Source organism: the organism of the source record quoted next, unplaced genomic scaffold, assembly GCF_019419815.1.
Source record: "Pyrus x bretschneideri cultivar Hongxiangsu unplaced genomic scaffold, Pyrus_bretschneideri_v1 Contig24, whole genome shotgun sequence".
NCBI lineage: Eukaryota > Viridiplantae > Streptophyta > Magnoliopsida > Rosales > Rosaceae > Pyrus > Pyrus x bretschneideri.
The window spans coordinates 5,212,430-5,354,865 of record NW_025999546.1 but is presented as its reverse complement, the minus strand read 5'-3'; the positions used below and the strand labels follow the sequence as shown (position 1 = coordinate 5,354,865).

The 142,436-nt window shown below is 36.6% G+C and overlaps 12 protein-coding genes, 3 long non-coding RNA genes and 1 pseudogene across 51 annotated transcripts in view; 9 read left to right on the top strand and 7 right to left on the bottom strand.

Annotated features, from left to right (window-relative positions):
* Nucleotides 1-3,945, top strand: part of LOC103945908 (peptidyl-prolyl cis-trans isomerase FKBP42) — a 16,582-nt gene extending 12,637 nt beyond the window's left edge. Inside the window, 5 exon segments of the mRNA XM_048586198.1 lie at nt 551-741; nt 1,303-1,394; nt 1,540-1,652; nt 2,941-3,022; nt 3,387-3,945. The gene's annotated coding sequence lies outside the window, so the exon portion shown is untranslated.
* Nucleotides 1-15,747, top strand: part of LOC103945916 (disease resistance protein RGA2-like) — a 25,371-nt gene extending 9,624 nt beyond the window's left edge. The window contains exons 2-5 of one of the 4 annotated variants that reach the window (XM_048586169.1): nt 4,828-5,132; nt 5,428-6,910; nt 14,338-15,366; nt 15,471-15,747. In XM_048586169.1, coding sequence (XP_048442126.1) covers nt 4,830-5,132; nt 5,428-6,910; nt 14,338-15,365 — 2,814 coding nt within the window. In that variant the 5' untranslated portion in view covers nt 4,828-4,829 and the 3' untranslated portion in view covers nt 15,366; nt 15,471-15,747. Of the gene's footprint in view, nt 1-4,827; nt 5,133-5,427; nt 6,911-12,019; nt 12,446-12,746; nt 15,367-15,470 lie in introns of those variants that run through there. The other 3 variants (XM_048586168.1, XM_048586167.1, XM_048586166.1) reach the window with 3 other exon arrangements.
* LOC125478233 (putative disease resistance protein RGA4) lies at nt 6,917-8,738 on the top strand. Of its 2 annotated transcripts, XM_048586173.1 has the most exons (3): nt 6,917-8,227; nt 8,416-8,444; nt 8,529-8,738. In XM_048586173.1, the coding sequence occupies exons 1-3, from the start codon at nt 6,931-6,933 to the stop codon at nt 8,529-8,531; spliced, it is 1,329 nt and encodes a 442-aa protein (XP_048442130.1). In that variant the 5' UTR covers nt 6,917-6,930; the 3' UTR covers nt 8,532-8,738. The 2 variants fall into 2 exon arrangements, with proteins under 2 accessions (XP_048442130.1, XP_048442129.1); XM_048586172.1 differs by having other exon boundaries at nt 8,416-8,738.
* On the bottom strand, nt 8,551-20,444 carry LOC108867147 (protein HIGH CHLOROPHYLL FLUORESCENCE PHENOTYPE 173, chloroplastic-like). Of its 6 annotated transcripts, XR_007259039.1 has the most exons (7): nt 20,040-20,434; nt 19,829-19,906; nt 19,063-19,401; nt 17,901-18,405; nt 16,871-17,075; nt 16,724-16,784; nt 8,551-9,330 (listed from the first exon to the last, which is right to left on the bottom strand). XR_007259039.1 is itself a non-coding variant. In XM_048586196.1 (3 exons), exons 2-3 carry the CDS (start codon nt 18,027-18,029, stop codon nt 16,842-16,844), a joined length of 363 nt encoding a protein of 120 aa, XP_048442153.1. In that variant the 5' UTR covers nt 18,030-18,405; nt 19,359-19,381; the 3' UTR covers nt 16,638-16,841. The 6 variants fall into 6 exon arrangements, 1 of the variants encoding a protein (XP_048442153.1); XR_007259037.1 differs by having other exon boundaries at nt 16,724-17,075; XR_007259036.1 differs by lacking the exon at nt 8,551-9,330 and adding an exon at nt 18,654-18,779 and having other exon boundaries at nt 16,638-17,075; nt 20,040-20,444.
* Nucleotides 20,445-23,937: 3,493 nt separating this feature from the next.
* Nucleotides 23,938-25,753, bottom strand: LOC103945938 (short-chain dehydrogenase/reductase 2b-like; the record flags this gene model as incomplete). The annotated part of the gene is made up of 4 exons (XM_048586197.1): nt 23,938-24,445; nt 24,557-24,733; nt 25,118-25,195; nt 25,508-25,753. Coding segments are annotated over 4 exons (879 nt in total), but the record flags the coding sequence as incomplete, so codon positions are not given.
* A 22,939-nt stretch (nt 25,754-48,692) lies between these two features.
* On the top strand, nt 48,693-50,821 carry LOC108867144. Its single transcript, XR_007259040.1, has 4 exons — nt 48,693-48,835; nt 49,130-49,310; nt 49,944-50,368; nt 50,489-50,821. It is a non-coding gene; the product is annotated as an uncharacterized LOC108867144 (long non-coding RNA).
* Nucleotides 50,822-52,610: 1,789 nt separating this feature from the next.
* Nucleotides 52,611-60,442, bottom strand: LOC103940193. 5 transcript variants are annotated; one of them, XM_048586179.1, is made up of 5 exons: nt 59,569-60,442; nt 55,902-56,050; nt 55,714-55,760; nt 54,710-54,794; nt 52,611-53,065 (listed from the first exon to the last, which is right to left on the bottom strand). In XM_048586179.1, the coding sequence occupies exons 1-2, from the start codon at nt 60,440-60,442 to the stop codon at nt 55,992-55,994; spliced, it is 933 nt and encodes a 310-aa protein (XP_048442136.1). In that variant the 3' UTR covers nt 52,611-53,065; nt 54,710-54,794; nt 55,714-55,760; nt 55,902-55,991. The 5 variants fall into 5 exon arrangements, with proteins under 5 accessions (XP_048442136.1, XP_048442133.1, XP_048442134.1 ...); XM_048586176.1 differs by lacking the exon at nt 59,569-60,442 and adding an exon at nt 56,236-59,410; XM_048586177.1 differs by having other exon boundaries at nt 55,902-60,442.
* Nucleotides 60,443-76,764: 16,322 nt separating this feature from the next.
* On the top strand, nt 76,765-96,825 carry LOC125478232 (disease resistance protein RGA2-like). 2 transcript variants are annotated; one of them, XM_048586164.1, is made up of 4 exons: nt 76,765-76,890; nt 92,951-93,282; nt 93,565-96,385; nt 96,516-96,825. In XM_048586164.1, the coding sequence occupies exons 2-3, from the start codon at nt 92,977-92,979 to the stop codon at nt 96,376-96,378; spliced, it is 3,120 nt and encodes a 1,039-aa protein (XP_048442121.1). In that variant the 5' UTR covers nt 76,765-76,890; nt 92,951-92,976; the 3' UTR covers nt 96,379-96,385; nt 96,516-96,825. The 2 variants fall into 2 exon arrangements, with proteins under 2 accessions (XP_048442121.1, XP_048442122.1); XM_048586165.1 differs by having other exon boundaries at nt 76,788-76,857; nt 92,918-93,282.
* On the top strand, nt 76,880-80,430 carry LOC125468221 (disease resistance protein RGA2-like). Of its 2 annotated transcripts, none has more exons than XM_048586170.1 (3): nt 76,880-77,222; nt 77,523-80,070; nt 80,234-80,430. In XM_048586170.1, exons 1-2 carry the CDS (start codon nt 76,917-76,919, stop codon nt 80,067-80,069), a joined length of 2,853 nt encoding a protein of 950 aa, XP_048442127.1. In that variant the 5' UTR covers nt 76,880-76,916; the 3' UTR covers nt 80,070; nt 80,234-80,430. The 2 variants fall into 2 exon arrangements, with proteins under 2 accessions (XP_048442127.1, XP_048442128.1); XM_048586171.1 differs by having other exon boundaries at nt 80,222-80,430.
* Nucleotides 96,573-98,183, bottom strand: LOC125478237. The gene is made up of 2 exons (XR_007259042.1): nt 97,538-98,183; nt 96,573-97,041 (listed from the first exon to the last, which is right to left on the bottom strand). It is a non-coding gene; the product is annotated as an uncharacterized LOC125478237 (long non-coding RNA).
* A 6,550-nt stretch (nt 98,184-104,733) lies between these two features.
* Nucleotides 104,734-133,060, bottom strand: LOC103945918 (short-chain dehydrogenase/reductase 2b-like). Of its 15 annotated transcripts, XM_048586185.1 has the most exons (9): nt 111,825-112,087; nt 111,620-111,727; nt 111,173-111,254; nt 110,711-110,859; nt 110,028-110,116; nt 106,380-106,626; nt 105,990-106,067; nt 105,420-105,596; nt 104,734-105,308 (listed from the first exon to the last, which is right to left on the bottom strand). In XM_048586185.1, the coding sequence occupies exons 4-9, from the start codon at nt 110,792-110,794 to the stop codon at nt 104,931-104,933; spliced, it is 1,053 nt and encodes a 350-aa protein (XP_048442142.1). In that variant the 5' UTR covers nt 110,795-110,859; nt 111,173-111,254; nt 111,620-111,727; nt 111,825-112,087; the 3' UTR covers nt 104,734-104,930. The 15 variants fall into 15 exon arrangements, with proteins under 15 accessions (XP_048442142.1, XP_048442140.1, XP_048442137.1 ...); XM_048586183.1 differs by lacking the exons at nt 111,173-111,254; nt 111,620-111,727; nt 111,825-112,087 and adding exons at nt 132,567-132,674; nt 132,772-133,060; XM_048586180.1 differs by having other exon boundaries at nt 111,173-111,727.
* Nucleotides 112,366-113,075, top strand: LOC125478236. Its single transcript, XR_007259041.1, has 3 exons — nt 112,366-112,467; nt 112,597-112,821; nt 112,917-113,075. It is a non-coding gene; the product is annotated as an uncharacterized LOC125478236 (long non-coding RNA).
* LOC125478234 lies at nt 116,840-119,589 on the top strand (annotated as a pseudogene).
* Nucleotides 125,238-129,368, top strand: LOC108867148 (putative disease resistance protein RGA4). 8 transcript variants are annotated; one of them, XR_007259034.1, is made up of 4 exons: nt 125,238-125,638; nt 125,944-128,926; nt 129,037-129,085; nt 129,172-129,368. XR_007259034.1 is itself a non-coding variant. In XM_048586162.1 (4 exons), exons 1-4 carry the CDS (start codon nt 125,336-125,338, stop codon nt 129,172-129,174), a joined length of 3,273 nt encoding a protein of 1,090 aa, XP_048442119.1. In that variant the 5' UTR covers nt 125,238-125,335; the 3' UTR covers nt 129,175-129,368. The 8 variants fall into 8 exon arrangements, 7 of the variants coding, with proteins under 7 accessions (XP_048442119.1, XP_048442114.1, XP_048442118.1 ...); XM_048586162.1 differs by having other exon boundaries at nt 125,944-128,869; nt 129,057-129,085; nt 129,160-129,368; XM_048586163.1 differs by having other exon boundaries at nt 125,239-125,638; nt 125,944-128,869; nt 129,057-129,085.
* LOC125478235 lies at nt 130,328-132,433 on the bottom strand. Its single transcript, XM_048586195.1, has 4 exons — nt 132,089-132,433; nt 131,736-131,877; nt 131,027-131,136; nt 130,328-130,876 (listed from the first exon to the last, which is right to left on the bottom strand). Exons 1-4 carry the CDS (start codon nt 132,196-132,198, stop codon nt 130,810-130,812), a joined length of 429 nt encoding a protein of 142 aa, XP_048442152.1. The 5' UTR covers nt 132,199-132,433; the 3' UTR covers nt 130,328-130,809.
* Nucleotides 133,061-133,728: 668 nt separating the features above from the next.
* Nucleotides 133,729-138,640, bottom strand: LOC103945921 (protein OBERON 4-like). The gene is made up of 2 exons (XM_048585961.1): nt 135,190-138,640; nt 133,729-134,509 (listed from the first exon to the last, which is right to left on the bottom strand). The coding sequence occupies exons 1-2, from the start codon at nt 138,365-138,367 to the stop codon at nt 133,950-133,952; spliced, it is 3,738 nt and encodes a 1,245-aa protein (XP_048441918.1). The 5' UTR covers nt 138,368-138,640; the 3' UTR covers nt 133,729-133,949.
* Nucleotides 138,641-142,436: the final 3,796 nt, after the last annotated feature.

Below are 142,436 nucleotides of genomic sequence, written 5' to 3'. Positions count from 1 at the left end.
TTTAGTTTCTAATGAATGAAGAGAATCATTCTCAATGACTACTAGAATGGCATCCTGTATAGCTGCTATTGCATTGTCATGCAAAACTTCACGCTTATTGGTGGTTAATTGTAGGTATATGTGACCATTGTCTTTTCAAGTGGTAAAAAATCTTCTCTAACTTCTGAAAATTCATGGTCAGCATTGAAAAGAAGTGTGATTTGTTCTTGGCCATCATATTTCAAATCAAAATTGGTTATGTCATGAATAATTTAAATGATCAGTTCTTTTATTTCAGAGCAAGATTTTTTCTTTATCGGTTTATGTAGATCGCGTAACGTTCGATAGTTGATGGATTGATGCCTAGAATCCTACTACTAATTTTGGGCTACAGGCTTCACCATTATTTACAGCAGAGATGTTGTTTTGAGATTAAGAGAATTTCACTTCTGCATGAACTTTGTGCACTTTGAAATCTTTATTTTGGGCTCATTCTTATAACATCTTTGGAAATATTTCAAAACTTGACTCCCTTTTTCTTAGTCATGATTGCTATTATCTTTTTAACCAGGTCATGAGAAAAGTTAGGGTAAGCATGTACGAGTATCAGCTGGAAAGCATGTTTGTTCACCACATGAGGCGGATAATTGTTCAGATGTATATGGATTTGCTTTTGTTGGACTGTGCTGCTTTAAAGTTCTGGATTGGTGCTATCAGTGAAGATGCCCCCCCTGTGCTGCGTTGGGGACTTTCTTGATTCAAGTATTATTCACTTGGTTTTCTTATTTTCTTACAAGTTTTCATTTGAAAAAAAAAATTGCTTCATTCATATGCATTCTATGTTGCTACTGAGGTTTACAATTTTTTTACTTTTTGCTTTTTATTTTTCCTCCTCAGGTAATATTTTCCTTTTACTGCATATTGTATCTTCTGTTTGGGAGTGCCTCTGTTTTTTTAACTTGCTGAGAATGCCTCTGTCAAAATTTTAAGGGCCTTTCTTTGTTTCATCCAATCATTTTCTTCATTTTCTATGTCCAACTATGAAGCATTTTTTTTTATTGATATAAAGACCTTTTCTTTCTCCAATTATGCCTCTGTCAACTCTTTTTGATTTAAATGCACTCATTTAGCACTCACATTTTTCTGATAGAGTAGATGAAAAAGAGGGAAACATAGCACTCACATTTATCTGATAGAGTAGATGAAAAAGAGGGAAACATGGATTATATATGCGCCTTCACTTTGTTTTCTTATACGTCCTACTGTTATGAGATTAAATTTAACAGACATCCATACTAACAGCTTCGGTTTTCAAATTTGTAGAAACCAGCTGTGATCTGTTGCAAGAAAGACTCAGAAAAGAAAATACCTCTACATACCGAAGATTATGTCCAACTTTAGCATGCTTGAAACCGGTATGCTATGCCATCAGCTGCTTCTAATTTTGTAAACAGTTAATACTATCTTAAAATTGAAATGCCAATGATTCGAAGCTCATGACTGAATTATTATAGTTCTGTAAGATTTATTGAATACTTTTTTTCAAACTGTCTCTCCCAGCGGAATCACCGCCACCAACAGCTATGGCTGCGCAGTTCGTCGTCGTCCAGTATTCCTCCGAAATTCAACTCTCTCTTTACTCTCTCCGATTCAGTGCGTCTCTATTCTTCCAGGTACACCCATATCTATATCCCAAACGACTCTTTATATGTATCTATTTGTTAGAGAAGGCTTTTGCCCTTTGGGTTCAATTTTATCTGCTGTCTGCGTTGGATTTGATGTCTTCTCAGTCCTTATTTTTTTATCCAGCAATGGAGCTTGCATTATCACTTGAGAAATTGGCAAATGAAAGCTGCTTCACTTGCAGAGTGTAAAACATTCATTGTTATTGTATGATGTCTTCTTAATATAAGATGATTAGGTGTAGGTGATTATATTTTGTACCAGTAACATGGGTTGGTTGGTGTTATGAATTAACAATTATGTGATCGTGAGACAATTGTGCAAAGATAAAGTATTGGATTGGTGTTTGGTGTGGGTGCAAGTTGTGCCGGATTAGTGCTTTGGAGCATCATTTTTGAAATATCATATGGTCAAGTCAGAGAAAAATGTTAGTTGCTTGCTTATATACTGTAAGGATGCTTGGGCTGGTATATGTATTTCCACATATTGTATTGGCAGCCACAAACATTTGTGTTTTATCCGGCAGTGTGATGCCATTTTTATCCCAACAGGTTCTGGAAGTGATCTCTGTTTCTGTTATCAAATGTGTGTAGTTTCCTATTTTTTTTCTTCTTTTGGCTGGAAAGTAATGGAGAAGATAAAATTTGAAAGACACAGTTGTGGTAATCCTTGAGATAAAAGTAGATGATCCAAGTTTTACTACATATATTTCAAGGAATTAATGTTGGATGCAAAGAACAATGTTACAGTTTCACCATCATACGTCCGAATATTGTAAGTTTGGGACTTAACCTAAGGTGTAGTAGCAAGTACAAGTTATAAATGTTTTTTTTTTTTTTTTTTTTTTGGGGGGGGGAAGCAGTTGAAAAACTTGATATCACCTTTGCATTTGTATGTTATCAATGTAAAGATTATTCTTTTGATCAGTTAGATGTCAGTTTTATAATCAATGCTTTGGTTAACTATAAATCCACACACCGTTTCATAAGATTTGTTTTTCTGCCAACATGTTAATTTTGCTCAATGATAATGCCATAATTGGAATATTTTTTATAGAAATGATGTAATGGGTTAATCTGAAATTTCGAACTGAACTCTTACATGACTGCTATTGCACATGCTCCTCTTTTTTGGTTGTTGGGTTTTATTTTTATTTCATTTTTTGGTAAATGCAATTGTTGGTTTTGCAAAGAACTGACTTCTATCTTATTTTTAGTTCTCTATGCATGTAGTTTCACCTTTTTTGATCTCGAGTATCTGGTTGGCTTTATTTATCAGGCCCAGGGTTGTGATTCTGGATGCTGACATGATTAACCACACTTGGTGCGGAGAAATGCAAGCATGTTGCAGCGTATTATGGGTATATTGCTACTACTTTTTGTTCCCCCTTTCTGTAAATGATACTAGATTTTAACCAAGACCAGATTGTATCAAACAATAGCATTGTTTTCCAACTGGTATAAAACAAGATTCTTTTCCACCAAAAAAAGACTAGGTATCCATATTGTATCGTTATTTTCTTTATAGTATAAACCTGTTGAATCAACCATAGAATTGGTTTTGGAGTTTTCGTTTGATCAGAGAGTGTTTTTTTTGGGTGAAAGTTTTAATCGGTGAGACTCGGATGAAAATGGAAGAATTTCTCTAAGAATCAGACCCTATGCATTCTTACTGTTTAATGCTGAGAGTTTCTATTCTGTTATATTATAATGGAACCAATGCAGGTTTACTTCGACTACATGAGGAGCTTCAGAGTTGAATTTGATGAGTTTTTTGAGGAAGGAATGATATCAGAAATTGAAGTTGGATTAGGTCCGTGTGGAGAGCTATGGTATCCTTCTTATCCTGAACGGCATGGTTGGAAATATCCTGGTATTGGTGAATTCCAGGTACCTTAACAAATGGTGATCCCTCCTTTCATTAGTGGCATGCATAATAGCTAGGGACTGACGGTTATTTATAAATGTTTAAGTTAATAGCCCTTCATTCATCTGTGGTTATGACCTTAAGCCTGTAGCTCATTTGATTTTTTACTTCTATCTTAACTTTGAAGTAGTTCTCTGATTCAACCTGGTTTAGTCGATCCCCTTTTGTCGCGATGCTAATTTACGGTTCTTATCATGTAAATTGGTTGAATGTTGCTTCTGTTTCTTATGAAAACAGAGAATTTTTTGCAACCACGTCTTTTGTAATCAAGAACGTTCAATTTTGTCCTGTTAATTGTACAATGTCTTTTCATATCAGCTATGTTGAATGTATATAAAAACCAAGCTGCTTATCTTACCGACCCGTTTCACTCATCTATTCCTCTGTCCATTCATGGTTATGTTTAATTTATTCAGGTTAAATGTTTCTTATTCATGCAGTTTAGGCTGGTGCATTCAAGTCCCGCAGCAACGCGCGGGCATATTTTCTAGTTCTTATCTAAACTACTAGCTAACAAAATGCTTTTTGTCAACTAAAAGAGTGAAGACAATTGGGGTGAAATCAGACGAAGAGAGTTCAAACTTTTTTATTTTTATTTTAGTTTTGAGGATGAGGTGAATCCAACGAGCTTACCTTATTATTATAGAAATCGGAAACACCAGGGGAATAATCTATAAGGTTTGGTTCTCTAATGTTGATTATGAGTCTGGAACAGTAATGTAATTTCATACAAACTAAGTTTTGATATTTTTTTTCAAACCTCGCCTACATGTCATCAGAGCATTTCTAAATTTATTTATTTATTTTAAAAAAAAAACCCACTTATTCTCTTTTCCATATATTTTTCTTTTTAAAATTTTCATATTTACACGGGCATAATGCATGGGCTCCATTTAATTCTCTAAGAATAAAGCATATCATGTTTTAATAAGCGTATGAAATTGAAGAATCGAAATGATTTTAATTTATATTTTGTATAAATAAGCATGCCATATTATATGAAATCATAAAAATATTGGATTGAGGTTTGAAATTTCCCCATCCAAATGGACCCAAGTTATTCTTTAATTAAAGTGGAATGGGAATGAGTCTGTTAACCACTCAAGTTATTCTTTAATTAAAGTGGAATGGCATGTATAAAGACAAGTTATTCTGTTAACCACTCAAGTTATTCTCGTTTACAAACTTCTACTTTAAGTCACTTCACTTGCCTGTGTTTTTTCTTGTCCTGAATACAAGAAATGGCGGAAGGAGTTCTCTTCAACATTGCCGAAGGGATCATTGGAAGGCTTGGCTCCCTTGCTTTCCAAGAGATTGGACTGATTTGGGGTGTCCAAGATGAGTTCCGCAAGCTCCGGGATACAGTTGCCGGATTCCAAGCTGTTCTTCTTGACGCTGAGCAAAAGCAAGCCAATAATGAAGTCAAACACTGGCTCCAAAGCGTAGAAGACGCAGTTTATGAAGCCGATGACCTGCTGGATGAGTTTAATGCTGAAGCTCAGCGGAGACAAATGGTGCCTGGAAATACTAAGTTGTTAAAGAAGGTACGCCTCTTCTGCTCTAGCTCAAATCAACTTGCTTTTGGGCTAAAGATTGGTCATAAGATAAAAGGTATTAACGGGAAGCTTGGTGAGGTTGCATCTCATAGAAAGTCACATAAGCCTATTGATATCCACCTATTACGAATACACTAGGTCTGTCAATAACTCATAATTAACTGCAATAAGACCTCTATATTATTATTTGAATGTATCATATAACTTACCGTTACAAAACACGATTAACTTAATTAATATAATTCTATCGAAATAATGATTATGTCTACTCAAATTTTTACAGGTGCGTCTTTTCTTTTCTAGCTCTGTTTTTGGGCTAAAGATGGGTCATAAGATAAAAGATATTAACAAGAGGCTGAGTGAGGTTGCAAATCGTAGAACCTTTCACTTAGAAGTAAATCGTGAAGATACACCATTTGTAAAGAGAGAGAGGGTCACTCACTCATTTGTCCGTAAGGAAAATATTATAGGGAGAGATGAAGATAAAATGGCAATTATCGAACTTTTGTTGGATCCCATCTCATCTGAGAATGTGTCAACCATTTCCATAGTTGGACTTGGAGGATTAGGGAAAACTGCACTTGCGCAACTCATATTCAACGAGGAGGTGATTCAAAGTCATTTTGAGTTGAAAATATGGACATGTGTCTCTAATGTATTTGAGTTGGATATAGTTGTTAAGAAAATCCTTCAATCCGAGCATAATGGGATAGAGCAGTTGCAAAATGATCTTAGAAAAAAAGTAGATGGGAAGAAGTACCTACTTGTGTTGGATGACGTTTGGAATGAGGATCGAAAGAAGTGGCTTAGCTTGAAGAACTTGTTAATGGGTGGTGGAGAAGGTAGCAGAATACTAATAACCACTCGTAGTAAAACTGTTGCGACTATATCAGACACAGCTAAACCATACACCTTAAAGGGTTTGAATGAGGAGCAAAGTTGGTCTTTATTTAAGAAAATGGCTTATAAAGATGGAAAGGAGCCAGAGAATTCAACAATTAAGGCAGTTGGGAATGAGGTTACTGGAAAATGTCAAGGAGTTCCACTCGCTATAAGGATGATAGGTGGCATGTTGTTCGCCAAAGATGACGAAACATATTGGTTGAATTTCAAAGAAAAGAAACTTTCAAAAATAAATCAAGAAGAAAATGATATTTTGCCAACACTTAAATTGAGTTATGATGTGCTCCCATCACATTTGAAGCATTGTTTTGCTTATTGTAGCTTGTTCCCACCTGATTATGAGATCTCTGTACAGAGATTGATTATACTTTGGGTGGCCCAAGGGTTCATTAAGTCATCCGATGAAAACGAAGGTTTGGAGGATGTTGCGTATGAATATTATAAGGAGTTGTTGCAGAGATCATTTTTTCAAGAAGAAAAAACAAATGAGTTTGGTATAATAGAAAGTTGTAAAATTCACGATCTCATGAATGAACTTGCAATCTCTGTGTCAGGGGTTAGAAGCGCTGTAGTTGAGCCAAACCAAAAGAATTTTCATGAAAAGCTTTGTCACGTATCTTTCAAGTTTGATATTGATTTGTCGGAATGGGAAGTGCCAACGTCTTTGCTAAAAGCAAACAAGATACGAACTTTTCTTTTTCTTCAGCAACAACAATGGGGTGGTTACCAAAGTTCCTCACGTAATGCATTTGATACTACAATTGTTTCAAATTTTAAGTCATTACGGATGTTGACTCTCAATGAATTAGGAATTACAACATTACCTAATTGTCTTAGAAAAATGAAACATTTGAGATATCTTGATCTTCGTTGTAATCGTTACATGAAGAGACTTCCAGATTGGATAGTTGGACTTTCGAATTTGGAAACACTAGATCTCACTTCTTGTTCGAGTCTTGTGGAATTGCCTAGAGACATTAAAAAAATGATCAACTTAAGGCATCTCATCTTGGAATACTGTGATAGATTGAGTGGAATGCCACGTGGAATTGGTGAATTGAATGGTGTTCGTACATTGAGTAGATTTGTTTTGAGCGAAAGCAATTGTTTGGGGAGGGGAGGAAGTGCTGGTCTTGCTGAGCTGGGGACCCTTAAGGAGTTAAGGGGAGACTTAGTCATTGGCAATTTGAGGCATGTGGTGTCAGAATCAAATGTTGGTACACCTCTCAAGGACAAACAGCATCTTTGTTCGTTGCAATTGTGGTGGATACTTCGAGAAGATATAAGCGCGGTTGATGAGGAGGATATTATAAAGTCAATGGAAGTATTGCAACCCCATTCTAATCTAAAGCAGTTGCAAGTGTGGTATTATGGTGGTGTGAGGTTTGCGAGTTGGTTTTCTTCTCTCATAAATATTGTTAATCTCGAATTGTCGTTTTTTAAGAGATGCCAACGTCTTCCGCCCTTGGATCATTTGCCTTCCCTTAAGTCTCTTACAATGGTTGGGTTGCAAAAGTTGGAGTACATATCAGAGAATGAGAGCAGTAATAGTATGAGTGATGAGATGATGAGGATCTCATTCTTTCCCTCCCTGGAAAAGCTCTCCATACAAGATTGCCCTGTTCTGAAGGGATGGTGGAGGGCCCACACTCATAACAGTGACGATTCTTCTTCATCAACGGAAAATCTGTCGTTACCTTCTTTTCCTCGTCTTTCTACATTGTCTATTGATGAGTGTCCTAATCTAATGTCCATGCCTCTGTATCCAAATGTGGAGAAAATACATCTTGAGAAGAGCAGCTGGAAGGTTGTTGATTCCTTGTTTGTTAGAGGAGCATCTGATATTACACATGAAGTTGGTGTTGATGTTTCTGCCTCTTCTTCTTCCCCTCATCTGTCCAAATTAACACATCTGTCACTCCATGCAATTGAGGATTTGGCATCACTGCCAGAAGAAATAAGCAATCTCACGTCATTGCAACACCTTGAATTTAGTAATTGCTCTAATTTGGCATCACTACCAGAAGAAATAAGCAATCTCACATCACTTCAGGAGCTTGCAATTAGTAATTGCTCTAATTTGTCATCACTGCCAGAAGGGATTCGTGGACTCCCCTGTTTAAATAGATTGAAAATTTGGTGGTGCCCCATGTTAAGCGAAAGATGCAAGAAAGAAACAGGTGAGGACTGGTTTAAGATTGCTCACATCCAATCCATTGAAATTGATGAATCTTAAGTTGCGTTTTCTAACTTGTTTAAATTTACACTTAACCTAATTCAGTATAAGCTAAGAAATATTAAAATGCTGATCTCGTCTCTTATTTTTATTCTTCATTCATCATCACCAGCATTTTATTTTTCTTTCCAGATGGCATACCATGTGGATCAATGATTTTGGTATGCATTCATTACCCACTAAATTCATTTTTTTTTAATTTCTCTTTAATTTCCTTCTTTTCAATTATATAATCTTATATGCAGTGAATGGGGCGTCAACCTTTTGGATTCAATATGTAAGGGCCATGTTGATTGCTTGAAGTGGTTGTATATGATTTTAGTTTTGATCGTCGGGGTTTTAAGTACTATGTCCCCTCGTTGTATGTTTTTTCTTTAAATAATATAATATGGGCGTGAGGGCCTAGCCTCCTAGCTTCGACTGGGTTCCAGCCCTCATTAAATATTTCTTTTTAATATTTGTTGATGTATGGGAAGCAAAATCACCTTTGTCAAGTTATAACGTACAAGTTGCATAATTATACACAAATAATGATAATAAAAAAAAATTATGTCTATTAATTGTCAATGCACTAAAGTAACCAAATATTCTAAGATCGAAGAAAGTCCAAAATCAACTTTGGATATGGCTCGGGACACAAATATCTCAGTAAAGCAAATAAACTAATTATGTTTTGTTTAGTCAAAAGGAAATTCATGACAGCCATTACAAAAACAAAAATATTTGTTGTTTTTTCTATGTCCCGTATCTATAAACAACTCAGACAACTCCCAGTTAGTTTCTTTGTTTTCTTTTCCTCGATTTCCTTAGCAATCAAATGGTCTCCCTAAGTAAAAACAAATTCTTCAAACATACCGAATGTTTTCTAATATTTTTCTTCATTCCTTTTATTCATCTACCCATTATTCACCCACACCAGTTCATACTTATAACATGTGATAGGTTTATTTTTAAAAAGCTGAAGATGCTTGTATTGCCAAGAACCAAAAAGGGAAAAGTACGGACCTTGACATTCACATAGAAATCTTCCATGCGGTTCTTTGGCATCTACAAAAACAAACTTATTAACAGATCAGTCAAAGGAAATTATTACAACCTCTGCAAAAACAAAATATGGCATGGTTGCGCTCATAAAAGCATTTGAATTGATCACAATTCGTGACTAGTTAAACATGATATCTCCTTAGACATTTTGGAAACTTGACAGCTTATATTTTCTATAACACAGATGTGCTCATAAAGGCAAACACACTGCTACAATCTCCGACTTGGTAAGCTCCCATCTGAGATTGAGGGAGAATGATAACTATAATATATACTATGAAAGATAGTTAAGTTAGTTAAGATTCTATGGTGTAAGATTGTGACAAGTGTCAATATTCTAAGAGTCTAATGTTAGCTTAATAACTAAGCAATATAGCTAGATATATACACAATGTAATCAATGTTAGAAGTAATGAGAAAAAGATAGTACATACATTTTTCTTCCTCTCTGTTTACATGGAAACGTCCAGCTGTGGGTGTACAAATGATGCGGGTTACAATAGCGCGTGGGCCCAGGGAGTAGTTGGAGAGAGAACATGCGTTGGAAATCAAATTAAAGACACAACACAGACTTCAGTGGAGCACTAGCTAATACTTTACTAGCTACTAGGGCACAAAAGTAGAGGAAAAGAAAAGGACAGGAGCAAACGGCTATACTTTGTGAAGGACCCAGCTGGCATTAAAAATCAACTTTCAATTATTCAGGGTATCTGTAACATATTGACCATTATTAGGTCTTTGTTTTTAGTTTATACATTGAATGATGTGTGAGTGGCTGGATGAGTGATGGGCATATAAAGACCCGAAGGAGGAGCTATTTTTCACTATGCACTTAAATTACAACCTTCTATTTTAATTCACTTCACTTGGATTTTACTTGTCCTGAACACAAGACATGACAGAAGGAGTCGGAAAATTATATCCAACGCCCAATGAAATTTGGAATAGACTGATGAAAAATTATGAATTTTCTATAGAGCTACTGATATATAATATTTCATCGGTTGCTTTAACGCAGTTATAGGGGTAGGAAAATTTTTCAAAATGATAAATTTACAACCCTATTGGGGTCAAGGGATGCCAATGCCACCGCATTGGCACTGCTAGTGACTGTTAGACAAGAGTTTATCTCATTTTCGCTTTGTTTACTGAGTTTTCGGTTATGAATTTTCCGTCACTACTATAATATGTTAGATGGTGTGTAAAAAGAGTCAATTTGTTTCTTTGAAGTACTTCTTGTGTTTTTGTTTATGTGGATATTTTTCAATAAACGCGTGAAACTCAAGAATCGGAATGGTTCTAATTATTATTTATTATTCCATATAAATAAGCATGTAAAAATTGTATTTATCTACCTATATATATATATATATTATTTTGTTGATAATTTAAGATTAATTGTATTTATCTACCTGTACCATAGGATTTTTTTTTTTTATAATACTCTACCCATATTAGAGATTAATTGCACATGTATCATATGTTTTTTTGTTTGTAAATTAACTACATGCATCACAGATTGATTGCATTGCCTACCTGCATCACATATTAGTTGCATTATCTACCTACACCATAGTTTAATTAGATATTATTTAAATATATCTTCATGACATATTTTGTATTTATGTACCTATATGATAGGTTTTTTCTTTTTGTAATCTACTTTTATCAAGAATGTATATCACAGTAGATTTTGTTGTTGATAAACATGCCATGAATTTTAATTTTAATTTTTTTCCTTGGATATTGAATAGATTAAAGGCTTTAATATTCAAAATTTGGATAAATCAAGAAATTTAAATATATTTTCATTTAGATTATAAAAGGGCAAAATAGACATAAAAAAGATCAGTTGAACCTAAACTGATAAGGCACATGGAATTGGACTCAATTGGAAAGTAGCTCAATTTTTTGGATTCGGATCTAAATGCCCCATAATAATAATGGATTGAGGTTTGAAATTTCCTCATTCCAAATGGACCCCAATTTATGACTTTGTTTAGTCTATTAGCATTATATCATCAACATAAATTGACATTATGATATCTTATCATCCCTTTTACTTTTAGATCTCATTTGACAACTCAGACTGCATTAACTATTTCAATCAGATATGATAATTTGTATATCAAATAATACTGATTAAATTAGTCAAACGTTTAGTGTATAATCAAACTAAAAACCGATTATACAGTAATGTATTTTATTTTATGAAAGATAATGTCAAAAATTGTAAATAAAATGAAAAAAAAGAAAGGAAAAAAAATCGATAGAATAATTAATGTTCTACAAACAATTCATCGTCATTGATATTCTGCGCAGTGCGCACAACCCAAAAAAGTTATGGGTATGGACGTGCTGTGTGTAGACACGTCCAGCTGTGGGTTTATAAATGATAGCGGGTTACAATAGCGCGTGGGCCCAGGGAGTCGTGGGTGAGGGAACATGTGTTGGAAATCCAATTAAAAACACAGCACAAAGCTTTAGTATGACACTGGCTAATGCTTTACTAGCCACTAGGGAACAAAAGTAGAGTAAAACATAAGGAAAGCAACAAACGGCTATAATTTGTGAAGGACCCAGCTGGCATTAAAAATCAACTTTCAATTATTAAGGCCAGCTGTAACATATTGACCATGTTCTCACTACGCATAACCGTATTGACCATTATTAGGTCTTTGTTTTTATTTTATCCATTGAATGATGTGTGAGTGGCTGGATGAGAGATGGGCATATCAAGACTATATTCTTAGTTACAATCTTCTACTTTAATTCACTTCACCTGGGTTTTTGCTTGTCCTGAATACAAGAAATGGCAGAAGGAGTTGTCTTCAATATTGCAGAACGGATCATTGTAAGGCTTGGCAACCGTGCTTTCCAACGGATTGGATCGATTTGGGGTGTCCCAGATGAGCTCAACAAGCTCAGGGAGACAGTTGCCGGATTCCAAGCTGTTCTTCTTGACGCTGAGCAAAAGCAAGCCAACAACAATGAAGTCAAACTGTGGCTCCAAAGCGTAGAAGATGCAGTTTATGAAGCCGATGACGTGCTGGATGAGTTTAATACTGAAGTTCAGCGGAGACAAGTGTTGCGTGGCAATACTAAGCTGTCAAATAAGGTATGCCTCTTTTTCTTTAGATCAAATCAACTTGCTTAGCAAAAGATGAGTCATTAGATCAAAGATATTACCGAGAGGATTCGAGAGGTTCCATCTCGGAGAACATTTTTATAGTCACGTAAGCCCATTGATATTCACCTATTAGGAGTACAATAGGTCTCTCAATAATTCATAATTAGCTGCAATAAATCTTCTCCATTATTGTTTTGAATGTTTCGTATAACTTACCGTTACAAAACTCTATTAACTTATTAATACAGTTCTATCGAAATAATGATTGTGTCTACTCAAACTCTTACAGGTGCATCTTTTCTTTTCTAGCTCAAATCAACTTGTTTTTGGGTTAGAGATGAGTCGTAAGATAAAAGATATTAACAAGAGGCTTAGTGAGGTTGCATCCCGTAGACCCAGTGACTTAAACAATAATCGTGAAGATAAAAGATTTATATTGAGAGAGAGGGCCACTTACTCATTTGTCCGGGAAAATATTATAGGGAGAGATGAAGATAAAATGGCAATTATCCAACTTTTGTTGGATCCCATCCCAACTGAGAATGTGTCAACCATTTCCATAGTTGGATTTGGAGGATTGGGGAAAACTGCACTTGCCCAACTCATATTCAACGATGAGGTGATTCAAAATCATTTTGGGTTGAAAATATGGATATGTGTCTCTAATGTATTTGAGTTGGATATACTGGCTAAGAAAATCCTAAAAGTTGACAAGCTTGGTAAAGAGGAGCGTGATAAGGTGGACCAGCTTAATATGGATCAGCTGCAAAATGATCTCAGGAAAAAAGTAGATGGGAGGAAGTACCTACTTGTGTTGGATGACGTTTGGAATGAGGATCGAAAGAAGTGGCTTAGCTTGAAGAACTTGTTAAGGGGTGGTAAAGAAGGTAGTAGAATATTAATAACCACTCGTACTGAAACCGTTGCGATGGCATCACACACAACTAAACCGTACACCTTAAGGGGTTTGAATGAAGTGCAAAGTTGGTCTTTATTTAAGAAAATGACTTTTAAAGATGGAAAAGAACCAGAGAATTCAACAATTAAGGCAGTTGGGATGGAGGTTGCAAGAAAATGTCAGGGAGTTCCACTCGCTATAAGGACGATAGGTCGGATGTTGCGCACCAAAGATGACGAAACAGATTGGTTGAATTTCAAAGAAAGGAAACTTTCAAAAATAAGTCAAAGAGAAGATGGCATTTTACCAACACTTAAACTAAGTTATGATGTGCTCCCATCACATTTGAAGCGTTGTTTTGCTTATTGTAGCTTGTTCCCACCTGATTATGAGATCTCTGTACCAAGATTGATTAGACTTTGGGTGGCACAAGGGTTCATTGAGTCATTCGACGAAAACGAGTGTTTGGAGGATGTTGCGTTTGAATGTTACAGGGAATTGTTGTGCAGATCGTTTTTGCAAGAAGAAAAAACAGATGAGTTTGGTACAATAAGAAGTTGTAAAATGCACGATCTCATGAATGAACTCGCAATCTTAGTGTCGGGGGTTGGAAGTGCTATAGTTGATTTGAACCGAAATAATTTTCATGAAAAGCTTCGTCATGTATCTTTCAATTTTGATATTGATTTGTCGAAATGGGAAGTGCCAACATCCTTGCTAAAAGCAAGCAAGATACGAACCTTTCTTTTTCTTCGGCAACAAGCTTGGGGTGATCACCAAAGTTCCTCACGTAATGCATTTTATACTACAATTGTTTCAAATTTTAAGTCATTAAGGATGTTGAGTCTCAATAAATTAGACATTACAACATCACCTAATTGTCTTGGAAAAATGAAACATTTGAGATATCTTGATCTTAGTGAGAATTCCATGGAGAGACTTCCAGATTGGATAGTTGGACTTTCGAATTTGGAAACACTAGATCTTAGTGAGAATTCCATGGAGAGACTTCCAGATTGGATAGTTGGACTTTCGAATTTGGAAACACTAGATCTGACAGACTGTCGGAAGCTTGTGGAATTGCCTAGGGACATTAAAAAAATGATCAACTTAAGGCATCTCATCTTGGAAGGGTGTTGGGAATTGAGTGGAATGCCACGTGGAATTGGTGAATTGAATGGTGTTCGTACATTGAATAGATTTGTTTTGAGCGAAAGCAATTGTTTGGGGAGGGGCGGTAGTGCTGGTCTTGCTGAGCTGGGGACCCTTAACGAATTAAGGGGACATTTAGAAATTGATGAGTTGAGGCATGTGGTGTCAGAATCAAATGTTGGTACACCTCTCAAGGACAAACAGCATCTTTGTTCGTTGGATTTAACCTGGAAAGAGGGAGAAGATATAAGCGCGGTTGATGAGGAGGATATTATAAAGTCAATGGAAGTATTGCAACCCCATTCTAATCTAAAGCAGTTGTCGGTGTATGAGTATAGAGGTGTGAGGTTTGCGAGTTGGTTTTCTTCTCTCATAAATATTGTTAATCTCGAATTGCGGTTTTGTAAGAGATGCCAACGTCTTCCGCCCTTGGATCATTTGCCTTCCCTTAAGTCTCTTACAATGGTTGGGTTGCAGAAGTTGGAGTACATATCAGAGAATGAGAGCAGTAGTAGTATGAGTGATGAGATGATGAGGATCTCATTCTTTCCCTCCCTGGAAGAGCTCTCCATATCTAAATGCCCTGTTCTGAAGGGATGGTGGAGGGCGCACACTCATAACAGTGATGATTCTTCTTCATCAACGGAAAATTTGTCGTTGCCTTCTTTTGCCTGTCTTTCTCAATTGTTTATCAGTGATTGTCGTAATCTAACTTCACTGCCAGAAGGGATTTGTGGACTCCCCTGTTTAAATACATTGCACATTTCTAGGTGCCCCTTGTTAAGCGAAAGATGCAAGAAAGAAACAGGTGAGGACTGGCATAAGATTGCTCACATCCCACACATTGACATTGATTAAGGTGCGTTTTCTATTCAATATAAACTATGAAATATTCAAATGCCAATCTCATTTCTTAATTTTATTCTTCATTTATCATCAGCAGCATTTTATTTTTCTTTCCAGATGGCATACCATGTGGATCAATAATTTCGGTATGAATTCTTTTCAATTATATAATCTTATATGGAGTGAATGGGGCGTCAACCTTTTGGATTCAATACGTGAGGACCATGTTGATTGCTTGAAATGGTTGTATGTGATTTTGCTTTTGATCGTCGGGGTTTAAGTACTATGTCCCTCCGTTGTATGTTTTTTCTTTAAATAATATAATATGGGCGTGAGGGCCTAGCCCCCCAGCTTTGACTGGGTTCCAGCCCTCTTTAAATATTTCTTTTTAATATTTGTTGATGTATTGGAAGAGAAATCACATTTGTCACGTTATAACTTATAAGTCACATAATTATACACAAACAATGATAAAAAAAAAAAAAAAAAAATACGTCCATTAATTGTCAATGCACTGGAGTAACCAAATATTCTAAGATCGAATAAACTCCAAAATCACCTCTGGAAGACACAAATATCTGCTCCAAAACCCGAAACTAATCACAAAAAAGGCTACATTCTCGGTAAAGCAAATAAACTGATTATGTTTTGTTTGCTCAAAAAGAAATTCCTGACAACCATTACAAAAACAAAAATATTTGTTGTTTTTTCTATGTCCTGTCTCTATAAACAACTCAGACAACTCCTGGTTAGTTTCTTTGTTTTCTTTTCAATCAAATGGTCTCCCTAAGTAAAAACAAATTCTTCAAACAAAATATGGCATGGTTGCGCTCATACAAGCATTTGGATTGATCACTATTCGTGACTCGTTAAACATGATATCTCCTTAGACATTTTGGGAACTTGACAGCTTAAATTTTCTTTAGTCACAGATGTGCTCATAAAGGCAAATTACAGCAACCTAATGTCTACTAAAAACTTGGAGAAGGGACTCAATTACTCAACAAACAAGTGCCTCACACGTTCATGTTAAAGACCAAAGAGAGAACACCAAGTCGAACTCTTCGAAATTCGTTGGCACACGTGTCATTGGCTCAATTGAATGTACAGTGCATATTTAGATGATTAGAACAATTGTTATAGATTGACATAAGCCTCCAAACTTGAAAAAAAAATTGAAACCTTAAGAAAGCAGAACCTGTTTTCATTCATATTTGTGCTGTTTCGATTAGCTTATCTCGCTGACTTGATTCATTAGTTCTAAAGGAAGTTCTAATCACTACGAAAACAGCTTAATAACAGTTGATTATCTCTAAAACAAAGAGGGAAAACATAGAAATACTATCTGTAATTAATAATAAGAAAAATACCATGAATTTGTTTTTGGGAAGCTGCTTTTAGGTTAGTACCCTCGTCTGGCGAAAACTTATCCTACAATGCAGCAAGAAATAGAGTAAAAGGAATAATAGTTGGTTTCCATTTAGAACCTCAAAACCCCACTTTAGTCTTTCTCTTACCGGAGAAAACAGCATCTCCGGTGAAAGTGAATTCGAACTTGGCATCCATTCCTCCATCATACTTAGAAGCAACCACATCCTGAAAGTAAGTCCCCTGACGAACTTCCCATCCATCCACTGACTCCGGAGTCTTGTACTTTACAATTGTAAGTTTGCTCTTGCTACTCTTCCCTGCTCGTAATTGAGCCATTTTCTTCTTATAGTCCTACAATGCAAACAGTCAAAAGCTTCACATAAGCAATAAAATTCAAATCCAACATTGAACCAACCCATGAACTTAAAAGACATCAAAACCGAAACAGATTACTACACGTCAAAAAGGAGTATTTCAAGTATATGGCAATAAGGATCACACCTTAAATGCTTTGGTAAGATTTTAGACCCCTCTTTAATCAACCCTGTACAGGTCTCCGCTAATAGTAGAGTGCAGTAGCACAAAAGATAATCTTGTTACAGCCCTGTACTGCGGCGGACAGGGTAGTAGGATCACCCACATCTCCAGTCAATGGCAAGACAGATATGAAAAAAGAGAGGAAATGATAACACCCACCATTTAAAGGAGTAAAAGCACAAAAAATATCTTGCAAACCCTTGATTTATCGGTAAAGCACATCATAACCAAACAATCAAGAAAATAATTTAAAACCAATTCTATATTTCTAATCAGAAGATGTGCAATTTTTTTTTTTATTCGTCTTCAATTTGTAGCACTTCATTCTCAATAATGAACAATTCACAAAATTCCAGATTTGCTACATTCGTTATCCAAATTGAAACAACAATCCCACTAAAATTGACTACTCATAAGAATCTCATTCCACAAAGCTTCTTCAGTCCAGGCCTAAACAACTGCAAGCAAAAAAAATCCCCAAGATACATACTTTCATCCAAATCATCCACCGCCATTAACAAAACCACAACCTATATCTTCCTTCTGCTAAGATTAAAGCAAAAATTTGAAACCCTAATCACTCCCAAACATGCTTTTGGAATATCAATAGAAAGGAAACTTGAAATTAGAGGATCATACAGAATTGGGATGGGGATTGGACTCGTGCTCGGAATCGACCTCTTCCTCTTGCTTTTCAGATTGATCACCAAATAGGTTCTGCATCACCCGGTGCCACTTCTCTGGATTCTCTGGCAGTCCACCGACCATCTTCTGCTGAATCCACCATATCGGTCGGTGTCACAGCGATGCTTTTACTTTATTCTTAAAATTCTGACTCATACTCATATGCACCGTATCCAGCTTAACCACTTCATTATCCTCCTCATCCTCTGTTACTAAATAAGTAGGGGCAGCTGCCTTTGTTTATGCCTCTGTTACTAAATAAGTAGGGGCAGCTGCCTTTGTTACTAAATAAGTAGGGGCAGCTTAACCACTTCATTATCCTCCTCATCCTCGCAAAGCCACACTTGAAATGTCTGAAGTTGAGGCTTGAGCTTAAGTTGTTCCGTGAGTGCATTAGCTTCTTTCCACTCATCTCAGCTTTCAATGTGGCACCTTCAACAGCGCAGATAGCATCATCCACCTACAAATATTGCAAAAGAAAAATGTTTTAGCTCCTAAATCCAAACTGCAAAAGAAAAAACACAGAAAATTAAGTAAACAGAATGCAACTGAACTTGCACAGCTTGCTTCTCAAATTCATGAAATGTTGCTAGAATGTCGTAGCTGCATGGCAAATTCATTTTGTGTTCAAATTCCAAGTAATTAATAATACGAAGGATACCATGAATTTTATTACCCAAATCTTGTAATTAATAATAAGAAAAATACCATGAATTTCATTTTGGAAAGCTGCTTTTAGCTTAGTAGCTCCATTTGAGAATGCAAATATGGCATACCGGTCAAGGGTTCGACCCAAAGGAAGTGAAAGCTTTTTTGACAGTTCAACACCCTCCTCTGGTGAAAACATATTCCCAGTCAATGGCAAGACAGATATGAAAAAGAGAGAAAATGAGAACAACCACCGTTTAAAGGAGTAAAAGCAGAGTTAAAACAGAGAAAACAACAAAAAATATAGGTAAAGCACATCAGAATCAAACAGTCAAGAAAATAACCAATTCTATATTTCCAATCAGAGTTCTTCCAACTACAGAGTTTGCCTATAAAAACGATGTGAATCGGCCTATGTTAAGTAAGGGGGAAGTAACCATTCGAAGTGGTCCATGGTAAGAGGACTAACAATAAGGGGGGAGCGCAGCGATCAAAGCTTAGGTTTAGGGCCCACTAGGTTTAAACGAAAGAAGAGATCTTTCTAGCGATTCAGTTCCTAGAGGGTTCCAAACCTAGCCTTCTCGAGATCGGCTTTATTATTCGGTTAGGAGTTCGGTAGCTCGTCGGAGGAATGCCACTACGAAGCTTCTTCTCCCTCTTCTTGCAGTCGAATGGGCAAACTTCGTAGCCGTAACCGGAATACTACCTCCCGGGCAAGTGGATCAAAAGAGAAAAGAGGAATACGACTTGCTGGAATGCACCCACCAGTTTTCCAATGGTGGAAAGTTCTCTCGCTGCTCCCGCAGGCCTGGCACATCAGAACCAAACAGTCAAGAAAATAACCAATTCTATATTTCTAATCAGAAGATGTGCAATTTTTTTTATTCGCCTTCAATTTGTGGCACTTCATTCTTAATAAAGAACAGTTCACAAAATTCCAAATCTGCTACAACATCAAAGGACGGACCGAATAGGAAACGACATCATTCATTATCCAGATTGAAACAACAATCCCACTAAAATTGACTACTCATAAGTATCTCACAAGGCCTAAACAACTGCAAGCAAAAAACTCCCAAGATACATACTTTCATCCAAATCATCCACCGCAATGACAATACCACAACCTATATGTTGCTTTGGCTAAGATTAAAGCAAAAATTGAAACCCTAATCATTCACAAACATGCTTTTGGAATCAGAATAGAAAGGAAACTTGAAATTAGAGGATCATACAGAATTGGGCTGTGGATTGGGCTCGTGCTCGGAATTGCCCTCTTCCTCTTCCTCTTCAGATTGATCACCGAATAGGTTCTGCATCAAAACCCACTATCAAAAATCATACAAAAATCAATGCATTCACCGAAAAATCTCTAGAACCCACAAACCCCACCCCCCCCCCCCCCCCCCAAAAAAAAAAAAAAAAAAAATCATACAAAAAACTCACCGTGATCAGATATAATAATTAAGATTAAGGGGTTTATATGAGCAAGAACACAAACAAACTTGGAGATGTCATACAATCCAAACCCACTTCCAATATTAGCCATAACGAAATGAGGCCGTATCAGCCCAGCCAGAACCTTCTCGATAACCTCCTTCACTGCAACGTATCAATTCCAACACAAAAATTGAGAAAATGTGCGAGTAAATTTGAGCTTGTGATTTTCTCCGAAACCAAACAGGGGCCTAGACAGATGCTGCGCGGGAAGACTTTCTAAAGGCGATCAAATTTGCACCTCAAGACAGTGCTATTGCAAGAGAGTTACGTCTTAAGGCTTTTTTTTTTTTTTTTTGGTCGAAACATCTTAAGCTCTTGAATTTTACGATAAATGAGGAAATTTATGTTTTGAACTTGCTAACAAACAACACTATGAATGTTCTTCAAAAAAAAAAAAAAAAAAAAAACACAAGACAATGAATTGTGAGCTTAATGCTATCTCCAATTAAAAAGGTTACGTATAGTTCCGTCTAGAATTATAAAGAAATTATTTTTTTAATGATCAGAATTATATCATATTCATATATCATCTTCAATTGAAATGATTAAATATAGCTCATTACTAATTTATTGGTTTTAATTTTACTCCTTAAATTTATTTACTATGTGAAAATAAAGTTATCAAGACATAATTTTTTAGATGGATAGAATGTGAGAAATTGAATTGAAATGAGTCAAGATAGTAAAAATTAATGTTTTTAAAAATGGGTCCTGATTTACAATCTGCAAACATAATGTATTTCTAAGGGTTCCGAATCTTTTTCAATTAAAATACCCACAATATGCATGTTTTCCAAATCATGTATTCAGATTAAGTAAAATATGGCCAAATCAGGCCATGTTTTTGTCTAAACAGAAAAGCATGATTTTCCTCGTGGGTTTTTGAGGTGCATGCGTCCACTTAGCTGTCAAGAAACCCAGAGAGGCGTTGATGCTGGGTTCCAAAATTGGGCTGCTCGACAGGCCCAACATACCTAGCCCGATAGTCTTTTGGCTATCATTAGGTTTGGTGGGTCCCATTTTTTTTGGCCCAACTCTCCATTGGAGTTGAGTTTTGTGGCATTTCAGGCTAAAACCTTGACCTCTAACCTTATAACAATTTCCATTAGAGATGGCCTAAAGGTTCACTCATTTAAGTCTCGAGAGTGATGTGAGACTATGATTTTTTTGGTCTATGACACGTGGGAAGGATAATCGGAATGTCCATAGTCCATGGAGCGTAGGCCGGTAGGATAGGCTTAGGCCTAACAAAGATATTACTTGTCTCCAAAAAGGAAATCCTAGTTAAGGTCAAATTAGGATATCTAAAGGATTAGGGCATCATGTGCCCTTGGAAATGATTGTGTTTAATTCCTCTGGGAGTAGAAGAAACATATTTGCCCCAAGATGTGTTTGACAAAATGCAGCAGAGAGAAATTGGCCAGAAATATAGGCCTAACCATTTACTTGATCCGCACCATTGAATGGAGATTCCTAAATCGGTTCCTGACTTTCTGCTTGTTGAAAATTGAGGAATGTTGCACCAGGGATGTGTTTACTTACGCATTCGAGTTTGTTTGTATTGTGGACAAGAAGGTTTACTCTGCCTTATATCACTTCATTTTCCTGATTGGGGGTTCCTCAATAATTCTTTCCTGACTCAAAATGTTCAGACCTTCTTGTTGACTGGCACTTTTGGATGAGCAAGTTTGTGTTATGTGGATACTTTTGTAAAGATGATTGATAAAGCACCGAAGTGGGAAATCACTCAAGTGGCACCTGGAATACTTCCAGCAGTTGGATTGGCTACAATTGCATTTTTCTTTGGGTAATACTTTTGTTGTTCAGCAGGTTTTGAGCTCAAAACAGATATTTCTTGCAACAGTGGAGCCAATGGAGCTTGCTCACCATGAACAACAAAATGGACTTTTACTTTCTTCCAAGGATTTACAGGACAGTGGCATCCGTAAGTCTTTCGGATTCATTCAGTCCACCAATACCCAACTGATTCTAGCAGTTTTTAGTGCTCCGCAATTTTTTGGATATGTACAACACACAACAATTTCTGTTCATATATCGCTTTTTGACATACTGCATGGGGAAATCTGTTAGCACATGAGATTTTGAACGCGTTAGGTTTAAGTTGGACAATAAGGATTGGGTGTAGGAGTTTTGAGACCCTATTGTCCCACATTGGAAAACAATATTTTTTTTCACTAGCCTTTATATAGGCTTATTCCTTCTCCTTAGTAATTAGAACTTGGACCATTTGGAAATGAATTGAAGGCATGAACCTTATGGTTGTGTGAATTAGGCTTGAATATAATATAGCCTAAATACAATTAATATTAATTAATCAAGACAAGGGCCTTGGACCTTGGGGCCTTGGAATTTAAAATTAATCAGATTCATTAATTTTAATCTTCGGATTAAGTTTTTAATTAATTTATTAATTAAAAACGTTTTAATTAGTTTTTAATTAATTTAGGGTTTCCAAGGATTAATTGATACTATGACATTTAATTAAAAACGTTTTACTTTATCTAGACATATAATTTAGGGTTTCCAATGATATTATAAAGTCAATGGAAGTATAGCAACCCTATTCAAATCTAAAGCAGTTGACAGTGTGTTTCTATAGTGGTGTGAGATTTGTGAGTTGGTTTTCTTCTCTCATAAATATTGTTAATCTCACAATGTGGGATTGTAAGAGATGCCAACATCTTCCACCCTTGGATCATTTGCCTTCCCTTAAGTCTCTTAAGCTTTGGAAATTGGAGAAGTTGGAGTACATATCAGAGAATGAGAGCAGTAATAGTATGAGTGATGAGATGATGAGGATCTCATTCTTCCCCTCCCTGGAGGACCTCTATGTAGCAGATTGCCCTGTTCTGAAGGGATGGTGGAGGGCGCACACTCATACCACTGCTTCTTCTTCTTCTTCTTCTTCTTCGACAACGGAAAATATGCCGTTGCCTTCTTTTCCCCGTCTTTCTATCTTGACTATCCTAGAGTGTCCTAGTCTAACTTCACTGCCAGAAGGGACTCGTGGACTCCCCTGTTTAAATAGATTGGAAATATATAGGTTCCCCATGTTAAGCGAAAGGTGCAAGAAAGAAACAGCTGAGGATTGGCCTAAGATTGCTCACATCCCATACATTGCCAACAAAAGGAACAAGAAAAATAATATTTCTTCTTAGTTCAAATTGAAATTTTATAACCGAAAATCACGCCTAAAGTTAATTTTTTCTTTATTCATTATATTTCGTTCGGAAGATCTAGATAGAAAGGAGAGAGAGATGATGATGATGATAAACCTATCTTTTGGTGTGTGAGTTTAATTTTAAGGATTTTCTGATTTAGACTCACTCAAACTCACAACAAAGAACTAGAAATATGATGATACATTTAACAAAGGTAGATAGTGTTTCTACAGAACAGATGTTGCTTCTGTGGATGAAAATTCTTATTTATGACCAATGAAGCTTTCATCGATAATAAAAAATAATAATAAAGATGGATAGTGAACTTATAATACACATGTATTCTCATATAATTTGATGTCCAAATATATTTGAGCGACATTGTAATTTAATATAAATAACAAAGAAGAGAATTCGAACTAACTTGTAGAGAGGGACCTATTCTAGCCAACTTGGCTCGCTAAAGTCTAACTTGATGTGCCAATATAAAATTTAAACATTACCAAAACTAGTCTTTTTATTTTGGATTTAGGTATGAAGCAATGACAGAATAAAGGCTTGCCATCATTGAGTGAAGCATAACAGAGACAAGGAGAGGTATTCACTTGCATACAGAAAAAAGCTTGCACACCTCGTTTTGCAAGGTGTGGCTGATCACCAGGTTCCAGCAACAAGAACATAGTAATTTTTTAAGGATACATTGTTCGTCTACAAAAATTCAAAGATTATTACTCATCATTGCATACAGAAAAAAGGATATTTATTCCATGAAATTGAAAGATTCTGTTATCCTCAAAAGGGTGAGACTTCTTGTTCATAGAAGTAATGGCCAGAAGGGCTGCCATTTGTTACCATTGCTAGCCTCACAACACTTTCAGCACCTTCATCTATTGTTAATATTCCGGTATTGAAGTTCAAATCTGTTTTGACAAATCCAGGGCTTACAGAGTTGATGCAGATATTCGGGTACTGCTTGGCCATGATCCGCGTGAAAGCGTTTATGGCTGCTTTTGAGAGTATATAGGCAGAGAGGGAAGCAGGCCATCCTCTGGTTTCTAGCATATCTTCTTTGAAGTCTTTTAGAAACTCGCTCAAAACCTCATCGATTCTGTCTTCTGTGAGTTTTTCGGCATCACTTAACAACCCTTTAGCCCATCCATTTGGGATATGCTGAAACAAAACATGTATGCCAACAGAATTTCAGTTTTCCCAATTATGGAAGACATTTGATCTTGAAACAGAAATACGATGAGATGCCAAAAGTATGAAAAATCTTCGCACCTTTAACAATCCCATGCCAGAAGAAAGACTGACAACTGTCGGTGAATCAGATAGCTGGAGGAGGGGAAGCAGTGCTTTGGTCATTTTCTTGGAACCATAGTAGTTTGTTCTCACGCATACTTCAGCTAACTCATACGTTTGAGTCATTATTTCACTCCAATTGACTCCTACACCATCCTGCATCAAGGAAAAGAAAGATTTCATTTTGCCATTGTGCATTTTTGAATGAAAGATTTATGGCACTTAGCCATACCTATAAGGAAAGTTCTCTTCACGCACCCATTTTTAACTCTCACACACCCTTGTTAATTTTTGGTCATTGATCTTTTTCAGTTCATTCGATCCAACGACAAAATTGAAAGGAGTGTGTGAGAAGTAAAAATGGGTGTGTGGATAGCACTACTCAACCTACAAATTTGACAATGTAAGGACCCATCTTTTAACCATTTCAGTTTTCAGTTTTCAGAAAATAAAAATGTAAAACCAAAAACTGAAAACTGAAAGCCAAATTTTGAAAACTCAAGATAAGTTGGATTTTAAATAGTGAATAAAGAGACTTACCCTACCAACACCAGAAGCTACAGCAGCTCTGAAAGCTTCAGGGTCTACAATGGTTCCTCTAACCCCTGCATTGTTTACCTGTGGAAGTTCCGAAACATTTCATCTTTGTTCAATCCCAACAAAATATTAAGACCCTTCATCGTACTTACGGATTTTCTGTCTTATTTTAAGCTGAATTACGAAGCGACTCAGTTAAAATTTACAACACAGTGGATAAGTGAAAATTTTCAATAGGGTACACATAATATGCTTGAAATATTAGTATCATATAGAGTTGGCGAATAAGGTCCGTTCATTAAAAATTTTAAAATTCACAACGAAAAAGTGGCAAAAAAGAAAGTATTCATTCAGAACAGGAAGTTTGATTATAAAAATGGTTTCGAATCATACCAAGATATCTAGTTTCCCGAATTGGGTTTTAACAAAATCAGCTAGGGAAGCAACACTAGCAAGATCCGTTACATCAAGCTGATGGAAAACCACAAGGTCAGAGAGGCCACGCTCTTTCAAAATTTCAATAGCTTCAAGACCCATTTTCTCATCTAAAGCAGTTAACACCACCATGATCCCATTTGCTGCCAACTTCTTAACTGTTCCGAATCCAATCCCCTGATTCGAGCCTGTGACAACTGCATACCTGACAAAATCAAAGACTCATTTCACTAAAAATCAATTAAGATACATGTGTCACAGTATCCAACAAGCATCCATCAATTATTGAATAAGTTTGGCTTAAGTGAATGCAAATCTGTCTGTACTCCTCTTGTTGCTACTGACAAATTGAGCAAAGAAGATGGAAGCGGCCCAGCAAGTGAAGAGCAATATAGGAAGATTGTGGGCAGTCTGTTATATCTTAATGCTACTAGGCCATATGTGATGTATGCAGCTAGCTTACTTGCTAGATATATGCATTGCCCTACAAATTAGTACTATGGGACTGCCAAGAGAGTGCTTAGGTATGTCAAAGGAACACTAGATTATGGACTGAATTATGAAAAGGGGAAGAATGCAATACTGATTAGATATTGTGGCAGTGATTGGAGAGGTTCAATTGATGATAGCAAAAGTACATCAGGCTATGCATTTCCCTTTGGGAGTGGAGTCTTCTCATGGGCATTTGTTAAGCAAAATTGTGTTGCACTTTCAACTGCAGAGGTAGAGTACATCAGTGCATCAGAAGCCACAACTCAGGCTATATGGCTTAGGTTTGTTCTGGAGGATTTTGGAGAGTTGCAAACTGAAGCAACTCCTTTTCAGCGTGACAATACAACTGCAATCTCTATAACCAAGAATCCAGTATTTCATCAAAAGACAAAGCATATTGATAGAAGGTATCACTTCATCAAGGATGCTTTGCGGCAAGGAATTGTTGATTTGGTCTACTGTCCGACCAAAGAACAAGTGGTACAGATTTTTACTAAAGCTCTGCCAAAGGAGAGGTTCAACTATCTCAAAGATAAGCTTGCAGTCATATCAGCTCAAAGCTTCAAGGGGAATGTTAGTGTATAAGCCATGAGCTGATTTTAAGTTAGAAGAAATGAGCCTTGCATTTAGTTGTGTATTCACTATGGTTAAAATTACCAAGTGTAGGGCTCATATTGTAATTTTGTCTAAGTGACATGTGGATGAATCACCTTGAATCCAGCTAGATGTGCGGCTGAGATATTTTGATGTAATGGTGAGATTCCATTAGCATAACTAACATTTATGCAGTGCACGATTGTGTGTGCTAGTGTGAGAATAAAAGAAAACATTCCTCTGTGATTTTGCAGAGAGAAAGAGACGCATCCATCACTATCTCCATTTCTGTGATTTTTCTTTCTTCCTTCTTCGATTCATACACTCTCAATATTTGAATATTGGAGAAATTCTCATAAATAAACCGTTGTGTACAACATTTCACAAACGTGAGAGTAGGGTTGTATACAACACTTACGGACAAGAAATTGAATTACTGTTGGTGTGGCCAAATGGTCTGATGTGTGAAGCTTCAAAAACATGAGGGAAGTAGTAGGTACTTACCTCTTTGCCGCTTCTGCCATGGGTGATGAGCTTTCAGATTTGCTTTCTGACTTCTATGTAACATGGCCTTTGTTTTTAAAGTCATTCTGTCCTTGTAACTTCTGTTAATATATTCAACTTTTGATCTTCATTCTTTGGTGTTTGTCTTCTTTTGATGGTAGAATATTTTTTAGCCCTCTTGTCTTTGATTAAGCAAATCAAGGTCGCCTCTTACACATGTAATGCCAAGGGGTGCTCCGGAGTACTCGGCGCTCCAGATATTTTAATCCTTAAATTTTGATTTTTGTATCAAATTTATAGTATAATGTCAAGTTCATCCTCCCTCCGGGTCCGACCAATATCTTGAGTTTATTGCTAATTACTATATTACTGAAGGATCCTAACTATGGAGAAGCAGCCATATTCAATACACTTCTTCGTCGGAATATGAAAATGCGACAAAACTAGTCGTTGAGAACTTCCATCTGGTACATGCAAAGGTTGCCCTTGAGCAATTGAGAAATTGAAACGTTTGGGTAAGAGGGATATCTAAGTCTCAAGGAATTGAGGTCAAGTTATTAAGAAATAGATTAAAAATTGTTAGATAGAACTAATAGGAGGAATTATAAATGCCCTTCATAATTAACTACGACCTACTTCATCAGAATATTCTTACTGTCTGGTTGGTCTAGGCAATTCAATAAACTGTTTGCCCTGAGTGTTTTTTTACCCTCGGTGCCAATACGAGGCTTGAGAGCAATAATGTGAGCGAGTGTGCCATTGCTGGATGTTGGTAGTAGATAGAAGAAATGATCATTTTCAAAGGAGTCAAAAATTTTGCATCAGCAAAAAAAAAAAAAAAAAAGAAAAAAAAAGAACATTATTATTTTCCAACAAAAATGCCAATTCTTATGTGGCCTGACGTAGATTGTCTCCTCCGTTGTATATTTTTCATTCAAGTAATATAATATGGGCGTGAGGGCCTAGCCCCCCCCCCCCCAGCTTCGACTGGTTCCAGCCCTCTTTGAATATTTCATTTTAATATATGTTGATGCATTGGAAGCAAAACAATCTGTCACGTTATAACATATAAGTTGCATAATTATACACAAACAATGGTAAAAAGAATTACGTCTGTTAATTGTCAATGCATTGGAGTAACAGAATATTCTAACACTGTAGGAACTCCAAAATCTACTCTAGATACGGCTCAGGACACAAATATCTGCTCCAAAACCCAAAATTAATCACAATAAACGCTACATTCTCAGTAAAGCAAATAAACTGATTATGTTTTGTTTAGTCAAAAGGAAATTCATGACAACCATTACATAAACAAAAATATTAGTTGTTTTTTCTAAGTCCTCTCTCTTATAAACAACTCTTAATTAGTTTCTGTGTTTTCTTTTCCTCGATTTCCTTAGCAATCAAATGGTCTCCATAAGTAGAAACAAATTCTTCAAACGTACAGTGTGTTTACAAATATTTTTCTTTTCTTCCCTTTTTTTGTTACCCAATAGAACCGGTCTCTTAAGTTTTCTTAAGCTGCAATCAAAATCTATTGATTTCTCAAGTTTTCTTCAAAAACCTGAAGATGCTTGTATTGCCAAGAACTAAAAAGGGAAAAGTACGGACCTTGATATTCACACAGAGATCTTCCACGTAGGTCTCTGTATCTACAAAAACAAACTTATCAACAGACCAGTCAAAGGAAAATTACTACAACCTCTGCAAAAACAAAAAACGATATGGTTGTCAAGTGGGCCCTTAAGTTAAAGGCCCTAGTGTTAAAGAAAACTGTTAGTATCTATTATTGAAAATACCTGCCAACAAAAGATGAAAATAAAATATTAGGCATATGAGTGTAAGCTTACAGAAATTTAGTTTTTGCACATTTCTTCTCCCTTCAATGACAGTTTGTTTCTTATCCAGAAGAGCAAATTACAGTGACCCAATGTCTATTAAAAACTTGGAGAAGGGACTCAATTAGTCAACGAACAAGTGCCTCACACTTTCATATTAAAGATCAAAATGAGAAAACCAAGCCAAACTCCTCGAAATTCGTTGGCACACATGCGTCATTCGCTCAATTGGATGTATAATGCATACTTAGATACAACGATTCGAACTGTCATAGATTGACATAAGCCTCCAAACTTCAAAAATATCGATACCTTAAGAAAGCAGAACCTGTTTTCCTTCATATTGGTGCTGTTTCGATTAGCTTATCTTGCGATTGCTCTTCATATTTGTGCTGTTTCGATTAGCTTATCTTGCGATTGCTTGATTCATTAGTTCTAAAGGAAGTTCTAATCACTATGAAAACAGCTTAAGAACAGTTGATTATCTCTAAAACAAAGCGGGAAAACATAAAAATACTATCTGTTCTCAAATGAATTCATTTTGTGTTCAAATTCTAAGTAATTAATAACAAGAAGGATACCATGAATATTATTTATGAACTTAGAACAGTCAAAAGCTTCACGTAAGCAACACTGAACCAACCCATGAACTTAGACGACATCAAAACCAAACTAAATGTCAAAAAAGAGTATTTCAAGGATATGGCAATAAGGATCACACCTGAAATGCTTTAGTAAGATTATAGACCCCCTCTTTGATCAACCCTGTAGAGTTCTCCGCTGATAGTAGAGCGTGCAGTAGCACAACAGTCCCGTACTCCAACATACAGGGTAGCAGGATCACCTACATTGATGCGAGAATTACTTGACACTCAAATTAAACCCTCGTTTGACAATTGTAGTAGAATGGATAAGTGAGGGATCGTTCTAGACCGGGGATTAGGAGGGCTTGCTAAAACCTTCTAAATTGACTTAAAAACATAAAAACATAATATAAAACACTATTTAATGCTCGAAGAAAGCAAAACTAAAAATAAGAAAGATTAAGACTAAGACTTCAACGAAATAGGGGGGGATTGGATTTGGACGAATTTAAACTAAAACGTAAAAACAAAATAAAATGTTAAACTAGACTCAAAGAATGTGAAATTAAACGTTAAAACATTAAGACAAACCAAAAGAATCAAAATGCTTTAAAAACACAAACTAAATTGATTTCTAACTATATTGCACATTAAAGCAAAAGGGGGATTGAGGTTTGATGAAAATTGAAATAACGAAACAAGAATGTAATTGATGAAATAAGATGGTTGGTGAATTAGCTAGAGGTTCTTTCTCCACACATGATATTTATGCATATGAATCAATTTCCAGTTATTCCTTCATTGAATTATGAACGACAATACCCCAAATTAACCGTGACATCACTAGTTAACCCTCAGATTTTCCTTATATTATTGGATTGGATGGCATCATTCGACAATCCAAAACATTCTCAAAAGTTCCCTACATGTCATCATAATAGAGATACAATCGAAGATCATTAAGAATAATGAAAACCATAAGCATTGACAAAGCACTTGCAACTATGACATCATGTTACTCATGCTAAGAATTAAACTTAACGCGATCGTGACAAGCGACCTTCACTACTTTCAAGTATAAGTTAGTAACGATTATGTGAAACCTTCTTAAACTTTAGCCACATATTCATGCATGCTAATTAAGTGTCGACCCTCAATCAACAAACACAAATAAGTTAATCATCAAATAGTTAAGCCAATTGCATTCACGAATCAAGAGTTCATAACCGGAATTCATCAATTCATATTACATAAATAATCATGGTATTGAAATCACCCCTAGCTAAAAAGGGTTTAGTTCCTCATAACTTTGAAATCAAAGAAACACCTAAACATTCCAACAACTCAAACGTGAATTGTATGAACGTTTAGGCCCTCTTATCTTCCATTTCTCATATTACAAAACAAAGAGAATTGAATTTAAACCTTGAAATCAAAGAAACGCGTAAACATTCCAACAACTCAAACGTGAATTGTATGAACGTTTAGGCCCTCTTATCTTCCTCTTTATTGTGGCACAAGAACTAAGGGATGTTGTAGGTGTGTTGAATGGATTGGGGGATTATGGAAATGGAAGAAATGGAGGAAAAATGGAAGAAAAACTCACGGCTAGGGAGAAGATGGAAGTGTTTGTGGTGTGTTGTGTATGAAATGAGATGATGAATGAATGAATGAATGCAAGGGTATTTATAGGAGTAGTGGAGGGAACATATAGGGAGAGAATGGATGGGAGAGCATGTGAATGATAGCTAGGAGAATGATTAAAGGGGTGTGAATGGTTGGAAATGCATGTGGGTGAATTGGTGGTGCAATGATGAAAGAATAAGTGCATGTGTGTGTTTTGTGTTGGAATGAATGTGGATGCATGATGAAAAGTTAATAAATAATGCATGTAGGGTTAGGAAATAAAATCATAACTTAAAGGGGGGATGATTAAAGGATGTGGCTAGGTTGGAAAGGTGTGGAAGATGGATGGAATTAGGGGGAATGCATGGCAATGATGGGGAGTTCTTTGGTGATGAATGCAATGATGAAGAGTGAATAAATAATGCATGTAGGGTTAGCTAGGTTGGCTTTGTTTGGGTGCATGTGAGTTAAAGAGGGAGAATGTGGTGAAATGATGAAGTAGGAAGGTGGAAATGCATGTGAATGCATGTGAGTGCATGTGTGTGTGAATGGGTGTTTCTTGATGGTTTTGGGGTTGTGATGCATGTGAATGCATGTGGCTAAGGCTTGTTGATTGGGCTAGAGGTTTTGCATGGCTCAAAGGATTGTTTGATTGGGCTAGGCCCTTTGTTTTATGTCCAAAGTGCATACAAGGCTTTCAAATTCGTCCAACACTTTGGCTCCAAAAATATGCTATCCATTCCAAGCCCAATTTTGCTCCAAAATGCTCCAAAATGCATCTTTTTGCTTCCTTAGCCATATGAACCTAAAAACACACGAAAATGGCTTAAACTACTAAAACAACTATGAATTAACAACATAGATGCACGAAAACAAGCTAAGTAAGTCGCCTAAATATGCTCCTATCAAATTCCCCCACACTTAGTTTTTGCTAGTCCTCGAGCAAAACAAAATAATAACAAACAAACAAAACGACACTAAACAAGTAAAACACAACCTAAACCTTCCAACAACCGTCTTAGGGATTTCCAATGCACATGACATGTTAAAAATCATCATTCCCACAGATTTTAGTCATCTTCACACTTAAGTACATTCTTAATCATAGTCACCACATACTATTTCACAATTAAGCATTTAAAACCATGTTTTGAATGTAGTAACATGCCTTAGAGAATTTGCTCAATTCCTTACAAGATATGCACTCGATTTTCACTCAGATTTTCTAACTACACACCCTAATCTAGTCATATGTGAGAAGATTGATGTAAACATGAAAACGAACACTCACATATATGTATCACAAAGAACGCAATTTCTGGAGTTAATAAGCATGTTTAGATATGATCTCATGAATGGAATGCTACTACTTAGACGCGAGAACCAGTGACACCATATGCTCATACCAAATTCAAACTCCACAATTGAAATGCACAACACTCAAGATAGAAGTTAAGGGTTGTAACGGGGCTTGGGATATTGGCTCACAAGGAAAGGTAGGGATAAACAAAAGTTCTTTAAACAATAGCAAGCAAAGTAATGAAATTAAGGCTTAGAATTCACTTGGCATGCAGAAATCAACTTTTAGACATAAGGGGGAGATTCAACAACTCTTAGGGCCTAATTTATTGTTTTAGGCCCTTACTTCAACCAACAATACTTTTCAACTCTTTTTTTTTTTTTTTTTTTTCTTTTTTTCTTTCTTTCTTTTTGGCCGTGCCTATGGCACATCAACTCACATAAACACTCTTTCCCCCACACTTATTTTCTGCAATACCTTAATCAAAAGGAATTCATTGCTTACTATGCTTCAAGAACAAGGGTAAGGACGGTCATATTCTAGGTTAGGTGAGGATAAAGTGGGTTAACAAAGAACATGGGCTAACATGGCTCAACGGGGGTAAAACTTACAACATATACGAAATATGGGAAGTGAGGCTATTTGGCTATGGTGGCAACTACACAACTTCATCTTGATATATGTTATGCAAATCAATAACATGCTTTGAATGAAATGGGCATGAGTTCTAGCATTTGGAACTATATGATGAAACGCCTTCTAAATAGTAACCAAGCAAAGAATAATGAGATCATGCAACAACTTTGGAAAACAAGAAATCACAGATTATACTCTCCAAAGAACGTTATAGGCTCAAGTCTCTCAGGGTTGTAGCGTTTGTTTGAGTTCCTTCCTTCAAGCATGTTACATAACTAATTTTTTTCTTTTATGATTGCATGTGAAGTCATACATTATAACCATAACCAAGCATATACCAAGAGTAAATCAAACTTTTCTCCATGTTTATAACTCTTTTTAACAGTCATGCAATTAGAAACCAAATCCTTATCATTGTGTTGGAAGGTGACCTACAACACAAAAATGACTCAAAACACTCTTTTTAGGCTTTTCAAAACATGTTTTTCAAATTTTTATTTGATTTTCGAATTTTTAAGTCAAAACACACTAAACACACTTAAAAACAGCAAGAAACAACATTTGAAGTTATGGTGGATAAAACCCTACGAATTTGCATCAAAACACTTTAGAAACTCCCCCACACTTAAATCAAACATTGTCCTCAATGTTAAAAACCACACTAAACACAAGCAAACATATAAACAACAATTAAACATACTAAACATGGCAGAATGTATCTAACAAAGAGAAGAGTTTAGAGATGCAAATCTGGTTATGGAGTGTTCGTTCCATCTTCTCCTTGGTGATTGCAGTGAGGCTTGGATCTTTGTGATTCCATAGGCTTACTCTTGAACTGCGCTGCTCCCATCGTTGATTTTCCTTTGTGCTACTCTTGAACTGGGCAGCAGGCTTCCTTTGGTCTCCCCCGAAGATCTGAGCTTCCTCCTCTTATCTGTTTCTTTGTTCAATCTCTCCAATTCGTATTGAAGAGGGTTAGAGGATAGCTCAGCAAAGCTAGGTAAGCAACCAGGAAATAGAGTCCAGATAGACTCCAAGTGCCGGCTGATTGCTTCTTTCACTTTGCTATGCAAGTAATATCAAGGACAAAGGAAAAGACAGGGAAAGAGCATGATATGAGATACCTTTGCTTTTGCCCTTGATGATATGAGATACCTTTGCTTTTGAAGAAGCGGTGAATGAATCAGCACATGTATTTGTGGTGCTGTTTCCTCCTGGGTCATCTGTACTCCAGGCATCTGGTATCATCTTTGGGGAAGAAGAAAGACTTGAGTATTTCGAAAGGCTTTGCTGGGAGTGCGCCCTCAGAGGTGAGACAGAGTTGGGCATTTTCTTCAATTCTGTCTTGCCAAAAAAAATGAAGGTTGACATTTATAGGGAATTCAATAGCAAGTGGTGATACTGTTCTTTTACCGTTGTCGACAAACATTTTAATCCCGCAAATCCGGCTTTTTGGAATAGTGACGACTCTTCGATCTTTGAAGACGCCTCTTTGATAAAGCTGCACGCGTTTTCTGAAAAGCAGATAAAGCGTCGCCGAACTTTGCGCTTGTCGGCTAAAGACGTGTAGTTGCGATGATGGCCTCCACGTGTTGAACGCGTTTTCTGAAAAGCCGAGGCTTTTTGATCGGTGGACGCGTTGCCTTGGCTTTTTATAGAGCTATCGATCACCGCCAACTTACACACTCTGAAGATTTTCCATTCTTGAAACTCGTCTCCGGCCCTTTGAAAATCTACTCCGTCCACCCCTTCTTTTTTAACTTCGTGAACAATGGTTAGCTCATCCAACCCATCGAACCTTTGCTTAGATTTGAGTCTAAGCAGTGATCCGGTCGCGTCTCGTCAGGGTAAGGTATGGTGCCCGTCTTTCTTATCTTCCCATGACCCTCTTACAGATGAGGACTCTGTGATGACGGATCCCACAACGGCTACGATAGTGGCTCGGAACCTCCTCACTCCCAAAGACAGTCAGTTGCTTTCAGGACGGTCCGATGAGTTGGCCGTTCAAGAATCCCTGGCTCTAAGTGTTCAGTGTGCTGGCTCTGTGTCCAACATGGGCCAACGCCTTCTTGCTCGCTCCCGACAGGTTGAATCCTTGATGGCGGAGGTGGAGAGTCTTAAACAGGAGATCAAACAGCTTAAGTACGAGAACCGAAGTTTGCACGTGCTTGCCAACAATTATTCAACAGGCATGAAGAGGAAGCTTGATGAGCTTGATGACCGTCAACGGTTTGCAGCTTTCTTCCAGAGGCACCTCTTTCCTGGGTCATCCAGCGTTCCACCAAGGTTTGGGGCCTTGAATGATCTATCTTCGGTGCCTCCCGCTCCTATGCCTCCTGCTCCGATGCCTCTTGCTCCGATACCTCCTGCTCCGATGCCTCCTGCTCCGATGCCTCCTGCTCCGAGAGTGTTGCCACGTAGTGGGGCCTCACGTACACAACCTTTGTAAAGGCTCCATCTTTCTGCCATGTTTAGACACAATTGTAATTTATCGAAAAACATCAATGAACAAGCAAAAGTTTTATTTACTGTATTAGGTTGCCTCCCAAGTAGCGCTTGCTTTAACGTCGTACAGCCAGACGAGTACTCTCTTCAATCTTCATTTGAGCTCACGGAATGGAAAGGAATGTCTTCCACCACTTGCCCCACACCATGCTCGTAATATGACTTCAATCGATGCCCATTCACCTTGAATTCTACGCCATTCCTTAAGCTTTTTATGTGGACTGCACCATAAGGTAAAACGTTAGTAACAACAAACGGGCCAATCCATTTAGAACGCAACTTACCAGGAAACAAACGTAGGCGAGAGTTGAAAAGTAACACTTTCTGCCCAACTGTGAAGGTCTTGGTTCGAATCATTTTATCATGGAATGCTTTGGTCTTGGCTTTGTACATCCGGGCATTCTCATAGGCTTCATTCCGAATCTCCTCAAGTTCATTCAATTAGAGCTTCCTATGAACTCCCGCTGCATCTATGTCCATGTTGAAAGTCTTCACGGCCCAATGTGCCTTGTGCTCTAACTCTACGGGCAAATGACATGGCTTACCATAGACGAGCCGAAAAGGTGACATCCCAATGGGTGTTTTGTACGCCGTACGATATGCCCACAGTGCATCATCTAAACGTAAGCTCCAATCCCTCCTTGTTGGTCCAACGGTCTTCTCCAAAATTTGTTTGATTTCTCGGTTAGACACCTCGGCTTGGCCATTTGTTTGAGGATGGTAAGGTGTGGAGACCTTATGGTTGACATGGTACTTTCTTAGCAACGCCTCAATGGTCCGATTGCAAAAGTGAGACCCTCCATCACTTATGATTACTCTCGGCATTCCAAACCTAGCAAAAATGTTAGTTTTCACGAAATATGCAACCACCTTAGAATCGTTAGTACGGGTGGCTTTTGCTTCCACCCATTTAGAAACATAATCAACGGCTAGCAAGATATAAGTGAAACCATAAGATGGAGGGAAAGGGCCCATGAAATCAATGCCCCAAACATCAAAAATTTCAACATTAAAGACAGGGGTTTGTGGCATTTGGTCCTTGGTACCTATGTTACCCATTCGTTGGCAACGATCACAAGACATACAACAGGTTCTAGCATCCCTAAATATAGTCGGCCAATAAAAACCACACTCTAGAACCTTGAGGGCAGTGCGTTGTGTGCCAAAATGACCACCACATGCATATGTGTGACAAAAGCTTAGAATTGAGTGAAATTCAGAATCATGCACACATCTACGTACAATTTGATCTGAGCAATACTTCCACAAATAAAGGTCATCCCAAACATAGAAACGTGCATCATTTTTAAGCTTATCACGTTGGTGCTTGTTTAGTTCATTTGGAAATTGTTTAACCACCAAGTAATTCACTAAATCTGCATACCATGGTTCACTTACCTCAATGGATAGCAGCTGCTCATCGGGAAAAGTTTCAGGGATAGGTACGGCATGTTCATGCTCCTCGTGGATCATTCGGCTTAAATGGTCAGCCACTACATTCTCGCTTCCTTTCTTATCCCAGATTTCAATATCAAATTCTTGAAGAAGAAGAATCCAACGGATAAGCCTTGGCTTTGCTTCATTTTTCGTGAGCAAGTACCTCAAAGCTGCATGATCAGAATAAACGATTACTTTAGTACCAATTAAATATGAACGGAATTTATCTAAAGCAAAAACCATAGCTAGAAGTTCTTTTTCCGTCGTGGAGTAGTTCAATTGGGCATCATCGAGAGTCCGAGAGGCATAGTATATGGCATGCGGCCGCTTGTCTCTTCTTTGTCCTAGAACAGCTCCTAATGCATAGTCGAATGCATCGCACATGAGCTCGAACGGAAGGCTCCAATCTGGAGGTACAATAATGGGGGCCGAGACTAGCTTCTCCTTGAGTTGGTTAAATGCCGAATTACACTCTTCATCAAACTTGAATGACACATCTTTTTGAAGCAATCGGCAAAGAGGGTTGGACATCTTGGAGAAGTCCTTGATAAAACGCCTATAGAACCCTGCATGGCCAAGAAACGAACGTACCTCTCTAACCGAAGTAGGAAAGGGTAAGTGACGTATAAGGTCTATTTTCGATTTATCTACTTCAATTCCTTTTTCTGAAACAATATGTCCTAAAACTATACCTTGTTTCACCATAAAGTGACATTTCTCCCAATTCAAGACAAGGTTAGATTCAACACATCGTTTCAAAATTAAGGTCAGATTATCCAAGCAATTATCAAATGAATTCCCAAACACACTGAAATCATCCATGAAAACCTCAATGATCTTTTCAACAAAATCGGAAAATATACTTACCATACACCTTTGGAAAGTGGCCGGTGCGTTGCATAAGCCAAATGGCATGCGACGATAAGCAAATGTTCCAAAGGGACATGTGAATGTGGTCTTCTCTTGATCATCCGGGGCTATCACAATTTGGTTATATCCAGAGTATCCATCAAGAAAACAGTAAAAAGCATGACCGGCTAACCTTTCGAGCATCTGGTCGATGAATGGCAGAGGAAAGTGATCTTTCCTAGTCATGGCATTTAGCTTCCGGTAATTGATACATACTCGCCATCCAGTCTGAATGCGTGTAGGCACGAGCTCATTCTCATCATTCTTGATAACAGTTACTCCGGACTTCTTGGGAACGACTTGAACTGGAGAGACCCAACGGCTATCGGAGATAGGGTAGATCACTCCGCAATCCAAAAGCTTGATTATTTCCTTCTTCACTACTTCCATCATCGGCGGGTTGAGACGGCGTTGAGCCTCTCGGGATGGCTTAGTCCCCTCCTCAAGAAGTATACGGTGCATACATGTGGTAGGGCTTATTCCTTTAATGTCGGCCAAAGTCCACCCTATGGTCGTTTTTTTCTCGCAGCACCCTCACAAGCTTCTCCTCCTCCATTGCCGTGAGACTTGATGAAATGATGACGGGCAATGTTTTGCCTTCTCCCAAAAACACATATTTCAAATGGTCCGGCAACGGCTTAAGTTCAAGCGATGGTGCCTGAACAACAGAAGGTAGCATCTTAGTGGAAACTGAATTTGAAAGTGAGAGTGGAACCTTACCATATTGTTGTGGCAATGACTCAAGGGCTGCCACAACCTCAATTATTTCTTCACTAGAACCCATGGCAAAGAATTCCTCCTCCTTGCCGTGGCCTTGCATTGGCCCAAATCCGTCATTTTTGCATTCTATGGCCTTAGTGATGGTTGTTTCCAGGGCGTCCTCGTTCAATTCTTCAAGGTATACCTGCGCCAAAGAATCGATAACATCAATGGAAAAACAAGAATGGTCATCAACGGGATATCTCATAGTTTCAGAAATATTAAAATCAATCACTTCCCCATCGAATTCCATTGTCAATGTGCCTTTGTATACATCAATCTTCGTTCGGGCCGTCTTCATGAATGGCCTACCAAGGAGAATCGGCAAAGATGTAGAATGGGCTGAATCCTCCATGTCTAGGACGTAGAAATCAGCCGGAAAAATTAAATGGTTCACCTGCACAAGCACATCTTCCAAAACTCCTTTTGGATACGCGTTAGAACGATCGGCCAGTTGTATAATTACACCATCTTGTTTTAATTCACCCAAATTCATAGATGCATAAATAGAATAAGGCATAACATTTATGGATGCACCTAAATCAAGCATGGCATGTTCAAAACGATTATGTCCAATCACACAAGGAATCGTGAAACTACCGGGGTCTTTGCACTTGGTAGGCAGTTTACGTTGCAAAACAGCGGACACATTCTCGCTTACCTTCACTACCTCTTTGTTTGCCCTTCTTCTCTTTGTATTGCATAGGTCCTTGAGGAATTTAGCATACTTTGGAACCTGTTTGATTGCATCGAGAAGCGGTATGTTCACTTGCACCTTCCGGAACGTTTCAAGAATGTCCTTCTCGCTTTCTTCCTTTTTTTCTTGCATGAACCTGCGAGGAAAAGGTACATTGGGCAGATTAGGACGTGAAGTACATGAATTTGAATTTAAATTACCTGATTTGGCCGAGTTAGGGTGATTGGGGGCCTGCGGCATTGGGTTTTTCACTCTTTCCGTGGGTGAGCTAGACACTTCCTCAGGTTGTGTCATCTCTTCATCTACTTTCTGGGCAGATTTGGGATTGTTTGGCTCGGTCCCAACTTCTTTTCCACTCCTTAGGGTGATGGCCTTGGCGGATTCGAATCCTCCCTTTGGATTGACTGTGGTTGAGCTAGGAAGCTTTCCTTGCTCTCTAATCTGTCCAAGGAACTCAGAAATCTGCCCTATTTGTTTCTTCATATCCATCATCTCCTTCTCGTTATTTTCTATCCGATTGTTTTGATTTTGCAACCCCTGCGAAATAGAGGTTAGTAATTGCATAGCTTGATTACTTTCCAAGGACGTACCTGAATGAGATGATGCCGAAGGTTGTTGGGATTGTTGGGGTGCATACGGCTTGGAATAAAAACCAGAGGGGTTTAGCCTAAATCCTCCTTGTTGGGCAGCTTGTTGTGGTTCCCTCCATTTGAAGTTTGGATGGTCCCTCCATCCGGCATTGTAAGTGTTCGAGTATGGGTTGTTTTGATTTTGTCCTTGGAAACCAATTGCATTGGCAGATTCCCACCCACCATTCTCGATTAGTTGAGGGCACTTGTCGGATGGATGCCCTTGAATTGAGCACACGCCACAAACTTGGTGTTCTTGTGCTTTTGGACCAATCACAACCTGAGAAACAAGAGAAGTAAGATTAGCAAGTTGTGATTGAATTTCAGAAATAGCACTAACCTCATTTACACTTTGTTGCCGTGGGGCTTCCCTTTGGCCCACTCCTTCATATTGTTGAGCGTTGAGCGCTCGGTTGGCTATGAGAACCTTGGCATCCCTTGGTGTTTTGTCCACCAATGCTCCTCCCGCTGATGCATCAAGCATTTGACGTTCGATAGGAAGGAGGCGCTCATAGAAATATTGAAGGAGAAGTTCTTCCTTCATTTGATGTTGAGGACATGAAGCTACAAGGCCCTTGAAGCGCTCATAATAAGCCGGGAATGTCTCACCATGATTCTGTTGAATACCACTAATTTTCTTCCGTAGGAGAATCACTCTCGAAGTAGGGAAGAATTTCTCCAAGAAAGCACGCTTCATACTCTCCCACGAAGTCACAGTTCCCGGGGCTAGTTCGTAGAGCCAATCTTTGGCCTTGTCCATAAGTGAAAATGGAAAGGCCTTCATCATCAATATACTCCCATCCACAGTGACGGGGGTCATGCTCGAACAAACCACCTCGAACTCCTTCAAGTGTTTGTTGGGGTCTTCCATAGACAAGCTATGGAACTTCGGAATATGGTGTAACAAACTGGATTTGAGTTCAAACACCTCAGTCTTCCCCTCTGCAGCCGTGGGGTATTGGATACAAAGAGGCAATGCATTATCCAAACCCGAGGCCGAAAGCTCCTTGATGGTTCTATTATCTGCTGCCATGGCTTGTTCTCCTTCAAAAATCTGATCCGTGGGCTTTTCTTCTCCACCTACTTCGTCTTCTTCAAGCCCAGGTTGTGGTGGAGGTTGTGGTGGCTCTTGTTGACTCCTCGTTCTCCTCAAAGTGCGTTCAAAATCACCGTCAAAGTCGGAGATGTTCTCTATAATAGGCCGAGAGCTACGAGTCATACACAGTACCTGAAAAACAAGAAAACAAACAAACTAAGAATCTGAAATAAGAATGCACGAAAAACAAAAAAAATAAAAATAAAGATAAAGACAAGGGATTAGCAAAGTTGCTAATCCCCGGCAACGGCGCCAAAATTTGATGCGAGAATTACTTGACACTCAAATTAAACCCTCGTTTGACAATTGTAGTAGAATGGATAAGTGAGGGATCGTTCTAGACCGGGGATTAGGAGGGCTTGCTAAAACCTTCTAAATTGACTTAAAAACATAAAAACATAATATAAAACACTATTTAATGCTCGAAGAAAGCAAAACTAAAAATAAGAAAGATTAAGACTAAGACTTCAACGAAATAGGGGGGGATTGGATTTGGACGAATTTAAACTAAAACGTAAAAACAAAATAAAACGTTAAACTAGACTCAAAGAATGTGAAACTAAACGTTAAAACATTAAGACAAACCAAAAGAATCAAAATGCTTTAAAAACACAAACTAAATTGATTTCTAACTATATTGCACATTAAAGCAAAAGGGGGATTGAGGTTTGATGAAAATTGAAATAACGAAACAAGAATGTAATTGATGAAATAAGATGGTTGGTGAATTAGCTAGAGGTTCTTTCTCCGCACATGATATTTATGCATATGAATCAATTTCCAGTTATTCCTTCATTGAATTATGAACGACAATACCCCAAATTAACCGTGACATCACTAGTTAACCCTCAGATTTTCCTTATATTATTGGATTGGATGGCATCATTCGACAACCCAAAACATTCTCAAAAGTTCCCTACATGTCATCATAATAGAGATACAATCGAAGATCATTAAGAATAATGAAAACCATAAGCATTGACAAAGCACTTGCAACTATGACATCATGTTACTCATGCTAAAAATTAAACTTAACGCGATCGTGACAAGCGACCTTCACTACTTTCAAGTATAAGTTAGTAACGATTATGTGAAACCTTCTTAAACTTTAGCCACATATTCATGCATGCTAATTAAGTGTCGACCCTCAATCAACAAACACAAATAAGTTAATCATCAAATAGTTAAGCCAATTGCATTCACGAATCAAGAGTTCATAACCGGAATTCATCAATTCATATTACATAAATAATCATGGTATTGAAATCACCCCTAGCTAAAAAGGGTTTAGTTCCTCATAACTTTGAAATCAAAGAAACACCTAAACATTCCAACAACTCAAACGTGAATTGTATAAACGTTTAGGCCCTCTTATCTTCCATTCCTCATATTACAAAACAAAGAGAATTGAATTTAAACCTTGAAATCAAAGAAACGCGTAAACATTCCAACAACTCAAACGTGAATTGTATGAACGTTTAGGCCCTCTTATCTTCCTCTTTATTGTGGCACAAGAACTAAGGGATGTTGTAGGTGTGTTGAATGGATTAGGGGATTATGGAAATGGAAGAAATGGAGGAAAAATGGAAGAAAAACTCACGGCTAGGGAGAAGATGGAAGTGTTTGTGGTGTGTTGTGTATGAAATGAGATGATGAATGAATGAATGAATGCAAGGGTATTTATAGGAGTAGTGGAGGGAACATATAGGGAGAGAATGGATGGGAGAGCATGTGAATGATAGCTAGGAGAATGATTAAAGGGGTGTGAATGGTTGGAAATGCATGTGGGTGAATTGGTGGTGCAATGATGAAAGAATAAGTGCATGTGTGTGTTTTGTGTTGGAATGAATGTGGATGCATGATGAAAAGTTAATAAATAATGCATGTAGGGTTAGGAAATAAAATCATAACTTAAAGGGGGGATGATTAAAGGATGTGGCTAGGTTGGAAAGATGTAGAAGATGGATGGAATTAGGGGGAATGCATGGCAATGATGGGGAGTTCTTTGGTGATGAATGCAATGATGAAGAGTGAATAAATAATGCATGTAGGGTTAGCTAGGTTGGCTTTGTTTGGGTGCATGTGAGTTAAAGAGGGAGAATGTGGTGAAATGATGAAGTAGGAAGGTGGAAATGCATGTGAATGCATGTGAGTGCATGTGTGTGTGAATGGGTGTTTCTTGATGGTTTTGGGGTTGTGATGCATGTGAATGCATGTGGCTAAGGCTTGTTGATTGGGCTAGAGGTTTTGCATGGCTCAAAGGATTGTTTGATTGGGCTAGGCCCTTTGTTTTATGTCCAAAGTGCATACAAGGCTTTCAAATTCGTCCAACACTTTGGCTCCAAAAATATGTTATCCATTCCAAGCCCAATTTTGCTCCAAAATGCTCCAAAATGCATCTTTTTGCTTCCTTAGCCATATGAACCTAAAAACACACGAAAATGGCTTAAACTACTAAAACAACTATGAATTAACAACATAGATGCACGAAAACAAGCTAAGTAAGTCGCCTAAATATGCTCCTATCATACATCCCTAGTCAAATGGCAAGACAGATATGAAAAAAGAGAGAAAATGATAACACCCCCCGTTTAAAGGAGTAAAAGCAGAGTAACCCAGAGAAAACAACAAAAAATATCTTGTAAACCCTTGACTTATCCGTAAAGCACATCCGAACCAAAGAGTCAAGAAAATAATTTAAAATCAATTCTATATTTCTAATCAGAAGACATGCAATTTTTTTTTATTTGTTTTCAATTTGTGGCACTTCATTCTCAATAAAGAACATTTCACAAAATTCCAGATCTGCTACAACATCAAAGTACAGACCAAATAGGAAAAGGACATCATTCGTTATCCAGATTAAAAGAACAATCCCACTAAAATTGACTACTCATAAGAATCTCATTCCACAAAATTTCTTCAGTCCGGGCCTAAACAACTGCAAGCAAAAAAAATCCCCAAGATACATACTTTCATCAAATCATCCACTGCCATTAACAAAACCACAACCTATATCTTCCTTCAGCTTAAGATTAAAGCAAAAATTGAAATCCTAATCATTTCCAAACATACTTTTGGAATAAGAATAGAAAGGAAACTATAAATTAGAGGATCATACAGAATTGAGCTGGGGATTAGACTCGTGCTCGGAATCAACCTCTTCCTCTTCCTCTTCAGATCACCGAAAAGGTTCTGCATCACTTGGTGCCACTTCCCCTATCCCATCGCTGCTGCTGTGTGTTGCGGTCGGAGCCCTCAAACTATTGAAATTAAATAGTCCATTTGATTAGATAATAGAAAATAACACCATAGCATCCTGCAAATTTCGAGAAGTGTGTTGAAACAAATCTGAAAAGGAATGAAAACCCTGTTAACCAAACCCATCAACAATAACATAAGCCTCACCAATCGCAGCAAACAAAACCAATCCGACATGGCGAAATCCAGTCAACAAAACAAAAAATACACTGAAACCCATCAGCCAATATACAGCAAATAGAAGTAACACAATTTTAAAAAGTTAAAACAAAAACAAAACAAACCCACCCCAAATCCACAATGATCCAAATAGTTAAAATTAGGGTTTGATAATCAATGCACCTATTGCCATTAGACTTTGATCGCCGGGAATTACCGGATACTATTGATGATGCCATTGTCTTCAAGCCAATGGATTTCAACCCTATTCGGCAAAACATCACAAACTCCATCAGAAAAAGATTCTCAAATATAATGGGTGAGGGGATTTTATTTGAATTGCCAGAGGATGCTGTTGAAAAGATCCTGACTGGATTATGGCTAGGCCGGACTGGCTTATAGGAATGGGCGAAAAGGTTCTCACTCCGAGCATACAGCAGCTCAAATACCCAAATAAATAACCAAACAATCAAAACCCACAATAAAAAATCATATAAAAATCAATGCTTTCACAGAAAAATATCTAAAATCCACAAAACCTAAAAAAATAAAAAAATAAAAAAAAAATAAATCATACAAAAATTTCACCGTGCTCAGATATACTAATTAAGATTAAGGGGTTTATATGAGCAAGATCACATACAAACTTGGAAATGCCATACAATCCAAACCCACTTCCAATATCAGCCAAAACGAAATGAGGCCGTATCCGCCCAGCCAGAACCTTCTCCATAACCTCCTTCACCGCAACCTATCAATTCCAACACAAAACTTGAGAAAATGTGCTGAAAATTTGAGCTTGTGATTTTCTCGGAAACCGAACACGGGTCTAGACTCTAAACCAAACCTTAGGCGAGGGGTGCAGAGAGAGAGAGAGCAGAGGCGAGCTTCGGGCTAGCGAGGATTCGGCTGCAGATTTGGTTCCAAGATTTGCTAACGCACGCCGCTGATGCGAAGGATAAGCGGGGTAGGTGCGAGAGAATGTCGTCGAAAAGGTCGTCGTTTAGCAGACGAGACGAGGAGCGAGAGGGGAAGAAGCGGTGAAGAAGCAGAAGGAGTAGTCGAAGCGGAGCATCCAGCGACGCAGAAAAGCACCGCTGGTCAGATATATTCGTTTTTAAAGGAATGGCAAACTTGTAAATAAATTGACACATAAGGTGATGGTAACATCCTGTACATTTCTTTAAAGATGGAACAAGTAGTCTCACAGGGTAGGTTTGATTGCTCTTATATTGTGCAGGTAGGAGATGGTCGTGTTCTTGACGTGATGGCCGTGATGTTAGAAAACATCTCTAACATTACGGTTATGGCTAGAACTTTGATTTCTACTGTTTACCGCACTGGTCAAGTTGTGCTATAGAAAAATCTGAGGATGAGGATGTTTTAAGGTCACCTTCTGCTATAGAAAAATCAAACCCACCCTGGCACAAAAATTGCAGTGGAAAGTTTAAGCATAATAAGCGTTGATCAGCTTTTAGACTCGGTAAGTGAGGCCGCTCACACACTGTTCCTGGTTTGTGGCCTTTGTAGAAACCAGACAGAAAATACGTAAATCAATGGACATTACATCAAGTTGAACATTGTGCTCAGTAAGAGAGCGATTCGTGTGCAGGTTTTGGAGACAACACATCAAGTTGGAAGATTATCAGTCTCAGCTGCTACAAATATGCCTTACATGGAAATGGCTGGCCAGTGTGAGGCCATTCAAATGGGGAAGCAACAGAAGTTGTCGACGTTTATAGTTTCCCGGCAGAGACAAGAAAGTTTGATTAGATTTTCTAATGCTTGCAACCAGGAAAAGGAAACTCTATCTGTTGTTCCGCTGGGCAGTCCTACGGTATTTTCTTTAGCATACACTATATGGGAAAGTTATAAATTCAATCCTTTTATTTTGCAATGCATGCATACTGTATTTTTAGCATATTCTGAGTTTCCGAAAACCATCTGGGACCGCAGAGTGGAAATCCATTCCTTGAATCAAGTGCTATTTCACTCAACCAATCTGTTGGCAATGGCTCTTCGATGATTTGTACAACTGAGTATCAGCCCTATCCACACTTTTAGCTACCGGCATCAAGCCCCTACGATAACTTTTTAAAGGCTGCAGGTTGTTGATCCGTGTAGAGAAAGTTCGATAGCCTTTGTAGCACATAAGAAATTCAGTGTTAACAGCATTGGAGCGAGCGGCAGTTGTATCTGCAACAAGTTTGTTTTGCTCCCGATTCAGCCAGCCTTGTTTTCTCTTCATATCTCTACTGACCGACTGCATTCATTTATTCATCAATGGTTGATAGGGAGGTTCATTTTATGCGTCTTTTGGCCTCTCCCTCGCTTTACATGTTTGATATTGTAAAGTAAGAGTTTTGCTCACCCACACATTTTTTTTCTTCCCAACCGTTCACTAGTGAAAAAGAAAACGTGCGGGAGATAATTTTCATGTAAAGTATAAAGATGTGAAATAGGTAAATTTCATTTTCATACCTTCAATGTGAAGTGAAAGCATGTTAATTTGTGTATAAAAATTACTTAATTTTGTGTAAAAGAGGAAAGAATTTTACTGAGATTCAGTTTTGATGCAAAAGATCAGGCTTTCGCTGTAACTGCAGAGTATACTAAGAATTTGAGTAAGAAGGAATACACAAGCTTTGAGGACAACCATGTTTGAGCCACCTACATGATACCACCAAAACAAAGGGTTTACTCTAATCAGGATCATTACCAAGGATGACTCAAACAAAGATATTTGCTCAAGAAGAGAAGTTAATACAAAGAACCGATTTCCATTCAAGCCCGCCTACTTACATAGAATACACACATATTTATAGGCTTAGAAGGAACCCTCCCGAACCTCACCTAAAACTATTTGGATACAAGAGGCATCATCCTTTTTATCCTTTACATAAGATAAGGATAGATCTTCTATACATCACAATTAACAATACTTGACTTAACACTCAAACTAGTCTAGATAAGATTCCTTACTTTATAACACATCAAATACTATTCTAGTGGGGCAACTTATTGTCTAACAACATAATTTTGGATGATGATCTTAGAACACTAAAATTGTAACTTATTAGCTAATGAAAAATGACATGCTCAAAAGGATGAGGGTAAAAACAGTATAGAATGTGAAAGTGTATTTTGACTAAGACTTTATTTCTGAATATACAGATAATTTAGAGTTTTAGTTGAAGCATTTTTCATGATAAAAAGGGTTGAGTGGGGGTAGCTGCCTTCATTCGTGTCTAAATGTATCAAATAAATAGACTGTCGTCATGAATATCAAATAAAGGAAGATGGATAGGCAAAGGCTATTTGGGCACAACAGATTTTGTTGAATAAATAATATTATTTACACTAAAGGGCACGAGGGTGGGGAAATAAGCTTAGCCTAATAACCTAAGACCTCTCATTTAGAAGTGAAGAGTAATATCAGTAGACTCTAATACTAAATCACTATGCACAGGAGATTTAAACTCGAAAGAATAATTAATTAAAGAAAGTGATATTCACATACATATTTTTACCTCTCACATACTTTTATTAATTTTTGGCTATTGATATTTTGATTCATTTAATCCGATGGTTGAAAACTAAGACGTGTGTGAGAGATAAAAATGGATGTGTGATAGCACTACCTTAATGAATTAATTAATTTGTTTCTCTCTACAATCTTCTTCGGTTGTTGGAAACAAAACACAATATAGATTCTATTGGACTATGATTCTCTCCCTTCCTATTCACATCCCCTCCCATCTCTTTCCCTTACATTCTCTTATTTTATCTTTTTATTGCTATTAAAAATTAAAATAAGATGTTCACATTCTCGTATTTTGTCTTTCTATTACTCTCTTCTCATCTATATCTCATCACACAAGTAAGTCTCGCTTTTTTTCTTGGGGTGTAATATCCATACATATATTTTTAGATCTTACATATATTTTTAATTTTTGATCGTCGGATCCGATGAATTGAAGAAGATCAAATAACATAAATCAACAAGTAGCGTGAGAAGTAAAAAGGGTGCACACCCCTTTCCTTTTCTACTTTCCGTTTTCTGTTTGTTTCCCGAGAAAATTACAAAGAAAACGAAACCCTTCCTAATTTTTGTTTTGGAATTCGAATGCAATTGCATTAAATTTTGCGTCTTTGATTTGGGTATTTGTAGAATTTTGAGAAGACCCATTGGATTATAGAAGCTTGAAGTAATGGAGGATGTTCGGGAGCAGGCTGAGCAGGAAAGTCAACTACTCGGTATGTTTTTTCTTATTTTTGGCTTTAATTTCCGGTTCAAGTATTAAGTCATACTTTTTACGCTCAATCAAATCTTTCAGCTACACTCGGTTTCTGTAAAAGCAAATATATGTCAAATCTTAGACTCGTAGTAGGTTTTCAGCTTCAATTAAATGTCAAATTAACCTGATAAGCGGGGTTTCGAGTGATTTAGTTGGACTAAATGAATACATGGAGATGTTTTCTTCAAGAACAATTCTTCTATCGATCATATATTAATATAGACTACTACTCATCTTTTCATCTTGTTTGTAGGTCAAGATGGTGAAAATGAAACAGTAACTGAAGATGGTACCTTCGTTCGTGGGGAACCTTCACAAGATTAATGGCCCCCCAAAAGTTGATTCTAAGGTGGAAATCCTTCACGAGAAAGTCACAAATCAAATCATTAAGGAAGGTCATGGTCAAATACCATCCAAGTATTCAACATGCTTCTGTAAGTGTCAAGTGGTTTCCTTTTTGGTAGTGCTGTGCTGTGTAGTTTTAGTTGAAAATCTGAGAATTGTTGTGTGTGCATGTGTTTGTTAGTATGGGATGGTAGTAAGACATGAATGAGCTTGTGGCTTGCAAACAGACACACAACATCCACGTTCACAAAGTTGTGTATGTATATAGGAGAATTAAATGTGCATGCATTAAAGTTTATAAAAGGGATGCCTAAGATACATGTAGAAATGTCTTGCAGTGAATTTTTACTCTGGTTTTTTCAATCATTGAGTGATTGGCATATGTGTGATAGTAGCTTACCGGGAATGGACTGAGAGCACGTGACACAAGTTTGAGGACACATAGGAAGAACAACGACCACTTGAAATTATTTTAGGAAAAGGTATTAGCCCTGCCGAGTAGTCTGTTACTTTTTATATATACAAAGTATATGCAAACGAGTCCTGGCATGTTCCTTGTTCAGTCTGCAATTAGTTTGTGATTTCTTTATTGCTTTTGTTCTCTGTAATTTGTAATTACTTGTCATTCCAGATTATTTGGGTCCATAAGCATTTAAGCATTATCTAGGGGTATTCAATGGAATGGACTTCTTCTTAGTAGTGTATTTTTGTTACTGCAACAGAGAACAAAGAAATGACTAGCTTGGCTGTTGGGGTGTCCAGCATGAAATCTGGAGAGCATGCCCTATTACATGTAGGCTGGGAGTTGGGGTATGGGAAAGAAAGGAGCTTTTCTTTTCCGAATGTTCCACCATTGGCAGATATATCATATGAAGTTGAGTTTATTGGATTTGATGAAACCAAAGAAATAAGTTGCTCACTTGCTTTCAAATGTCTTCCCAAGTAGTTACCAATTGAAGTTTCAGAATCTCTTTTCCAGGGATTTGCTTCGGTAATATAGTAACATGCATATTTGTGGGTTTTTCCTTTCATAGGGGAAAGCTCGTAGTGACATGACTGTGGAGGAAAGGATTGGAGCAGCAGATAGAAGAAAGATGGATGGAAATGCTTTATTTAAAGAGGAAAAACTAGAGGAGGCCATGCAATGGTATGAAATGGTTACGCGCTTGTAATGCTTACATAGTTTATTTATGGTTGATGAGCTTTTGAGTTGTCCAGTCTCTTTTTTGTATTTCCTCTCTGACAAGATTCTAGTGGGTTTTCTCAGGCTATAGCGTATATGGGTGACAACTTCATGTTCCAATTGTTTGGGAACTACAGGGACATGGCTTTGGCTGTTAAAAATCCATGCCACCTTAACATGGCAGCGTCTTTTATAAAGCGCAAGCGTTATGAAGAAGCCATTGGACAATGCAGTATTGTAAGTGTAATGCTATCACAAGAAAGTCATCTAATTTTGTGTGTTCAGCGATTGTGCTATTCATCATTAGACACTAGAAAGTTGGGTTTGTTGGTTTATTTGTGAGCATAACTGCATCCCAAAAGTTTCAATATTCATTCACTTTAACCTGCCATTTTGGATTGCCGTAGAAAATGAAAATGTTCTTAGTGTGGACCCATGAAAATTTCTAGGCTCAAGGGCACAATTCTTCAGTTAATAGTCGAATTTTAGGTCTTATGCGACTCTTATGATCTCTTTGGTATGTTACTGTGCATGCTTCATCATGTTGTTCAAACTTAACTTCAAAGCGCTATTTAGACGAGGAAAAGCCAGAGCAGAGCTTGGGCAGACAGATGTTGCGCGGGAAGACTTTCTAGAGGCATGCAAATTTGCACCTCAAGATAAAGCTATTGCAAGAGAGTTACGTCTGCTTGCTGAACACGACAAGGTTGTTTATCAGAAACAAATAGAAATCTACAAGGGAATTTTCGGACCAACCCCAGAACCTAAACCCAAACGGGATAATTGGTTGATCATCCTTTGGCACTGGCTGTTGTCATAAGGATTTGAAATTTTGCTACAATATTGAGTTAATTAAGAAGAACTATTAGACTAGTAGTGAGGTCGTGGAATTGTTCCTATTCTTACCTAAACTACTGGCTAACAAAATGTTCTTTGTCAACCAAAAGACAATTTGGTATTCTACGACAAAATAAAATCTTCAAGTGTTTTGGCTTTTTTTTTTTTTTTGTTGGTTTTTTTTTGGGGGGGGGGGGGTGGGTGAAGAAAAAGGGGGAAGAAAAAGGTGGAGAGGAAGTCGGAAATGCAGACAAACAAGATGAAACTCTTTCCTCTTTCTTTTTTTTTTTTTTTTTTTTTTTTTTTTTTTCAGTTTTGAGGATGAGATGGATCCAATGAGCTTACCATATTATTAGAGAAATCGAAAAGACTAGGAGAATAATCTATAATGTCTGGTTCTCTAATGTTGATTAGGAATCTGAGGCAATAATGTAATTTCAAACCTCGCCTACAAAGTAAGTTTTGATGTTTTTTTTTTTTAAAACCTCGCCTGCATATCATCATAGCATTTCTAATTTAAAAATAAATTTAAAAAAAACCCACTTTTTCTCTTTTCTATACATTTTCCTTTTAAAATTTTTATATTTACACGCGCATAATGCATGGGCTCCATTTAATTCTCTATAAATAAAGCATATCATGTTTTAGTAGGCGCATGAAATTGAAGAATCATAAATAAGGGATCCCCTTCACCAAATCCTACCCATCAACTAATCTGAACCCTTGAAATTTGATTCAACAGCTAAAAACATGAGCCCATTTTAAAAATTATAATAACTTTAGCCGTTAGATCAAATGTTAAGAGTCCAGATCGATTGATGGGAAGGATTTGGTAGAAGAGATCAGGATATGATCCCCTTCCATAAATAAGCATGCCATATTATGTGAAATCATAAAAATATTGGATTGAGGTTTGAAATTTCCTCTTTCAAATGGAGCCCAATTTTCAACTTCCCTAGTCGAACAAAATTTGTTTTTGCCGTAACTTGTGGAAAAGGGATAGAATATGTTAACCATTCAGAACTTGTGGAAAAGGGATATAATGTGTTAACCATTCAAGTTATTCTTTAATTAAAAGTTATTCTTTAATTAAAGTGGAATGGGAATGAGTCTGTTAACCATTCAAGTTATTCTTTCATTAAAGTGGAATGGGAATGAGTGTGTTAATCATTCAAGTTATTCTTTAGTGGAATGGGAATGAGTCTGTTAACCATTCAAGTTATTCTTTCATTAAAGTGGAATGGGAATGAGTGTGTTAATCATTCAAGTTATTCTTTAATTAAAATTCAAGTTATTCTTTAATTAAAGTGGAATGGGAATGAGTGTGTTAATCATTCAAGTTATTCTTTAATTAAAGTGGAATGGCATGTATAAAGACGAGCAGGGACGAGCCATCGTTCACTACGCAAAACCATATTCTCGTTTACAAGTTTCTACTTTAATTCACTTCACTTGCATGTGTTTTGCTTGTCCTGAATACAAGAAATGGCGGAAGGAGTTCTCTTCAACATTGCAGAACGGATCATTGTAAGGCTTGGAAACTGTGCTTTCCAAAAGATTGGATCGATTTGGGGTGTCCAAGATGAGCTCAACAAGCTCAAGGAGACCGTTGCTGGATTCCAAGATGTTCTCCTTGATGCTGAGCAAAAGCAAGCCGACAACAATGAAGTCAAGTTGTGGCTCCAAAGCGTAGAAGATGCAGTTTATGAAGCCGATGACGTGCTGGATGAGTTTAATACTGAAGTTCAGAGGAGACAAGTGATGCGTGACAATAATATGCTGTCAAAGGTATGCCTCTTTTTTTTTTTTTTAGCTCAAATCATCCTGCTTTATGGTGAAAGATGAATCATTAGATAAAAGACTAGCAATAGTGCCCGCGCGTTGCTGCGGGTCTTAAAATTGATGGACATAAAAGAAGAAAACAGTCAATGCAAACTTGTAATGGATAGTTTGTAATTAACAGGTTTTTAGTATGTTCATACTATTTAAACGCAGAAAATATAATAAGAAAAATAAGTAGAGTGTTGGCAGAAAGTGATGTAATTTGCAGCATACCTGTAGTCAAGTCTGTGTAATTGATTTTAGTTGTGAACACCGGTAACATTTACAACTCAGAGAACAAAAAACAGCAGAAATTGAAGAAGAAAATGATGTGCACATAGAACATACTGCAGTAACTATAAATTAAGGTTAGAAGTGTTTTAATAGTGATATAAAATTGTGGTGAAGAATTATGTATAAGAGGATAACTACTTTTATGAGTGTGAGTATATAACACGTCAAAACGATTATTAATAATTAACAAAATATTTGAAGTAAAAAAATATACATTTGATGTTGAAATTCAAGATAATAAATGTAGCTGTAACTTATTAGAAGTGTTTAAATTGGCATTAACCGGTCGATAACAGTTTGTTCAATTATATTGAATATGATTAGACCATGTTACGATACGATGTTATAGGAAAACGAAGAAAAAATTATATAAGCTATTAGAAACAAAATATAATTGTAAATATAAAGTTGTGTCATTTGATTCTAAATAAGCATGTATATACTGACAGCAAAACGAAATCGTTAGGGTTTTATCCAAATTAGGAAAAATCTAAAATAAAAATTGAAAGACAACCTTAGATGAAAAAAAAAGACTAACACTGTGAATTCTTGACCCCCCGACTATCCATTGCATTTGGTAATTTTTTTAATTTATACAAATAAAGAGTAAGTGAAATTGGATGCATATCTGGGATGAGAATTTGAATAACGTTTAAAATATAAGTTTGTTGCAATTTAGTACAACAACAATGAAAATTGATGTCTTATGCAATAAAATATATTTAGTGATAGTGTTATATAAGACTTAGAAAAGTATTGCAAATCATGCTATGATTAAATAGTAGTTTATATTTGGCAATATTATAATTTTTAAAACAAAGTTAAATGTTGGCGATCTAAGACGGATCAGATTTACGTAAATTGGTAAACTTAGGTTTAATTATATGGAGTAAGAATCATCATTTCCGTCTTTTTCCTTCAGAGGAATTAACTATTACCAATTTATATAGATACTTTCTTCTTCTAACTTATTGTGAATACATGGTTAATTATTTGTTTGTCTAGCAAAAGGTTTAAGGCTAACATTTGGAAGTATAAACAGACATCCTTCCATTAAAGATAAATCCTGTCCATATTTTGTAAATCTGTGAAAGAACATATTAGATTAAAATATGTGGACATGGTATGTCTCTAGTGAAAATGTCTACTTTTATACTTTTGGATGTTCAATTTAGCCTTTCAATATGTAAGCAAGTAATTTGTCATGTATTTAGATCATGTGAAAAGAAGATGGTTTATATATATATATTAGTAATAGCTAATTCCTCTGAAGAGAAAGCTTGGTAAAAATTGAAATTAAACATAAAACATTAACAAAACAAAATTAATAAAGTATTAATTAATTTTACATACCTTTGAATGTTTGCCTCTTCATTGTTTGAAAATGTATTTGTCAGCACTGTAAGCTCCTTGCTGAATTAGCAATTTTTTTTCCTTCCTAAAATTGTAAAATAAAGTGTTAAAAATTTTTTTTTATGGCAATTAATTATAATATATAATAATTAGTTGACATGGATGGAAAAATGGTGTCATACGTAGGAAGAAAGTATAAAAACCAAATTTGAATGTAAGAAATAAAAAACAAATTTGTAATTCATTATCATGTATTGTTATCTGTTTTATGGTACACATAAAAGATGAGAGGTTTAAGGAACTTTAGACAATTCTTCTATAACAACATGGAAATGTTCTCATGGAAAAAACATAATTGAACCATGGAACTAATTATCTCACAAATAATGATTGTATAGATACCTAAGACAAAACTGAACCAGATTTAAAGAATTGTACAGAGATTTGTTTCATAGCTTTCATACGATCATCAATTAAGTTTTGCATAATTATGTCCCATAATTTTTAGGAATGAAAGAAACACATATAGCACTCATACTCTGAACTGAAAATATTCTTTAATTTCTTCAGTAATAACGTTGTTAAGGGAGAGAATGAAACTGGAATTTTATATTTTGGAGATTTTAGTGCACACATACATATCACATGTGCACGGAAAGCAGATTGAATTCAAATTGCAATTATATCCTCAATTGGCAATCTAAGATTTTACCATCTAAAAAAATTCACTTTTACAAATTTATGCAGTTTATTGTTTTATGAACTGAAATCCCTGTCAAAAAAATGTAATGACGGATGAGGAATTACAATTTCATACCAACATGAGCCTTGAAATGTTACATCTATAAATTCTGAGTTAAAGGAACCCAAGTTGAATTCGTAGCTTTCAAAGAGATGCAAATTTTTCCTAAACTATTAAAGGCCAGGTTCATGACACATAATCTCTAAGCAGCCAAAGAAGAAAAAAACTAAAAGCCAAGATATTGTATGTACATTTCAACTACCTTAGGTAAAGCAATGACATAGGCCTGATGTTCCAATGATGCAAAACCTGTAAAGTTGGGCAATTAGAAAAATTAATTCTTTTGGTTATAAATATTCAATTAGATACATTTTAAATAAGAACCAGACAAAAAATGCACATAAATGTGAGTTATGAAGATTGAGACAGCATAGAGGAAATGAAATATACCTCATCAAGAGTAATACTACTGTAGTTTGTAGAAGGTGCCCAATCCTTAATGTCTTCAATTAGATTCATTTTAAATAGGATCAGCTGCTGCTATTTTTTCGATGTAGGACCATCGGGTCCTAACGTTTCCCCAATAGAAAACTCTAACTCTAAAATATGATTATATATCAGAATTTATAAACAAAGTCAGAGGAAACATTATGATTATTGAGCTAATATTGAATAATGGGTACAAAACTGAAACTTTTGGATGGTCAACCTTGTTTGTAGATGAAATTAAGCATCCCGAAAAACCAAAACAAATCAATTTAACATAAAAGTTTGTAATACTCACCTCAAATCGGCCGGAGAACTCATAATGGAATTTCTACCTCGCAATTTTTCCGTAACCTTTTCCATCTCAGTATTTCTAAATAGGACTTGGATTCTATAACATTAGTTAAAGAAAAAATTTATCTATACTACACATATGTAGATCAATTCCCAATAAATTAAGATGATATCAAGGTATGGAATATATTAATTTAGGGTTGGAAAATCACCTCGAAATTTCAGTCGACAAAGATTGAGCAAGAAAGCCGAGAGACGAAGACATTGGGAGAGATGGAAGAGAGAGAAGTGATTTGAGAGATGAGAAAGTGAGAGATGCAGAGTCTCTGAACTTGGTTAATTTTCTTGTAAATTTTGTAACACATCTTTAAAAACAATATTCAAAGTACAGTTTTTAACAGTACTCTCTACATTTTCTATTAAAATTTTTAAACCTTCTCTTGATGTCACTCTTGATAATGCTACATATAATTGGCCATGTGTAAAAACAGGTTCTGGAAGATATAAACCAACTTGTTTAAGAGATTGTCCTTGACTTTTATTGATTGTCATTGCATAACATGCTCTAATTGGAAATTGACGTCTTTTGAAGATGAAAGGCCACTTATTTTCTGTAGCTGTAAGAGTGATTCTTGGTATGAAAACTTTATGACCAATATTAGTACCAGTAAGAATTTTAGCTTCAATAATTCTATCAAATAATTGAGTAACAACTAATCTAGTTCCATTACACAAACCTGAAGACTGATTTAAGTTTCGTAGTAGCATAATAGGCATTCCTATTTTTAATACCAAATTATGTGCAGGTAAACCATTGAATTCAAGCTTGTTTAAAAATTCTGTGGGGTACATTATTTCAAGATTTTCAACATTAGCATTTGAAGAACATAAAGAATCATAACTCAAAAATGTTTGTTGTTGTCCAGGTAATAAATTAATTATATAATTATTCACATCTGTAACAGTTGTATTTCGAGGTGTTATAATAGCTCTTTCCCTTAAATAAGCAAAATTGTCAAAAAAAGTTTCAAAACTTGGGTATGTTGCAGAAAAAATTGAATGGATAGCATTTGTAGAACAATCAATTATCAAATCTTGTGGTATTTAAATCAAAGATGAATCCTTATCAATTGAATTATTCACATTGTTTGCATCATTAATTTGTCCATCACCAATTTGTAGAATCCAATTTGCAAAAGAACTAATTTTATTTTTTTCTTCAATACTCAATCCATTTTTTGACAATCTCATATTTTCTTTCAAATGAAAATTTTTAAAATATGGCCATAAATAAGAACTATTCAATGAAGCATTTATTATATCCTCTTTAGTTCCTTCAGGAATAACGGGCAATATTTGTCGAAAATCACCACCCAATAAAAGAGTTTTTCTACCAAATGGAACATTTTTATCGAAAGCTTGTGAATTTGACAAAATATCCAAAAATGATTTATCCAATGCTTCAAAACAATATTTATGATTCATAGGTGCTTCATCCCATATAATTAAATCTGTTTTTTCAATTAATCCTGCAAGATGAGTTTTTTTCTTTATTGAACAAATTGAAGAATCAGTAATAATCAAAGGGATTTTAAATCTAGAATGGGCTGTTCTACCACCTGGTAATAATAATGATGCTATTCCTGATGATGCAACAGCTAGAACAATTTTACCGTCTGATCTAAGCTTACTTGTAATTGTATCCCATAAAAATGTTTTTCCAGTGCCTGCATGACCATAAACAAAGAACAGACCTCCTTTTTTTTGCATTCACAGCATTTAAAACACAATCATAAACATGTTTTTTGACCTTGGTTAAGCTGTGATTTCAAAAGTGCATGTTTCTTATAAAGTTCTTCACAATCATAATTTAATTCTTCTCTCAAAAACCTATTTTGAATTTCTAACATTTTTTCTGCATTAGGCATGGGAAGATGATATTTTTTCAAAGAGGTAGATGCATTATTAAAAAGTAATTCTAATTCAAATAGCACTGAATTTTTTAATTCATGTTCTGGCACAATCATATCTGGAATTGCAAAAGTTTTTCGCAATTTGTATAAAATGTCATCATACATGTTTTGCCAATGACTATCAAAAAGATTTTGAGGATTTGCTACATCACAAAATAAAATTATTGTGACAAACAATTGTCTCAATTGAGCAGACGATGCAATATGTGCAGCACTTGATAAAGCCTCAATCCATTTTTTATCATCACCTAATAGTCCTAATGATTTGCATGCAGAATGGTAGGAAGAATGTACAACACCATTAACTGTTTTTAAATCCTCAAAACTAATGGCGCCTTTTTTAAAATTCAAAAGCATTCTCAAATAATATAATTCGCCAAATGCAGGATGTACATATGCTATTCTGCCAATTGATGCTTTATATTTTCTTGGCTTCCAAGTTTTTTTCTTTACATCATACAAAAATTTTGTGGGAATTTGTGCATAAGTTAGTTCACGCGCGTTAGGAAAATTTTTGTTCAATGCAAACCAACTTGTTAACATTGTGTTTTCAAAAGCTTTTTGATTAATGATTGACTGCAATGATTGATCAGCAGTAAAAACAACATTTTGTTCTAATGGTAAATGAACTGGTAATCGCTCTACAGAAGGCTCTCTATGATGTATGAAATATTGAAATAGTCTCCAAACAGCCTCATAAGGTGATATATGTCTACAATTGAGGTATGCTAAAATCTCATCATTCAAATTTTCTTGAAAAATTAAACGTGCTCTATCTGAACCTTTATTTACATATTTGAATAAATATTTTATAAGCATTGATTGACAACAGGATTCAACATTTATATGTGCATTATATTTTAGTAATAACTCTGCATTGTAAGGAACAACAAATCTATTATCAACTTTTACGCCGTTTTTAATCACAAATTTTTCTTCATCTTCACGACGTTTATAAACAGCAAAACCATTTGTGTCAAAAATTGTTTCGCTTTTATATGGCTTAGGAAAGTTTTTAGAACATATATTTTCTCGCATGCAAGGTGATTTTGGATTAATACAACCACATGGACCATGAATCATAAACTGATTAACAGTTTCATAAAGTTGTGGATGCAAATTTTTATCAGGTAATTCAGCAGAAATAATTGAGTCTATATCTGATGCGCAAAAACATTTCACATTTGGTTTCAGCCATATTAACATATGAGAATGAGGTAAACCTCTTTTTTGAAACTCAACTGTGCAAACATCTGTTCATGAGGAAAAAATGAAAACAAAGAAAAGAATAAAAGTAAATTTTATAATAAATAAGAAAACTAAAAAGCTTGAAATAAGTGCTAGAATGAGTTTTAGTAACTTACGTGCTTGAATTTCTCCAAAAGGCTTCCCGGACTTGATGAAATCAATCATATGATCAAGCTTCATTTTGAAGATTCTAGAAATTATATCAGGTCTATCTTCAAGTTTGAATCCTGGCTTATTCTCAAACTCTCTTGTGATTTCTAGCCATTTAACATTACATGTAAATGTTATAAACAAATCAGGATGTCCGTATTCTCTACAAATAGCCATAGCATCTTGATAATTATTTATCACATATCTAGGACTTCTAGTATATGAAGTAGGTAATACAATTTTTTGTCCCAAATTATTTGCATCAGTATCACCTTTTGAGAATGCATCATATATTCCTTTATAAACTTCACTTCTCAATTTTTTTTGATTTTGTCTAATATAATCTAATCTATCTTCTTCAAGTGTTGCAAAAGAATCGACCAAATATTGTTGAAAAAGTCTTCCTCCTCTTAACAATGTACTTAATGGTGGTTCTCGTTCTTGAATTTGATAAGCAATGAAAGCTCTCATTGGTATTCTTTGTCTTTTAGTTTTTTTACCTTTATAATTTTCATTCCATTTTAAATCTGGTCTATAACCATCTTCACCATATGGAAAAAGAATTGGATATTGCAGAGACATAAATTTAGGATTCAACTTTGTTACACGTTTTAATTCGTGACTATTAGACTCTATAATAATATCTCGATTAGAATCATACAATCCTATATCTCCAACTATCAAACCACCTATTTCATCAGTTGTAGGTTGTTCATATTGTTTGCTATCATTTAATTGCCTGCCTAGCAAAGTCATTTTTAATGAAGAAAGAGCATCGTTTTCAAATTTATCTCTTGCCATTCGAAAAAGTTTAACCAATTCATTTGATGCATCAAACATTTTGATTAACCCTTCTACAATTGTTGGATCTAGGCTTTGATTGTTTCCATTGGAATTAAAAACTTTAAGTCAATTTTCCACCTCATTATATGTATCATAGACATACAATTGAGCAAATTTTGGAGACTCATTATCAACAGGCAAAAGAGATCCCATTAAATGACAAACTTAACCACTGATTTTGAAAATATAAGGGCTTGATCCATTGTTAATTGAGTTATCAACTTTGGCTCCCATTGAAGTGAATGCAAACATTGAGTTATAAGTTCTAATATTTTGTCGAAATGATAAATTTTTTTGCCCTTTAGTTGGATCAAGTAAGTAATCTAAAAATGGTGGTGCTGGTTTTGGATTTGGAAACTTAATTTTTCCTTGTTGGCAACAAAGAGTGAAAATAGGTAGATCGTTTTTACACTTCGGTTTAAGAGACTCTTTTAGCCAAAAATAAGCACCACAATGAACACACTTATAACTTTTATCTCTTAAGTCCGCATATTCTTTAACAACTCCTACAAAAAAAGATACAAAAACAAAACAAAATGAGCGTAATATTATTTAGGCAATTAGAAAATTGAAATTCATGATATATCAAATTAATAGATGCATAAATTAAGAACTAACCTTTTCTATTCTTTTGAAAAAATGCTTGAACCTTGTTCATAAGATTATTATTCTGATCATCAAGGGTTTGTTGAGTATTTTTTGTAGATTGGTCTAATACATTGACAACCTTTTTTCCCTTTTTATCTCTTAAGAGAACATTTTTTTTCAACAACAGTCATGCAATGTGATTCATTGATATTGGAAGAACTTATGTTTTCAACATCTTGTTGAACAGAAGATGTGCTAGTACCATCTTGGTAGTCAATGGCTAAGTTTTCCTGAATAATTGGACCACTCTTAGATAAGAAAACATCGACATAGTTTTGTATACAACTTATTCTACACACTCTTTTAAATTGTCTGTCATAGTCAGATAAAACATAGGATTGATTATTGACAAACTCTTTCTCGTGTTCTGTATCATTAATTGTTAAAGCATTTGCAAGTCTTTTTGACATGATGGAATCAAATTGTAATACAAATTTGAAAACAAATTAGTGCAAAACACGCTGAAAAAAAGACAAAAAAATGAAAAAAAGAAGTACCAACAAACACATAATGTGAAGATTAAACAAATATATACTATAATGATTAAAAAGAATCGATCACCCAAATTTTAAAATGCGACTGGAAAAAAAAAGTTATAAAAAAAAAAAGAAGATTAAAAAAAGTAAAGTTTAAAACTAAATAATTTAAAATTTAAAATTGCTCACCTTTAACAATTGAAATTTTAGAAAATACGATAGCCAATCTGTTCAAAAAGGCAAACAACAAACAATTATTACAATGGACAATAGAATTTAGTTCAGCAACAAATGGCAAGACACAAAATATAAAACAAATAATAAATAGAACTTAAAAAAAATTTAAAAATTAACAAAGTAATAAGATAACTACGTTCTTACTTCTTATAGTTCAGTTGTGAAACTATGCACTAATGCACCATGTAAACACAGAGCAAAATTTATTTTGCAGATAAGTTTTCAACGGGAGTATCACTTCTTACTTGTCTTATCCACGCTGAGTGGAAACTGCAAAGATCAACAGTATTAACAATGTTTATTCTCAATGAAAAACAAATTACAAAAAATAAAAAAAGCCAATTGATTTTTACTAATACATGAATTATATAAATTGATGGCTAGATTATCAAATATATCGTGAGAAAATAGGAGCCCTAAAACTTTTTTAAACAATGGGTGACACAGAATTAACAAATACACCTGTTCAAAGAAATGTATATGTTAACTAAAACAAAAATTGTTATCACAATAGAAAATTGTAATATCACTCCGTGATATTGACAGTTTTTGCAAACATCTAACTTTTTTAATAACACAGTATATGACTATAAAAAAGCATTTTACATATAATTTATCTATGATATTCACAGTTTTACTAAAAACGATAACACAGTTAACTACAAAAATAAAAACTATCTATGGTTCCAAGAATCATGATTAACACAACGTGGAACCGATGGGTTTAAAATGTATAAGCTAAAATTAAAAGTAACTTCTCAGATAAAAAGGTAATATACAGAGTAAAGGAAAAAAAAAAACAAAAAGACTATACTGCATAGATAACATTGATAAAAAAAAACAAAACATTCTATTTTTATGATAATGTACCATCTAGTTATAAAATTATAACATAAAGTAGCTCAACATTATAACTTAAGTAAAGAAATATTTGAAAAGAATGATTTGATATACAATTTAGAGCCACAGTATTAACTACAATCAGACAATTGTCAAACAAAAGGAAGAAATATAATCTTGAACACAATATTAACAAAGTGAAAAGCACTTACAAACACAATCAATTGTCTGTAAACTTGACAGCTGAAAGCTAACTTGGCAGTTAAAATTAGAATAGGAACTGAGATGCAGCAAAGATTTTTTTTTTTTCCAACCAAAATTAATCTGCAGATGATTGCAAACAAAGAAATAATTACTTCTCAAATAAATATAAAACGAATTTAAAATATTTCAAGGCTACTTTTAATAACAGCATAATAAAGATAAAGATTTTATCAACATGACTCTCAATTTTATGCAGGTTGGGATAATCCAATATAAAAGAAAGGGATTTCTTCCCTAATTGTTGTGATAAGAATCACTTAAAGACAATAAGAACCACTCCAATTCATAATAGCAGAGTGTGCTCGTACATAAGAGATGCTTATGCAACCTCTGAACTTCTCAGAAGAAATGATGTTGATGCATTAGAGATTCATACAACTGGAAGGTACAGTTTCTTAATAATTGAAAAGTAAGCATACATGTTAACTACTATTAAGCTGATTGAGGGAAGAACTTTTACCACTTCTATGGATGTTCTATGCACTTTAATCTAATTGAGCTCAAAACTTCAACATTAATTCAAGCATAGGTAGTCACACTTTGCTAAGCCTTAATTTCTTCAAACACCAATATTTCCTGCAAGAAAAAACCGATTCACATTAGACAACGGCATTGAATACAGTAAAAAATCAACGAAACAATCAATGCAATACGAAAAAACTTCAATATTACACCAACCAACCAATCGATCTACAAATTTTCTTCCTAATCAAAGAAAAAAGAAAAAGAATAAAATAGACAAACCACCTAAAACACCGCAATCAGCCAGAAAACCCACCTCTTCAGACGGCAGACGATCAACATGAACAGAGAAGCAAGGAAACACGAAGATCGAACATGGAAAAAAGCAGAGAAACAGAGAGCAGGCGAAAGCCAAAAGCAACGGAAGAAAATGAGAGAGGGTTCGAGCACCTTCTCATATGTAGACTCACTCTACCAAGGGGCAAAATTGCCAATTCATGTAGCATCTTTTAAAGGGCTGAAAACTGTGCGTTAGATCAGGAGCAAAACCGAATTGGCACTGTTAATGAACAGTGCCAATCCGCTGAGCTTTAGTATATACTTGCTCGCCGATTTCAAATCACTCTAATTCTCATGCCATTTAACGGGTTTTGAATTGCTACTAACTTCTACAATTCTCAAATCACAAAATTCCAATAAGGGCATATGCCGAAACACAAAAAAAATCCATACAGTGATCATTTAAAGATTGACATACAAAAAAAATCCATAATTCAAACTTTAAAATGCAGAACAGACAAAGAAAACCCAAAAGTTAATCATGGCCATTTTTCTTCTTTTAAATTCCGGACAAAAATCAAACCACAGATAATTAGAACAACCAAACCCAAAAATTTCCCCAAAAAAAACCTAAACAACAATAAAATTAATTAGTCTAAACCTTAAACCGCAGCCATATCCTTCCTCAACAATTTTTAAATTTTAATTAAAACACAAAAAAAATGAAAAAAAGGTTAAAGATAAATTATATAACCGTAGCCATATCCATTCGTCGGCAATCTTTCAATTTTAGTTAAAACGCAAAAATAATTAAAAAAAAAACATAACAGGCACAGATCACATAATCGAAAAGAAGTTTCGCAACTCATCCACAATAATCAACAGCTAAATTAAACCCAAAAATTAATCATGATCATCCATTTGTATAGCTGGAAATGTTTAGCCCTTAATTAAAACAACAAAATAAAAAATTCCTCACTCACAGTACAAAACCGAAACATACAAAGCAAAACCCAAAAATTAATCATCAGTATTCCTCTTTTTTTTTTTCTTTTTTTTTTTTTTTAAGTTTGAGGGAAAAATCAAAGCACAAACAAAAAAAAAATAACACCAAAGAGATAAATTATATACCTGACCCAGAAAAAGCTAGGAAGAATAAAACCCTAAAACTTGAAGAAAAATGTTTCCTACAACCAAAATGCAAAATCAGAGATAACAACCAGACGTAGAGCACGAAAAAACAAAGAAAACGCTGGGCAAAAAAGCCGAATAGCCCATATTCACAACAATCAATCATAAAATTTTCTTCCTAACCAAACAGAAAATAAACCAACACATGAATCAACATACCTGAACGGGAGCAATTCGTTTGTGCAAAACAGGGGAAAAAACGCCAAACACCTTCGAGAAGATCCGATCGGAACCGAAATCAAAAGACAGACAGGAAAACTAAAGAGAAACGGAACGACTGAGAGAAAAACGAAGAGGAAAAGAAAAAGTAGAAGATGCTTCTGGCGTCTTTCCTATAAAACGCAACGTGGCCAAAGCTCAACCAAAAACACCAAAAAGCACCTTTCAAACGGGAGCAACAGCTGCAAACAAAAATGAAAGAGGGGCAAAATAGACCATTTACTGCACAATCCCACCAAAGTACAAAAACCATGAATAAAATGAGGGTTAAAACCGGGTGGGCACTGTTAATGAACAGTGCTAATCCGCGGGCTTTTAGTATATATAGAATATTAACAAGAGGATTCTAAAGGTTGCACCTCGTAGAACAATTTTAAAGTCACGTAAGCCTATTGATAATCACCTATTAGGAGTACAATAGGTCTCTGAATAACTCATATTTAACTGCAACAAGTCTCCTACATTATTGTTTTGAATGTTTCGTATAACTTACCATTACAAAACTCTATTAACTTATTAATACAGTTCTATCGAAATAATGATTGTTTCTACTCAAACTCTTACAGGTGCGCCTTTTCTTTTCTAGCTCAAATCAACTTGTTTTTGGGTTAGAGATGAGTCATAAGATAAAAGATATTAACAAGAGGCTTGGTGAGGTTGCATCCCGTAGACCCAGTGACTTAAACAATAATCGTGAAGATACAAGATTTATATTGAGAGAGAGGGTCACTCACTCATTTGTCCCTAAGGAAAATATTATAGGGAGAGATGAAGATAAATTGGCAATTATCCAACTTTTGTTGTATCCTATCTCAACCGAGAATGTGTCAACCATTTCCATAGTTGGAATTGGAGGATTGGGGAAAAGTGCCCTTGCCCAAGTCATATTCAATGATGAGGTGATTCAAAAGCATTTTGAGTTGAAAATATGGATAAGTGTCTCTAATATATTTGAGTTGGATATATTGGCCAAGAAAATCCTAAAAGCTGACAAGCTTGATAAGAAGCAGCGTGATAAGGTGGACCAACTTGATATGGATCAGCTGCAAATTGATCTTAGAAAAAAAGTAGATGGAAAGAAATACCTACTTGTGTTGGATGATGTGTGGAATGAGGATCCACATAAGTGGTTTAGCTTGACGGACTTGTTAAAGGGTGGTGGAGAAGGTAGTAAAATATTAATAACCACTCGTACTAAAACCGTTGCGATGACATCACACACAACTAAACAGTACCCCTTCCAATATTAGCCACAACGAAATGAGGCCGTATCGACCCAGCCAGAACCTTCTCGATAACCTCCTTCACCGCAACCTATCAATGCCAACACAAAAATTGAAAAAATGTGCGAGAAAATTTGAGCTTGTGATTTTCTCGGAAACCAAACAGGGGTCTAGACTCTAAACCAAACCTTAGGCGAAGGGTGGAGAGAGACGGCAGAGACGAGCTTCGGGCGAGCAAGGATTCGGCTGCAGATTTGGTTCCAGGACTTGCTAACGCGTGCCGCTGACGCGAAGGATAAGGCGGGTAGGTGCGAGAGGATGTCGTCGAGAAGCTCGTCGTTTAGCAGATGAGGCGAGGAGGGAGAGGGTCGAAGCGGTGAAGAAGCAGAAGGCGTTGCGTAGTCGAAGCGGAGCATCCCACGATGATCGACGCGTGGGCACCAGGCACAAACGCAATTAGAGGGTCATACAGATTTGGGCTGGGGATTGGACTCGTCGTCGGAATTCACCTCTTCCTCTTCCTCTTCACATTGATTACCGAATAGGTTCTGCATCACCTGGTGCCGCTTCTCCTCCCCATCGCTGCTGATGTGTGCTGTGGTCGGAGCCCTCAAAGTACTGAAATTAAATAGTTCATTTGATTAGATCATAGAAAATATCACCATAGTATCCTGCAAATTTCAAGAAGTGTGTGCCGAAACAAATCTGAAAAGGAATGAAAACCCTGTTAACCAAACCCATCAACAATAACATAAGCCTCACCAATCAGAAGCAAGCAAAACCAATCCGACATGGTGAAATCCAGTCAACAAAACAAAAATCCCAAGATACATACTTTCATCCAAATCATCCACCGCAACGACAACACCACAACCTATATGTTCCTTCTGCTAAGGTTAAAGCAAAAATTGAAACCCTAATCATTCACAAACATGCTTTTAGAATCAGAGTAGAAGGGAAACTTGAAATTAGAGGATCATACAGAATTGGGCCGTGGATTGGACTCATGCTCGGAATCGCCCTATTCCTCTTCCTCTTCAGATTGATCACCGAATAGGTTCTGCATCAAAACCCACTATCAAAAATCATACAAAAATCAATGCATTCACCGAAAAATCTCTAAAACCCACAAACCCCAAAAAAAATAAAAATAAATAAATAATCATACAAATAACTCACCGTGCTCAGATATACTAATTAAGATTAAGGGGTTTATATGAGCAAGAACACAAACAAACTTGGAAATGTCATACAATCCAAACCCACTTCCAATATTTAGCTATAACGAAATGAGGCCGTATCAGCCCAGCCAGAACCTTCTCGATAACCTCCTTCACCGCAAACTATCAATGCCAACACAAAAATTGAGAAAATGTGCGAGTAAATTTGAGCTTGTGATTTTCTCCGAAACCGAACAGGGGCCTAGACAGATGCTGCGCGGGAAGACTTTCTAAAGGCGATCAAATTGGCACCTCAAGACAATGCTATTGCAATAGAGTTACGTCTTCAGGCACGAAAGGTGTAAAGCTGAGTGGTCAAAGATCTTAAGGCTTTTTTTTCTTTTCTTTTTTCTTTTTGGTCGAAACATCTTAAGCTCTTGAATTGTACGATAACTGAGGAAATCCGTGTATTGAACTTGATGGCAAACAAGACTCATTTGTGACCTAAGGTATCGTTTGGTATGCAAACGAAACGAGACGGAACAGAATGAGACGGGACGGGACAGGACAGGACAAAACGGAACGGAGCGGGAGCAAAGATGCCCTCGGATGGAAACAAGGAGGAAGAAGAAGGAGACGGAGAGATTATAATTTTGTGTTCCACAGATGTGGAACGAGTTGTTCCAGGGGGTGAGATGGAACAAAAATTCACCCAAAACTCGTCCCGTGGAACAGCTCGTTCCACCCGTTTTAGGCACACCAAACGTGGGACGGAACGCCTTGTCCCACTGTGTTCCGTCCCGTCCCACGTACCAAACGGTACCTTAATGCCATCTCCAGTTAAAAGGAATCCGTATATTTTTTTTCTAGAGTTATAAAAAAAAAATTAATTTTTAATGAACAAAGCTATGTCATATTTATATACCATTTTCAATTGAAATGACTAAATATAATCATTTACTAATTTATTAGTTTTAATTTTACTCTTTAAATTTATTTACTACTTATATCATGTGAAAATAAGGTTATTTAGACATAATTTTTTAGGTGGATAGAATGTGAAAAAATGAGTCAAGATAGTAAAAATTCATGTTTTTTAAAATGGGTCCTGATTTACAATATGTAAACATAATGTATTTCTAAGGGCTCCGCATCTTTTTCAATTAAAACTAGGGTATAAGCACACACTTTGTGTGTGAACAATTTCATTTTCGTTTTTGTTTTTTTATTAAGGAGTGTGATTAGTTTTTAAAATTTTTAAAAAGAGCATGAGACAATGATGATGGGATCTCTTAACAAGGGCATCTTTTTTTTAATATTACATAATTACCATTTTGCCCTCTTTATGTAAATATTATATATCAAAAGTGAGGATAAAATAGGGAAAATAGGGGTATGATTGTCATTTTGTCATAAGATGCAAAATTACTATTTTGCCCTCCTTTTTGTCAAGAGTGCGTCTCAAAAGTGAGGGCAAAATTGAAAACAAAGTGGCAAAAAGTTGACAAGGTGTGTTCTCTTAATATATAGTATAGACACCTACAATATGCGTGTTTTTGCAAATTATGTATTTCTAAGGGCTTCGCAACTTTTTCAATTAAAATACCTACAATATGCATGTTTTTTGCAAATTATGTGTTCTGATTAAGTAAATATGGCCAAATCAGGCCATGTTTTTGTCTATACAGAAAAGCATGATTTTCCTCGTGGGTTTTTGAGATGCATGCGTCCACTCAGCTGTCAAGAAACCAGAAAGGCGTTGGTGCTGGGCTCCACAATTGGGCTGCTCGGCATGCCCAACATACCTAGCTTGATAGTCTTTTGGCTATCATTCGGCTTGGTGGGTCCCAATTTTTTTTGGCCCAACTCTCCATTGGAGTTGGGTTTTGTGGTATTATGGGGCTAAAACTTGACCTATGGTCTAATAGAAGAGGAAAGAACTTCATTCAATCCACTAATCCTTAACTGATTCTAGCAGTTTTTAGTGCTCCGTAATTTTTTGGATAAATACAACGCACAACAATTTCTATTCCTATATCGCTCTTTGACATACGGCTTGGGAAAATCTGTCAACACATGAAAATTTTGAACGCGTTAGGTTTTAATTTGGACATTAAGGACTGGGGAATCCATTTTGATAATTTTGATACAATTTACAAGCTGCAACAAACTGTAGTACAGACTTCTAGATTTACTGATAGAGGTTCCATAATTTGTTCTACAATTTGGAACAATATTCTAACTCTAATGGCCAATGGTATTTTCTTCACTTTCATGAGTGGCTTAACTAAAGCAAATTCCACTTTTACTTTATCTACACATATGATTGATACTATGACATTAGTTTGTCTAGTTGTGTACGATTGCTACAATTGTGCTATAAAGTTTATACTTGGCAATACAATTATTGTATCTCCTACAATACATTTTCTGGAGTACCTGTTTACAAACACAATTGGCAATCAAACGCTTCATGGACGAAAGTGCAGCACGCTCCTCCGTGGTCTGATGGCTTTCTTGTTATTATATGGGAGCTCTTCTTGATAGCTGTGTGCTGGGTTTTCGCAATGGCAGATGAAGACATGATGACCGAGTTCAAGTCTAGTTGTTTGTTGTCATCTTCAATCGATCAAGATTTCAGTTAGAACATCTTTGAAGGGAAATTCCTATCTAGTTGAGATTGCCCAAGCTGGTGCTAAAGGGGGAGTTATCTTTGAAACTATCCTGGCAGAAGAAGATGCAGCTATCCCAATTGCTGCAATAGGACGACAGTTTTTTGGTGCCTTGACAATTGATCTACATGTTGATTTCTCACTGTTGTTCACTAGTAACCTTGACCTTGGCCTGTATGGGATCTGAGCGATGCTTTAACTACAGCTATAAAGTCAACGCTCAGTTTTAAGTTCCAAGAGAACCATTTCAAGGTGCACCGTCAATTCTTGGTTCTGCAGCTACACCAACATAAACCCTGCATTACATCCTACTTGTTTACCACCACAGCTGCTGGCCACAGGAGTAGGAATTCTTCACCCTAAATCCAAGCTTCACCCTTATCAGGTGCTCTCTGTCAAAAGGATTGAGGTTGATATATGCAATATCCTTGCTGCCTTAGCTTTTCTCCTCTGGTTCAAAAATGAAGAAGTTGGAGCATGAGGAAATTGGGTATTTTTGTTGTTGGGAGAACATGGGTTCACACCCCACTCTCAAATGTCCCTTGTTGAGTTCTCAGATGGTGCTCAGGCTAGTGTTGGCTTGAACCTAGAGAAACTAAAGGGTTTACCCTAATTAGGATCGTTACAAATTAAGGATGACTCAAACAAGGATATTTACTCAATAAGAGAAGTTTATACAAATAACTTATTTCCATTCAAGTATGCGTTCTACATAGAATACACACATACTTATAGGCCTAGGAGGAAATTTCCCGAACCCCCCCTAAAACTATTTGGAGATAAGACATCGTTCTCTTTTGTCCCTTATATAAGAGAATGAGGAATTTTCTCTACATCACAATTAACAATACTTTATGTCACACACAAACTACTTTAGATAAGATTTCTTACCTTATAACACATCGAATATTATTCTAGTGGGGACAACTTATTGTCAAACAACATGATGTTGGATAACTGGTGTTGGAATAGTAAAATTGTAAATTATTAGCTAATGAAAAAATTACATGATCAGAAGGGTGACAGGGTAAGAAAAGTATGGAACGCAGGAGAGTATTTTGAGTTGAGTGTTTTTACCGAGACTTTATTTCTGAGTATACATATTAGTTAGAGCATTGTTCATGACAAAAAGAGTTGAGTGGGGACAGTTGCCCCCATTGGGCATATGATGCCTCCATTTATGTCGAAATGTGTCAAATGAATAAGCAGTCATCATAAATATATTCCTTAATACTCACAACATTTATTTATTTCATCTATTTAGATGCATAAACAATTTACGATTTGAAATAGCTTCTTAAAAAAATTATCTTTTAATAAAATAAAAAAAAAATTATACTATTTTAATTATAAAAATATACAATTATACATTAAGTGATTTTAGGATAATGAATAGGCCCGGTTCGAAACAGCCAATCTTTTATGTTTAGTAAAAGATAGATGTCAGAAGCACAGTGTAGGAAGAGCACGCGCGAAGGCGTTTTGGGCACAACAGATAATTAATTAATTAAGTTGATGTCTCTCCCTGTTTGTATCTCATCATACAAGTAAGTCCCGCTTTTTCTTTTTTCTATTTTCCATGTTCTGTTTGTTTCCTGAGAAAATTCCAAGGAAAACGGAACCCTTCCTAATTTTTGGTTTGGAATTCGAATGCATTTGCATTAAATTTTGCGTCTTTCATTGGGGTATTTGCAGAATTTTGAGAAGGCTCATTGGATTATACAAGTTAGAAGTAATGGAGGATGGTTCTGGGATCTGGAGCAGGCTGAGCAGTAAAGGCCACCACTTGGTTTCAGTAAAAGCAAATATATATCAAATCTTCGACTTTTAGTAGCTTGTTAGCTTCAAATAACTCATAAGTGTGTTTTCAAGTGATCGAGTTGGACTGAATGAACACATGAACATGTTTTCTTACCCCATTCTACTTGGTTTCTTCAAGAACAATTCATCATTAGGTCATTATCAAGCCGGAAACTTATTGTTTTTACTTACGAATTGATAAGATTTTGGAAATAATATGTGTATCGAGACGGAATGCAATAGTTGGATACTATGACTACTGCTTCCAGTACACCGATTCATCATTCCTCCATGCTTTTTTATGTTGAGTAACTCAGAAATCCTGTGTTCCAAAACTCATGTAGTATTAGTGGGGATGGCAGCTATGTAGTCCCTGTATAATGTGCAAGGGAACAAAAGTAGAGTAAAACATAAGAGCAACTCCAGCGTTGAAGCCCTCCCCCCAGGCAATGCACTATACAATCCACCTAATGAACAGTAATAGCCCTGACAATAGCATTTGCATCTCCACCGTTACACTTCAATAGCCCTAGCAATAGGCAATAAAATATTAGTATTTTTTTTATTTATAAAATAATACAAAATAATTTTAATTGTAATATCGGATAAGATTTTTAATCGTTCTTGTTGCGCCACGTGTCATTATCCGAAGTATTATTAAATAATTTTAATTGTAACATCCGATAAATTTTTTAATCGTGCTCGTTATGCCACGTGTCATTATCCGAAAATACAATTACTGATGATGGATTTCTGATAAGATTATTAACCAATTACGTCGCGCCACGTGTCATAATTTGTTCACAATCCTTAAGGATAGATTTCCATTAGATTTTTAACGAATGACAGCATGCCACATATCATAATCTGTTCACAATCTTTGAGGATAGATTTCCATCAGATTTTTAACGAATGACAGCATGGCACGTGGCCTTATGTACAACCTAATCCTTTCTGAATCTTCTATATAATCCACCATCCATCCTCACAAATCTCACACCAATTTTCTCAAGATCTCTATCATTATTCATAGTTTCTGCTTCATTCTTTACAAAAATCTGTATCATTATTCATAGTTTCTACTTCTTTCTTACAATGTCTTCTTCTTCCTCAAGGATGATTTGGGAACTCGATCAGGAAGAGGAAGAATTGTTTAACCAATCAGAAGCAATGTTCAATCACCAGGGGGCAAACAATGAGAGGGAAGAGGATGAGGAGCGTAGAAGGAGAGATGACGAAGTAAGAATGGGCAGAACCTCACATTCCCGTCGAGTCATCCAAGCTACGGCTCAGATCTGCAGGCCCAGCCGTTCCGGAAACCTTGATAGAAGCAGGCAACGACGAGGTATGGAACTTTTGGATGATTATTTTGTTCCTAATAATGCATTCTCTGATACGTACTTTAGACGTCGTTTTAGAATGGAACAACATTTGTTCAACAAAATCATGATTGCTGTTTGCAACCATGATTCTTACTTTGTGCAAAAGAAAGATGCTTTTGGTGTTATGGGTCTACTACCAGAGCAAAATATTACTGCTGCCTTGCGGATGCTTGCATATGGAGCATCTGCAGACCAAGTCGATGAGATAACGAGGATAGGGAAATCAACCATTCTTGAGTCCCTGATGAGGTTTTGCGGAGCCATCGAATTTATCTACACCGCTGAGTACCTCCGCAAACCTACACACATGGACTTGGAACGACTGTTGAAGAAGGCGGAGATGCGTGGCTTTCCTGGGATGATTGGAAGCATTGATTGTATGCACTGGACGTGGAAAAACTGTCCAAGTGCATGGCAAGGCTCTTACGGGGACAAAAAAGGAGCAAAAAGTATCATTCTGGAGGCGGTGACATCTTTTGATACATGGATTTGGCACGCCTTTTTCAGGATCCCGGGAGCTCAAAATGACATCAACGCCCTTGCCCAATCCCCAGTGTTCAACGATGTCCTGCAAGGAAAGGCACCAATACGTATGAGGTCAACAAACGTATGTACGACGGGCCATATTACCTAGCTGACGGCATTTACCCGTAATGGTCAACATTTGTCAAAACAGTGCCACGTCCGCGGAGTGCAAAGGAAAAACACTTTGCAAGCTGTCAAGAGGGGTGCAGGAAGGATGTGGAGCGTTGTTTCGGTATCCTCCAAGCTCGCTGGGCGATCGTCAGGGGTGCTGCCAGATTGTTTGATGTAGAATCGCTTCGATCCATCATGATGACGTGCATCATTCTTCACAACATGATTGTGGAAGATGAGTACAATTATGAAGCCGTTGATGAATATAAGCCAGACACGATGAACAATTCAAGAACACGTATATATTGTGCTCATGACGCCACCGATGAGCCCGTGCAACATGAGCCATTACAAAGGGATGGACGTTACAATGAAAGGCTCATTCAACGATATACTGCATTTCAAATGCCAGACATGCACAATACCTGACAAATTGATTTGATAAAGCACTAGTGGACATTGAAACAAGCTGAAGATAATTAAGTTCATTTAATGTGTTTTATTATTTGGTATGTTTATGCAATTTTTTTAGTGAGTTTTTAATTATTCCGTATGCTTATGTAATTTTATTTGGTGTGTTTTTGTCATTTCAATAAATATTCTCTTAGTATAAATAACTTACCAAATTAATTTGAATAAATATTCAATAAATTGGAAACAACATAAATAATACAAACAATAAATAATAAATTACAACCCAAAGTGATTGGAAAATTATAGGCTCCGATTACAAAAAGTACTCTATTCATCATCACTTAACCAATTTGTGGTGCTAGGATGATCTTCTCTTGTGGTGCTAGAACCACCTTGGCTTGCTATCACTTCTCTTGCATGCCTCCTTCGCACCACGTCCGCTTTCTCTGACTTCCAAAAAAATTTAGAATTTGGAGACTTCCCTTCTAAAGGCGTGTTCATAATCTCACGATCTTGTTGAGCCCGTCTTTCTTCTCTAACATGTTCCCTTTCTTGCCTAAGTAGCTCTCGTTCTCTCTCATTAGCATGAAATTCTCTCTCAACAGCTGCTGCTTTTGCGTCCTCTCTAGCCTTATCAGCCTCATATTTCGCCAGTTCCCTCGCCAAAGTCATTTCACCTTGGCGAGTAAGTTCTTCCATGAACTTTGCATAATCATTCTTGGAAGCACTCCCTTTTCTCTTTGAAGCCTTCTTACCTTGAGGCCTAATTGGATAATGGATCGAACCCGACGCTTGTTCAAGGAGGGGCGTTTCGGGCACTTCTTCTGCATCATCTTCATGAACATGATTGGGTGCAGAGTGTAGAGGGGTGATGTTCATGTGCACTTATGGACCGACTGGCACAACTCTAAATTTAGGACAATCTTTGACAATATTCTAACATTCCCACCGGTTGAATAATTTATTTTTTGCTTTTGGTTTTGGCAGCGTACCAAGCTTGTGCTTGAAGTTCCTACGCAATGAAAATAAGTAACAAATAAAGAATTATAATGAAAATAAGTAACAAATAAATAATACAAACAACATAATTATAATGTAAGTAGGTAACAAATAAATAATACAAACAATAAATAATAAATTATGTAGGTAACAAATAAATAATACAAAAAAATAATTATAATGTAAATTTGGGTATCAAATAAATAATATATTGTTACCTGATCCGAGTAATTTTCCCCACTTCGAATATTACTACTAGCTTGTGTCAAGGCGTCTCTCCACGTACTAAACGATTGGTTAAGTAATTTTCAACGACTGGACATTGATTCTTTGGTTCTTTGCCCACCAATTTTGTCAAGGTAATTGGTATGAATAAGACTCCACATTTCTCGCAACTGCATCTCATTACCCGTAAGCGAACTATGAGTAACTTCAACCCAGCTAGTACACAACGCAACATCTTCAATAAGCGACCAATTCGTACCTGCACCAATGGTCATTTTGTTGAAAAAAAATGGATTCAAACTTTGAGACAAAGAAAGGAATGTGATTGAAAGTAGTTGAGAAAATATGAAATTGTTGTGTAAGGTAGATGATAATGAGAAGGTATTTATAGAAAAGTAAAACAATTTTTTTTACAATTTTTTTCAGAGTTTTCAAATTTTTTTTTGAATTTTTTTGAATTTTTTACAATTTCTTTTAAATTTTTATTCAATTAATTAATCTCTGCCGTTGGATATAAAAAAATTTGAATTCCAACACTCCAGATTGTGCCACGTGTCCCAACGGTAACTTTTCTTAATTTTAAAACTATTTTTTCTTTTATTTTTTTATTTATAAAGAATATTAATATCCACCGTTGATCTCAGATCGAACGGTGGATATTAAATAATGCTTTTTTATTTTTTTTGACCGTTGAGATCGAACGGTCCAAATTAAGTAACCGTTGAGATCTAACGGACCGTGGGAAGTCACGTGACTTCCTAACGGTAACTGACAAAGTTTTTTTCTTCTTCTGATTTTGTGTCGGTGACGCGCCCCCACGCGCGAGTGGGGTGCACGCGCTTGACACAAAAAATTTAAATATTGCGCTGACGCCAGGCTGACGTCATATGGCCTCAGGCTCTCGGGCTGGCAATTCCCCACGGGCCCAGAGCTCGGGCCTCCACCTTCCCTCGGGCTAGCCCATGCTGTAGCTGATCCACCAGGCCTCGGGCCCTTGTTCTGTCCCTGTCCCCCGAGCTATAGCCCACGCTGGGCTTGCTCTAAGAAAAGCAACAAACGGCTATAATTTGTGAAGGACCCAGCTGGCATTAAAAATCAACTTTCAATTATTAAGGCCAGCTGTAACATATTGACCATGTTCTCACTACGCATAACCGTATTGACCATTATTAGGTCTTTGTTTTTATTTTATCCATTGAATGATATGTGAGTGGCTGGATGAGAGATGGGCATATCAAGACTAGCAGGAGGAGCCATCTTTCACTGTGCAAAACTATATTCTTAGTTACAATCTTCTACTTTAATTCACTTCACCTGGGTTTTTGCTTGTCCTGAATACAAGAAATGGCAGAAGGAGTTCTTTTCAATATTGCAGAACGGATCGTTGTAAGACTTGGCAGCCGTGCTTTCCAACAGATTGGATCGATTTGGGGTGTCCAAGATGAGCTCAACAAGCTCAAGGAGACAGTTGCCGGATTCCAAGCTGTTCTTCTTGACGCTGAGCAAAAGCAAGCCAACAACAATGAAGTCAAACTGTGGCTCCAAAGCGTAGAAGATGCAGTTTACGAAGCCAATGACGTGCTGGATGAGTTTAATACTCAAGTTCAGCGGAGACAAGTGATGCGTGGCAATACTAAGCTGTCAAATGAGGTATGCCTCTTTTTCTTTAGATCAAATCAACTTGCTTTCTGGCAAAAGATCATTAGATCAAAGATATTAACGAGAGGATTCGAGAGGTTCCATCTCGGAGAACATTTTTATAGTCACGTAAGCCCATTGATATTCACCTATTAGGAGTACAATAGGTCTCTCAATAACTCATAATTAGCTGCAATAAATCTTCTCCATTATTGTTTTGAATGTTTCATACAACTTACTGTTACAAAACTCTATTAACTTATTAACACAGCTCTATCGAAAAAATGATTGTGTCTACTCAAATTCTTACAGGTGCGCCTTTTCTTTTCTAGCTCAAATCAACTTGTTTTTGGGTTAGAGATGAGTCATAAGATAAAAGATATTAACAAGAGGCTTACTGAGGTTGCATCCCGTAGACCCAATGACTTAAACAATAATCGTGAAGATACAAGATTTATATTCAGAGAGAGGGTCACTCACTCATTTGTCCCTAAGGAAAATATTATAGGGAGAGATGAAGATAAAAAGGCAATTATCCAACTTTTGTTGGATCCCATCCCAACCGAGAATGTGTCAACCATTTCCATAGTTGGATTTGGAGGATTGGGGAAAACTGCACTTGCCCAACTCATATTCAACGATGAGGTGATTCAAAATCATTTTGAGTTGAAAATATGGACATGTGTCTCTAATGTATTTGAGTTGGATATAGTTGTTAAGAAAATCCTGAAAGTTGACAAGCTCGATAAGAAGCAGCGTGATATGGTGGACGAGCTTAACATGGATCAACTGCAAAATGATCTTAGAAAAAAAGTAAATGGGAAGAAATACCTACTTGTGTTGGATGATGTGTGGAATGAGGAACCACAGAAGTGGCTTAGCTTGATGGACTTGTTAAAAGGTGGTGGAGAAGGTAGTAGAATATTAATAACCACTCGTACTGAAACCGTTGCGATTGCATCACACACAACTAAACCGTACACCTTAAGGGGTTTGAATGAAGTGCAAAGTTGGTCTTTATTTAAGAAAATGGCTTTTAAAGATGGAAAAGAACCAGATAATTCAACAATTAAGGCAGTTGGGATGGAGGTTGCAAGAAAATGTCAGGGAGTTCCACTCGCTATAAGGACGATAGGTGGGATGTTGCGCACCAAACATCATGAAACAGAATGGTTTAATTTCAAAGAAAGGAAACTTTCAAAAATAAGCCAGAACGATTATGAAATTTTACCAACACTTAAACTAAGTTATGATGTGCTCCCATCACATTTGAAGCATTGTTTTGCTTATTGTAGCTTGTTCCCACCTGATTATGAGATCTCTGTACCAAGATTGATTAGACTTTGGGTGGCACAAGGGTTCATTGAGTCATGCGACGAAAACGAGTGTTTGGAGGATGTTGCGTTTGAATATTACGGGGAGTTGTTGTGCAGATCGTTTTTTCAAGAAGAAAAAATAGATGAGTTTGGTATAATAAGTTGTAAAATGCACGATCTCATGAATGAACTTGCAATCTTAGTGTCGGGGGTCGGAAGTGTCGTAGTTGATCTAAACCGAAAGAATTTTGATGAAAAGCTTCGTCATGTATCTTTCAATTTTGATATTGATTTGTCGAAATGGGAAGCGCCAACATCCTTGCTAAAAGCAAGCAAGATACGAACCTTTCTTTTTCTTCGGCAACAAGCTTGGGGTGAACACCAAAGTTCCTCACGTAATGCATTTTATACTACAATTGTTTCAAATTTTAAGTCATTGCGTATGTTGAGTCTTAATGAATTGGGAATTAAAAAAGTACCCAAATGTCTTAAAAAAATGAAACATTTGAGATATCTTGATCTTAGTGGGAATCCCATGAAGAGACTTCCAGATTGGATAGTTGGAATGTCGAATTTGGAAACACTAAATCTCAGTTGGTGTGAAAGGCTTGTGGAATTGCCTAGAGATATTAAAAAAATGATCAACTTGAGGCATCTCATCTTGGAAGGCTGTTATGGATTGAGTGGAATGCCACGTGGAATTGGTGAATTGAATGGTGTTCGTACATTGAATAGATTTGTTTTGAGCGAAAGCAATTGTTTGTGGAGGGGCGGTAGTGCTGGTCTTGCTGAGCTGGGGACCCTTAAGGAATTAAGGGGAGGGTTAGTCATTGACAATTTGAGGCATGTGGTGTCAGAATCAAATGTTGGTACACCTCTCAAGGACAAACAGCATCTTTGTTCGTTGGTTTTAATCTGGAAAGTGGAAGATATAAGCGCGGTTGATGAGGAGGATATTATAAAGTCAATGGAAGTATTGCAACCCCATTCTAATCTGAAGCAGTTGACCGTGCGGTGTTATGTTGGTGTGAGGTTTGCGAGTTGGTTTTCTTCTCTCATAAATATTGTTAATCTCGAATTATGGTGGTGTGAGAGATGCCAACGTCTTCCGCCCTTGGATCATTTGCCTTCCCTTAAGTCTCTTTATCTTAGAGGGTTGGAGATGTTGGAGTACATATCAGAGAATGAGAGCAGTAATAGTATGAGTGATGAGATGATGAGGATCTCATTCTTTCCCTCCCTGGAGACACTCGTGTTAGACAATTGCCCTGTTCTGAAGGGATGGTGGAGGGCCCACACTCATAACAATGCTGCTTCTTCTTCATCAACGGAAAATCTGTCGTTGCCTTCTTTTCCCTGTCTTTCTCAGTTGACTATCAGGTATTGTCCTAATCTTACTTCACTGCCAGAAGGGATTCGTGGACTCCCCTGTTTAAATACACTGCATATTCAGCGATGCCCCATGTTAAGCGAAAGATGCAAAAAAGAAACAGGTGAGGACTGGCCTAAGATTGCTCACATCCCACACATTGACATTTATTAAGGTGCGTTTTCTAACATGTCTCAATTCACACTAGCCTAATTCAATACAAACTATGAAATATTCAAACGCCAATCTCATTTCTTAATTTTATTCTTCATTCATCATCACCAGCATTTTATTTCTCTTTAATTTCCTTCTTTTCAATGATATAGTCTTACGTGCAGTGAATGGAGCATCAACCATTTGGATTCAATATGCGATGGCCTTGTTTACTGCTTGATCAAGTTGTATATAATTTTGCTTTTGATTGTCGGGGTTTAGATACAATGTTCCCCCCATTGTATGTTTTTTCTTTAAGTAATATAATATGGGCGTGAGGGCCTAGCCCCCCAGCTTCGACTGGGTTCCAGCCCTCTTTAAATATTTCTTTTTAATATTTGTTGATGTGAAGCAAAACAACCTTTTTCACGTTATAACATATAAGTCGCATAATTATTAATGCACTGGAGTAAAAAGAATTACCTCTATTAATTGTTATTGCACTGGAGTAACCAAATATTCTAAGACCGAAGGAACTCCAAAATCTAATCTGGATACAGCTCGGGACACAAATATTTGCTCCAAAACCCAAAATTAATCACAATAAACGCCACATTCTAAGTAAAGCAAATAAACTGATTATGTTTTGTCTAGTCACAAGTAAATTCATGACAACCGTTACAAAAACAAAAATATTTGTTGTTTTTCCTTAGTCCTCTCTCTTAGTTTCTTTGTTTTCTTTTCCTCGACCAATCAAATGGTCTCCATAAGTCAAAACAAATTCTTCAAACGTACCGAACGTTTACTAATATTTTTCTTTTCTTTTCATTTTTCATCTACTCAATTGAACCGGTCTCTTAAGTTTTCTTAATCTGCAATCAAAATCCTTTGGTTTCTTAAGTTTTCAATCAGACTACATTGCTTTCTTGAGTTCTCTTTTCCATCTTCTAATATTAGTCGCATATCTAAGTTCATTATTACACCACACCAGTTCGTACTTATAATATGTTATAGGTTTTATTGCTAAGAACTAAAAAGGGAAAAGTAAGGACCTTGATATTCACGCAGAGATCTTCCGTGTAGTTCTCTCGTATCTACAAACACAAACTTATCAACAGATTAGTGCAAGGAAAATTATTACGACCTCTGCAAAAACAAAATAAGAGATGGTTATCAAGCAGGCCCTTAAGTTAAAAGCCCTAGTGTTAAAGACAACTGTTAGCATCTAGCGTTAAAGACAGCTTACAGAAACTTGGTTTTTGTACACTTTCTTCTCCCTTCAATAACATTTGGTTAATGATACTCATGTGCAAAATGCTAATCCTATGGTCTAAAGCTAACTTCTAAAAATAAAAAAGTATACATAATAGTATTGGAAAATCAGAAACCCGAGCAATTTTTTATTTTTTATTATGAAAAATAAAAAATAAAATGGAGTGGAGTGGAAGCCAAGGAAGAGACTGACCTCCAACAACGGCGGCGGTCAAAAGAGCTTCCCAGAGCGACATGATCTCGCTGCCATGATAATCCTTTGTACACAGGCAATTCTAAAACCATAAGATAAACTTACTGATATAACAGAATGGTTAAACCCAAAGGTATTTAATTCAAACACAACTCAAACCCTAAGCACCATGATAATCCTCAAACCCGGAAAAGGGTGTATACTCACAATTGCAGAATCCCAAAGCCACGCTTGGAATGTCTGAAGTTGAGGCTTGAGCTTAAGTTGTTCCATGAGTGCATTAGCTTCTTTCCACTCATCTCAGCTTTCAATGTGGCATTTTCAACAGCCCAGATAGCATCATCCATCTAAAAATGTTGCAAAAGAAAATTGTTTTACCTCCTAAATCCAAACAGCAAAAGAAACAACAACAAAGCCTTTTCCCACTAAGTGGGGTCAGCTATATGAATCTCAGAACGCCATTGCACTCCCAAACAGCAAAAGAAAAAACGCAGAAAATTAAGTAAACAGAATGCAACTGAACTTGCACAGCTTGCTTCTCAAATTCACGAAATGTTGCTAGAATGTTGTAGCTGCATGGCAAATTCATCATGTAATTTCTGCTGCCAATGATTTTCTATCGAGTGAATTCATTTTGTGTTCAAATTCCAAGTAATTAATAATAAGAAGGATACCATGAATTTTAATACCGAAATCTGGTAATTAAAAATAAGAAAAATATCATGAATTTCATTTTGGGAAGCTGCTTTTAGCTTAGTAGCTCCATTTGGGAATGCAAATATGGCATCACGGTCAAGAGTCCGACCCAAAGGAAGTGAAAGCTTTTTTGACAGCTCAACATATCCTACAATGCAGCATGAAATAGAGTAAATGGAATAATAGTTGGTTTCCATTTAGAGCCTCAAAACCCCACGTTAGTCTTTCTCTTTCTAGAGAAAACAGCATCTCCGGTTAAAGTGAATTTGAACTTGACATCCATTCCTCCATCATACTTAGGAGCAACTACATCCTAAAAGTAAGTCCCCAGACGAACTTCCCGTCCATCCACTGCCGCCGGAGTCTTGAACTTAACAATTGTAAGTCTGCTCTTGCTACTCTTTCCTGCTCGTAATTGCAACATTTTGTTGTTATAGTCCTGCAATGCAAACAGTCAAAAGCTGCATAAGCAACTCTCGAAGGGTAAAATTCAAATCCAACATTGAACCAACCCATAAACTTAAAGACATCAAAACCGAAACCGATTACTAAATGTCAAAAAAAGTATTTCAAGGATATGGCAATAAGGATCACACCTGAAATGCTTTGGTAAGATTGTATACCCCTCTTTGATCAACCCTGTAGAGGTCTCCGCTGATAGTAGAGCATGCAGTAGCACAATAGATAATCTTGTTATAGCCCTGTACTGAGGCGTACAGGGTAGCAGGATCACCCGCATCCCCAGTCAATGGCAACACAGATATGAAAAAGGAGAGAAAATGATAACACCCACCGTTAAAAGGAGTAAATGCAGAGTTTAACACAGAAAACAATAAAAAATATCTTGCAAATTCTTGATTTATCGGTAATGCACATCAGAACCAAACAGTCAAGAAAATAATTAAAAACCAATTCTATATTTCTAATCAGATGATGTGCAATTTGTTTTTATTCGTCTTCAATTTGTGGCACTTCATTCTTAATAAAGAACATTTCACAAAATTCCAGATCTGCTACAACATCAAAGGACAGACCGAATAGGAAAACAACATCATTCATTGTCCAGATTGAAACAACATCCCACTAAAATTGACTACACATAAGAATCTCATTCCACAAATCTTCTTCAGTCTAGGCCTAAACAACTGCAAGCAAAAAAATCGCCAAGACACATACTTTCATCCAAATCATCCACCGCCATTAACAAAACCACAACCTATATATTCCTTCAGCTAAGATTAAAGCAAAAATTGAAACCCTAATCATTCTCAAACATGCTTTTGAAAGCAGAATAGAAAGGAAACTTGAAATTAGAGGGTCATACAGATTTGGGCTGGGGATTGGACTCGTTGTCGGAATTCACCTCTTCCTCTTCCTCTTCACATTGATTACCGAATAGGTTCTACATCACGTGGTGCCGCTTCTCCACCCCATCGCCGCTGTGATGTGTGCTGCGGTCGGAGCCCTCAAAGTACTGACATTAAATAGTTCATTTGATTAGATCATAGAAAATATCACCATAGTATCCTGCAAATTTCAAGAAGTGTGTGCCGAAACAAATCTGAAAAGGAATGAAAACCCTGTTAACCAAACCCATCAACAATAACATAAGCCTCACCAATCAGAAGCAAGCAAAAGCAATCCGACATGGTGAAATCCAGTCAACAAAACAAAAATCCCAAGATACATACTTTCATCCAAATCATGCACCGCAACGACAACACCACAACCTATATGTTCCTTCTGCTAAGATTAAAGCAAAAATTGAAACCCTAATCATTCACAAACATGCTTTTGGAATCAGAATAGAAGGGAAACTTGAAATTAGAGGATCATACAGAATTGGGCCGTGGATTGGACTCATGCTCGGAATCGCTTTATTCGTCTTCCTCTTCAGATTGATCACCGAATAGGTTCTGCATCAAAACCCACTATCAAAAATCATACAAAAATCAATGCATTCACCGAAAAATCTCTAAAACCCACAAACCCCAAAAAAAATAAAAATAAATAAATAATCATACAAATAACTCACCGTGCTCAGGTATACTAATTAAGATTAAGGGGTTTATATGAGCAAGAACACAAACAAACTTGGAAATGTCATACAATCCAAACCCACTTCCAATATTTAGCTATAACGAAATGAGGCCGTATCAGCCCAGCCAGAACCTTCTCGATAACCTCCTTCACCGCAAACTATCAATGCCAACACAAAAATTGAGAAAAAGTGCGAGTAAATTTGAGCTTGTGATTTTCTCCGAAACCAAACAGGGGCCTAGACAGATGCTGCGCGGGAAGACTTTCTAAAGGCGATCAAATTTGCACCTCAAGACAATGCTATTGCAAGAGAGCTACGTCTTCAGGCACGAAACGTGTAAAGCTGAGCGGTCAAAGATCTTAAGGCTTTTTTTCCCTTTCTTTTTTTGGTCGAAACATCTTAAGCTCTTCAATTGTATGATAAATGAGGAAATCCGTGTATTGAACTTGATGGCAAACAAGACTGATTTGTGACCTTAATGTCATCCCCAATTAAAAGGGTTATGTATATTTTGTGTTTTTTTCAGAGTTATAGAAAAATTAATTTTTATTGAACAGAGTTATGTTATATTTATATATTATTTTCAATCGAAATGATTAAATATAATCATTTACTAATTTATTAGTTTTAATTTTACTTTTTAAATTTATTTACTACTTATATCATGTGAAAATTAGGTTATTTAGACATAATCTTTTAGGTGGATAGAATGTGAAAAAATGGAGTAAAATGAGTCAAGATAGTAAAAATTCATGTTTTTTAAAATGGGTCCTGATTTACAATATGTAAACATAATGTATTTCTAAGGGCTCCGCATCTTTTTCAATTAAAACTAGGGTATAAGCACACACTTTGTGTGTGAACAATTTCATTTTCTTTTTTGTTTTTGATTAAGGAGTGTGATTAGGTTTGAAAATTTTTAAAAAAAAGTATGAGACAATGATGATGGGATCTCTTAAGAAAGGCATTTTTTTTTTAATATTACATAATTACCATTTTTCCCTCTTTGTGTAAATATTGTGTATCAAAAGTGAGGATAAAATAGGGAAATGGGGGTATGATTGTCATTTTGTTAGAAGATGCAAATTTACTATTTTGCCCGCCTTTTTGTCAAGTGTGTGTCTCAAAAGTGAGGGCAAAATTGAAAACAAAGTGGCAAAAAGTTAACAAGGTGTGTTCTCTTAATATATAGTATAGATACTTAAAATATGCGTGTTTTTGCAAATTATGTATTTCTAAGGGCTCCACATCTTTTTCAATTAAAATACCTGCAATATGCGTGTTTTTGCAAATTATGTGTTCTGATTAAGTAAAATATGGCCAAATCAGTCCATGTTTTTGTCTATACAGAAAGGCAGTTTTTTCTCGTGGGTTTTTGAGGTGCTTGCGTCCACTCAGCTGTCAAGAAACCAGAAAGGCATTGGTGCTGGGCTCCACAATTGGGCTGCTCGGCAGGCCCAAGTCTCCATTGGAGTTGGATTTTGTGGTATTTCGGGCTAAAACTTGACCTATGGTTTAATAGAAGAGGAAAGAACTTCATTCAATCCACTAATCCCCAATTGATTCTAGCAGTTTTTAGTGCTCCGCAATTTTTTGGATAAATACAACACACAACAATTTCTATTCATATATCGCTCTTTGACATACTGCTTGGGAAAATCTGTCAGCACATGAAGATTTTGAACGCGTTAGGTTTTAATTTGGACATTAAGGACTGGGGAATCCATTTTCATAATTTTGATAAAATTGACAGGCTGCAGCAAACTGCAGTACAGACTTCTAGATTTACTGATAGAGGTTCCATGATTTGTTTGTCTAGTTCCAGTTTTACTTTATCTAGACATATGATTGATACTATGACATTAGTTTGTCTAGATTGATACTGTGACATTAGTTTGCCTAGTTGTCTACGATTGCTACACTTGTGCTATAAAGTTTATACTTGGCGGTACAATTATCGTATCTCCTACTATATATTTTCTGGAGTACCTGTTTACAAACACAATTGGCAATCAAATGCTTCATGGACGAAAAATGCAGCACGCTCCTCCGTGGTCTGATGGCTTTCTTGTTATTATATGGGAGGTCTTCTTGATAGCTGTGTGCTGGGTTTTCACAATGACAGAAGAAGACATGATGATCATATGGGCATTAGCGAGGCATAAGTATCTGGGTTCAAGTCTAGTTGTTTGTTGTCATCTTCAATTGATCAAGATTTCAGTTAGAACATCTTTGAAAGGAAATTCCTATCTAGTTGAGATTGCCCAAGCTGGTGCTAATGGGGGAGTTATCTTTGAAACTATGCTGGCAGAAGAAGATGTAGCTATCCCAATTGCTGCAATAAGACGACAGTTTTTTGGTGCCTTGACTATGGGATCTGGGAGATGCTTTAACTACAGCTATAAAGTCAACGCTCTGTTTTAAATTCCAAGAGAACCATTTCAAGGTGCACTGTCAATTCTTGGTTCTGCAGCTACACCAACATAAACCCTGCAGTACATCCTACTTGTCTACCACCATAGCTGTTGGCCACATGAGTAGGAATTCTTCACCCTAAATCCAAGCTTCACCCTTATCAGGTGCTCTCTGTCAAAAGGATTGAGGTTGATATATGCAATATCCTTGCTGCCTTAGCTTTCTCCTTTGGTTCAAAAATGAGGAAGTTGGAGCATGAGGAAATTGGGTATTTTTGTTGTTGGGAGAACATGGGTTCACACCCCACTCTCAAATGTCCCTTGTTGAGTTCTCAGATGGTGCTCAGGCTTGTGTTGTGCTTAAACCTAGAGAAACTAAAGGGTTTACCCAAATTAGGATCGTTACAAATTAAGGATGACTCAAACAAGGATATTTACTCAACAAGAGAAGTTTATACAAATAACTGATTTTCATTCAAGTATGTGTTATACATAGAATACACACATATTTATAGGCCTAGGAGGAAATTTCCCGAACCTCCCCTAAAACTATTTGGAGATAAGACATCGTTCTCTTTTGTCCCTTATATAAGAGAATGAGGAATTTTTTTCTACATCACAATTAACAGTACTTTACGTCACACACAAACTACTTTAGATAAGATTTCTTACCTTATAACACATCGAATATTATTATAGTGGGGACAACTTATTGTCAAACAACATGATGTTGGATAACTGGTGTTGGAATAGTAAAATTGTAAATTATTAGCTAATGGAAAAATTACATGATCAGAAGGGTGAGAGGGTAAGAAAAGTATAGAACGCAAGAGAGTATTTTGAGTTGAGTGTTTTTACTGAGACTTTATTTCTGAGTATACATATTAGTTGGAGCATTGTTCAGGACAAAAAGAGTTGAGTGGGGACAGCTGCCCCCATTGGGCATATGAAGCCTCCATTTATGTCGAAATGTGTCAAATGAATAAATAGTCATCATAAATATGTTTCTTAATATTCACAGCATTTACTTATTTCATCTATATAGAAGCATAAACAATTTACGATTTGAAATAGCTTCTTAAAAAATTATCTTTTAATAAAATTAAAAAAAAATTATACTATTTTAATTATAAAAATACACAATTATACATTAAGTGGTTTTAGGATAATAAATCGGCCCGGTTCAAAACAGCCAATCTTCTATGTAAAGTAAAAAGACAGGTGTCACAAGGATGGTGCAGGAAGAGCGTGGGCGAAGGTCTTTTGGGCACAACAGATAATTAATTAATTAAGTTGATGTCTCTCTCGTCTGTATCTCATCATACAAGCAAGTCCCGTTTTTTCCTTTTTCTATTTTCCGTGTTCTGTTTGTTTCCCGAGAAAATTCCAAGGAAAACGAAATCCTTCCTAATTTTTGGCTTGGAATTCGAATGCATTTGCATTAAATTTTGCGTCTTTGATTGGGGTATTTGCAGAATTTTGAGAAGGCTCATTGGATTATACAAGTTAGAAGTAATGGAGGATGGTTCTGGGATCTGGAGCAGGCTGAGCAGTAAAGGCCACCACTTGGTTTCTGTAAAAGCAAATATATGTCAAATCTTCGACTTTTAGTAGCTTGTTAGCTTCAAATAACTCATAAGTGTGTTTTCAAGCGATCGAGTTGGACTGAATGAACACATGAAGATGTTTTCTTACCCCTTTCTACTTGGTTTCTTCAAGAACAATTCATCATTAGGTCATTATCAAGCGGGAAACTTATTGTTTTTATTTAAGAATTGATAAGATTTTGGAAATAATATGTGTATCGAGAAGGAATGCAATAGTTGGATACTATGACTACTGCTTCCAGTACACCGATTCATCATTCCTCCATGCTTTTTTATGTTGAGTAACTCAGAAATCCTGTGTTCCAAAACTCATGTAGTATAAGTGGGGATGGCAACTATGTAGTCCCTGTATAATGTGCAGGGGAAAGAAGAAGACTGTTTTTCCGCTCTGTGCATGAGTGAATTATAATTCCTATAGGGTCGTTCCCATATATTGTGGGGCAGTATAATTCCTATAGGGTAGTACAATCCATGTGAGCCTTGGAAAGGGCCGTCACAGTATAGATTACTGCTCATCTTTTCATCTTGTTTGTAGGTCGAGATGGTGAAAGTGAAACAGTAACTGAAGATGCTACCCTCGTTCATGGAGAACCTTCTTAAGATGCTAATGGCCCTCCAAAAGTTGATTCCAAGGCGGAAATCCTTCACGAGAAAGTCACAAAGCAAATCGTTAAGGAAGGTCCTGGTCAAATACCATCCAAGTATTCAAAATGCTTCTGTAAGTGTCAAGTGGTTTCCTTTTTGGTAGTGCTTTGCTGTGTGCATTAGTTCAAAACCCAACAATTGTTATGTGTGCATGTATATGTTAATATAGGAGTAAGACATGAATGAGCTTGTGACTTGCAAACAGACAAACACAACATCAACGTTCACAGAGTTGAGGATGTACTATTCGTATAGGAGAATTAATTGTGCATGCATTAAAATTTATAAAAGGGATGCCTAAGAAGATACATGTAGAAAGGTCTTGCAGTGAATTTTTACTCTGGTTATTTCAATCACTGAGTCGTTGGCATATGCCTGATAGTGCACTACAGGGCATGAGCTGAAAGCACGGGACACAAGTTTGAAGGCACATGGGATGAACAACGACTACTTGAAATGATTTTTGGAAAAGGTATTAGCATTGCCGAGTAGTCTGTTACTTTTTATATTTATATATACAGAGTATATGCAAACCAGTCCTGGCATGTTCAGTCTGCAATTAGTTTGTGATTTCTTTATTGCTTTTATTCTCTGTAATAACTTATCATTCCAGATGATTTGGGTCCATAAGAATTTAAGCATTGTCTAGGGGTATAAATTAACAACCATTGACTCAACCAAAACTACAAGCAAAAAGAAAAAAAAAAAAAAAAGCCTAAGGTGGTAGGCCAGATGCAACTCAGAAAATGGAAGACACTACCTGAACGTCAACCCCCAGTAGCCAAGGACAAAGGAAAAGAGAAGCGGATTGAGATTAAAGAGGATGCCATCTCTCGGCTCTTCGAGATGGCTCCTCTGGAAGGTCATATATGTATGAAAGATCTTGGTAATCTTCTAACGATTACATAATTTTAGCAGTTTCCAAACTTACACCAAATCAATCTTAGGTCTTATGAGATGAAGATACTTGGCAACATAGTTGCATTATTATTATTTGTTTTTTTTTTTTCAACCCTCATTTTTGAAACTAGAAATTGAAGGAGATCTAATTTTCTCAGATGCATAAATTTGTACTGAAGATACAAATAAAATTGGACTGGTTGCTTCTATTTGGAAGTGGTGGGTGTGGAAACGTCCAGCTGTGGGTGTACAAATGATGCGGGTTATAATAGCGCATGGGCCCAGGGAGTGGTTGGAGAGAGAACATGCGTTGGAATTCAAATTAAAGACACATCACAAGCTTCAGTAGAGCACTAGCTAATACTTTACTAGCTACTAGGGCACAAAAGTAGAGGAAAAGAAAAGGACAGGAACAAATGGCTATACTTTGTGAAGGACCCAGCTGGCATTAAAAATCAACTTTCAATTATTAAGGGCAGCGTAACATATTGACCATTATTAGGTCTTTGTTTTTAGTATATACATTGATTATGTGTGAGTGGCTGGATGAGTGATGGGCATATATAGACTACAAGGAGGAGCACTTTTCACTACGCACTTAATTACAACCTTCTATTTTACTTCACTTCACTTGGATTTTACTTGTCCTGAATACAAGACATGACAGAAGTCGGAAAATTATATCCAACGCCCAATGAAATTTGGAATAGACTGATGAAAAATTATGAATTTTCTATAGAGCTACTGATATATAATATTTCATTGGTTGCTATACGTAGTTATAGGGGTTGGAAAATTTTTCAAAATGATAAATTTACAATCCTATTGGGGTCAAGGGATGCCAATGCCCCCGCATTGGCACTGCTAGTGACTGTTAGACAAGAGTTTATCTCATTTTCACTTTGTTTACTGAGTTTTCGATTGTGAATTTTCCGTGACTACTATAATATGTTAGATGGTGTGTAAAAAGAGTCAATTTGTTTCTTTGAAGTACTTCTTGTGTTTTTGTTTATGTGGATATTTTTCAATAAACGCGTGAAACTCAAGAACCAGAATGGTTCTAGTTATTATTTGTTATTCCATGTAAATAAGCATGTCATATTATATGAAATCATAAAAATATTAGATTGATGAGCCATTTAGTATTACTATCTAGTAATATTCTTCTAGATTTGTAAATGATAGTTATTAGGTTCGATTCTTGGTAAAGACAAATTTGAACGATATTATTAATAGTTTATTGTAAGACTTAGTTTACTCTCTCACTTCCTTAGTGTAAATAATATCAATTATTCAAATAATAATAATAATAATAATAATAATACTAATAATAATGGATTGAGATTTGAAATTTCCTCATTCCAAATGGACCCCTATTTATGACTTTGTTTAGTCTATTAGCATTATATCATCAACATAAATACATTATGATATCTTATCATCCCTTTTACTTTTAGATCTCATTTGACAGCTCGGACTGTATTAACTATTTCAATCAGATATGATAATTTGTATATCAAATAATACTGATTAAATTAGTCGAACGTTTGGTGTAGAATCGAACTAAAAACCGATTATATGGTAATGCATTTTATTTTATGAAAGACAATGTCAAAAATTGTAAATAAAATGAAAAAAAGAAAGGAAAAAAATCGATAGAATAATTAATCTTCTACAAACAATTCGTCGTCATTGATATTCTGTGCACAACCCAAAAAAGTTATGGGTGTGGATTCATGGCAAATCGAAGCACCATGAAGGTGCGGGAATCACGCACAGACGGTGAGATCCGCTCCAGATTCCAACGAAAGGACGACTTGTAGGTTGTCGGGTTTCAGATCCTCTCAAGGAAATCGATTAATTGAATTTACATCGTGGTAGGTTGTCGCAACCGCAAAAATGAGCCAAGAAACTTGATCTTCCAACCCAAATTAATTTCACAGAATTTAAATTTTGTCCAACCCTAATTAATTTCACACAATTTTAATTTTGCGATTCAAAACCTTAATTTTGGAAGGAACTGTAACTTCATCAAATTTTTTGAGCGGAACAGAAAGAAGAAGAAGAAGAAGAAGAAGAAATCTTGATGAAGACGATAGTTGAACATCCGCAACGAGATTGACTCTTGTGCACGATGCGAGAGAGAGGGACGCTACAAGAGAGAGCAGGAGAACACATCGTGGTTTTCCTACCAACTAATAATACAGAGGTTTTGAGTTGGATAATTTAGTAGGTGTATACTGTATAAAGATATGGACCCAGTTTAATTAATTCGGGTACTATTTAGTGTAAAATTAAACTAAACATTTAGGGTCCGAACTATTTATCTTGTCCGGTTCGCTATACGACTTATCAAATGAAGCCTTAATGTATAATGTTGTTTCACTGGTAATCTTCTAACAATTGCATAGTTTTAGCATTATTCAAGCTTACATCAAAACAATAGCAGTATTCAAACTTACATCAAAATAATCTTCGTCTTCATCTCATACACCTTATGAGATGAAGACACTCGATAAAATAGTTGCATTATTATTGTTATTATTATTATTATTTCTTTTCTCAACCCTCATTTTTTGAAACTAAAGATTGAAGGAGATCTAATTTTCTCAGCTGAAAGAAGGCTTCAGAAAAGTGCAACGTTAGGTGTATAAATTCGTACTGAAGATACAAATAAAATTGGACTGGTTACTTCTATTTGGAAGTGCTGTGTGTAGACACGTCCAGCTGTGGGTTTACAAATGATGGCGGGTTACAATAGCACGTGGGCCCAGGGAGTGGTGGGTGAGGGAACATGTGTTGGAAATCAAATTAAAAACACAACACAAAGCTTTAGTATGGCACTGGCTAATGCTTTACTAGCCACTAGGGAAAAAAGTAGAGGAAAACATAAGGAAAGCAACAAACGGCTATAATTTGTGAAGGACCCAGCTGGCATTAAAAATCAACTTTCAATTATTAAGGCCAGCTGTAACATATGGACCATGTTCTCACTACGCATAACCGTATTGACCATTATTAGGTCTTTGTTTTTATTTTATCCATTGAATGATGTGTGAGTGGCTGGATGAGAGATGGGCATATCAAGACTATATTCTTAGTTACAATCTTCTACTTTAATTCACTTCACCTGGGTTTTTGCTTGTCCTGAATACAAGAAATGGCAGAAGGAGTTCTCTTCAATATTGCAGAACGGATCATTGTAAGGCTTGGCAACCGTGCTTTCCAACAGATTGGATCGATTTGGGGTGTCCCAGATGAGCTCAACAAGCTCAGGGAGACAGTTGCCGGATTCCAAGCTGTTCTTCTTGACGCTGAGCAAAAGCAAGCCGACAACAATGAAGTCAAACTGTGGCTCCAAAGCGTAGAAGATGCAGTTTATGAAGCCGATGACGTGCTGGATGAGTTTAATACTCAAGTTCCGCGGAGACAAGTGTTGCGTGGCAATACTAAGCTGTCAAATAAGGTATGCCTCTTTTTCTTTAATTAAATCAACTTGCTCTCTGGCAAAAGATGAGTCATTAGATCAAAGATATTAACGAGAGGATTCGAGAGGTTCCATCTTGGAGAACATTTTTATAGTCACCTATTAGGAGTACAATAGGTCTCTCAATAACTCATAATTAGTTACAAGAAGTCTTTTCCATTATTGTTTTGAATGTTTCATATAACTTACCGTTACCAAACTCTATAACTTATTAATACAATTCTATTGAAATAATGATTGTGTCTACTCAAACTCTTACAGGTGCGTCTTTTCTTTTCTAGTTCAAATCAACTTGTTTTTGGATTAGAGATGAGTCATAAGATAAAAGATATTAACAAGAGACTTAGTGAGGTTGCGTCTCGTAGACCCAGTGGCTTAAACAATAATCGTGAAGATACAAGATTTATATTGAGAGAGAGGATCACTCACTCATTTGTCCCTAAGGATAATATTATAGGGAGAGATGAAGATAAAATGGCAATTATCCAACTTTTGTTGGATCCCATCTCAACTGATAATGTGTCAACCATTTCCATAGTTGGAATTGGAGGAATGGGGAAAAGTGCCCTTGCCCAACTCATATTCAATGATGAGGTGATTCAAAAGCATTTTGAGTTGAAAATATGGATATGTGTCTCTAATATATTTGAGTTGGATATATTGGCCAAGAAAATCCTAAAAGCTAACGAGCTTGATAAGAAGCAGCGTGATAAGGTGGACCAGCTTGATATGGATCAGCTGCAAATTGATCTCAGAAAAAAAGTAAATGGGAAGAAATACCTGCTTGTGTTGGATGATATGTGGAATGAGGAACCACAGAAGTGGCTTAGCGTGATGGACTTGTTAAAAGGTGGTGGAGAAGGTAGTAGAATATTAATAACCACTCGTACAGAAACCGTTGCGATGGCATCACACACAACTAAACTGTACAACTTAAAGGGTTTGAATGAAGTGCAAAGTTGGTCTTTATTTAAGAAAATGACTTTCCAAGATGGAAAAGAACCAGAGAATTCAACAATTAAGGCAGTTGGGATGGAGGTTGTAAGAAAATGTCAGGGAGTTCCACTCGCTATAAGGACGATAGGTGGGATGTTGCGCAAAAAACATCATGAAATAGAATGGTTTAATTTCAAAGAAAGGAAACTTTCAAAAATAAGTCAAAAAGAAGATGATATTTTACCAACACTCAAACTAAGTTATGATGTGCTCCCAACACATTTGAAGCATTGTTTTGCTTATTGTAGCTTGTTCCCACCTGATTATAATATCTCTGTACCAAGATTGATTAGACTTTGGGTGGCACAAGGGTTCATCAAGTCATTCGACGAAAACGACTGTTTGGAGGATGTTGCGTTTGAATATTACAGGGAATTGTTGTGCAGATCGTTTTTTCAAGAAGAAAAAACAAATGAGTTTGGTGTAATAGAAAGTTGTAAAATGCATGATCTCATGAATGAACTTGCAATCTCTGTGTCGGGGGTTAGAAGCACTGTAGTTGAGCCAAACCAAAAGAATTTTCATGAAAAGCTTCGTCATGTATCTTTCAATTTTGATATTGATTTGTCGAAATGGGAAGTGCCAACATCCTTGCTAAAAGCAAGCAAGATACGAACCTTTCTTTTTCTTCAACAAAGTTGGAGTGATGACCAAAGTTCCTCACGTAATGCATTTTATACTACAATTGTTTCAAATTTTAAGTTATTGCGTATGTTGAGTCTCAATGAAATGGGAATTAAAAAAGTACCTAAATGTCTTAAAAAAATGAAACATTTGAGATATCTTGATCTTAGTGGGAATCCCATGGAGAGACTTCCAGATTGGATAGTTGGACTTTCGAATTTGGAAACACTAGATCTGACTAATTGTGAAGATCTTGTGGAATTGCCTAAAGACATTAAAAAAATGATCAACTTAAGGCATCTCATCTTGGAAGGCTGTTGGAAAGTGACTGGAATGCCACGTGGAATTGGTGAATTGAATGGTGTTCGTACATTGAATAGATTTGTTTTGAGTGAAAGCAATTGTTTGGGGAGGGGCGGTAGTGCTGGTCTTGCTGAGCTGGGGACCCTTAACGAATTAAGGGGAGAGTTACTTATTTATTATTTGAGGCATGTGGTGTCAGAATCAAATGTTGGTACACCTCTCAAGGACAAACAGCATCTTTGTTCGTTGGATTTAGACTGGAAAGCGGGAGAAGATATAAGCACGGTTGATGAGGAGGATATTATAAAGTCAATGGAAGTATTGCAACCCCATTCTAATCTAAAGCAGTTGAAAGTGTGGTCTTATGGTGATGTGAGGTTTGCGAGTTGGTTTTCTTCTCTCATAAAAATTGTTAATCTCCAATTGATTGGATGTAACGGATGCCAATGTCTTCCGCCCTTGGATCATTTGCCTTCCCTTAAGAAACTTCAACTTTGGAATTTGGAGAAGTTGGAGTACATATCAGAGAATGAGAGCAGTAATAGTATGAGTGATGAGATGATGAGGATCTCATTCTTTCCCTCCCTGGAGACACTCGAGTTATACAATTGCCCTGTTCTGAAGGGATGGTGGAGGGCCCACACTCATAACAGTGCTGCTTCTTCTTCATCAACGGAAAATCTGTCGTTGCCTTCTTTTCCTCGTCTTTCTACATTGATCATCAGGGATTGTCCTAATCTAACTTCACTGCCTCTGTATCCAAATGTGGTTGAAATAGAACTCCACAGGAGCAGCTGGAAGGTTGTTGATTCCTTGTTTGTTAGAGGAGCATCTGATATTACACATGATGTTGGTGTTGACGTTTCTGCCTCTTCTTCTTCCCCTCCTCTCTCCAAATTAACACATCTGACACTCAATGAAATTGAGGATTTGGCATCACTGCCAGAAGAAATAAGCAATCTCACGTCACTGCAGCATCTTCAAATTATTTATTGCTCTAATTTGGCATCACTGCCAGAAGGGATTCGTGGACTCCCCTGTTTAAATAGATTCAAAATTTGGCGGTGCCCCATGTTAAGCGAAAGATGCAAGAAAGAAACAGGTGAAGACTGGTTTAAGATTGCTCACATCCAATCCATTGAAACTGTTTAATCTTAAGGTGCATCTTCTAACTTCTTTAAATTTACACTTGCCTAATTCAATATAAGCTATGAAATATTAAAACGCCGACCTTGTTTCTTATTTTTATTCTTCATACATCATCATCAGCATTTTATTTTTCTTTCCAGATGGGATAACATGTGGATCAATGATTTCGGTATGCATTCATTACCCACTACATTCAATTTTTTTTTTTTTTTTAAATTTCTCTTTAATTTCCTTCTTTTCAATTATCTAGTCTTGTATGCAATGTCAACCTTTTTGATTCAATATGTAAGGGCCATGTTGATTGCTTGAAGTGGTTGTATATAATTTTACTTTTGATCGTCGGGGTTTTAAGTACTATGTTCCCTCGTTGTATGTTTTTTCTTTAAATAATATAATATGGGCGTGAGGGCCTAGCCCCCCAGCTTCGACTGGGTTCCAGCCCTCATTAAATATTTCTTTTTAATATTTGTTGATGTATTGGAAGCAAAATCACCTTTATCACGTTATAACATACAAGTTGCATAATTATACACAAACAATGATAAAAAAAATTATGTCTATTAATTGTCAATGCACTAAAGTAACCAAATATTCTAAGATCGAAGAAAGTCCAAAATCAACTTTGGATATGGCTCGGGACACAAAAATCTGCTCCAAAACCCGAAACTAATCACAAAAAACGCTACATTCTCAGTAAAGCAAATAAACTAATTATGTTTTGTTTAGTCATAAGGAAATTCATGACAGCCATTACAAAAACAAAAATATTTGTTGTTTTTTCTATGTCCGATCTCTATAAACAACTCAGACAACTCCTAGTTAGTTTCTTTGTTTTCTTTTCCTCGATTTCCGTAGCAATCAAATGGTCTCCCTAAGTAAACATACCGAATGTTTTCTAATATTTTTCTTTTCTTTCCTTTTATTCATCTACCCAATTGAACTGGTCTCTTAAGTTTTCTTAACCTGCAATCAAAATATATTGGTTTCTTAAGTTTTATTCAAAAAATTTACTTATATGTAGTGTTCTTTTCCATATTCTATCCCGCACATATAAGTTCATTATTTACCCACACCAGTTCATACTTATAATATGTTATAGGTTTATTTTTAAAAAGCTGAAGATGCTTGTATTGCCAAGAACTAAAAAGGGAAAAGTACGGACCTTGACATTCACATAGAAATCTTCCATGCAGTTCTTTGGCATCTACAAAAACAAACTTATTAACAGATCAGTCAAAGGAAAATTATTACAACCTCTGCAAAAACAAAATATGGCATGGTTGCGCTCATACAAGCATTTGGATTGATCACAATTCGTGACTCGTTAAACATGATATCTCCTTAGACATTTTGGGAACTTGACAGCTTAAATTTTCTTTAGTCACAGATGTGCTCATAAAGGCAAATTACAGCAACCTAATGTCTACTAAAAACTTGGAGAAGGGACTCAATTACTCAACAAACAGGTGCCTCACACGTTCATGTTAAAGACCAAAGAGAGAACACCAAGTCGAACTCTTCGAAATTCGTTGGCACACGTGTCATTGGCTCAATTGAATGTACAGTGCATACTTAGATGATTAGAACAATTGTTATAGATTGACATAAGCCTCCAAACTTCAAAAAAAAATTGAAACGTTAAGAGAGCAGAACCTGTTTTCATTCATATTTGTGCTGTTTCGATTAGCTTATCTCGCTATGACTTGATTCATTAGTTCTAAAGGAAGTTCTAATCACTACGAAAACAGCTTAATAACAGTTGATTATCTCTAAAACCAAGAGGGAAAACATAGAAATACTATCTGTAATTAATATAATAAGAAAAATACCATGAATTTGTTTTTGGGAAGCTGCTTTTTGGTTAGTACCCTCGTCTGGCGAAAACTTATCCTACAATGCAGCAAGAAATAGAGTAAAAGGAATAATAGTTGGTTTCCATTTAGAACCTCAAAACCCCACTTTAGTCTTTCTCTTGCCGAAGAAAACAGCATCTCCGGTGAAAGTGAATACGAACTTGGCATCCATTCCTCCATCATACTTAGAAGCAACCACATCCTGAAAGTAAGTCCCCTGACGAACTTCCCATCCATCCACTGACTCCGGAGTCTTGAACTTTACAATTATAAGTTTGCTCTTGCTACTCTTTCCTGCTCGTAATTGCGCCATTTTCTTCTTATAGTCCTACAATGCAAACAGTCAAAAGCTTCACATAAGCAATAAAATTCAAATCCAACATTGAACCAACCCTTGAACTTAAAAGACATCAAAACCGAAACAGATTACTAAATGTCAAAAAGGAGTATTTCAAGTATATGGCAATAAGGATCACACCTGAAATGCTTTGGTAAGATTGTAGACCCCTCTTTGATCAACCCTGTAGAGGTCTCCGCTAATAGTAGAGAGTGCAGCAGCACAATAGATAATCTTGTTACAGCCCTGTACTGTGGCGGACAGGGTAGCAGGATCACCCACATCTCCAGTCAAAGGCAAGACAGATATGAAAAAAGAGAGGAAATGATAACACCCACCATTTAAAGGAGTAAAAGCACAAAAAATATCTGGCAAACCCTTGATTTATCGGTAAAGCACATCATAACCAAAGAATCAAGAAAATAATTTAAAACCAATTCTATATTTCTAATCAGAAGATGTGCATTTTTTTTTTATTCGTCTTCAATTTGTAGCACTTCATTCTCAATAATGAACAATTCACAAAATTCTAGAATTACTACATCAAAGGACAGACCGAATAGGAAAATGCATCATTCGTTATCCAAATTGAAACAACAATCCCACTAAAATTGACTACTCATAAGAATCTCATTCCACAAAGCTTCTTCAGTCCAGGCCTAAACAACTGCAAGCAAAAAAATCCCCAAGATACATACTTTCATCCAAATCATCCACCGCCATTAACAAAACCACAACCTATATCTTCCTTCTGCTAAGATTAAAGCAAAATTTGAAACCCTAATCACTCCCAAACATGCTTTTGGAATATGAATAGAAAGGAAACTTGAAATTAGAGGATCATACAGAATTGGGATGGGGATTGGACTCGTGCTCGGAATCGACCTCTTCCTCTTGCTTTTCAGATTGATCACCAAATAGGTTCTGCATCACCCGGTGCCACTTCTCTGGATTCTCTGGCAGTCCACCGACCATCTTCTGCTGAATCCACCATATCGGTCGGTGTCACAGCGATGCTTTTACTTTATTCTTAAAATTCTGACTCATACTCATATGCACCGTATCCAGCTTAACCACTTCATTATCCTCCTCATCCTCTGTTACTAAATAAGTAGGGGCAGCTGCCTTTGTTTATGCCTCTGTTACTAAATAAGTAGGGGCAGCTTAACCACTTCATTATCCTCCTCATCCTCGCAAAGCCACACTTGAAATGTCTGAAGTTGAGGCTTGAGCTTAAGTTGTTCCGTGAGTGCATTAGCTTCTTTCCACTCATCTCAGCTTTCAATGTGGCACTTTCAACAGCCCAGATAGCATCATCCACCTACAAATATTGCAAAAGAAAATTGTTTTAGCTCCTAAATCCAAACTGCAAAAGAAAAAACACAGAAAATTAAGTAAACAGAATGCAACTGAACTTGCACAGCTTGCTTCTCAAATTCATGAAATGTTGCTAGAATGTTGTAGCTGCATGGCAAATTCATCAGGTAATTTCTGTTGCCAATGATTTTCTATCAAATGAATTCATTTTGTGTTCAAATTCCAAGTAATTAATAACACGAAGGATACCATGAATTTTATTACCCAAATCTTGTAATTAATAATAAGAAAGCCTAGCCTTCTCGAGATCGGCTTTATTATTCGGTTAGGAGTTCGGTAGCTCGTCGGAGGAATGCCACTACGAAGCTTCTTCTCCCTCTTCTTGCGGTCGAATGGGCAAACTTCGTAGCCGTAACCGAAATACTCCCTCCCGGGCAAGTGGATCAAAAGAGAAAAGAGGAATACGACTTGCTGGAATGCACCCACCAGTTTTCCAATGTTGGAAAGTTCTCTCGCCGCTCCCGCAGGCCTGGCACATCAGAACCAAACAGTCAAGAAAATAACCAATTCCATATTTCTAATCAGAAGATGTGCAATTTTTTTTATTCGCCTTCAATTTGTGGCACTTCATTCTTAATAAAGAACAGTTCACAAAATTCCAAATCTGCTACAACATCAAAGGACGGACCGAATAGGAAACGACATCATTCATTATCCAGATTGAAACAACAATCCCACTAAAATTGACAACTCATAAGTATCTCACAAGGCCTAAACAACTGCAAGCAAAAAACTCCCAAGTTACATACTTTCATCCAAATCATCCACCGCAATGACAATACCACAACCTATATGTTGCTTTGGCTAAGATTAAAGCAAAAATTGAAACCCTAATCATTCACAAACATGCTTTTGGAATCAGAATAAAAAGGAAACTTGAAATTAGAGGATCATACAGAATTGGGCTGTGGATTGGGCTCGTGCTCGGAATCGCCCTCTTCCTCTTCCTCTTCAGATTGATCACCGAATAGGTTCTGCATCAAAACCCACTATCAAAAATCATACAAAAATCAATGCATTCACCGAAAAATCTCTAAAACCCACAAACCCCCAAAAAAAAAAAAAATCATACAAAAAACTCACCGTGATCAGATATAATAATTAAGATTAAGGGGTTTATATGAGCAAGAACACAAACAAACTTGGAGATGTCATACAATCCAAACCCACTTCCAATATTAGCCATAACGAAATGAGACCGTATCAGCCCAGCCAGAACCTTCTCGATAACCTCCTTCACCGCAACCTATCAATTCCAACACAAAAATTGAGAAAATGTGCGAGTAAATTTGAGCTTGTGATTTTCTCCGAAACCAAACAGGGGCCTAGACAGATGCTGCGCGGGAAGACTTTCTAAAAGCGATCAAATTTGCACCTCAAGACAGTGCTATTGCAAGAGAGTTACGTCTTAAGGCTTTTTTTTCTTTTCTTTTTTTTTTTTTTGGTCGAAACATCTTAAGCTCTTGAATTGTATGATAAATGAGGAAATTCATGTTTTGAACTTGCTAACAAACAACACTATGAATGTTTTTCAAAAAAAAAAAATAAAAAAAAATAAAAGACAAGACAATGAATTGTGAGCCTAATGTTATCTCTAATTAAAAAGGTTACGTATAGTTCCGTCTAGAATTATAAAGAAATTATTTTTTTAATGATCAGAATTATATCATATTCATATACCATCTTCAATTGAAATGATTAAATATAGCTCATTACTAATTTATTGGTTTTAATTTTACTCCTTAAATTTATTTACTATGTGAAAATAAAGTTATCAGGACATAATTTTTTAGATGGATAGAATGTGAGAAATTGAATTGAAATGAGTCAAGATAGTAAAAATTAATGTTTTTAAAAATGAGTCCTGATTTACAATCTGCAAACATAATGTATTTCTAAGGGTTTCAAATCTTTTTCAATTAAAATACCCACAATAAGCATGTTTTCCAAATCATGTATTCAGATTAAGTAAAATATGGCCAAATCAGGCCATGTTTTTGTCTAAACAGAAAAACATGATTTTCCTCGTGGGTTTTTGAGGTGCATGCGTCCACTTAGCTGTCAAAAAACCCAGAGAGGCGTTGATGCTGGGTTCCAAAATTGGGTTGCTCGACAGGCCCAACATACCTAGCCCAATAGTCTTTTGGCTATCATTAGGTCTGGTGGGTCCCAATTTTTTTAGGCCCAACTCTCCATTGGAGTTGAGTTTTGTGGCATTTCAGGCTAAAACCTTGACCTCTAACCTTATAACCATTTCCATTAGAGATGGCCCGAAGGTTCACTCATTTAAGTCTCGAGAGTGATGTGAGACTATGATTTTTTTGGTCTATGACACGTGGGAAGGATATCCTAGTTAAGGTCAAATTAGGATATCTTAAGGATTAGGGCTTCATGTGCCCTTGGAAATGATTGTGTTTAATTCCTCTGGGAGTAGAAGAAACATATTTGCCCCAAGATGTGTTTGACAAAATGCAGCAGAGAGAAATTGGCCAGAAATATAGGCCTAACCATTTACTTGATCCGCACCATTGAATGGAGATTCCTAAATCGGTTCCTGACTTTCTGCTTGTTGAAAATTGAGGAATGTTGCACCAGGGATGTGTTTACTTACGCATTCGAGTTTGTTTGTATTGTGGACAAGAAGGTTTACTCTGCCTTATATCACTTCATTTTCCTGATTGGGGGTTCCTCAATAATTCTTTCCTGACTCAAAATGTTCAAACCTTCTTGTTGACTGGCACTTTTGGATGAGCAAGTTTGTGTTATGTGGATACTTTTGTAAGGATGATTGAGAAAGCACCGAAGTGGGAAATCACTCAAGTGGCACCTGGAATACTTCCAGCAGTTGGATTGGCTACAATTGCATTTTTCTTTGGGTAATACTTTTGTTGTTCAGCAGGTTTTGAGCTCAAAACAGATATTTCTTGCAACAGTGGAGCCAATGGAGCTTGCTCACCATGAACAACAAAGTGGACTTTTACTTTCTTCCAAGGATTTACAGGACAGTGGCATCCGTAAGTCTTTCGGATTCATTCAATCCACCAATACCCAACTGATTCTAGCAGTTTTTAGTGCTCCGCAATTTTTTGGATATGTACAACACACAACAATTTCTGTTCATATATCGCTTTTTGACATACTGCATGGGGAAATCTGTTAGCACATGAGATTTTGAACGCGTTAGGTTTAAGTTGGACAATAAGGATTGGGTGTAGGAGTTTTGAGACCCTCTTGTCCTACATTGGAAAACAGTATTTTTTCACTAGCCTTTATATAGGCTTATTCCTTCTCCTTAGTAATTAGAACTTGGACTATTTGGAAATGAATTGAAGGCTTGAACCTTATGGTTGTGTGAATTAGGCTTGAATATAATATAGCCTAAATACAATTAATATTAATTAATCAAGACAAGGGCCTTGGACCTTGGGGCCTTGGAATTTAAAATTAATCAGATTCATTAATTTTAATTTTCGGATTAAGTTTTTAATTAATTTATTAATTAAAAACGTTTTAATTAGTTTTTAATTAATTTAGGGTTTCCAAGGATTAATTGATACTATGACATTTAATTAAAAACGTTTTACTTTATCTAGACATATAATTTAGGGTTTCCAATGATATTATAAAGTCAATGGAAGTATTGCAACCCTATTAAAATCTAAAGCAGTTGACAGTGTGTTTCTATAGTGGTGTGAGATTTGCGAGTTGGTTTTCTTCTCTCATAAATATTGTTAATCTCACAATGTGGGATTGTAAGAGATGCCAACATCTTCCACCCTTGGATCATTTGCCTTCCCTTAAGAAACTTAAACTTGAAGGGTTGGAGAAGTTGGAGTACATATCAGAGAATGAGAGCAGTAATAGTATGAGTGATGAGATGATGAGGATCTCATTCTTCCCCTCCCTGGAGGACCTCTATATAGCAGATTGCCCTGTTCTGAAGGGATGGTGGAGGGCGCACACTCATACCACTGCTTCTTCTTCTTCGTCAATGGAAAATATGCCGTTGCCTTCTTTTCTCCGTCTTTCTATCTTGACTATCCTGGAGTGTCCTAATCTAACTTCACTGCCAGAAGGGACTCGTGGACTCCCCTGTTTAAATAGATTGGAAATATATAGGTTCCCCATGTTAAGCGAAAGGTGCAAGAAAGAAACAGGTGAGGACTGGCCTAAGATTGCTCACATCCCATACATTGCCAACAAAAGGAACAAGAAAAATAATATTTCTTCTTAGTTCAAATTGAAATTTTATAACCGAAAATCACGCCTAAAGTTAATTTTTTCTTTATTCATTATATTTGGTTCGGAAGATCTGGATAGAAAGGAGAGAGACGATGATGATGATAAACCTATCCTTTGGTGTGTGAGTTTAATTTTAAGGATTTTCTGATTTAGACTCACTCAAACTCACAACAGAGAACTAGAAATATGACAATACATTTAATAAAGGTAGATAGTGTTTCTACATAACAGATATTGCTTCTGTGGATGAAAATTCTTATTTATGACCAATGAAGCTTTCATCGATCATAAAAAATAATAATAATAAAGATAGATAGTGAACTTATTATACACATGTATTCTCATATAATTTGATGTCCAAATATATTTGAGCGACATTGTAATTTAATATAAATAACAAAGAAGAGAATTCGAACTAACTTGTAGAGAGGGAGGGATGCACGCCTAGTCTAGCCAACTTGGCTCGCTAAAGTCTAACTTGATGTGCCAATATAAAATTTATACATTACCAAAACTAGTCTTTTTATTTTGGATTTAGGTATGAAGCAATGACAGAATAAAAGCTTGGCATCATTGAGTGAAGCATAACAGAGACAAGGAGAGGTATTCACTTGGTATCTTTACCTTCAACAATGGGGTTATACAAGTACCGCCATTGCATACAGAAAATTCAAAGATTATTATCTCATCATTGCATACAGAAAAAAAGGATATTTAGTCCATGAAATTGAAAGATTCTTTTATCCTCAAAAGGGTGAGACTTCTTGTTCATAGAAGTAATGGCCAGAAGGGCTGCCATTTGTCACCATTGCTAGCCTCACAACACTTTCAGCACCTTCGTCTATTGTTAATATTCCGGTATTGAAGTTCAAATCTGTTTTGACAAATCCAGGGCTTACAGAGTTGATGCAGATATTCGGGTACTGCTTGGCCATGATCCGCGTGAAAGCGTTTATGGCTGCTTTTGAGAGTATATAGGCCGAGAGGGAAGCAGGCCACCCTCTGGTTTCTAGCATATCTTCTTTGAAGTCTTTTAGAAACTCACTCAAAACCTCGTCTATTCTGTCTTCTGTGAGTTTTTCGGCATCACTTAACAACCCTTTAGCCCATCCATTTGGGATATGCTGAAACAAAACATGCATGCCAACAGAATTTCAGTTTTCCCAATTATGGAAGACATTTGATCTTGAAACAGAAATACGATGAGATGCCAAAAGTATGAAAAATCTTCGCACCTTTAACGATCCCATGCCAGAAGAAAGACTGACAACTGTTGGTGAATCAGATAGCTGGAGGAGGGGAAGCAGTGCTTTGGTCATTTTCTTGGAACCATAGTAGTTTGTTCTCACGCAAACTTCAGCTAACTCGTACGTTTGAGTCATTATTTCACTCCAATTGACTCCTACACCATCCTGCATCAAGGAAAAGAAAGATTTAATTTTGCCATTGTGCATTTTTGAATGAAAGATTTATGGCACTTAGCCATACCTATAAGGAAAGTTCTCTTCACGCACCCATTTTTAACTCTCACACGCCCTTGTTAATTTTTGGTCACTGATCTTTTTCAATTCATTCGATCCGACGACAAAAAATTGGAAGGAGTGCGTGAGAAGTAAAAATGGGTGTGTGGATAGCACTACTCAACCTACAAATTTGACAATGTAAGGACCCATCTTATAACCATTTCAGTTTTCAGTTTTCAGTTTTCAGAAAATAAAAATGTAAAACCAAAAACTGAAAACTGAAAGCCAAATTTTGAAAACTCAAGATAAGTTGGATTTTAAATAGTGAATAAAGAGACTTACCCTACCAACACCAGAAGCTACAGCAGCTCTGAAAGCTTCAGGGTCTACAATGGTTCCTCTAACCCCTGCATTGTTTACCTGTGGAAGTTCCGAAACATTTCATCTTTGTTCAATCCCAACAAAATATTAAGACCCTTCATCGTACTTACCGATTTTCTGTCTTATTTTAAGCTGAATTACGAAGTGACTCAGTTAAAATTTACAACACAGTGGATAAGTGAAAATTTTCAATAGGGTACACATAATATGCTTGAAATATTAGTATCATATAGAGTTGGCGAATAAGGTCCGTTCGTTAAAAACTTTAAAATTCACAACGAAAAAGTGGCAAAAAAGAAAGTATTCATTCAGAACAGGAAGTTTGATTATAAAAATGGTTTCGAATCATACCAAGATATCTAGTTTCCCGAATTGGGTTTTGACAAAATTTGCTAGGGAAGCAACACTAGCAGGATCCGTTACATCAAGCTGATGAAAAACCACAAGGTCGGAGAGGCCACACTCTTTCAAAATTTCAATAGCTTCAAGACCCATTTTCTCATCTAAAGCAGTTAACACCACCATGATCCCATTTGCTGCCAACTTCTTAACTGTTCCGAATCCAATCCCCTGATTCGAGCCTGTGACAACCGCATACCTGACAAAATCAAAGACTCATTTCACTAAAAATCAATTAAGATACATGTGTCACAGTATCCAACAAGCATCCATCAATTATTGAATAAGTTTGGCTTAAGTGAATGCAAATCTGGCTGTACTCCTCTTGTTGCTATTGACAAATTGAGCAAAGAAGATGGAAGCGGCCCAGCAAGTGAAGAGCAATATAGGAAGATTGTGGGCAGTCTGTTATATCTTAATGCTACTACGCCATATGTGATGTATGCAGCTAGCTTACTTGCTGGATATATGCATTGCCCTACAAATAAGTACCATGGGACTGCCAAGAGAGTGCTTAGGTATGTCAAAGGAACACTAGATTATGGACTGAATTATGAAAAGGGGAAGAATGCAATACTGATTGGATACTGAGGCAGTGATTGGAGAGGTTCAATTGATGATAGCAAAAGAAGATCAGGCTATGCATTTTCCTTTGGGAGTGGATTCTTCTCATGGGCATTTGTTAAGCAAACTTGTGTTGCACTTTCAACTGCAGAGGTAGAGTCCATCAGTGCATCAGAAGCCACAACTCAGGCTATATGGCTTAGATTTGTTCTGGAGGATTTTGGAGAGTTGCAAACTGAAGCAACTCCTTTTCAGTGTGACAATACAACTGCAATCTCTATAACCAAGAATCCAGTATTTCATCAAAAGACAAAGCATATTGATAGAAGGTATCACTTCAGCAAGGATGCTTTGCGGCAAGGAATTGTTGATTTGGTCTACTGTCCTACCAAAGAACAAGTGGTAGACATTTTTATTAAAGCTCTGCCAAAGGAGAGGTTCAACTATCTCAGAGATAAGCTTGCAGTCATATCAGCTCAAAGCTTCAAGGGGAATGTTAGTGTATAAGCCATGAGCTGATTTTAAGTTAGTAGAAATAAGCCTTGTATTTAGTTGTGTATTCACTCTGGTTAAAATTACCAAGTGTAGGGCTCATATTGTAATTTTGTCTAAGTGACATGTGGATGAATCACCTTGAATCTAGCTAGATGTGCGGCTGAGATCTTTTGATGTAATGGTGAGATTCCATTAGCATAACTAACCGTTATGCAGTGCACGATTGTGTGTGCTAGTGTGAGAATAAAAGAAAACATTCCTCTGTGATTTTGCAGAGAGAAAGAGAAGCATCCATCACTATCTCTATTTCTGTGATTTTTCTTTCTTCCTTCTTCGATTCATACACTCTCATGCTTAAACTTTTAACACCTTGGAGAAATTCTCATAAATAAACCGTTGTATACAACATTTCACAAACGTGAGAGTAGGGTTGTATACAACACTTGTGTACAAGAAATTTCATTACTGTTGGTGTGGCCAAAAGGTCTGATGTGTGAAGCTTCAAAAACATGAGGGAAGTAGTAGGTACTTACCTCTTTGCCGCTTCTGCCATGGGTGATGAGCTTCCAGATTTGCTTTCTGACTTCTATGTAACATGGCCTTTGTTTTTAAAGTCAGTCTGTCCTTGTAACTTCTGTTAATATATTCTTAGGTGTTTGTCTTCTTTTGATGGTAGAATATTTTTTTTAGCCCTCTTGTCTTTGATTAAGCAAATCAAGGTCGCCTCTTACACATGTAATGCCAAGGGGTGCTCCGTAGTACTCGGCGCTCCAGATATTTTAATCCTTAAATTTTAATGCCATATTCAATACACTTCTTCGTCGGAAAATGAAAATGCGACAAAACTAGTCGTTGAGAGCTTCCATCTGGTATATGCAAAGGTTGCCCTTGAGCAATTGAGAAATTGAAACGTTTGGGTAAGAAGGATATCTAAGTCTCAAGGAATTGAGGTCAAGTTATTAAGAAATAGATTAAAAATTGTTAGATAGAACTAATAGGAGGAATTATAAATGCCCTTCATAATTAACTACGACCTACTTCGTCAGAATATTCTTACTGTCTGGTTGGTCTAGGCAATCCAATAAACTGTTTGTCCTGAATGTTTGTCAGAATATTCTTACTGTCTGGTTGGTCAGAATATTTTTCAGACCTAATTCGTATTGGTCTAGCCAATACGAGGCTTGAAAGCAATAATGTGAGCGAGTGTGCCATTGCTGGATGTTGGTAGTAGATAGAAGAAATGATCATTTTCAAAGGAGTCAAAAATTTCGTATCAGCAAAAACAGCAGCAAAAAAAAAACATTATTATTTTCCAACAAAAATGCCAATTCTTATGTGGCCTGATGTAGATTGTCTCCTCCATTGTATATTTTTCATTCGAGTAATATAACATGGGCGTGAGGGCCTAGCCCCCCAGCTTCGACTGAGTTCCAGCCCTCTTTGAATATTTCTTTTTAATATATGTTGATGCATTGGAAGCAAAACAATCTGTCACGTTATAACATATAAGTTGCATAATTATACACAAACAATGGTAAAAAGAATTACGTCTGTTAATTGTCAATGCATTGGAGTAACAGAATATTCTAACACCGTAGGAACTCCAAAATGTACTCTAGATACGGCTCAGGACACAAATATATGCTCCAAAACCCAAAATTAATCACAATAAACGCTACATTCTCAGTAAAGCAAATAAACTGATTATGTTTTGTTTAGTCAAAAGGATATTCATGACAGCCATTACATAAACAAAAATATTAGTTGTTTTTTCTAAGTCCTCTCTCTTATAAACAACTCTTAATTAGTTTTTGTGTTTTCTTTTCCTCGATTTCCTTAGCAATCAAATGATCTCAATAAGTAAAAACAAATTCTTCAAACGTACAGTGTGTTTACAAATATTTTTCTTTTCTTCCCTTTTTTCGTCACCCAATTGAACCGGTCTCTTAAGTTTTCTTAAGCGGAAATCAAAATCTATTGATTTCTCAAGTTTTCTTCAAAAACCTGAAGATGCTTGTATTGCCAAGAACTAAAAAGGGAAAAGTACGGACCTTGATATTCACACAGAGATCTTCCACGTAGTTCTCTGTATCTACAAAAACAAACTTATCAACAGACCAGTCAAAGGAAAATTGAAAATATTGATACCTTAAGAAAGCAGAACCCGTTTTCCTTCATATTTGTGCTGTTTCGATTAGCTTATCTTGCGATTGCTTGATTCATTAGTTCTAAAGGAAGTTCTAATCACTATGAAAACAGCTTAAGAACAGTTGATTATCTCTAAAACAAAGCGGGAAAACATAAAAATACTATCTGTTCTCAAATGAATTCATTTTGTGTTCAAATTCTAAGTAATTAATAACAAGAAGGATACCATGAATATCATTTATGAACTTAGAACAGTCAAAAGCTTCATGTAAGCAACTCTCAAAGGGTAAAATTCAAATCCAACACTGAACCAACCCATGAACTTAGACGACATCAAAACCGAACTAAATGTCAAAAAAGAGTATTTCAAGGATATGGCAATAAGGATCACACCTGAAATGCTTTAGTAAGATTATAGACCCCTCTTTGATCAACCCTGTAGAGTTCTCCGCTGATAGTAGAGCGTGCAGTAGCAGGATCACCTACATCCCCAGTCAATGGCAAGACAGATATGAAAAAAGAGAGAAAATGATAACACCCACCGTTTAAAGGAGTAAAAGCAGAGTTAACACAGAGAAAACAACAAAAAATATCTTGTAAACCCTTGACTTATCCGTAAAGCATATCCGAACCAAACAGTCAAGAAAATAATTTAAAATCAATTCTATATTTCTAATCAGAAGACATGCAATTTTTTTTTATTCGTTTTCAATTTGTGGCACTTCATTCTCAATAAAGAACATTTCACAAAATTCCAGATCTGCTACAACATCAAAGTACAGACCAAATAGGAAAACGACATCATTCGTTATCCAGATTGAAAGAACAATCCCGCTAAAATTGACTACTCATGAGAATCTCATTCCACAAAATTTCTTCAGTCCAGGCCTATACAACTGCAAGCAAAAAAAATCCCCAAGATACATACTTTCATCAAATCATCCACTGCCATTAACAAAACCACAACCTATATCTTCCTTCAGCTTAAGATTAAAGCAAAAATTGAAATCCTAATCATTTCCAAACATACTTTTGGAATAAGAATAGAAAGGAAACTATAAATTAGAGGATCATACAGAATCGAGCTGGGGATTAGACTTGTGCTCGGAATCAACCTCTCCCTCTTCTTCTTCAGATTGATCACGGAAAAGGTTCTGCATCACTTGGTGCCACTTCTCCTATCCCATCGCTGCTGCTGTGTGTTGCGGTCGGAGCCCTCAAACTACTGAAATTAAATCGTCCATTTGATTAGATAATAGAAAATATCACCATAGCATCCTGCAAATTTCGAGAAGTGTGTTGAAACAAATCTGAAAAGGAATGAAAACCCTGTTAACCAAACCCATCAACAATAACATAAGCCTCACCAATCGCAGCAAACAAAACCAATCTGACATGGCGAAATCCAGTCAACAAAACAAAAATACACTGAAACCCATCAGCCAATATACAGCAAATAGGAGACACAATTTAAAAAAATTAAAACAAAAACAAAACAAAACAAACCCACCACAATTAGGGTTTGATAATCAATGTACCTATTGCCATTAGACTTTGATCCCCGGGAATTACTGGATACTATTGATGATGCCATTGTGTTCAAGCCAATGGATTTCAACCCTATTCGGCAAAACATCACAAACTCCATCAGAAAAAGATTCTCAAATATAATGGGTGAGGGGATTTTATTTGAATTGCCAGAGGATGCTGTTGAAAAGATCCTGACTGGATTATGGCTAGGCCGGACTGGCTTATAGGAATGGGCGAAAAGGTTCTCACTTCGAGCATCCAGCAGCTCAAATACCCAAATAAATAACCAAACAATCAAAACCCACAATAAAAAATCATATAAAAGTCAATGCTTTCACAGAAAAATCTCTAAAACCCACAAACCCAAAAAAAAAAAAAAAAAATCATACAGAAATCTCACCGTGCTCAGATATACTAATTAAGATTAAGGGGTTTATATGAGCAAGATCACATACAAACTTGGAAATGCCATACAATCCAAATCCACTTCCAATATCAGCCACAACGAAATGAGGCCGTATCCGTCCAGCCAGAACCTTCTCGATAACCTCCTTCACCGCAACCTATCAATTCCAACACAAAACTTGAGAAAATGTGCGAGAAAATTTGAGCTTGTGATTTTCTCGGAAACCGAACAGAGGTCTAGACTCTAAACCAAACCTTAGGCGAGGGGTGGAGAGAGAGAGCAGAGGCGAGCTTCGGGCTAGCGAGGATTCGGCTGCAGATTTGGTTCCAAGATTTGCTAACGCACGCCGCTGATGCGAAGGATAAGCCGGGTAGGTGCGAGAGAATGTCGTCGAAAAGGTCGTCGTTTAGCAGACGAGACGAGGAGGGAGAGGGGAAGAAGCGGTGAAGAAGCAGAAGGCAATGAGTAGTCGAAGCGGAGCATCCACCGACGCAGAAAAGCACCGCTGGACAGATATATTCGTTTTTAAACGAATGGCAAACTTGTAAATAAATTGACACATAAGGTGATGGTAACATCCTGTAAATTTCTTTAAAGATGGAACAAGTAGTCTCACAGGGTAGGTTTGATTGCTCTTATATCGTGCAGGTAGGAGATGGTCGTGTTCTTGACGTGATGGCCGTGATGTTAGAAAACATCTCTAACATTACGGTTAAGTTGTGCTATAGAACTTTGATTTCTACTGTTTACCGTACTGGTCAAGTTGTGCAATAGAAAAATCTGAGGATGAGGATGCTTTAAGGTCACCTTCTGCTATAGAAAAATCAAACCCACCCTGGCACAAAAATTGCAGTGGAAAGTTTAAGCATAATAAGCGTTGATCAGCTTTTAGACTCGGTAAGTGAGGCCGCTCACACACTGTTGCTGGTTTGTGGCCTTTGTAGAAACCAGACAGAAAATACGTAAATCAATGGACATTACGTCAAGTTGAACATTGTGCTAAGTAAGAGAGCGATTCGTGTGCAGGTTTTGGAGACAACACATCAAGTTGGAAGATTATCAGTCTCAGCTGCTACAAATATGCCTTACATGGAAATGGCTGGCCAGTGTGAGGCCATTCAAATGGGGAAGCAGCAGAAGTTGTCGACGTTTATAGTTTCCCAGCAGAGACAAGAAAGTTTGATTAGATTTTCTAATGATTGCAACCAGGAAAAGGAAACTCTATCTGTTGTTCCGCTGGGCACTCCTACGGTATTTTCTTTAGCATACACTCCTTTTATTTTGCATTGCATGCATACTGTGTTTTTAGCGTATTTTGAGTTTCCGAAAACCATCTGGGACCGCAGAGTGGAAATCCATTCCTTGAATCAAGTGCTATTTCACTCAACCAATCTGTTGGCAATGGCTCTTCGATGATTTGCGCAATTGAGTATCATCCCTATCCACACTTTCAGCTACCGGCATCAGGCCCCTACGATAACTTTTTAAAGGCTGCAGGTTGTTGATCCGTGTAGAGAAAGTTCGATAGCCTTTGTAGTATGTAAGAAATTCAGTGTTAACAACATTGGAGCGAGCGGCAATTGTATCTGCAACAACTTTGTAGTATGTAAGAGTTTTGCTCACCCACACATTTTTTTCTTCCCAACCGTTCACTAGTGAAAAAGAAAACGTGCGGGAGATAATTTTCATGTAAAGTATAAAGATGTGAAATAGGTAAATTTCATTTTCATACCTTCAATGTGAAGTGAAAGCATGTTAATTTGTGTATAAAAATTACTTAATTTTGTGTAAAAGAGGAAAGAATTTTACTGAGATTCAGTTTTGATGCAAAAGATCAGGCTTTCATTGTAACTGCAGAGCATACTAAGAATTTTTGTAAGAAGGAATACACAAGCTTTGAGGACAACCATGTTTGAGCCACCTACATGATACCACCAAAACTAAAGGGTTTACTCTAATCAGGATCTTTACAAAGGATGACTCAAACAAAGATATTTGCTCAAGAAGAGAAGTTAATACAAAGAACCGATTTCCATTCAAGTCCGCCTACTTACATAGAATACACACATATTTATAGGCTTAGGAGGAACCCTCCCGAACCTCACCTCAAACTATTTGGATACAAGAGGCATCATCCTTTTTATCCCTTACATAAGATACGGAGAGATCTTCTATACATCACAATTAACAATACTTGACTTAACACTCAAATTAGTCTAGATAAGATTCCTTACTTTATAACACATCAAATACTATTCTAGTGGGGCAACTTATTGTCCAACAACATAATTTTGGATAATGATCTTAGAACATTAAAATTGTAACTTATTAGCTAATGGAAAAATGACATGCTCAAAAGGGTGAGGGTAAAAACAGTATAGAATGTGAAAGTGTATTTTGACTAAGACTTTATTTCTGAATATACAGATAATTTATAGTTTTAGTTGGAGCATTTTTCATGATAAAAAGGGTTGAGTAGGGGTAGCTACCTTCATTCATGTCTAAATGTATCAAATAAATAGATTGTCGTCATGAATATCAAATAAAGGAGGGGGATAGGCAAAGGCTATTTGGGCACAACAGATTTTGTTGAATAAATAATATTATCTACACTAAAGGGCACAAAAGTGGGGAAATAAGCTTAGCCTAATAACCTAAGATCTTTCACTTAGAAGTGAAGAGTAATATCACTAGACTCTAATACTAAATGGCTGTGCACAGGAGATTTAAACTCGAAAGAATAATTAATTAAAGAAAGTGATATTCACACACATATTTTTACCTCTCACATACTCTTATTAATTTTTGGCTATTGATATTTTGATTCATTTAATCTGATGGTTGAAAACTAAGACGTGTGTGAGAGATAAAAATGGATGTGTGATAGCACTACCTTAATGAATTAATTAATTTGTTTCTCTATACAATCTTCTTCGGTTGTTGGAAACAAAACACAATACAGATTCTATTAGACTATGATTCTCTCCCTTCCTATTCACATCCCCTTCCATCCCTTTCCCTCACATTCTCTTATTTTGTCTTTTTATTGCTATTAAAAATTAAAATAAGATGTTCACATTCTCTTATTTTGTCTTTCTATTACTCTCCTCTCGTCTGTATCTCATCACACAAGTAAGTCTCGCTTTTTCCCTTAGGGTGTGATATTCATACATCTATTTTTACTTCTTACATACATTTTTAATTTTCGATCATCAAATCCGATGACTTGAACAAGATCAAATGACATAAATCAACAAAGAGCGTGTGAGAAGTAAAAAGGGTGTCCTCGCTGAAGGAAAATTTGTGAAAAACATGTTCATTTAAGCAACATCAATAGCATGCAATTAACAATTAAAGGCGGAATCATGCTTGTATGCACTTAAAACAAAACATTTACCCATGAAATTCAAAGCCTAGTAGATAGGTGAACCAAGACTCAACTCAAAACAAAGTGAGTTGAGAAATCAATACCTTTGTAGATTCCTCTTTGCATAAGCAAAGGCTAATCACCCAAAGAGAGGGCCTTCATTCCTTGCATCTTGGATCCATGGATTTGGATGGATGAAAAGGTTTCTCCAAGTTCCCAAAATTGAGAACCTCTAAGTCTCCACACCAAGGTATATTGTAGAAGAAATGAGTGACCTAGAGGAAGTAAGATTGCTAGCTATTCCCCTCTAGATTGGCCAAAATTTTTGAGAGAAAGGAGAGCTTGTGTTCTCATCCTTTCCCCAAAAATAACCCTTAGTAAATTTTAGGCTATAAAGTCCTTTATATAGTCCCTTCAAATAAGTGACCTAATGGACCAAAAGCCATATTCTTTTACACATGGCTAGCCTATAGGTTTATTGGGCTTTCAAGCCCTTTGTTTTATTCAAGTTGTCATACAACTTGAGTTAATGGGCTTGACATTCAAATTCCATTGGACCTTGCGGCCCAAAACTAACCCGAGGTCTTTTAACGAACTTATTCGTTTGATTAATAATCATATTAATTAATCCTTGCCATAAATAATTAAACCATTTAATTATTCTTACTCATCTCCGTTGAATCTTCAATCTTTACCTTACACGGTGTACGATCCATTAGGTTCCTTTTAGCGAGGCAGTGGGCGATTCAAACTCTTTCAAATCGATTGTGAATTGAAACTTACTTTCAATTCTCCCGTTAGTGATAATACACTTTTAGGGCTTCCACAAACCATGAGTGACACCTAGCAGCATATCATGGTTACCCAAGCTAATCAGAAGAGGTGGAGAACCTATTCAGTTTAGGATTACAAATGCAATACGGTCTTTCTCTAATACAATACTCTTGACCACATTGTTTGGTTTGATAGTTTATTCATGTCTACTATCCAATGTGAATCTTGTACTTATATGATTACCTTGAATGTGATCTGGAACGCATTCCAACATCTCATTCATACTCTGGCCAGAGATTCTAAATCATATCATAGAGTATTCTCCCTCAAACAGTTTGAAGGTTAGAGATCCCTTGTTGCGCATTCACTTGCCTCCATGGCTAAGTGGCTTAACCCCAACGATGCCGTGGACACCCTGATAGAGTGACTTTGACATAATCAAAGATTAAGGACCTAACCACAAGACAACTGTGATGCCTCAGGTCAAAAGACTAATTTGCATTATCCCAACCATGAGTTCTCATGTGACATGAATATGAGAACTCTTCGTTGATCGTGTTCAGTGAACTCATTCTCTATTGAGCACCTACGTACTTGTCTTGATGTCACACACACCAATGACTCGAGACTAGTCACTCTCCCTGAGAGAAGACATAGCACGTACTGATCTTAACGGACTGTCAATGCCCAATTGACAATCCTATGATCAGGAACGTTTAGGATGTGTCAACGAAAGAATGGTCTCATGAATCTAACTTCTTTAGATCGCATTCTTCCAATCACATATTCCTTGGACTTATCGTTTAAGCATATAACATTTATATTAGACGGCTCAAACAATAATCTTTGCCCTTTACATTTAAACTACATTAGTTTGAAATGAACTACATTAGTTTGAAATGTCCGTAAAGTATCATCATATGATTGGTTTTAGGGCACATTTCCAACACTCGCACACCCCTTTCCTTTTCTACTTTCCGTTTTTTGTTTGTTTCCCGAGAAAATTCCAAAGAAAACGAAACCCTTCTTGTTTTGGAATTCGAAAGCTATTGCATTAAACTTTGCGTCTTTGATTTGGGTATTTGTAGAATTTTGAGAAGATCCATTGGATTACAGAAGCTTGAAGTAATGGAGGATGTTCGGGAGCAGGCAGAGCAGGAAAGTCAACTGCTTGGTATGTTTATTCATATTTTTGGCTTTAATTTCCTGTTCAAGTATTAAGTCACACTTTTTACGCTTACTCAAATCTTTCAGCTACACTCGGTTTCTGTAAAAGCAAATATATGTCAAATCTTAGACTCGTAGTAGGTTTTCAGCTTCAATTAAATGTCATATTAACCTGATAAGCGGGGTTTCGAGTGATTTAGTTGGACTAAATGAATACATGGAGATGTTTTCTTCAAGAACAATTCTTCTATCAATCATATATTAATATAGACTACTACTCGTCTTTTCATCTTGTTTGTAGGTCAAGTTGGTGAAAATGAAACAGTAACTGATGATGGTACCTTCGTTCGTGGGGAACCTTCACAAGATGCTAATGGCCCCCCTAAAGTTGATTCTAAGGTGGAAATACTTCAGTCACAAATCAAATCATTAAGGAAGGTCATGGTCAAATACCATCCAAGTATTCAACATGCTTCTGTAAGTGTCAAGTGGTTTCCTTTTTGGTAGTGCTGTGCTGTGTACATGTGTGCATGTGTTTGTTAGTATGGGATGGGAGTAAGACATGAATGAGCTTGTGGCTTGCAAACAGACACACAACATCCACGTTCACAAAGTTGTGTATGTATATAGGAGAATTAAATGTGCACGCATTAAAGTTTATAAAAGGGATGCCTAAGATACATGTAGAAATGTCTTGCAGTGAATTTTTACTCTGGTTTTTTCAATCATTGAGTGATTGGCATATGTGTGATAGTAGCTTACAGGGAATGGACTGAGAGCACGGGACACAAGTTTGAGGACACATGGGAAGAACAACGACCACTTGAAATTATTTTAGGAAAAGGTATTAGCCCTGCCGATTAGTCTGTTACTTTTTATATATACAAAGTATATGCAAACGAGTCCGGGCATGTTCCTTGTTCAGCCTGCAATTAGTTTGTGATTTCTTTATTGCTTTTATTCTCTGTAATTCGTAATTACTTGTCATTCCAGATTATTTGGGTCCATAAGCATTTAAGCATTATCTAGGGGTATTCAATGGAATGGACTTCTTCTTAGTAGTGTATTTTTGTTACTGCAACAGAGAACAATGAAATGACTAGCTTGGCTGTTGGGGTGTCCAGCATGAAATCTGGAGAGCATGCCCTATTACATGTAGGGTGGGAATTGGGGTATGGGAAAGAAAGGAGCTTTTCTTTTCCGGATGTTCCACCATTGGAAGATATATCATATGAAGTTGAGTTTATTGGATTTGATGAAACCAAAGAAATAAGTTGCTCACTTGCTTTCAAATGTCTTCCCAAGTAGTTACCAATTGAAGTTTCAGAATCTCTTTTCCAGGGATTTGCTTCGGTAATATAGTAACATGCATTTTTGTGGGTTTTGCCTTTCATAGGGGAAAGCTCGTAGTGACATGACTGTGGAGGAAAGGATTGGAGCAGCAGATAGGAGAAAGATGGATGGAAATGCTTTATTTAAAGAGGAAAAACTAGAGGAGGCAATGCAATGGTATGAAATGGTTACGCGCTTGTAATGCTTACATAGTTTATTTATGGCTGATGAGCTTTTGAGTAGTCCAGTCTCTTTTTTGAATTTCCTCTCTGACAAGATTCTAGTGGGTTTTCTCAGGCTATAGCGTATATGGGTGACAACTTCATGTTCCAGTTGTTTGGGAACTACAGGGACATGGCTTTGGCTGTTAAAAATCCATGCCACCTTAACATGGCAGCGTCTTTTATAAAGCGCAAGCGTTATGAAGAAGCCATTGGACAATGCAGTAATGTAAGTGTAATGCTATCACAAGAAAGTCATCTAATTTTGTGTGTTCAGCGATTGTGCTAGGGTTTGTAGGTTTATTTGTGAGCATAACTGCATCCCAAAAGTTTCAATATTCATTCACTTTAACCTGCCATTTTGGATTGCCGTAGAAAATGAAAATGTTCTTAGTATGGACCCGTGAAAATTTCCAGGCTCAAGGGCACAATTCTTCAGTTAATAGTCGAATTTTAGGTCCTATGCGACTCTTATGATCTCTTTGGTATGTTACTGTGCATGCTTCATCATGCTGTTCAAACTAAACGTCAAAGCGGAATTTAGGCGAGGAAAAGCCAGAGCAGAGCTTGGGCAGACAGATGTTGCGCGGGAAGACTTTCTAGAGGCATGCAAATTTGCACCTCAAGACAAAGCTATTGCAAGAGAGTTACGTCTGCTTGCTGAACACGACAAGGTTGTTTATCAGAAACAAAAAGAAATCTACAAGGGAATTTTCGGACCAACCCCAGAACCTAAACCCAAACGGGATAATTGGTTGATCATCTTTTGGCACTGGCTGTTGTCATTGTTCTATCGTCTCTTCAGGTGCGAAAGGCATAAAGCTGAGTAGTCAAAGATTTTAAGCTCTTGAAGTGCATGATAAATGAGGAAATTCGTATGTTGAACTTGCTAAAAAGCAAGACTATGAAATGTAACCCTGAAGGTTCACTCATTTACATCTCGGGAGGGAGTTTAGATGCCAATAGTTTTATCCGGGCACAAAGATACGGTGATCAAATTAAAGTATTGAACTGTTCTAAGCTATTAACAAGAGTTTTATCTCATTTTCGCTTTGCTTATTGAGTTTTCGGTTGTGAATTTTCTGTAACCACTATAATCTTTTAGATGGTGTGTAAAACGGGTCAATTTGTTTCTTTGAAGTGCTTCTTGTTTCTTTAGTTTATCTTTGGCCGGAGAGTATTGTTTCTTTTTTAACAAATTAGGGGTCTATGTGGATAGAGTGATTTAAACAAGGATTTGAATTTTTACAACAATATTGAGTTAATTAAGAAGAACTATTAGACTAGTAGTGATATTTTTGAGGAAAAACGGAATTAGATTCCTTCTCCATTGGTTCTGAAGTTTAATAGTTTAATAATAATTTTTGAAAAATGAAAATATAATATAGTTTGTGTGGTGGAGGGAGGGGAAGCTGGTGTTTGAAAATATAGTATAGTTTTGTTGATATCTTTTGGCACTGGCTGTTGTCATTGTTCTATCGTCTCTTTAGGCACGAAGGGCATAAAGCTGAGTAGTCAAAGATCTTAAGCTCTTGAATTGTATGATAAATGAGGAAATTCGTGTATTGAACTTGCTAATAAACAAGACTATGAAATGCGACCCTGAAGATTCACTCATTTACGTCTCATGAAAGAGTTTAGATGCTAATAGTTTTATCCGGGAATAAGGATACGGTGATCAAATTAAAGTATTGAACTGTTCTAAGCTATTAACAAGAATTTTATCTCATTTTCGCTTTACTTACTGAGTTTTCGATTGTGAATTTTCTGTCACCACCATAATATTTTAGATGGTGTGTAAAACGGGTCAATTTTGAGGATGAGATGAAAAAGGTGGAGAGGAAGTCGGAAATGCAGACAAAGAAGATGAAACTCTTTTCTTTTTTTTTTTCAGTTTTGAGGATGAGATGGATCCAATGAGCTTACCATATTATTAGAGAAATCGAAAAGACTAGGAGAATAATCTATAATGTCTGGTTCTCTAATGTTGATTAGGAATCTGGGGCAATAATGTAATTTCAAACCTCGCCTACAAAGTAAGTTTTGATGTTTTTTTTTTTTTTTCAAACCTCGTCTGCATATCATCATAGCATTTCTAATTTAAAAATAAATTAAAAAAACCCACTTTCTCTCTTCTCTATACATTTTCCTTTTAAAATTTTTATATTTACACGCGCATAATGCATGGGCTCCATTTAATTCTCTATAAATAAAGCATATCATGTTTTAGTAGGCGCATGAAATTGAAGAATCATAAATAAGGGATCCCCTTCACCAAATCCTACCCATCAACTAATCTGAACCCTTGAAATTTGATTCAACAGCTAAAAACATGAGTCCATTTTAAAAGTTATAATAACTTTAGCCGTTAGATCAAATTTTAAGGATCCAGATCGATTGATGGGAAGGATTTGGTAGAAGAGATTAGGAGATGATCCCCTTCCATAAATAAGCATGCCATATTATGTGAAATCATAAAAATATTGGATTGAGGTTTGAAATTTCCTCTTTCAAATGGACCCCAATTTTCTACTTCCCTAGTCGAACAAAGTTTGTTTTTGCCGTAACTTGTGGAAAAGGGATAGAATATGTTAACCATTCAGAACTTGTGGAAAAGGGATATAATGTGTTAACCATTCAAGTTATTCTTTAATTAAAAGTTATTCTTTAATTAAAGTGGAATGGGAATGAGTCTGTTAACCATTCAAGTTATTCTTTAATTAAAGTGGAATGGGAATGAGCTTACCATATTATTAGAGAAATCGAAAAGACTATGAGAATAATCTATAATGTCAGGTTCTCTAATGTTGATTAGGAATCTGGGGCAATAATGTAATTTCATACAAAGTAAGTTTTGATGTTTTTTTTTTCAAATCTCGCCTACATATCATTATAGCATTTCTAATTTAAAAATAAATTAAAAAAACCCACTTTTTCTCTTTTCTATACATTTTCCTTTTAAAATTTTTATATTGCCACGTGCATAATGCATGGGCTCCATTTAATTCTCCAGAAATAAAGCATACCATGTTTTAGTAGGCGCATGAAATTGAAGAATCATAAATAAGGGATCCCCTTCACCAAATCCTACCAATCAACTAATTCGAACCCTTGAAATTTGATTCAACCGCTAAAAACATGAGCCCACTTTAAAAGTTACAATAACTTTAGCCGTTTGATCAAATTTTAAGGGTCCAGATCGATTGATGGGGAGGATTTGGTAGAAGAGATCAGGAAATGATCCTCTTCCATAAATAAGCATGCCATATTATGTGAAATCATAAAAATATTGGATTGAGGTTTGAAATTTCCTCTTTCAAATGGACCCCAATTTTCTACTTCCCTAGTCGAACAAAATTTGTTTTTGCCGTAACTTGTGGAAAAGGGATAGGATATGTTAACCATTCAGAACTTGTGGAAAAGGGATATAATGTGTTAACCATTCAAGTTATTCTTTAATTAAAAGTTATTCTTTAATTAAAAGTTATTCTTTAATTAAAGTGGAATGGGAATGAGTCTGTTAACCATTCAAGTTATTCTTTAATTAAAGTGGAATGGGAATGAGCATACCATATTATTAGAGAAATCGAAAAGACTATGAGAATAATCTATAATGTCTGGTTCTCTAATGTCAAGTTATTCTTTAATTTGATGTTTTTTTTTTCAAATCTCGCCTACCTATCATTATAGCATTTCTAATTGAAAAATAAATAAAAAAACTCACTTTTTCTCTTTCTATACATTTTCCTTTTAAAATTTTTATATTGACACGCGCATAATGCATGGGCTCCATTTAATTCTCCAGAAATAAAGCATACCATGTTTTAGTAGGCGCATGAAATTGAAGAATCATAAATAAGGGATCCTCTTCACCAAATCCTACCAATCAACTAATCCGAACCCTTGAAATTTGATCCAACAGCTAAAAACATGAGCCAACTTTAAAAATTACAATAACTTCAGCCGTTTGATCAAATTTTAAGGATCCAGATCGATTGATGGGGAGGATTTGGTAGAAGAGATCAGGAAATGATCCTCTTCCATAAATAAGCATGCCATATTATGTGAAATCATAAAAATATTGGATTGAGGTTTGAAATTTCCTCTTTCAAATGGACCCCAATTTTCTACTTCCCTAGTCGAACAAAATTTGTTTTTGCCTTAACTTGTGGAAAAGGGATATAATATGTTAACCATTCAGAACTTGTGGAAAAGGGATATAATGTGTTAACCATTCAAGTTATTCTTTAATTAAAGTGGAATGGGAATGAGTGTGTTAATCATTCGAGTTATTCTTTAATTAAAGGGGAATGGCATATGTAAAGACACAGCTATTGCAAGAGAGTTACGTCTGCTTGCTGAACACGACAAGGTTGTTTATCAGAAACAAAAAGAAATCTACAAGGGAATTTTCGGACCAACCCCAGAACCTAAACCCAAACGGGATAATTGGTTGATCATCTTTTGGCACTGGCTGTTGTCATTGTTCTATCGTCTCTTCAGGTGCGAAAGGCATAAAGCTGAGTAGTCAAAGATCTTACGCTCTTGAATTGCATGATAAATGAGGAAATTCGTATGTTGAACTTGCTAATAAGCAAGACTATGAAAATGTAACCCTGAAGGTTCACTCATTTACATCTCGGGAGGGAGTTTAGATGCCAATAGTTTTATCCGGGCACAAAGATACGGTGATCAAATTAAAGTATTGAACTGTTCTAAGCTGTTAACAAGAGTTTTATCTCATTTTCGCTTTGCTTATTGAGTTTTCGGTTGTGAATTTTCTGTAACCACCATAATCTTTTAGATGGTATGTAAAATGGGTCAATTTGTTTCTTTGAAGTGCTTCTTGTTTCTTTAGTTTATCTTTGGCCGGAGAATATTGTTTCTTTTTTAACAAATTAGGGGTCTATCTGGATAGAGTGATTTAAACAAGGATTTGAATTTTTACAACAATATTGAGTTAATTAAGAAGAACTATTAGACTAGTAGTGATATTTTTTGAGGAAAAACGGAATTAGATTCCTTCTCCATTGGTTCTGAAGTTTAATAGTTTGATAATAATTTTTGAGAAATGAAAATATAATATAGTTTGTGTGGTGGAGGGAGGGGAAGCTGGTGTTTGAAAATATAGTATAGTTTTGTTGATATCTTTTGGCACTGGCTGTTGTCATTGTTCTATCGTCTCTTTAGGCACGAAGGGCATAAAGCTGAGTAGTCAAAGATCTTAAGCTCTTGAATTGTATGATAAATGAGGAAATTCGTGTATTGAACTTGCTAATAAACAAGACTATGAAATGCGACCCTGAAGATTCACTCATTTACGTCTCATGAAAGAGTTTAGATGCCAATAGTTTTATCCGGGAATAAGGATACGGTGATCAAATTAAAGTATTGAACTGTTCTAAGCTATTAACAAGAATTTTATCTCATTTTCGCTTTGCTTACTGAGTTTTCGATTGTGAATTTTCTGTCACCACCATAATCTTTTAGATGGTGTGTAAAACGGGTCAATTTGTTTCTTTGAAGTGCTTCTTGTTTCATTAGTTTATCTTTGGCCGGAGAATATTGTTTCTTTGTTAACAAATTAGGGGTCTATGTGGATGGAGTGATTTAAACATAAGGATTTGAAATTTTGCTAAAATATTGAGTTAATTAAGAAGAACTATTAGACTAGTAGTGAGGTCGTGGAATTGTTCCTATTCTTACCTAAACTACTGGCTAACAAAATGCTCTTTGTCAATCAAAAGACAATTTGGTATTCTACAGCAAAATAAAATCTTCAAGTGTTTTGGCTTTTTTTTTTTTTTTTTTTGGGGGGGGGGGGGGGGCGAAGAAAAAGGGGGAAGAAAAAGGCAGAGAGGAAGTCGGAAATGCAGACAAAGAAGACGAAACTCTTTTTTTTCTTTTTTTTTTTTTCAGTTTTGAGGATGAGATGGATCCAATGAGCTTACCATATTGTTAGAGAAATCGAAAAGACTAGGAGAATAATCTATAATGTCTGGTTCTCTAACGTTGATTAGGAATCTGGGGCAATAATGTAATTTCATACAAAGTAAGTTTTGATGTTTTTTTTTTTTTCAAACATCGCCAACATATCATTGTAGCATTTCTAATTTAAACATAAATTAAAAAACCTACTTTTTCTCTTTTCTATACATTTCCTTTTAAAATTTTTATATTTACACGCGCATAATGCATGGGCTCCATTTAATTCTCTATAAATAAAGCATATCATGTTTTAGTAGGCGCATGAAATTGAAGAATCATAAATAAGGGATCCCCTTCACCAAATCCTACCCATCAACTAATCTGAACCCTTGAAGTTTGATCCAACAGCTAAAAACATGAGCTCATTTTAAAAGTTATAATAACTTTAGCCGTTAGATCAAATTTTAAGGGTCCAGATCGATTGATGGGAAGGATTTGGTAGAAGAGATCAGGAGATGATCCCCTTCCATAAATAAGCATGCCATATTATGTGAAATCATAAAAATATTGGATTGAGGTTGAAATTTCCTCTTTCAAATGGACCCCAATTTTCAACTTCCCTAGTCGAACAAAATCTGTTTTTGCCGTAACTTGTGGAAAAGGGATAGAATATGTTAACCATTCAGAACTTGTGGAAAAGGGATATAATGTGTTAACCATTCAAGTTATTCTTTAATTAAAAGTTATTCTTTAATTAAAGTGGAATGGGAATGAGTCTGTTAACCATTCAAGTTATTGTTTAATTAAAGTGGAATGGGAATGAGTGTGTTAATCATTCAAGTTATTCTTTAATTAAAGTGGAATGGTATATGTAAAGACGAGCCATCGTTCACTACGCAAAACCCTATTCTCGTTTACAAGTTTCTACTTTAATTCACTTCACTTGCATGTGTTTTGCTTGTCCTGAATACAAGAAATGGCGGAAGGAGTTCTCTTCAACATTGCAGAACGGATCATTGTAAGGCTTGGAAACTGTGCTTTCCAAAAGATTGGATCGATTTGGGGTGTCCAAGATGAGCTCAACAAGCTCAAGGAGACCGTTGCTGGATTCCAAGATGTTCTTCTTGATGCTGAGCAAAAGCAAGCCTACAACAATGAAGTCAAGTTGTGGCTCCAAAGCGTAGAAGATGCAGTTTATGAAGCCGATGACGTGCTGGATGAGTTTAATACTCAAGTTCAGAAGAGACAAGTGATGCGTGACAATACTAAGCTGTCAAAGGTATGCCTCTTTTTTTTTTAGCTCAAATCATCCTGCTTTATGGTGAAAGATGAATCATTAGATAAAAGATATTAACAAGAGGATTCTAAAGGTTGCACCTCGTAGAGCAATTTTAAAGTCACGTAAGCCTATTGATAATCACCTATTAGGAGTACAATAGGTCTCTGAATAACTCATATTTAACTGCAACAAGTCTCCTACATTATTGTTTTGAATGTTTCATATAACTTACCGTTACAAAACTCTATTAACTTATTAATACAGTTCTATCGAAATAATGATTGTTTCTACTCAAACTCTTACAGGTGCGCCTTTTCTTTTCTAGCTCAAATCAACTTGTTTTTGGGTTAGAGATGAGTCATAAGATAAAAGATATTAACAAGAGGCTTAGTGAGGTTGCATCCCGTAGACCCAATGACTTAAACAATAATCGTGAAGATACAAGATTTATATTGAGAGAGAGGGTCACTCACTCATTTGTCCCTAAGGAAAATATTATAGGGAGAGATGAAGATAAAATGGCAATTATCCAACTTTTGTTGTATCCCATCTCAACCGAGAATGTGTCAACCATTTCCATAGTTGGAATTGGAGGATTGGGGAAAAGTGCCCTTGCCCAACTCATATTCAATGATGAGGTGATTCAAAAGCATTTTGAGTTGAAAATATGGATATGTGTCTCTAATATATTTGAGTTGGATATATTGGCCAAGAAAATCCTAAAAGCTGACGAGCTTGATAAGAAGCAGCGTGATAAGGTGGACCAGCTTGATATGGATCAGCTGCAAATTGATCTTAGAAAAAAAGTAGATGGGAAGAAATACCTACTTGTGTTGGATGATGTGTGGAATGAGGATCCACATAAGTGGTTTAGCTTGATGGACTTGTTAAGGGGTGGTGGAGAAGGTAGTAGAATATTAATAACCACTCGTACTAAAACCGTTGCGATGACATCACACACAACTAAACAGTACCCCTTAAGGGGTTTGAATGAAGTGCAAAGCTGGTCCTTATTTAAGAAAATGACTTTTCAAGATGGAAAAGAACCAGAGAATTCAACAATTAAGGCAGTTGGGATGGAGGTTGTAAGAAAATGTCAGGGAGTTCCACTCGCTATAAGGACGATAGGTGGGATGTTGCGCAACAAACATCATGAAATAGAATGGTTTAATTTCAAAGAAAGGAAACTTTCAAAAATAAGTCAAAAAGAAGATGATATTTTACCAACACTCAAACTAAGTTATGATGTGCTCCCATCACATTTGAAGCATTGTTTTGCTTATTGTAGCTTGTTCCCACCTGATTATGATATCTCTGTACCAAGATTGATTAGACTTTGGGTGGCACAAGGGTTCATTGAGTCATGCGACGAAAACGAGTGTTTGGAGGATGTTGCATTTGAATATTACAGGGAATTGTTGTGCAGATCGTTTTTTCAAGAAGAAAAAACAAATGAGTTTGGTATAATAGAAAGTTGTAAAATGCATGATCTCATGAATGAACTTGCAATCTCTGTGTCGGGGGTTAGAAGCACTGTAGTTGAGTCAAACCAAAAGAATTTTCATGGAAAGCTTTGTCATGTATCTTTCAATTTTGATATTGATTTGTCGAAATGGGAAGTGCCAACATCCTTGCTAAAAGCAAGCAAGATACGAACCTTTCTTTTTCTTCGGCAACAAGCTTGGGTTGATCACCAAAGTTCCTCACGTAATGCATTTTATACTACAATTGTTTCAAATTTTAAGTTATTGCGTATGTTGAGTCTCAATACATTAGGAATTACAACATTACCTAATTGTCTTAGAAAAATGAAACATTTGAGATATCTTGATCTTAGTGAGAATCCCATGGAGAGACTTCCAGATTGGATAGTTGGACTTTCGAATTTGGAAACACTAGATCTCAGTTGGTGTGAAAGTCTTGTGGAATTGCCTAGAGACATTAAAAAAATGATCAACTTAAGGCATCTCATCTTGGAAGGCTGTTGGAAAGTGACTGGAATGCCACGTGGAATTGGTGAATTGAAAGGTGTTCGTACATTGAATAGATTTGTTTTGAGCAAAAGCAATTGTTTGGGGAGGGGCGGTAGTGCTGGTCTTGCTGAGCTGGGTACCCTTAAGGAATTAAGGGGAGAGTTAGCCATTGACAATTTGAGGCATGTGGTGTCAGAATCAAATGTTGGTACACCTCTCAAGGACAAACACCTTGATAAGTTGCGATTAAATTGGAAATACGGAGAAGATATAAGCGCGGTTGATGAGGAGGATATTATAAAGTCAATGGAAGTATTGCAACCCCATTCTAATCTAAAGCAGTTGAAAGTGTGGTGCTATTATGGTGGTGTGAGGTTTCCGAGTTGGTTTTCTTCTCTCATAAATATTGTTAATCTCGAATTATGGTGGTGTAAGAGATGCCAACATCTTCCGCCCTTGGATCATTTGCCTTCCCTTAAGTCTCTTACATTGGTTGGGTTCGACAAGTTGGAGTACATATCAGAGAATGAGAGCAGTAATAGTATGAGTGATGAGATGATGAGGATCTCATTCTTTCCCTCCCTGGAGACACTCAAGATAGGATATTGCCCTGTTCTGAAGGGATGGTGGAGGGCCCACACTCATAACAGTGCTTCTTCTTCTTCATCAACGGAAAATCTGTCGTTGCCTTCTTTTCCTCGTCTTTCTACATTGGATATCTCTAATTGTCCTAATCTAACTTCCATGCCTCTGTATCCAAATGTGGAGAGAATAAAACTTACGAGCAGCTGGAAGGTTGTTGATTTCTTGTTTTTTAGAGGGGCATCTAATATTACACATGATGTTGGTGTTGATGTTGGTGTTGATGTTGATGTTTCTGCCTCTTCTTCTTCCCCTCATCTCTCCAAATTAACACATCTCAGACTAGAGGGAAGTGCGGATTTGGCATCACTGCTAGAAGAAATAAGCAATCTCACGTCACTGCAGCATCTTGAAATTATTTATTGCTCTAATTTGGCATCACTGCCAGAAGAAATAAGCAATCTCACGTCACTGCAACATCTTGAAATTATTTGTTGCTCTAATTTGGCATCACTGCCAGAAGAAATAAGCAATCTCACGTCACTGCAGCATCTTCAAATTATTTGTTGCTCTAATTTGGCATCACTGCCAGAAGGGATTCGTGGACTCCCCTGTTTAAATAGATTGAAAATTTGGCAGTGCCCCATGTTAAGCGAAAGATGCAAGAAAGAAACAGGTGAGGACTGGTTTAAGATTGCTCACATCCAATCCATTGAAATTGATGAATCTTAAGGTGCGTTTTCTAACTTGTTTAAATTTACACTTGCCTAATTCAGTATAAGCTACGAATTATTAAAATGCCAATCTCGTCTCTTATTTTTATTCTTCATTCATCATCATCAGCATTTTATTTTTCTTTCCAGATGGCATACCATGTGGATCAATGATTTTGGTATGCATTCATTACCCACTAAATTCAATTTTTTTTTTAATTTCTCTTTAATTTCCTTCTTTTCAATTATATAATCTTATATGCAGTGAATGGGGCGTCAACCTTTTGGATTCAATATGTAAGGGCCATGTTGATTGCTTGAAATGGTTGTATATGATTTTACTTTTGATCGTCGGGGTTTTAAGTACTATGTCCCCTCGTTGTATGTTTTTTCTTTAAATAATATAATACGGGCGTGAGGGCCTAGCCCCCCAGCTTCGACTGGGTTCCAGCCCTCATTAAATATTTCTTTTTAATATTTGTTGATGTATTGGAAGCAAAATCACCTTTGTCACATTATAACATACAAGTTGCATAATTATACACAAACAATGATAATAAAAAAAAATACGTCTATTAATTGTCAATGCACTAAAGTAACCAAATATTCTAAGATCGAAGAAAGTCCAAAATCAACTTTGGATATGGCTCGGGACACAAAAATCTGCTCCAAAACCCGAAACTAATAAAAAAAACGCTACATTCTCAGTAAAGCAAATAAAGTAATTATGTTATGTTTAGTCAAAAGGAAATTCATGACAGCCATTACAAAAACAAAAATATTTGTTGTTTTTTCTGTCCCGTCTCTATAAACAACTCAGAGAACTCCTAGTTAGTTTCTTTGTTTTCTTTTCCTTGATTTCCTTAGTAAAAACAAATTCTTCAAACATACCGAATGTTTTCTAATAATTTTCTTTTCTTTCCTTTTATTCATCTACCCAATTGAACTGGTCTCTTAAGTTTTCTTAATCTGCAATCATAATATATTGTTTTCTTAAGTTTTATTCAAAAAATTTACTAATATGTAGTGTTCTTTTCCATATTCTATCCCGCACATCTAAGTTCATTATTAACCCACACCAGTTCATACTTATAATATGTTATAGGTTTATTTTTAAAAAGCTGAAGATGCTTGTATTGCCAATAACTAAAAAGGGAAAAGTACGGACCTTGACATTCACATAGAAATCTTCCATGCAGTTCTTTGGCATCTACAAAAACAAACTTATTAACAGATCAGTCAAAGGAAAACTATTACAACCTCTGCAAAAACAAAATATGGCATGGTTGCACTCATAAAAGCATTTGGATTCATCACAATTCGTGACTCGTTAAACATGATATCTCCTTAGACATTTTGGGAACTTGACAGCTTAGAACAATTGTTATAGATTGACATAAGCCTCCAAACTTCAAAAAAAATTGAAACCTTAAGAGAGCAGAACCTGTTTTCATTCATATTTGTGCTGTTTCGATTAGCTTATCTCACTATGACTTGATTCATTAGTTCTAAAGGAAGTTCTAATCACTACGAAAACAGCTTAATAACAGTTTATTATCTCTAAAACAAGGAGGGAAAACATAGAAATACTATCTGTAATTAATAATAAGAAAAATACCATGAATGTGTTTTTGGGAAGCTGCTTTTAGCTTAGTACCCTCGTCTGGCGAAAACATATCCTACAATGCAGCAAGAAATAGAGTAAAAGGAATAATAGTTGGTTTCCATTTAGAACCTCAAAACCCCAATTTAGTCTTTCTCTTACCGGAGAGAACAGCATCTCCGGTGAAAGTGAATTCGAACTTGGCATCCATTCCTCCATCATCCTTAGAAGCAACCACATCCTGAAAGTAAGTCCCCTGACGAACTTCCCATCCATCCACTGACTCCGGAGTCTTGAACTTTACAATTGTAAGTTTGCTCTTGCTACTCTTTCCTGCTCATAATTGAGCCATTTTCTTCTTATAGTCCTACAATGCAAACAGTCAAAAGCTTCACATAAGCAATAAAATTCAAATCCAACATTGAACCAACCCATGAACTTAAAAGACATCAACACTGAAACAGATTACTAAATGTCAAAAAGGAGTATTTCAAGGATATGGCAATAAGGATCACACATGAAATGCTTTGGTAAGATTGTAGACCCCTCTTTGATCAACTCTGTAGAGGTCTCTGCTGATAGTAGAGCGTGCAATAGCACAATATATAATCTTGTTACAGCCCTGTGCTGCGGCGGACAGGGTAGCAGGATCACCCACATCTCCAGCCAATGGCAAGACATATATGAAAAAAGAGAGAATGATAACACCCACCATTTAAAGGAGTAAAAGCACAAAAAAATATCTTGCAAACCCTTGATTTATCGGTAAAGCACATCAGAACCAAACAGTCAAGAAAATAACTTAAAACCAATTCTATATTTCTAATCAGAAGATGTGCAAATTATTTTTTTTTATTCGTCTTCAATTTGTGGCACTTCATTCTCAATAATGAACAATTCACAAAATTCTAGATTTACTACATCAAAGGACAGACCGAATAGGAAAATGCATCATTCGTTATCCAACTTGAAACAACAATCCCACTAAAATTGACTACTCATAAGAATCTCATTCCACAAAACTTCTTCAGTCCAGGCCTAAACAACTGCAAGCAAAAAAATCCCCAAGATACATACTTTCATCCAAATCATCCACCGCCATTAACAAAACCACAACCTATATCTTCCTTTCAGCTAAGATTAAAGCAAAATTTGAAACCTTAATCACTCCCAAAAATGCTTTTGGAATATGAATAGAAAGGAAACTTGAAATTAGAGGATCATACAGAATTGGGATGGGGGTTGGACTCGTGCTCAGAATCGACCTCTTCCTCTTCAGATTGATCACCGAATAGATTCTGCATCACCATAGCATACTGCAACTTCGAGAAGTGTGTGTCGAAACAAATTTGAAAAGGAATGAAAACCCTGTTAACCAAACCATCAACAATAACATAAGCCACACCAATCGTAGCACACAAAACCAATCCGGCATGGTGAAATCCAGTCAACAAAACAAAAAATACTCCGAAACCCATCAGTCAATATACAGCAAGTAGAAACAACGCAATTAAAAAAAAAAAACCCCAAATCCGAAATGATCCAAACAGTTAAAACTAGGGTTTGATAATTAATGCACCTATTGCTATTAGACTTTGATCCCCGGGAATTACTGGATACTGTTGATGATATCGTTGTGTTCAAGCCAATGCATTTCAACCCTATTCGGCAAAACATCACAAAATCCATCAGAAAAAGATTCTCAAAGGTAATGGGTGAGGGGATTTCATTTGAATTGCCAGAGGATGCTGTTTAAAAGATCCTGACTGGAATATGGCTAGGCCGGACTGCCTTAAAGGAATGGGCAGAAAAGGTTCTAGCTCCGAGCATCCAACTGCTCAAATACCCAAATTAATAACCAAACAATAAAAAATAATACAAAAATCAATGCCTTCACAGAAAAATATCTAAAACCCACAAAACACCCCCACCACCCCCCCCCCCACTCCTCTCCCCCCCCCCCCCCCCACCCCCCAAAAAAAAAATCATTCAAAAATCTCACCGTGCTCAGAAATATTAATAAAGAATAAGGGGTTTATATGAGCAAGAACACATACAAACTTGGAAATGTCATATAATCCAAACCCACTTCCAATATTAGCCACAACGAAATGAGGCCGTATCGACCCAGCCAGAACCTTCTCGATAACCTCCTTCACCGCAACCTATCAATTCCAACACAAAAATTGAGAAAATGTGCGAGAAAATTGGAGCTTGTGATTTTCTCGGAAACCAAACAGGGGTCTAGACTCTAAACCAAACCTTAGGCGAGGGGTGGAGAGAGGGTAGAGGCGAGGAAGGATTCGGCTGCAGATTTGGTTCCAGGATTTGCTAACGCATGCCGCTGACGCGAAGGATAAGGCGGGTAGGTGCGAGAGGATGTCGTCCAAAAGGTCGTCGTTTAGCAGATGAGGCGAGGAGGGAGAGGGGAAGAAGCGGTGAAGAAGCAGAAGGCGATGCGTAGTCGAAGCGGAGCATCCCACGATGATCGACACGTGGGCACCAGGCACAAACGCAGAAAGCAACCCCAAAACCCTGTCGTTTGGTATGCAACCCCTTCTCCTTCTTTTTTTTTTTTTTTTTTTTTTTTTTTTTGAAACCCCAACCCCTTCTCCTTCTTTAGAATAAGGAAATGGTAATAAATGCTACGAGTCGAGCACACTCCAAAGGATCACAAGAAGCCAGACAGGAGATTAAAAACACAAAGCAGCGACATGACGTTTTTAGTTTCTGAACGTATATTTTATGTTGAAAGTGATTCCCGCTCTTTTGAAATATTGAATTGGACGGATCAAAAAAGAATAAGCGAACAAAAAAGAGCACAGAATGAGAAAACGGACTTGGTTCCAAAAATCATAAATAGATGTCTGATTTAGTACTGAAGTGATTCTGAAAAAAAAACTGGTATCAAAAGAAGTTGGAAACTGTTTTTGTGTTTGGTAAACATTCAGCTTCAGCTTTTTTTTCACAATTTTGGATGGAAAAAAGCCAAAAACAAATAGCTGCAAAACCCAACTTTGAAAAACCAGCTTTTTTTCACATCTGTTTTACATAAAAATTTACCAAACATTATAATACTGTTTTTTTTTTCTTTTTCAAAAGCACTTTTACAAAAATATTTACCCAATACTCTGCTACTTTATTTCACATCTACTTATTCTCACAACACAGCAGAAGCAGTTTTTTTTTCAAAGCACCGCAATGCCAAGCCAGCCCTTATAACATTATAAAAGAAATGAGGCAGTCTCTTTGTACAGATTCTGGTTAGTGGTTCAATAAACAAATACAACAGAAACTACCATGAAAAATACCCTAATTGGAGCTATAAAACCACTACATTGAAAAGTACAACATAAAACAATCAGCACACGAGGTACGGTTACGGTTACGGTTACTTGCCACATCGAAAACTCTTACAGGGACTCCTCTTCGTTTGCCAATCACAAAGAAAGGTTCCGCTTCGTTGCTTCCATTTTTAACAAAAGATCCTTTATATCGGCTTGCATTCTCATCTTCATATTGGAGTATTCACGATGAGCTCGGTCTAGAGCTTGTACTTCTTCAAGTTTCTTGCTGTGCATTTCTTCTGCCTCGACTAAGCGCAACTTTGCTATCCTGCTCCTAAATTCTTCTTCAATTTTTTCATCCTTTGCCATTGCTATGCGTTTCAGCCCCTCAGCTTCCCTTCTTGCATCATCTGCTCGTGTTTGAAACAATTTTGCCTCAGCCTGCTTGATCCTCACAATGCTCTCCAGCTCATCGAAAAGAGGTTCTTTTTGGGCACTTGTGTGCAACTCTCTGTCCATAATGTGTTTCTCATGCTGATCGTAGTTAAAGCTAGGATGAGTGTCAGCTGCAGTTTCCAACTGAGGGACCTTTTCTGTGTATATTGATTTCAGCCATGGGGGTTCCTGGCTTGGCCCAGCAATCCCATTGTTCACTTTACTTTGATCCTTCCCCGATAAAATGGCTGTTTTGCCTAGCTTGGAACTGTCAGCATCTGAAACAAAAGTGGAGGACTTACTTAAAAACAGTGCAGTTTCCAATTAACTAAGCACAGTATTACAACGCAGAACAAAAAGGCACAACTTTGAGACTCAATAAAGGCATGAGTTTTCTGCTTCGGGATTTTATACTCCTGCTATGTCATAATATTCTCACATAAGCACAAAAAAGCAGTTCAGAGACATTGATACGGATGTATTTAGGCCAGGCATCAAACTGAATCCCAAAACCCATAATCCTAAGAAACGCGAAGCTTCAAGCAAGCCAAGCACATAATGTATGTACTACAGAAACCATCAGTTGTAATTGTTCAAGCAGAAAGAAGAATTCTTCCTCCGAAAGATTTTTATTTTGCATCTTCAATATAAAAACAAAAGGCTTCAAGTAGCTTCAATATATCAAAGGGATTCCATTCATGTCAAAACAAAGAACATAATTTATAAAACTTTTATTTACAGCAATTCACAAGTATCAAAACCTCCAAGTAACATCGATATCTTCTAAACCATGGAGAAAGGAAGCATCTGTAAATTTGTATTCCAGATAATTTTATTTTTTTTCAGAAAAAAGCATGATCCAAAACAATGATAATATGACAATGCATGCAGATTATAACCCCGAAACGTATTGTAAGAACGAAACAATAAATTCTTTCTGATAAAACAAAGAACTTACCCAAAAGAAAAGCCATGACATAATTGTACACCTCCGGAAGGTTAGACTTGTTTACCAATCTTGCCAGTGATTGATCAGCAATTTCATAAAGTCGTCTCCCTCTCACGTCCTTGCTGACAACAAATATTCTCTTAACGTATTCAAGTTCCCTAGCAAGATTTTCAATTGTCCAATCCTTTGCGAAATTCTGAAAAACCTCCTTCACGAACCCAAATATCTCAGAAGGATGATCACAGGCAACACAATGAAACTGCATCTCAGTCGTCCCTTGAGATCCAGTAGCACTGCGTCCATTTCTAATATAAGATTCCCGCAATGCGCAATCCGCGTGGCACCAATGGAGACAAACATCACACCCAATCCAACTACATGTATTTGAGGCCATGTCAAACTTTGAGCACACAAGACACATACACGCACTGCAAAAACCAGTCTTTGGCGAACAAACCTTGCAATCACATTCATCCACAGGCACAGGACTCCAACAAGAAGGATTTCTGCATCTTGAGTTCAGAAAAATTTCAGCCAAATCAGAAGATGATGCACCATTCTCTTGCAGGAGATAATTCGGTAGACCAGTCTTCAGAGCAACCAAGATTTCCAGTTGCGCACGATGAGCTTTTAGTAGCATCTCCATGGTTATATCAGACCTGCTCTGCAGTGCCTTCTGAAATGCAAACAGTTGCATGCGCTTATCCATATTTAACATCATATCGCGAATGGTCTCCTTCACACATGAAGCCGATTGTCCTGTCATCTCATGAAACTTTCTAGCCATTACATGTATGGGATCGGAGACTATCCTGGCAATGATTGTCTCCACAAAGTCAGCTCCACCAATGAGAAACTTCTTGTGTTCCTTCTGACTGCTAGTCCTATATAAACTACCACTATTTTTCTCTCTCAATAGTCGTTTTCTGTCAAAACTATAGTTCGATCCCATTTCATGAGATCCAACGCTATTCGAAGGTGATCTAACATCCTCATGGTTCCTTGTCTGTCCTCCTGACAACTGTTTATTGAAGCTCAGCTGCCTTTCCATTCCATTCGCCACTTCAGAGCTTCCTTCAGTATGCCTACGATGTTGTTGCCCTTGGACCGATTGACCATTTGGAATGCCTTGCGATGCTTGAGACTGTTGTTGATGAGACCCGTTTCCATTCATCAAGATTCTTTGATACAAAGGGATTTCTTTGCTCTTAGCATCATTCTGAACAAGTGCCTGCGAAGGAACTTCTTTACCCTTAGCCTCACTCTGAGCCAGTGCCTGCCAATCGATTCCCTGGAAAAGCGGACGACTTTTAACCGACTGTTCAAAGTCCATCGAATTCTGGGTGGTTAGCGAACAGCTAGGGTTGTGATAAAACGACTGAGAGCCTGAAAAGGATACTGATTGAGTAAATCCATCAGAGTTAGTACGAAAAGTATTACTTAGAGACTGAACACTCATTGCTTGGTCAGGAGAACCAGGAGCTGCACCACCAACGGGTAACAAAACATTAGGCAAGCTAAGAGAAAGATCAAGCGGCTCAAGTGCCAGCTTTTCATCCTTCATAATGGAACCAGATTGATCAGCTTTCTCCTGTCTCCTAACAGGAGAGCTTGAAAACAACTCGAAACCCCTAGTGCTGGGTCCTTCTATATCATTTTCCATGCCAGTTAACAGCTCTCTGGATTCTCTAGCAGTCCACTGACCATCTTCTGCTGAATCTACCATATCAGTTGGTGTCACAGCGACGCTTTTACCTTTATCCTTAAAATTCTGCCTCATATTCAGCGTATCTAGCTTAACCACTTCATTATCCTCCTCATCCTCTGTTACTACCTTGTCTGACTCTGTCATTTCATCATCATCATCCTCCGCCTTCAATTCAAGGTCAATTCCCTTATCTTGCTTTGGTTCATCTTCCAATTCCATCGGAATCTCGACCACTTCTTCATCACCTTCCCTCACACTCCCTTTTTCATCATCCTCATCTTCACGAGCTTCCACATTCCCGCTTTTATCAATCATATCGTTATCACCATTTGGCAAGTCATCATCTTTCTTCTCCTCCTCATCCTTCCTTTCACACACACTCTCGTTACTCACATCTTTCACCTCTTGTTTATCCGAGGACTCACCCTTCTCCTCCCTAGCCTCTTGTTTATCCAGAGACTCACCTTTCTCCTCAACCCTATCTGTATCCCTATCTGAAGTCTCACTTCGAATCCGTGTTTCTCCTGTTTCAGCTCCACCTTCAGGACCCAATTGGGGCTCACCTTCACCTCCACCTCCAACACCAGCTCCAGCTTCCGGCGCAAGCTCACCCTCCTCTATTTCACTACTAGTCCTACTCCCCTTATCAGCCTGAACCTCCTCCGTCTCCCTCTTCCTAACCTCAACACTCTTTGGCTGCTCAACCGGAGCCTCCTCCGTCTCCTTCTTCCTAAACTCAACATTCTTTGGCTGCTCACCCTGAACCTCCTCCGCCTCCACCTCCCTCTTCCTCACCTCAACACTCTTCGACTGCTCACTCCCCACGGAGTCCTTAGACCAAGTGGGCGACTTGGACTTCGACTCCGATTTCGACTCCTTCCCATCCCTCAACCTCCTCACCGGAGACCTAACCCTAGACTGCTCGCTCCCTGAATCCCTCAAACTCGACCACGTCGGCGACCTCACGTCCCTCAACCCCTTCCCTCCTCCTCTCTCCTCGAACTCCTTCCCAAACCTCCGCCACGACAACGCTCCGCTCCCGCTGCCTTCGCGCCTCGACCTGTCCCGCTCCGATCGAAACCCTTTCGGAAAATCCGCCGGCGACCTCCTCGACGCGGAGAAGCTCTCGGACCGGTGCATCAAATTACGATCGTACCCTCCTCCATCTCTATTGTATCGATCGGTCCCCTTCCTCCGGTCGAAACCGTCGAACTCTTGCCCCGGCCTCTTCCGGACAGTTCTGGACCCTCCGCCAAAACCGGCCTGTTCCCGATCGTCGTAGGAGCGAGCCGGCACCAGAGAAGAAGCCGAGGAGGCCGAAGAGAGCAAACCCTTCCGCACAGTATCTGGCTTATAGTAGAAGCTCCGGTGCGAGTTGGAGGAGGTCCGGCTGGGGTTGGAGCTGGAGTTTGGGTTAGGATTCGGATTCGGATCCTTCCCGAAGGAATCGAGATCGTCGCTGGATCTCAGCCTCTTCATTTCTCCCCCAAATTATAAATTAAATAAATAAATAGAGTACAAATTGAAGAGCTACCGGCTACGACGTTGTATTTGAGCTGAAGGGGGTGAGGGCTTTTGGCCATAAAGGAGGTCGAATTTACGGGGATTGCCACGGAAGCTGGTTGAAATGTGAGCCGGGGTTGCAGAGAGAAAGAGAAAGGGGATAGCCGGCGGAGAGGAAGGTTCGGGGAGAGAAGAAGGGGTAAAATTGGAAGGACAGTGGTGTCCTTGAGTCAACGCAGTTTTAACAACTGATGAGGAGAGAGAAAGAGCGAGAATGAGGAGAGAGAGAATGAGTTGGATACGCAAAGTGCGTGGAAAAGCATTTAAGAGTGAGTCCTCTTTTTTTTTTTTTTTTTTTTTTTTTGGAAACTAAAAAGTGAGTCACTTTGTTGGCGGGTCATCTTCAACTGAGGGCTGGCTAGATGACTCATTTTAGCCCTCTGACCCTTCAAGATTTTCCAAAATATATAATATTTTAATGAACAGTACATGATCATATTTGCCTTCGTCTCCAACCGAGGGTCAGATGGCTCATTTTAACCTTATCACAAAAAACCGTCTCCAACTAAGGATCAAATGGTCATAGGGTCAAACATAATTTATTATTTAAAAACTACAACTTAAATTCAAATCCAACGACTAAGTGATGTCAGCATGACGTCAGCTAGCCGTTGGATTTGAATTTTTCTTTTGCTATAAATAGGGTGGATATTGGGTTATAATTCACACAACTTTGAATTCAATCTATTTTAATTCAAGTTTGCAATGAATTCCAACTTTGGATCGTCTTCGGATTCCGGTTGGGGGTCCTCATCCAATTCCAAATTGGAAGGAAAATGGGCACAAATGAGACGAGAAGATAAGGAGTCTGATGAAGAAATACAAGTAAGATGCAACAAACAAAACAAAGCAGCAGTCATGGCTGCGGCCATGGTGTGTCAGCCAACTGAGGAACAACCTCAATGAGGTGGCTCTATTGATGGTCGCTCTTACAAACCATGAAACAGAGTGATGTCACATGCCAATATGATGAATAATTACTTCAACCCCAACTCGGTGTACACAAAAGAGGATTTCATATGTCGTTTCCGGATGAAGCGTCATGTTTTCGAGTGTTTACTTCGTGATGTCCAGCAGGTCAATCCATACTTTCGATAGAAGCGAGACAAAGCAGGGCGCCCTGGTTTCTCATCTAATCAGAAGGTTACTGTTGCACTCCGAATGATGGTGTATGGCTCCCTAGCTGATTCGATGGATAAAACCCATGGTATGTTTGAGTCTACATGCCTTGATACTTTTGAATAATTCTGTGACACAATTGTTCAGATTTACAAAGACGAGTACCTCCGAGAGCCAAATCAAGAAGATCTGAATCGATTCATTCGCAAAGCTGAAGACTGTGGGTTTCTAGGCATGATAGGGTCATTAGACTGCATGCATTAGGATTGGAAGAACTGTCCCACCGAATGGCAATGAGGTTTTAGCGGAAGGTTGAGAAAGCCAATTGTTGTGTTAGAGGCGGTTGCCTTATATGACACATGGATCTGGCATGCTTTCTTTGGAGTCCCTGGATCCCAAAATGACATTACAGTTATTGGGCGTTCACCCCTCTTCAATAACTTGACGGAAGGTAAAACACCTTAACTTGACTACTACATCAACAATCGTCAATACAATATGGGGTATTACTTGGCAGATGGCATCTACCCAAAGTCGGCAACACTTGTCCAAGCAATTCCAAACCCTATGAATGACGCAAAAAAATTGTTTACCTTACACCAAGAGGCATACCGGAAAGATGTTGAGAGAGCTTTCGGTATTCTACAAGCACGGTGGAAGATCATTAGTGAACGGGTAAGAAGGTGGAGTCGAGAAAGTTTGGACTCCATCATGATGTCTTGCATCATATTACATAATATGATAGTGGAGGATGAGCGAGATGGGTATATTGATGGAAATTCCGATTACAACTAAGAAGATCCAAATAGGTCAAGAAGGGCTCGTGCAAAAATATACGATGGCCCTAATTTGCCTTTCAATTCAAGAACTGGTAGTACCTACAACAGGATCTTGTTGCACATCTTTAGGCCAAAAGAAGCGTGGAGTAGGCGTTTAAGTTTTATATTGTTAAATGTTTTTTAAAATGTTGTTAAATGTTTTTGTTTTATGTTGTATAATTTGTATGTTGGTTAATGTTATTTAATGTTGCTTCATGTTATTTAATTTAATTTAATGTTGTATAACGGCTTAGGAAGTTATAGGAAAAAAAATATAATTTAAAAAAAAATATGAAACAAATTTTGTGAAATAGAAGTTATAGGATAAAAATAGAATTTAAAATAAAATAAAATAAATTTTGTGAAATAGAAGTTATAGGAAAAAATGGAATTTAAAAAAAAATATGAAACAAATTTTGTAAAATAAAAGTTATAGGAAAAAAATAGAATTTAAAAAAAATATGAAAAATAGAAGTTATAGGAAAAATTTTGTAAATAAAAAATAATAATAGAACTGTAAAAAAAAATATATTCAAATGCAACGGCTAGCTGACGTCAACTAGCTGTTACATTTGAATTTTTTCTTAAGCATTCCTGTCGGTTATAACTGACAGGAAAGCTGATTTTTCTAGCCAACCCTGGGTTGGCTGGTTGCAGCCAGCCCTCCAACCCTCCAACCCTCTCCAATTCCATGGGGCCCTCTCAGATTCCACAGCCCTCTGGCCTCGCCCTCGGTTTGAGACGGTTTTCGGGCTATTTTCGGCCCTCTGGCCCTCTAGACCCTTCGGTTGGAGATGGGCGAAGTGCGTTTGAATGCACGAAGCAGAAAGGGGTGCGTACTGCTCCAGACAGGCATTTTTATTTTATTTTATTATTATTTGAATGAGCGGGAGAGTTCGAAACTATGACAATTTAAGAGATAAAGAGTTTCGAACACGGAACATGTATTGTAGAAACTTAATACTTTCTTCACTAGGATACTGACCACATACAACATTCGGCGGATGTTAGCAGGTGTGATGGAAGAAAAGATTAACATTTCTTTTTCACTCTTATTTTCTTAAAATGACCGAGACATTCATTTCCAAAAAAAAAAAAAAAAAAAAAAAAAAAAAACCTCTTCGATTTAGATACCATTTAGTTATTCTTATGAATCAAACAATGGAAGAAAAGATTAACATTTCTTTTTCACTCTTACTTTCTTAAAATGATCCAGACATTCATTTGAAGAAAAAAAAATCATTCAATTTATGTACCATTTAGTTATTCTTACGAATCAACACAAATTACCTCTCTTAAAAAAGAGAAAACTTCGATAAGGGATGTTATTCATAAATTCCGATGATACCAAATATAGAGAAACTCATTGTTTTGATAAATATGCATATCAAAATAGTTAGGTGGAGTTCTGAGGGGAAATGGGAAAGGGAAGGGTGAGGAAGAAGAACCACAATGGCGCTTGATTTCCATTATACAAACTTTACCTAAATATGATTTATTTCAGACGTAAGAAATTTGTAGATCACTATATTTGGATGAGGAAATTTTAGATTACTAAGAAATTTTAAAATGATGGAAATTAAAATGAAGGAATTTTATTTTTTAGAATTTGGAAATTTTCTTGTTTGGTTAACCTAAAAGAAAAAGGGAATTTGAATACGAAATTTGTTATTTTTAAACTCTGACTCATAGAAATTTGGAAATGCACCTATTTATATGAAATTTAAACTTGGAAATTGGAAGTCCCAAATTCCAATTTTTTTTTCTTCACGCATAAATTCTAAATTTATATGTTCATGAATCCAAACAAGAGAATTGATGAATGTTAGTTTATAAATTCCTATTTTTTGTCAAAATTCTAAGTTTATTTTCCTCATCAAAACATAGTTTAATCGTTAGTTTTCAATTCACGGAAAAATTTACCTTGTGTAACGATACGTCATCCCATTTCAAAATAATTTACTTATTTATTTTTCAAATCATGAGATTAACAATAAATGAAACACATGAAGAAACAAAAGTATTTTCATTCTTGTTTTTTTACTACT

Excerpts from the sequence above, each read along its gene's own strand:
- LOC125478232 (XM_048586164.1), top strand. The coding sequence starts at position 92,977 with ATGGCAGAAGGAGTTCTCTTCAATATTGCAGAACGGATCATTGTAAGG. Across the intron at positions 93,283-93,564 it reads ATACTAAGCTGTCAAATAAG|GTGCGTCTTTTCTTTTCTAG; the intron begins GTATGCCTCTTT and ends AAACTCTTACAG.
- LOC125478233 (XM_048586172.1), top strand. The coding sequence starts at position 6,931 with ATGAAGAGACTTCCAGATTGGATAGTTGGACTTTCGAATTTGGAAACA. Across the intron at positions 8,228-8,415 it reads AAGATGCAAGAAAGAAACAG|ATGGCATACCATGTGGATCA; the intron begins GTGAGGACTGGT and ends TTTTCTTTCCAG.
- LOC108867148 (XM_048586157.1), top strand. The coding sequence starts at position 125,336 with ATGGCGGAAGGAGTTCTCTTCAACATTGCAGAACGGATCATTGTAAGG. Across the intron at positions 125,639-125,943 it reads ACAATACTAAGCTGTCAAAG|GTGCGCCTTTTCTTTTCTAG; the intron begins GTATGCCTCTTT and ends AAACTCTTACAG. Across the intron at positions 128,870-129,056 it reads AAGATGCAAGAAAGAAACAG|ATGGCATACCATGTGGATCA; the intron begins GTGAGGACTGGT and ends TTTTCTTTCCAG.
- LOC103945921 (XM_048585961.1), bottom strand. The coding sequence starts at position 138,367 with ATGAAGAGGCTGAGATCCAGCGACGATCTCGATTCCTTCGGGAAGGAT. Across the intron at positions 134,510-135,189 it reads TGTCATGGCTTTTCTTTTGG|ATGCTGACAGTTCCAAGCTA; the intron begins GTAAGTTCTTTG and ends CTTTTGTTTCAG.
- LOC125478235 (XM_048586195.1), bottom strand. The coding sequence starts at position 132,198 with ATGGATTTTGTGATGTTTTGCCGAATAGGGTTGAAATGCATTGGCTTG. Across the intron at positions 131,878-132,088 it reads TCAAAGTCTAATAGCAATAG|GGTTTTCATTCCTTTTCAAA; the intron begins GTGCATTAATTA and ends TTTGGTTAACAG. Across the intron at positions 131,137-131,735 it reads CCAACCCCCATCCCAATTCT|CACAGGGCTGTAACAAGATT; the intron begins GTATGATCCTCT and ends TGTCCGCCGCAG.
- LOC108867147 (XM_048586196.1), bottom strand. The coding sequence starts at position 18,029 with ATGGTCGGTGGACTGCCAGAGAATCCAGAGAAGTGGCACCGGGTGATG. Across the intron at positions 17,076-17,900 it reads CCAATCCCCATCCCAATTCT|GACTATAAGAAGAAAATGGC; the intron begins GTATGATCCTCT and ends TTTGCATTGTAG.
- LOC125468221 (XM_048586170.1), top strand. The coding sequence starts at position 76,917 with ATGGCAGAAGGAGTTCTTTTCAATATTGCAGAACGGATCGTTGTAAGA. Across the intron at positions 77,223-77,522 it reads ATACTAAGCTGTCAAATGAG|GTGCGCCTTTTCTTTTCTAG; the intron begins GTATGCCTCTTT and ends AAATTCTTACAG.
- LOC103940193 (XM_048586174.1), bottom strand. The coding sequence starts at position 59,410 with ATGTTAATATGGCTGAAACCAAATGTGAAATGTTTTTGCGCATCAGAT.
- LOC103945918 (XM_048586183.1), bottom strand. The coding sequence starts at position 110,794 with ATGCAGAACCTTTTCCGTGATCAATCTGAAGAAGAAGAGGGAGAGGTT. Across the intron at positions 106,627-110,027 it reads ATCTTACTAAAGCATTTCAG|GTATGCGGTTGTCACAGGCT; the intron begins GTGTGATCCTTA and ends TGATTTTGTCAG. Across the intron at positions 106,068-106,379 it reads TCGGGAAACTAGATATCTTG|GTAAACAATGCAGGGGTTAG; the intron begins GTATGATTCGAA and ends GAACTTCCACAG.